This window comes from Haliotis cracherodii, unplaced genomic scaffold, assembly GCF_022045235.1.
Source record: "Haliotis cracherodii isolate W230 unplaced genomic scaffold, xgHalCrac1.p SCAF_8, whole genome shotgun sequence".
In the NCBI taxonomy this organism is placed as follows: Eukaryota; Metazoa; Mollusca; class Gastropoda; order Lepetellida; family Haliotidae; genus Haliotis; species Haliotis cracherodii.
The window spans coordinates 31,223,226-31,333,731 of record NW_027266341.1 but is presented as its reverse complement, the minus strand read 5'-3'; the positions used below and the strand labels follow the sequence as shown (position 1 = coordinate 31,333,731).

General features: G+C 41.4%; 6 protein-coding genes and 2 long non-coding RNA genes across 8 annotated transcripts; 4 read left to right on the top strand and 4 right to left on the bottom strand.

Moving 5' to 3' along the window:
* Nucleotides 1-12,031: 12,031 nt before the first annotated feature.
* Nucleotides 12,032-49,784, bottom strand: LOC139449800 (NXPE family member 3-like). The gene is made up of 4 exons (XM_071231335.1): nucleotides 49,424-49,784; nucleotides 19,918-20,640; nucleotides 18,807-18,859; nucleotides 12,032-13,872 (listed from the first exon to the last, which is right to left on the bottom strand). Exons 1-4 carry the CDS (start codon nucleotides 49,504-49,506, stop codon nucleotides 13,079-13,081), a joined length of 1,653 nt encoding a protein of 550 aa, XP_071087436.1. The 5' UTR covers nucleotides 49,507-49,784; the 3' UTR covers nucleotides 12,032-13,078.
* A 5,084-nt stretch (nucleotides 49,785-54,868) lies between these two features.
* Nucleotides 54,869-59,976, top strand: LOC139450943 (NXPE family member 2-like). The gene is made up of 3 exons (XM_071232768.1): nucleotides 54,869-54,903; nucleotides 55,302-55,354; nucleotides 59,183-59,976. Exons 1-3 carry the CDS (start codon nucleotides 54,869-54,871, stop codon nucleotides 59,974-59,976), a joined length of 882 nt encoding a protein of 293 aa, XP_071088869.1.
* A 73-nt stretch (nucleotides 59,977-60,049) lies between these two features.
* On the bottom strand, nucleotides 60,050-64,927 carry LOC139450942 (ice nucleation protein InaA-like). The gene is made up of 3 exons (XM_071232766.1): nucleotides 64,865-64,927; nucleotides 62,757-63,080; nucleotides 60,050-60,082 (listed from the first exon to the last, which is right to left on the bottom strand). The coding sequence occupies exons 1-3, from the start codon at nucleotides 64,925-64,927 to the stop codon at nucleotides 60,050-60,052; spliced, it is 420 nt and encodes a 139-aa protein (XP_071088867.1).
* An 11,530-nt stretch (nucleotides 64,928-76,457) lies between these two features.
* Nucleotides 76,458-81,186, bottom strand: LOC139450323 (uncharacterized). The gene is made up of 3 exons (XR_011652221.1): nucleotides 81,096-81,186; nucleotides 80,715-80,798; nucleotides 76,458-76,493 (listed from the first exon to the last, which is right to left on the bottom strand). It is a non-coding gene; the product is annotated as an uncharacterized lncRNA (long non-coding RNA).
* Nucleotides 81,187-87,443: 6,257 nt separating this feature from the next.
* LOC139450527 (uncharacterized) lies at nucleotides 87,444-89,054 on the top strand. The gene is made up of 3 exons (XR_011652233.1): nucleotides 87,444-87,496; nucleotides 88,166-88,256; nucleotides 88,941-89,054. It is a non-coding gene; the product is annotated as an uncharacterized lncRNA (long non-coding RNA).
* A 3,532-nt stretch (nucleotides 89,055-92,586) lies between these two features.
* LOC139450941 (NXPE family member 3-like) lies at nucleotides 92,587-97,907 on the top strand. The gene is made up of 2 exons (XM_071232765.1): nucleotides 92,587-93,164; nucleotides 97,622-97,907. The coding sequence occupies exons 1-2, from the start codon at nucleotides 92,587-92,589 to the stop codon at nucleotides 97,905-97,907; spliced, it is 864 nt and encodes a 287-aa protein (XP_071088866.1).
* A 119-nt stretch (nucleotides 97,908-98,026) lies between these two features.
* On the top strand, nucleotides 98,027-99,537 carry LOC139450940 (NXPE family member 2-like). The gene is made up of 2 exons (XM_071232764.1): nucleotides 98,027-98,138; nucleotides 98,744-99,537. Exons 1-2 carry the CDS (start codon nucleotides 98,027-98,029, stop codon nucleotides 99,535-99,537), a joined length of 906 nt encoding a protein of 301 aa, XP_071088865.1.
* Nucleotides 99,538-106,204: 6,667 nt separating this feature from the next.
* Nucleotides 106,205-106,621, bottom strand: LOC139449440 (uncharacterized). Its single transcript, XM_071230836.1, has one exon. The coding sequence runs from the start codon at nucleotides 106,619-106,621 to the stop codon at nucleotides 106,205-106,207; it is 417 nt and encodes a 138-aa protein (XP_071086937.1).
* Nucleotides 106,622-110,506: the final 3,885 nt, after the last annotated feature.

Below are 110,506 nucleotides of genomic sequence, written 5' to 3'. Positions count from 1 at the left end.
GGGTGTATTCATTCATTTTACCGGCAGTTTAGTTTGATAATTTAATGCAGCAGGTTTGGTGAACGGTATATTTGTATTAGTCTTTAATTGTCCCTTAGCATACATTATGAATTCACTGAATAGTACGCTATACATAGGCCATAGCAGGCACTAGTATAGTCAAATTATGTCAGTTTAGATTCGCTTCTGGTACATTTGAACATCGAAACTTCGATTCAACCATCAGATCAATCAGCAAATCACCGTTTTCCACAAAGCCGTTAACGTTCCTTGAATACATTACATCAGTTTTGCATACCCAATGAGTTTCATGACCCCATCCACACGGCTTGATAGACTTTAGCATGTCGGAAAACTGGTTGTCTAGATCCAGTACTTTGTGTACCCCTCTGATATTCATGAGGCCTGAAATGAGGTCTATTTCATGAGTACAATGTGGGCCTATTTTATGAGTACAATGTGGACCTATTTCACAGGTACAATGTGGGCCTATTTCACGGGTACAATGTGGACCTATTTCATGAGTACAATGTGGGCTTTTTTCATGAGTACAATGTGGACCTATTTCATGAGTACAATGTGGGCCTTTTTCATGAGTACAATGTGGGCCTTTTTCATGGGTACAATATGGGCCTATTTCATTAGTACAGTATGGACCTATTTCATGAGTACAATGTGGCCCTATTTCATGAGTACAATGTGGGCCTAATTCATGAGTACAATGTGGGCCTATTTCATGAGTACAGTATGAGCCTATTTCATGAGTACAATGTGGCCCTATTTCATGGGTACAATGTGGGCCTATTTCATGGGTACAATGTGGGCCTTTTTCATAAGTACAATGTGGGCCTTTTTCATGAGTACAGTGTGGGCCTATTTCATGCGTAGAGTGTGGGCCTATTTCCTGAGTACGATGTGGGCCTTTTTCATGGGTAAAGTATGGGCCTATTTCATGAGTACAATGTGGGCTTTTACATGGGTACAATGTGGGCTTATTTCATTTGTACAATGTGGGCCTATTTCATGAATACAGTGTGGGCCTATTTCACAGGTACAATGTGGGCCTATTTCATGAGTACAATGTGGGCCTTTTGTATGAGTTCAATGTGGGCCTATTTTATGAGTACAATGTGGACCTATTTCACAGGTACAATGTGGGCCTATTTCACGGGTACAATGTGGACCTATTTCATGAGTACAATGTGGGCTTTTTTCATGAGTACAATGTGGACCTATTTCATGAGTACAATGTGGACCTATTTCATGAGTACAATGTGGGCCTTTTTCATGAGTACAATGTGGGCCTAATTCATGAGTACAATGTGGGCCTATTTCCTGAGTACAGTATGAGCCTATTTCATGAGTACAATGTGGCCCTATTTCATGGGTACAATGTGGGCCTATTTCATGGGTACAATGTGGGCCTTTTTCATAAATACAATGTGGGCCTTTTTCATGAGTACAGTGTGGGCCTATTTCATGCGTAGAGTGTGGGCCTATTTCCTGAGTACGATATGGGCCTTTTTCATGAGTAAAGTATGGGCCTATTTCATGAGTACATTGTGGGCTTTTACATGGGTACAATGTGGGCTTATTTCATTTGTACAATGTGGGCCTATTTCATGAATACAGTGTGGGCCTATTTCACGGGTACAATGTGGGCCTATTTCATGAGTACAATGTGGGCCTTTTGTATGAGTTCAATGTGGGCCTATTTTATGAGTACAATGTGGACCTATTTCACAGGTACAATGTGGGCCTATTTCACGGGTACAATGTGGACCTATTTCATGAGTACAATGTGGGCTTTTTTCATGAGTACAATTTGGACCTATTTCATGAGTACAATGTGGACCTAATTCATGAGTACAATGTGGGCCTATTTTATTAGTACAATGTGGACCTATTTTATGAGTACAATGTGGTACCTATTTCATGGGTACAATGTGTGAGTCTATTTCTGGGCTAAATCACTCACCTTGTCAGACTGCGGGAACATGTTACATCGACCAATGACAGAGGAGAAGGATGTGCCCAGATCGTATCTGTCAATTTCGTTTGGATTTCTCGAGCTGAACAGGTGCTCCAATTCCTATGCCTAACGTAAGACCAGATTGATGATTGGATGGTCACCAAGTGAGAGGGCGTGGACCCACGTAAATGGTTGTTCAGGCCGTCAGCCTCTGGTCTGTATGACCAAGACTATATACATACGGGCAATCGGGATGTAGCTGCAATATTGGTGATTGTCAGGTACATCAACATCTTGAAACTTGATCCTGTTCAAATATATTTGATTTCTATTTGGGATGCAGTTGTAGGTTCCGAATCATTAATGCATGACTTGTGGAATATGTAAGTGACATCGATAGTTAACTCATATCGATGACTGATATAAACAAACTGCAATCCCCATTTACGTTCAACATGTGATACCATAATCACTTTGTGCTTTGCAAATTTGTGTCATTAAATGAATGTCATTGTGTCATTAATCGCCGCGAATAGCTGCAAAATTGCTGATGCGGCGTTAAGCAATAGTCACTCACTCACTCATTGTGTCATTAAATGAATGTCATTAGGTGTCTTAAGTGTCGCAAAGCCTGGACATATTATCCAATTTATTTAACAGCCTTTTACACAGTGGTTCTGTGGAACGTGAGAATTTGAGTATTATTGTATAAGTGATATGTGATATGTGATATGTGATATGTGCAATGTGGAGAGACAATGTCCCCAAGTTCCAAGGTGTTTTGTTTTAATTTGAACAACAAAACTGATAAAAGTGTTAGCATGTTTTCTTATGTGATAGATTTGATAAATTATGGATGTGACACCCAAACCTTGAAACAAAGTGAATAACAAGGTTGACTCTGTATAAATTAATATTCATGTACCTTCGACAAAAAGAGAGGGTGTTATACTTGTGTTTTAAATGGAAATCCATGGACGTGAATCGCGTAAAATCTAGACCGGATGGTTTTTACATTTATATCTTCACATTATCTTCATTGTCATCATTTTGCAATAACCCATTGATAACTAAGTAATGCCTTCTATGATAACTCGATTGAATTATTTCTATTTTTAATTAAATTCTAAATCTATTCGATCATTATTCAATCTACGTTAATAGAATTACTAGATCAATTTGTAATATAACTTAATAGCTATTAAAATACACCTTCGCTTTCCAATTTTCTCGTCGTTTGGTTTATAGGAGTAACATGATAGAAAGGTGGGTAGGACAAGCATTGTCGCCTCTTATGACAAGCATGGGATGATGAAAACCAATTCTAACCCGGATATTCACGGGTGGGTACATGGGTAGATGTGCAGGTAGGTATGCAGGTATGCAGTTAGGCGGGTTCGTAGGTATGTACACACAAAGAAAAAGGTGAAGCACCCTTGGAAATAACTAATACTGATATATCCCCATTCGCAACAACTGCAAATTTCGTGATGACTATGTCACGAATGGTGTTCCGTCGAAATGATAGGACAGTACAATGGCAAATGTGCCGTCACTTCGCATTCGCCAGGCATGACCTACAAAAGCATAGGACGTCAACTAGGGTGTCATAATACCGTGATAAGCACGAAAACACAGGCAATCCAGTGCTGTACAGGTCAGGTCAGGTCAGGTCAGGTCAGGTCAGGTCAGGTCAGGAAGACCTCGCATGACGTCAAGGCGTGAGGACATAGCCCTGCTTCGGCTTGTACCAACCATTCGCAACATCTCCTGTTCTGGGGCGCCAGAGAAGCGGTGGGAATGAAGTCAAGAAGGGTAACCATCCCTTTCTTGACGATCATCATCGGAGAATTCGTTTACACATGGTGTTTGGCCTGGCGAGCTTGGAATCAAAGGACTTGGAGAAGAGTCCATTGGTCCGATGAGAGCAGGTTCCTGGTCCATGTCACAGATTGACGGTTTGGAGGCATTAAAATATGGCCTGTACACCCAAGGACATTAGACCTACTACGTCGTATGGCTGAGGTTCGGTAATGGTTTCGGGTTGGTTACCTGTCACACGATTGTAAGCTGGCTCTGGACCTCGTCCAAGGAAACCTCAATGGTGATCGGTACATCAATAACGTCCTGCAAACAGTTGTACCGCATTTCGACAACCACCCACTCAACCACCCGAACTGTGTACATAGATCAGGGTTTCTATGCCAACGCTCTTACGTCCAGTTATTGTAAAATATACAGGGTATGCTTAACTCATTTCTTCGTGTAAACTTATCCATACGTGAAACGTTATACGAGCTGTAAGTTACTGGTTTGCCAGGTACTGCCTGGAGTAATTACGGGTCCATTTGGTAACTACTGCAATCTGTTGTGTACAGGCAGCCGTTATTGGCATGTTGTATTACATTACATGACAATATTGATATACATTTCGGAATCAATTTTACCACAAAGATAGTTTGTCTGCTCTTGAATTCGAAATTTACATATTGTATCTGGGAAAATACCTTTGTCTTGCCTTTGATGTTCATTGCATGGAGGGGGCACAGGTGGCCCAGTCGTCTAAGGCGCCGCAATTCGCTTTTCGAGTTGCGTCCCTTGGTAACGCCAGAAACCTATGATTGTGGGTTCGAATCCCGGTTCGCCACGATTATGTTTCTAGGTTTGTCAGCACCATACCCGTGCTCATGGGTTTCACCGAAGAGGTAAACGTCTGAGACCTGCATCAATTCGGGCTTTCCTCCCACATTAAGCTGACTCGCCGTGATATAACTGGAATACTGTTAAAAGTGGCGTTAAACCCTACTCACTCACTCATTGCATGGACGTTTAAAGCTTCACAAATGATGACGCGGGACACTGATGCGGGCTGGTGGAGATGAGAACTGATCATGACTTAAGATCCGGGGTAGAATAGGTCTTCAGCAAAGACTGTCAAAGGCGACTATGCTTGTGGTAAGAGGCGACTAACGGGATCGGGTGGACAGGCTCGCTGACTTGGTTGATACATGTCATCGGTATCCCAATTGCGTGGATTGATACTCATGATGTCAATCACTGGATTGCCTGGTCCAGACTCGATTATTTACAGACCACCGTCTTAAAGCTGGCATATTGCTAAGTGCGGCGTTAAAGAACAAACAAACAAACATCTTCACAGTGGTGTCACTTCACCCGCTAAGAGGACGTATATTATGCTTTTCTATCATTAGACACATACTCTGGTGCATTTAGGGTATAAATATTTGGATAGAGGCGATGACGTTAGAAATAGTATGTGGAAAAAATTCGTATGATTTATTGCACACCTCTATGTCAAAGGTTGCCCATAGCACCCGAAAGTGATATAGAGAACGGCTGATTATCTAGTCAGGAACGAATGATGGGATTTAAGAACCTCAGTTCAGTAGATAGAGAACGCCAACGCCAGAGAACAACCAACCGCGACCATCTCACGAAACAGGCTCCATTGCGCGAAAAGGGCAAAATAGAACTGAAAACTATGAATGGATCACTGATAATCAGTGATGACACTGCGTGTTCCCGAAAAGGGTACACATGTCCCGCCCTGTCGATAGCACCCGCCACTCCCACGGTTTGCATAAAAAGGTATGTGTCTGCTGCCCGACACCGTACAATTAAAAGTCTTACAATCACTATTGGGTGGTGATGACGCTGTTCAGAGAGGAATCCGGGCGAGACTATAGCCAGGTCCCTAATGTTCCATGCCTGTCGTGTGACGAGCACCTTGTTGTTACGGTGTTACGGTGTTACAGTGTTATGGTGTTACGGTGTTACGGTGTTACAGTGTTATGGTGTTATGGTGTTATGGTGTTACAGTGTTGTGGTGTTACAGTGTTGTGGTGTTATGGTGTTACGGTGTGGACCTGGCTGACTGTGTGTGTATGTACCAGATAGCACGGATCGTGTCAGGAGCTGGTAAGTCACTGGTGTTCCTATACCTGACTCTATTGTTTATCCTGTGATATAGCTGGAATATTAGTGACTGCAGCGTTAAAACATAGTCACTCATGAACCCCGTGAAGATCAGGGGTAGAATAGGTCTTCAGTAGCCCATGCTTGCCGTAAAAGGCGACTATGCTTGTCGTAAGAGAAGACTTACGGAATCGAGTGTCAGGCACGCTGACTTGGTTGATGCATCTCATCGTATCCCAATTGCGTTCATCGATGCTCATGAAATCAGTCACTGGATTGTCTGGTCCAGACTCGATTATTTACAGACCTGAGTCATATAGCTTGAATATTGCTGAGTACGGCGTTAAACAACAAACACAAACCTGCAATACGCCTTGTTGGTTGTAATACGTCAGCTGCGCTAGCTTCCTAGATATGATGGGGCGGTCGGGTAGCCTAGTGGTTAAAGCGTTCGCTCGTCATGCCGAAGACCCGGGTTCGATTCCCGGCATGGGTACAATGTGTGAAGCCCATTTCTGGTGTCCCCCGCCGTGATATTGCTGGAATATTGCTAAAAGCGGCGTAAAACCATACTCACTCACGCACTCACTCACTCACTCACTCACTCACTCACTCCTAGATATGACATGTGTCCTTTTATTCCTGAATTGAAAATCGGAATATAGCAGGTACAATGTCTATCACATCAAATTTACAAATCTCCTAAGGTTAATGTCTGAAACACATAAAATATCATGACACCACAATCAATACGCAAGAAAACTTGAGTCGTTTATTATGCACGTACATGTGAAGTGTTCTTCTTTCTAATCGACTGAAATATATGGATTGACAGAAACATCTTACTATACTTGCAAATTGGACATCCAACCGACAACTGTTAGTACTGTTATGTACCTGATGACCTACACTAAACTATATCTACCTATCCTACTGTTACATACCTGATGGAATGTTCCTTAATTCCATATCACAAACATTTAAATAATCTGCAACTCTTCAGTCAATTTAATCCATCGGTTGTCTACAGGGCAATTACAACTTCTAGTTTGGATCCGGACAAAAACAGCTTTGACCCTTCACAGACATATTCCAAATTATCTGTTAGCTGAAACAAAACTTTTCATATTTTGGATGAAGTGAAGGCTATTGTAAAGTTATATTTTCGTCCATACTTTCTTGTGGTCTACAACGGTTAAACGATGGCGGACTTATCTCCCTTTAATTTCGCACACTATTACTTCCGATTTTATTCGACTCTCTGGGTTCGTAGGTATCCTTTTATTCCTTACATTCTGTGTTGTGTTTTTATATAGATTCTACGAGATTATAGTTCCAGGTTGTTAGATTTTGAATAACGGGTACGAGATAGATGATGTGTTCTCCGAGCTTATCGTGAGCTGGGCACAGTGTGTCTGTATCTTACTGTCAGTTGATATGTATATTGTAAAAAGAAGAGGATTAAATGTACGGACTATTGTGTCCTGTGTTTCCGGAATAATTCTTCAATAAAAGAACCTCCTTATATATCCTTTAACCCCTGTCTATCATTGCACTAAACCATAATAAGGTATCTTTTTACTAGGTTTGACCGCCTCCGGGGTCTCGTGGCAGGGCGTCCGCCCGGCCGCGTCATACCAAAAGACGTTAAAAGAAGGTACTTGTTGTTACCCTGTATGACACTCGGCATTAAGGGGCTAAAACAAGGACTGGTCGGCTCGGAGTCAGTATACTGTGTTTGAGTGGGGTATTCATGTTAAACTGCGGCATGGTATCTCAGTGAGCTAGCACTATAAATCGGCATCAGTCCGGACTAGTGCAAGCAGCCACACACACACACACACACACACACACACACACACACACACACACACACTTACGTGCGCGCGCGTCGCTATATAAGTGCAATAATCTTGGACGCGACGTTGAACCCGATTTCACCTCACCTCACCTCACCTCACCTCACCTCACCTATTACTAGGTTTAGGGACCCGTTCACCCTAAGTCTCACAAAAGTGAAATCAAATTAAAATTATTATAACATTCCTTGATTATTCTCGCCAAGTCCGTCAATACATTTCACTGATAAAAAAACATCTAAGGAAGATCGATCGGTAACGGAAAGGAGAAAACTTAACAGTGAACTTTTATATAATTGCAAAGAACCTTATTGCCCTATGCCGACTACCCCTGGCGCGAATTTCCCAATCCGAGTACAGAATGATGAACGCGACGTTCAAAGCCCGAACTACCAACCAGCATCATCGGACCACATGCGTAGTACATATTTTGCATATGGGTTTTTGTTTTGTTTGTTTGTTTGTTTGTTTAACGCCGCTCTCAGCAATATTCGAGCTATATTACGGCTATCTGTAAATAATCGAGTTTGGACCAGACAATCCAGTGACTAATATCATGAGCATCAACATGCATCAACCAAATCAGCGAGCCTGACCACCCGATCCTGTTAATCGCCTCTTACGACAAGCATCGTCGCCTTTTACGGCACGCATGGGTTGCTGAAGACCTATTCTACCCCGGATCTTCACCGGTCGTGCGTATTCTGAGAGATTCTGACAGTAATATAGTACTCATCATTTTATAGGGATGATCAGATTTGTGATTCTATTTAAATATACACTGACATATTACGAGGATACATTTAACCTATCATGGAAAGATATAAAGAAATATCCCAACCCAAAGAAGGACAGTCGTACATCCTGGCAGTTGATCTTTCTTGAAACCCGCAAAGTGTTTCACTACTGACACTTCGGTGAAACCCACGTGCACGGGTATGGTACTGACAAACCTAGAAACATAATCGGGGCGAACCGAGATTCGAACCCACAATCATCGGTTTCTGGCGTACCCAAGGGACGCAACTCTGCACAGCGAATCGCGGCGCCTTAGACGACTGGGCCACCTGTGCCCCCTACTGACAATAAAGAACAATAGCTTTCGTTTCATCTCGTGGTAAACGTCTGAGACCTGCATCACTTCGGGCTTTCCTCCAACATTAAGCTGACACGCTGTGATATGACTGGAATACTGTTAAAAGCCGCGTTAAACCCAACTCACTCACTCTCTCACTCTTTCCACAAAACTTAAAATGCATGAACGCTAGATGTTCCATGCGTGAGGAGACTAATACATCCGAGGTCATTGTGACGTACTTCACATGAGCTATGTGACGTCATCTGGATGACAGTGTTACTCTTAAGTAGCAGGATCCTCAGCCCTTTAAATAGTTCATTAAGAATTGACCTTCACTTTGTGTGAGTTCATTGGAGTGTGAACCTTCACAGAGTGAGGGCCAAACTGTATGAACGTCGTCACTATTTTTTACCGGGGCTGACATCTTTACATAGTTTTATTTAGTACGTGTGACTTCATGTTTACACTGATAGCCATACAACAACCAGCTGTATCGCGGAATAAAATAGTTCCTCAAACAGAGGTGATGTGAGAGATTGTATGCTTAACTTGCTGTACAGGGACATCTTTTGAAGGTGACAGTGGATGAGGTCACATGACCAGAAACTAATCCCATGATGCAACACAACTGATTATAAGTCACAAAAACTTTTGCCTGAACCTGGAGCTTTATGCTGCTAGTCCAGTGACATAACCACCAGACCATTGTTAAGGCTGATATACGTACATGAAATTCATAACATTTTTGCAAAACAGATTTACAACATAAATTATACATTCTGCACTAACAATAGGTCTTTAGCAACCCATGCTTGCCGTGAAAGGCGACTATGCTTGTCGTAAGAGGCGACTAACAGGATCGGGTGGTCAGACTCGCTGACTTGCTTGATGCATGCCATCGTATCTCAGTTGCATGGATCGATGCTCATGATATCAATCACCGGATTATCTTGTCCAGACTCGATTATTTACAGACCGCCGATAGCTTGAATATTGCTGACTGCGGCGTTAAACAAGAAACAAACAAACAAACATCAACATGTATGTATGTTACAGTTGAAACGTATCAATTATTATCATAATGTATAATGATAAAATACAACAATGCTTTCTTCTCGCGCTTTTCCCCATCCCTCGTGCAAGATTGTCAGTGGTTCTACTGAAACGTAAAACTGGCATACATTAACATAGAACATAAATGCCCAATCAAATTGTTATTCCTTCAGTTTTATTTAAAACCAATCTGAACTGGTGCTATGTCTTGCTAAATGTGAGTTTCAGATAGGGCCCTGATGTGCCGTGCTAGTTCAGTGTGTGACGGTCGGAAGCCACCCACACCACTCACAGTTGTGCACCACACCGAAAGAATTACTGGGTGTTGAGGATGATCTACTCCAGACTCCCTGCCGAAGAAAACATGTAAATCCTCTATTTATTCCTCCGTATATGAATAATGAGTAAGTACAAATTCAATTCAATTCAATTCGCATCGGCAAAGCGCTGGTGATATATTTTATTAGCAATTCACATAAACTGATATTTCATGCCAAAACTAATTTCTGTCCAATCCCTTGTCTTTCGGTCTACGTCATAAGTGCAGAATACCATTACACGATACAAGAAATTGTGTGAATTGATTGCCGTTCCTTGAACTCGATAGCTCGTGTCTTCATTTAATAAACTATGAAATGTCTTCGGATTTTCCAATGCACTTGAAACAAAAACTGTCTGGCTTAATACTGTTTTATCGTATGACATTATTCACTGTTAAGACAGTAGTACTGCAATCCTGACTGTCATGGGCATTGTGATCATATTATCATATTAACTGTGGGATTTATAGTGCAAATACACCAGCTTCATGTAAATGGACGCGGCAACGACAGACGTCGCTGTTAAGACAGTAGTACTAACATCCTGAGTGCCATCAATCTCATTAAAATCAAATCTTAGTTCTCGCTATCGCTAAACAAAGATCTGAGGACATCCCATTACGGGTCACGTCAGAACGACCTTTCGCGAGTTTATAGGAGCTGGTAGATCCGGAGTTTATAGGATCTGGTAGATCAGGAGTTTATAGGAGCTGGTAGATCAGGAGTTTATAGGAGCTGGTAGTTCAGGAGTTTATAGGAGCTGGTAGATCCGGAATTTATAGGGACTGGTAGATCAGGAGTTTATAGGGGCTGGTAGATCAGGAGTTTATAGGATCTGGTAGATCAGGAGTTTATAGGGGCTGGTAGATCAGGAGTTTATAGGAGCTGGTAGATCAGGAGTTTATAGGGGCTGGTAGATCAGGAGTTTATAGGGGCTGGTAGATTAGGAGTGTATAGGAGATGGTAGATTAGGAGTTTATAGGAGCTGGTAGATCAAGAGTTTATTGGAGCTGGTAGATCAGGAGTTTATAGGAGCTGGTAGATCAGGAATTTATAGGACCTGGTTGTTCAGGAGTTTATAGGGGCTGGCAGATCAGGAGTTTATAGGGGCTGCTAGATCAGGAGTTTATAGGAGCTGATAGATCAGGAGTTTATAGGGGCTGGCAGATCAGGAGTTTATAGGGGCAGGTAGATCAGGGGTCACCGGAGCTGGAAGATCAGTTGTTTATAGGAGCTCGTAGATCAGGGGTCACGGGAGCTGGAAGATCAGGAATTTATAGGAGCTCGTAGATCAGGGGTCACGGGAGCTGGTAGATCAAGAGTCACGGGAGCTCGAAGATCAGGATTTTACGGGAGCTCGTACATCAGGAGTTTATAGGATCTCGTAGATAAAGGGTCACTGGAGCAGGAAGATCAGGGGTCACGGGAGCTGGAAGGTCAGGGGTCACGGGAGCTGGTAGATCAGGAGTTTATAGGAGCTTGTAGATCAGGAGTTAATAGGGGCTGGTAGATCAGGATTTTACGAGAGCTCGTAGATCAGGGGTTTATAGGATCTCGTAGATCAGGGGTCACTGGAGCTGGAAGATCAGGGGTCACGGGAGCTGGAAGGTCAGGGGTCACGGGAGCTGGCAGATCAGGGGTCACGGGAGCTAATAAATCAGGAGTAGCGGGAGATAGTAGACCAAATGCTAAAACTGAACATTTATGGATTGCGATTTATTATAATTGGTAACGTCGTTTGAGGGATGCTTCTTGCGAAAACAGCTGAATGCAGAGTCTGTATATCAGCAATACTAACACAACACATTTTAGAGGCATACCATATTTAATTCGAAAAACAACCTCAATCAGTTCCCGTATACACGAGGGCAAATATTTTAGCAAACACGGCCTTCCAAAGAAAACCAGCAGAGTTGTGGTATATGCAGACACTTTAAATAGAAATAGCCAAGGAAATTACAATCAAGGCAAATTATAACCTCTTTGGTGAAACCTGAGGGCACGGATATGGTGCTGACAATCCTAGAAACATAATCGTTAATGTGGAAAAAAGATCGGTCATTACATGTGGATTTGATAGACTCGTTATATCCAGAGTTCGTTATGTACGGAGTTCATTATATACGGGTTCGTTTTATCCCGAGTTTCTTTTATCCAGTATTGGTATATCCGTCATTCCTCGTATCAAGAGTTCGATATATCCAGTGTTCGTTATGTACGGAGTTCATTATATGCGTGCGCGTTCGTTGTTTCCCGAATTCGTTACATCTAGTGTTCGATATATCAGGAGTTGACTTATGAAGGGAGTTGTTAGTAGATACCACGATCACAAAAGTGGCCAACGTAGATATTGCACAATTATTTGCTCTAAATATATTCAATCTGTGGTAATGTTGATAAGTATATATTATGATGAAATACTCAAACACCTGCTAAGGAATGTGAACGTTTAGTGAGTTCCAGTTATATTACGGCGTGTCATCGTATTGTGGGAGGAAAGCCAGAAGTGATGCAGGTCTCAGACGTTTACCACTACGGTGAAACCCACAAGCACGGGTATGGTGCTGACAAACCTAGAAACATAATCGGGGCGAACCGAGATTCGAACCTACAATCATTGGTTTCAGGCGTGCCTAAGGAACGCAACTCCGCACAGCGAATCGCGGCGCCTCAGACGACTGGGCCACCCGTGTCCCCAAGTGAACGTTTAAATCTCTTACCGATAAATCTTGGTTCAGGAACAGATGCACACCAAAACATACAACCATAGAGACACACACTTGTACACTAAACGCATATATACATATATCACTCTCCGCAAAACGCACAGACGCCACTCCACACCCATCTTTCTCATCCCTCATCCTTCACACACGGATCCCAGGAAATGACTGATGAGGGAATCCACTGCTAACGAGTTAGGATGCTGGTCGTCGTTTTCTGTGGCCACTGTCAAATCTATATTATTTAAGAAAAGCACATTGTTCTCCAGACCTTTAAATGCTTCCCGCTGGATCGTATCGTATACAAACATCCAACAGTCGTCCAAAAACCCTATCTTGCCCCTACCCTTGAAAGCATGAGTTCCTCGAATAGCCACTTTAACCCCTGGGGCACGAGCAACTAACGATTTGACAGATCGTGCAATTCTTTTCATATGAGTTCTAAAAACCTCTGGAGGGAAGGGGTTAAAATGAAGGTATATATGAATGAGAAATATATCCCGAGAATTATTTGGAAGATCATCCAGATAGGCATGCGTTGCTCTGTTATAAGCCAGTTTGTTGAACGTATACCCATGATAAAATGGGTACTCATGTGGCACCAACAACAGCGTGATGTTCCGCAGCGTGTCCATTGTTACTGCCGGTTTATGCCATTTAGAATGGTGCCATGCCTCTGTAACCAGTGTCAATCCTAAACGTTCAGTTAAAGTATTGAACCAACTTCTTGAAGAGGAATCTCCATGGATCCAAATTCTCCGGTTTTTCAGACATTCCTTGTATATGTTCGAATCAGCTGGAATCGTGTTTTTACAAGTTAGAGACTTCCAGGAATTCTTGTAGAAGAAGCCAATAGGTGTTGATGCCTCCCAGCTTTTCCTCAAGGGTGTTTTGTTACAGGGGACACTTGGCAAAGGAACTGTGTCCTGCTCTGCAAACAGATAACATTGGCGTATGAACTACATAGTTTTCACTTTCAAGATACGCGAGTTAATAAAAACACATGCAAACTTTACTGACATAATGAATACACCATTCTTGGCGTGATAAAGTCCTCATGCGTAGCGTACATTTTCCTGGCGACACAATACCGATGACGTCACAATGTAGCTTCTTCACACTGTTGGCAATCACTATGACATTTTTTAGCAGAGTGTGTTTCCATACCGTAAGTATCATATATTAGGAATATAAATTGTATAATGCAAGCCATTGACGAGCATCATATATATACTGAACCGCAAAAGAACCGTCACCATGGATAGATATATGAGAAACCGTATTTGTCCAAACACTGTAAACATTCTTTGATACATATTTAAAAGATGACACTTGGGACAAAACTGATCCTCAAGGTTGAAATTAAAGTGTCAAATGTTCTTAAAGTGAAACACAACACTAGTCTCTGAGAAAATGGCATCACAAGTCAGTATCTCGTGTGTCCGCCATGTGCCGTGCAACGTCGATATGGATGAGGCCGTTGATGAAGGCCATAGGCACTTGAGCCCACACTCTGATGAACGCCTGACGCAGTTCAGCTGCAGTTGTCGGCCTTGGTCGGACGTCACTCAGCCGTCTTTGAATCTTGTCCCACAGGTGCTCAATGGGATTTAAATCGGGACTGAGGGCAGGCCACTGCATGGTTCTGATGTCATTCTGCTGGAGGCAGTCACTTATTGCTCTCGCAGTCTGGTCACGGGTGTTATCATGCAGAAACTCGTTGTTGCGGCGACACGCCAAATGAGATATGGCGTGCGGTCTCAAGACTTGTACCGAGCTGCTGGACCGATGTTCTGGAAGACCGCAGGGCCGACCCTCTGTGCAAGATTAATTCCACCCCACACCATGATGCTTGGAACACCCAACGAGTCTCTCTCAACAACACAAGCATCCGAATAACGTTCCCCACGGCGTCGCCAGACTCTATCTTTGCCAACTGCTGTTGAGATACAGTAACGGCTCTCGTCTGAGAAGAGGACTATTCTCCACTGCTGGTGGCGCCAATGCTGGTGCTGTGTTGCCCACTGGAGACGGTACCGGCGATGACGTGGTGTCAGAATGGGTCCTCGGTGAGGCCTGTGATAGTGGCGGTGTCTGCTCGTCAATCGTCAACGCACGGTTTCCGCATTAATTTGTCGCAGGTGTGTCACCATGGTCTGTAGAGCAGTTTCCGCAGCAGTGACAAAGCGATATTGAAGATGCTGTCGCACAATCTGACGATCGGGTGGTGACTCTTGGTCTTCCACTACGTGGTCGGTCATCATGTTGGTGGTCTGGTATCGTTGCTGGAGCCTCTATGTGGTCCTTACGTGGACTTGAAATGCATTGGCTACTTTCCGGGCGGTTTGCATAGCTTGCAATCGTCCAAGGGCTGGGCGTCGCTGATTTCTTGTCAATCTTGGCATGTGGTAGCAATTCATTAACGAATGAATGTTATCAGATCTGGGTGGATTTTTATAAGGCACGAAATGTGGGAGCGCATGGGCACGGGTTACAATGGCTGTTGCCATGATGCGTTTGGGCGATCGGTTTTGTTGCCATCTGCTTTGTTTTTTTATCATCAAATTTCATTTTTTTTCCGGACAAGTTAATGTTACATTTTAGAAACTTTGACAAAAATTACCCAGATATTTAGGTGACAACTTTTCATGCAATTTTACTTGGGGTGACGTTTCTTTTGCGGTCCAGTATATTTCCTATTCCAAATATATGAGATTTACTGTAGGGCAACAGGAGGGTAATAATCTCCATCATAATGGCATTCTTAAAATAGATAATGTTTACGATGTATTTTCACCCAAGGGAAGCAGCCTTAGAAAGATGGTATGAGTACAATGCCCAGTTTATCATATAGTGCCAAATGAATTTATTTATTTATGAAACACGACGACCCTAAGTCAGCATATTGGGAATGGAAAACGTTTCTAAAAATCCTGATGCCAGATGATGATTGATGATTGATGATTGATGATGATGATGATGATGATTATGATTATTATTATTTACAGATTAAATAATAAATGCAGCAAAGAGAGTTTGGATGTTCCTGGCACAGTCAGGCTGGTTAGGCTCATCATCAGCTCAGGGCCCTTGCCCCCTCTACACGCAGCCGAGACAGCGAATGGGACTTCTCCCAGGAATCGCTGCCAAGTCAAACCCACTCAGATCTTTTCGGAGAATGTGAAGACTCCCCAACACTGCTGCCTTCTGCATTACCCAGATTGTCAGAAGGGCTGTATTCCTGGTAGCAAACCCAGGTACTCTCCCAATGTCAGTCAACAGATTGGGATGTACCAAACCTAAGGCACCGAGAACAATGGGGAGTCGGACAACTTGGTACTTGGGAAGCATGGGTGACATTTCGAAAGCGAGGTCCGCATATTTGCCATGTTTTCCCTCAAGCTTGTCAATCACATTAGTGTCAATGGGGACAGAAAATTCAATGATATAAATGATTGCATTGGATTTATCAATACGGACGAGATCAGGTTTGATGGCCTGGATACATCTGAGGCAGTAAATGGGCCTTTTCCAAAGAATTTTGTATTGATCATTTCCATGACGCCCTTACATCTTAACGTCGTACCATGGGTGGACCTCTGTGTCAAAATCACAAGCATGGCGGAGACGGTAATAAAATGATCGAGCTACACCATCATGTCGTTTAAGATACTGTGTTTGTGCCAAAGCTGGGCATCCACTGACAATGTCTCATTAAATTCATTACATAATCTACATTTCATATTCGCATTTTGATGCAAAATCACACATTGACGGTTTCGAGTTGAAAGTGACTGGTCCTGAGCAGCAAACAGAGAGCCTTCAGTTTCACTTTTCACGCCAGACGACTTCATCCAAGCGAAGGACTCTGCAGGATTGCTGATCGTCTCAACACACTGCACATAAACTCGATGCAGTGGTCGTTCACAAAGCCTCTCCTTGAAAAACTGAGTCTGGGCCGACTTGATATGCACTTCGCTTGGTTGACACTCATTTCTGTACCGTCCAGCAGTACAGAACCATCAACAAAATCAACACCGACATTGAGATTATGTCCCACATCCTTGGCTCGTTTTAGAAAACTGTGGAATGCCTTGTTTTCATCATGAGTCTTGACATGCTTCATAAGAGGATCATCAGACAAATAAATGTGTGCAAAAGTGGACAAAACAATTCTATCATGAAGAGCCTAAACGTTAATCAAACCACGTCCTCCCATAATGATTGGTAAATATAAGCGTTCGAGGGAAGAGCGAGGGTGGTGGGATCTATTGTCTGACATTATTCTTCGTGTGAGGGTGTCAATACCCTGAATTTCCACCAAAAGAATACGAAAGGACGGGCACAGCATAATTATTTGTGGTTACGACTTTATTGCGAGCGTTCAGCTCTGAACTCCAGATTTTCTTTAGTCTACATTGGTACTCTGCCCGAAAATTGCCCTTGATATGGGCATTCTGGAGTTTGTCCCTTATCTGCATCCATAAGTACGTATAGGTCTGACCTATGGTCAAAAACTCCTCCTCCTAGTAAACTCCATCATCTACCTTGCCACGTTTCAAATGAAGAATGTTGCATTTGTCGAGTCCAAAGGACGTGCTTTTTGAATGTAGATCCTCCATTGGCAATAAGTTCAAGGCCATCCATGTAAAGAAGGTGAGTAAGGGGTGTTGGGGATCTGTGCTTAGGAGGTCTCGGGTGATAACCTTCCTCTTTGCTGAGCAAAGGGCTTAAAGGATTTAGTGACAAACAAAAAAGCAAAGGGCTAGAAGAATCGCCCTGAAATATTCCTCTTCTGATAGAAATGGGTTCCGAAGTCACCACCTGCCCCTGCGAATACATATCAAGTTGAGTTGACCAGCAATTCATTAAAGACGTGATTAAAACACGTAGTCGCTCGGGGAAGTCAATACACTCCAGTGACCTCAAAATCCATTCGTGAGGTACAGAATCAGAAGCTTTTCTGTAGTCTGTCCAAGACATTGAGAGGTTACGGTAGTAAGTTTTAGCCTCTTCAAGGATCATTTTCTGAACTAGTAGTTGATCCTTACAACCCCAACATCCCTTTCTGGCTCCTTTCTGCTCCATGTAAATAATGTCATTGGATGCGCAGTATGATGACACAATATCTGTAAGTATTATTATTATTATTATTATTATTATTATTATTATTATTTACAGATGAAAATTTAAAAAATGCAGCAAAGAGGGTTTGGGTGATCCTGGCACAGGCTGGTTAGCCCAGGGCCCTAACGGGACTTCAGTGAAAAAGCCTTTGGTTCAGATGACGATGTAATCAATGCAATCAGTTAGTGTCGTCATGAACAAGGGATGACGGCATCTCGTATTTTGCTCAACAATAAAGCATTGCGAGGCTATGGCTTATATTGACCACTCAGAACGGAGTATAACTAAAATATGCAAATGTCGGGTAAAACTATTAACTTTTCACTTGATCGACGCTTTTAGTCAATTGCAACCATGGCATTTTTCTGTTTGAATTGAATATAAAACAGATACCTAATTGTGAACTATATGAACCTCTTCTACAACAGTGAGTAAGTTGAGTTTAACGCTGCTTTGAACAGTATTCCAGTTATATTACGGCGCTTGATGTTGGAGGAAAGCCCGAAGTGATGCAGGTCTCAGACGTTCACCAAAATATAACATAAATATGGCGAATCTACAGACGACTGTGTCTCTCATGTCCCTATAGGGGAAAGAAATAACGTATGACTTATTCAGTGCTTGATCGTGTCCCACTGGTTTGACTTGCCCAGTCTTCATTATTACTAGACACATTTCACATGACACAGCTGTAATATTGTGTGATAATTTGTCCATCTTTCATAACTTGAGACATACCTGACGTCACTTTAATCGCAACAGATGTGGGGAGCTTTTGATGTAGCAGGTGTCTGAAAAATAATATGCGTGGGTTATATTTGTATTACAAACATTTAATGTAAATAATATATATTGATGTTGATTACGAGGTAGATCTGAAGATAATGAAGAAAAACCATACGTATATTTGTGGGATATAAAAGTATATACATTATTTGTACAGATTGATTGAATTGATAGGATAATTAGAGATATGAACGTTGGCATTTGAACGCTTCCGGGATAACCATCATCTCGAAACAAACATGTCGAGGTAACCAGTATGTTAGAAAAAATATAATATCGAGATAACCAGTATGTTGACGTAAACATCATATCGAGATAACCACATGTCAAGTAAACATCATATAGAGATAACCAGTATGTTGAAATAAATATATCAAGATAGCCATTATGTTGACGTACACATCATATCGAGATAACCAGTATGTTGAAATATATATAATATCGAGATAACCATTAACAAAACATCATATCGAGATTTAGTGTTTCGAAATAAAAATAATATCGAGATAACCATTATGTTGACATAAACATCATATCGAGATAACCAGTACGTTGAATTGTATATAATAACGATAAAAACCATTATGTTGACATATACATCATATCGAGATAAACAGTATGTTGAAATAATCAGCTTATATCAGAATAATACTTATTATGTGGAAAATAATCACCATGACGAGATACTCAGGGGTTTTACATATAACCAGTATTACGCAATAATCATGATAACAAGACAATCAGAGGGCGAGTAAGGTGGGTTTAACACCGCTTTAAACAGTTTTATGTGGGAGGAAAGCCCGAAGTGGTGCAGGTCTCAGACATTTACCAAAATATAACATAGGTTTCTGGCGTGCCCAAGGGGCGAAACTCTGCACAGTGAATCGCGGCGCCTTAGACGACTGGGCCACCCGTGCCCCCAGACAATCAGTATGTTGAACTTATCACAATAGAGAACATTTACAGATAACTAGCATGTCGACATTGCTGTTTGAGAAATGGACCGTTAATAATAATATCTGAATTAAACAATATGAATAAGGAAATTGATAAATAGTTGTACCCTTCGAAGAATTTTGCCTCGTGTGGAGTAAATGGGGATGGCTGTTTATCTGGCTCACGTAACCCCGTGAAGTCGTGACACAACAGCTTCCGGTGTGATGGTTTCCCACAATACCACGGGAGTCCGTAATTCTCGGCTGTCAAGTTACAGACGTTCTCAAAGCCCCGGATGTTTGGTATAGGTAGGCACAACGTTTCCTCCTGGACGCCATCGCTCTCGAACATCGCTGATAAGTTTCTGAGTGTGTAGTAATCGTGATATACCCGATAGAAGATATCCACGTTTTCTTTCCGACTAGCTATGGCGGCTTCGATTTTTGGACTTCCGGTCCAGAGAGCCTTGAGAGTTCCTGTATAGGTACCGTCCTTGTTGTCAGTGACAACGCCTGCTGCGCGCGCATCTTTTGACGCTTCACTCATCCATACTCTCACGTTATCACCTCCCTTGTTTTTCCTCCGCTTGTACGCGTCGAAAAGTTGGATTTCAACAGAAATTGTGTCCCCGAGTCTGAAGTCCGTTTTAGATGAAGCGAGTTGAATGTTTGAATTAGGAGCATATGAACAGGTCTTTGGGTCCATCTGTGCTATGGCACTCGCAAAGGGGTTGTTCTTCACTGACTTCAACCCATGTGCTGTTTTCCTATCCAGAGACATTGGACCCAGCCAATCCGCTGAACGACGAACCCCGTTCTTGAAATCAGATCTTGGAAGAATGGTACTCGGTCTGCGAACAAAGCAGAGTGAATTGTATAGAAGAATGGTGCATTTGAAAAGAACTTCAATTCTCTGTAAAAACATATGCCTACAGCAATATGCATAAAACTCCAAACAAGGTAAAGGACACCCACAATTGGACGGCTGTGTGTTGCAACACCCATCAACCATGACATATCAACTTCAGTCATATGAAAAAAACGGATGTTCTTTAACTTGTGACTGATTGACAACTATCATTCAAAAGGACTCACAAAAAACATGCTCTTCGATATATATATATATGTGATTTTAAAAAAACCCAAAATATTCTTTTTCTGAAACGGTATTCTGAGAACCGATGACTGGCGAACATACACTGAAAGAGAAACCTAAAGTACTCACGGAAATGAAAAAAAAATGTTTTTCTCAATTTAAAAATCGACACAAAGTGTTACATAGCTGTAAATACGAAATACCAAAACAACTCGAAAAGTACTAGTCTGGATTTGCTAGTTTGATCTCAGTGAACAATACAAAATGTATCTTACAGGAGGGAATTTGTGGGCACTTTCAACATTCAAAAATAAAAAAATAAAGTCCAAATTGACATAGCAGAAACAGACTATAGGCATTATGCACCTGTTCTCACCTGTCGTCAAGGTGTCATAGGTCACCTTGATCTACTTACACCTGGTTATGCCCTGTTTGACAATAGTCTGTTTTATTCACATTTATACACACTTTTACGTGTAAAAAGGCATAAAAACATTTGATACGCTGTATTTGTGCCACGGCCCAATTAGTACTAATTTAGTTGTTTGAATATTTACATATTTTGTATATTAATTGCATTTATTTAAGATCTGAATTCGAATAAACAGTTTTTTTTTCATTTCCGTGAGTACTTTAATAAAGCATCGCGGCCCAGTCAACTAATTATTGACTATCCATTGACTAGAAACGGTCGTAAAATCTGGAAACCAGATAGTGAAATCCACAATGACAGGAGGAGTACTTCTGAATACTTCTGAATACTTGAGATGACGTTGGTATGTAATACTTCTGTATAATACATGAAAATATCTTGAACAGTAATGCGGTGAAATTGGGTTTACCGTCGCGAACAAGATTATTGCATTGCATTTATATAGCGACGTTTCCTTCTTGTTGTGGCAACGTTAGAAAATAATATCAATCAGGATAATATTCATGATTTACATGCCCGTCAGATACCCCCCTCAAGTCGTGACAGGTCTGATAATTATAGTTATAAGTTTGTGCTAATTTATTTTCATTTCGATTCTTTGGATTTAGTGATGAGGTTCCTTTTAAAGGGTTTCTGAAAATGGCGTCAATGAGACAGAGCTGTTGCTGCCATCAGTTTCGAATTTCTGAATTGTTTCTTTTCCCATGAATAGATATGTTTGGAAAAGTATAATTTCATACCCAGGACTGGATTTCAAATATAAATAATGACCTTACAACAGTTTCGTTTACGCAAATAAATATACCAAACAAAGCAAACTTTCAAAACGTCAATATTAGAACGTGTTTCGAGGTCCAAATTTTCTCATACAACTGTGCATTCGTTAGCGTCCATAAACTCAAGAATATCAGGGAGCTCAATTATAGCAAGCTATATTTGAGGTTGGCATGATTTGCTCGTATTTAGTTCCGTGAAGCACTTCGCGCTCCAGCAATGTCTTCATGTTTGCTGGAAGAAGAGACCATAAATCTACTTTATGGTCTCTGCTGGAAGTAGGAAACTAGATTACAAGTTTTATCTATAAATCTATATATACGTGATAATGTTGTCGCGAGAGAGTGTTCCTTATGACTACATATCGATTATATATAAGATTATGTTATGCCCGAAATAAGGACAGTGGTCCTTTCAAACGTGTTGTAACGGTCGAGTGTACAAAATTCAAAGGCACAAGGTGGCGTTGTAATCCAACATGGCGGCGCCAATGAAACTGGCCTGATTCAGTGATTGTGGATAACTTCATGTTTTTCTCGAAGTGTTATATTTAAGAAATATAAATACTTGTACACAGTTCGTAACTATACAGTTCAATGTCCATGGTGGAGTGATGGTGTTTACTTCAACGGAATGAATATTCTTCAACATTTTCCAGGAAATTATTATGATTTTCTTTTCATTGTTATACAGAGAGACGAATGACTCCAGAATACGGTGTTCCTCTAGGTATATAACCGAATAAAAAAAAGAAGCATTAACAGAAGTATTGTGCCTTGATTTGATCCGTGACACTTTTGAGAATTGACAGAGTGTAAACGATCATCAGTTGCAGCACTTTCACAATCATTGATTGACATTAAGATTCTTCATTGAGGATCATTGAGTATATAATTGTATACTGTTTGATTGGCATTCTTGAAGTGGGTGGGCAAATAAGAGGTGAGGTAAAGGTGTGTGTGTGTGTGTGTGTGTGTGTGTGTGTGTGTGTGTGTGTGTGTGTGTGTGTGTGTGCTATTCTGGACTAATACCGTTTTATAGCGCTGGCTCACTGAGATACCATGCCGCAGTTTAACATGAATACCCCACTCAGACACAGTATATTGACTTCGACCCGACCAGTCCTTGTTTTAGCCCCTAATGCCGAGCGCCAGACAGGGTAACAACAAGTACCATCTTTTAGCGTCTTTTGGTATGACGCTCTAACACAAGACCACGGAGGCGGTCAAATACGGATAGATATAACTACTAAGGAATTACATTTGAAACAAATGGTAAACTTGAAAATAGTGCTACACCTCTCAGGAGTGCGTACAAACGCACGCAAACGTATTCAGCCATATTCAAATCCTCAAATGGTTTGCTATTACCAACGCCGTCAATAGTAAGGCACTGCTTGCAGTATATCACTCCTATGAAATTCGCGTATGCCGGAGTGTTCCAGGGTGTTCTATATCAATTTTCGACCTCTTCTCCAATCGAATTCTGAAATGGTTTGCTTGTACTGACGCCGTCAAACGCTTACATCGCCGTTACGAAATTGGCGTGTGCCAAAGCATCCTTGGGTTGTTCTTAACCCATTTCAGACCTCGACCTCGCACCGCGATTCGCCTTCATAATACAATACACCACGCGGCTGTAAAGGCCATGGATGACGTTAGCGCTTAAGGCACAAGATGGCGCCCTGTACAAAATTATTACAATTTGCTGCAAGTATTACAATTTACCTTTTTATTACAATTTACGTCGTAACACGCCCTATTGGTTAAATGGCTCCCGGTCGGATCTATGTATTATCGATCTGATCGTCTTGACATGGCGCCGCCATTTTGTTTGAAACAATTGCAAGTGATATGAGAGGTGGAATCTGATTGGTCAATAGGAGGCACAAAGAAGGGACATAACTCGTAAAAGCCATTGTTGGCGCTGCCATCGATTCTGGAAATACCAGCATAGTTTTGCAAGGGTGGAAACTGGACTTTTTTTTATAAATTCGGAGTATCTATGAGTGTATATGTGTTATTAAGTTTGCGCAGAACACATATATACTGATTTATTAACGTTGTAATACAGCATATGTACATAAATGTATACATCTGTTTAATCTTGTGATCTTTATTCGTTAAATTTGGCTCTTTTTCTACAGGGGATTATGGGGTATAGACAAGTGGTTACATAACACCAGAAAGCCAGGTCTAAATTCAAGTCATGATTTCATGTTTCATGTGGGAAACCAATATCGCAATATGGCTGAATATGGCGACACGTGGTATTAACCAGATTACTCACACATTTATTCAATTTTCTTTATGCACTTTCTACAATCATCTGTGATCACTAATCATAAGAAGGTATATCTATATACACATAAGAAGGTATATCTCTATTCATCCAAATTGTCCATACATATTTGTCCACATATATATGTATTAAGCAAATCCGGCATTTCATCTGTATATATTGATATATGTAAATATATTTGTAATGTCAACACTGTTGCAGTGAACGTACCACAGACCTGATTCTGACCTAAACTGACATCTAATCTCTAAAATGAACATATTTTACTGAAACAAAAGTTGTTAAAAAATACTTATAAAATATAATAAAGAGGAGCCAAGAGACTTTCTTCATTTTGCCAAATATTGAGCTATATTGGATATATTTGTTTCAGTGTCTGTATGACAGATTTACCTGATGCCTTATGACTGAAACAGAGCTAGTTGAAAAAAAATTATTTATAACGTTTTCTATGATTGTCAACTTTATACAATGTTCTGAGCGAAATTATGAATCATTGTACACTGTTCAAAAAAAGAAACGCATAGGTGTTTTGAGAATACCAATTTGATTTTTTTCCCCAGCAATCGTCATAAAGACAATTCTTTTGTTTGATTCCCGTTAATCATGTTTGTTGTGCATTGCGCGCAAACACATCTCAAAATGTGTTTTTTTGTAAACGTTTATCAGCAAAAATGCAAAGGATGCACGGAAATTGCTCTCAGAAAAAGTTTTCAGCACAATGCATGTGCACAATGTTGGAAACAAGAGTAGAGACACTGACTATAAAAGACCGTACAAAATTCATCAGTTCATTACAAATTTTCTGACGTGAATGGATATCGAAAAATGCCAAGATTAACGACAGCTGACCGAAATATCGCCATTGGACATTTGGAAGCAGGGGAGTCCCAGTCTGCCGTTGCAACACACTTCAACGTTCACAAAAGCACCATATCTCGACATATACACGCACTAATTTGACTCAAGATCATCCCAGAAGTGGAAGACCAAGAGTGACCACCCCTGCTCAGGATCGGTACATCCGGTTGCATCACCTTCGGAATCGATTTGCTACAGCAACGGACACTGCAGGACAAGTGCCTGGTCTGCGAAGAATTTCCGACCAAACCATCTGAAATCGTCTGAGGGAAGTGGGAATTCGAGCGAGACGACCAAAAGTTGGACCTGTCTTTCGACGTCTACACTGTCAACGACGTGTCCGGTGGTGCAACAGAGTACAGGCATGGGATCACAGGAACTGGCGACGCCTTTGGTTCAGCGATGAGTCACGTTTTCTTCTTCAACAACGGGATGGAAGACAACGTGTATACCGACGTCGACATGAACGTTTTGCGCCGAACTGCGTTCGACAGGTGGACCGAATTGGTGGAGGGAGTGTCATTGTGTGGGGAGCCATATCCTATACGGGTATCACAGTGAGTGGTTGTACAGGGCAATCTTACAGCAAACCGATAACAGACCAAATTCTGCATCCTCACCTCCTCCCAACTTTGGACCGCCAGAGGGAGCTGTTCCAAAATGACAACGCTCGGCCCCACACAGCACGTGCAACAGTTAATTTCCTTGTTAATGAGAACATCAATGTCCTTCCATGGCCGTCCAAATTGCCTAATCTCAACCCGATTGAACATTGCTGGGACGAACTTGATCGACGCGTCCGTCAACGTCATCAGCGTCCTCACACAATGGCACAACTCGCCAACGCCTTACAGGAGGAATGGCGAAGAATTCCCCACAAAAGAATCCGAAGACTTGTGGGATCTGTGCCAAGGAGGTGTCGAGCAGTGACGACTGCAAGAGGTGGTGTAACCAGATACTGACCATGACGCCCCCTTGTGGCTACACATGTGCAATGACTGAACTGAGTTAATGCTGACAATGACGACAATGCTCTTGTCGATCACTGTGTCTAATTTCATTTGATTGTGTTCAAGCATATTCTGTGTAGATATTTTTACATCCGCTTATTAAATATCCTTATTTTTTAACTATGCGTTTCTTTTTTTGAAGAGTGTACATCAAAATGTGCTGAAATATATAAATGTCCTTTCATATATGCATATGGGATGAGTCAGCTCTGTTAATAGTACCATGAAATTAGCAGGGCCTTTTACTTAGAAATGATCAAATCATTAAATTAAAGATATTAGGTAAGTATAACTGTTGTATTCATTCAAATATATTTGTGATTAACCCAACCTTGTTTATATATATATATATATTGAAAGATGAGTGGTACCAATGTTTTGTAATTATTTTAAATTGGAATGATAGCACAGCAGGAAAGCATGGCACTTTAATACACGTATCTTGTTAAACCAATAGTTCTTAATTAAGAACAACATGTACATAAAGAGTATAGGTTTGGTGCGTGTCTTATCACACATTACTTTCAGAATATGTACATATTCTGTTTATCGGGACTCCTGTAACTGGCAATAAATGTCATAAGACGATTCACAAGGGTACATACGATTTATCATCCAAAACTGGCTCTCACAGGAGATATTGCTTTGGAGATATCGGATCTTCACGGGTCAATATAATATTTGTATATCGGATTTATCTATTGCAATGGACATCTATATACATTAGATTTGCGAAATGGAAGCCACACGCTGCCACCGGTAACCATGGAAACCATTGTCTGCTTCAGCATGGTATTGATTTAACGTGTCAAAGAAACCAAAATATGAATTACAGCTTCTGTATGCTCACACACAACGGTTCGAAGCTACTTTGTATCCTGTCGTATTCAAAATGATAGAAATCGAACAATATTCGCTGTTACGCATATTCCACTCAACAAAACATCTATTCAATTCAATTCTATAAGTAGTTGACCGAAAATTAAATATCGTAATTGAATATGTCGTAAATAAAATTAATTATTAATTCAACAACCCTGTAGTTCATCTCTAAGTAGGTGACAGGAAATTAAATATCGTAATTATGTGAGAATTTAACATCGTAATTAAGAGCAAATTTCACGACATCTATTGAAATGAGCGAATGTTGTTTAATGCCGCAGTAGGGGCGGGTTAATATGTCCCTAGTGTAAGATCGGTTATCAATGGGGGACGACCACTTGATATTCTAGCCGCGAGTTGGGTTGGGGAACTTGAAGAAAACATGTAAAAACGTTCCATAAAAATCTGGAAATTGCCGCGTTTAACCGAAAACATGTTTCTTTACTTTCCTATCAAAACAGATTAAACAACACAATAGCTAACCTCTCTATAGTGGTCGTCAGTTGATATTATTAAGAAGCCAACTTTCATATTTATCACTCAACAATACTTTACACAAAGAGAATGACAACTGGAATGCAAAGGGCTCCACTGGTCTGGGAACAAGCATTTGAGCAGATACTCAAACAATCAGTTTATTCATATATAACTGTAAGGCCACAGGCCCATAGTACAGAATACATGACAATGTGGAAGCGGTTAGAAATGTTACGTTTTCGTTGAATATACCTATCTATAAGAGCCTGGAGAATAAACATATTATCAGTGGTTGAGTAATCTTGTCGAAAACCTGCTTGCTCTTCCTCAGTCTTATCAAGTGCTTCCGCCCACAATACCAAGCGTTTATTATTAATGCTAAGAAATATCTTACTGAATATACTGGTAAGTGTAATCCCCCTATAATTTTCAACATCTGTCACTGAGCCTCTTTTGTGAATTGGAACGACAGTTCCAAGTGTCCAACCTTTTGGAAAGTAAGGGGTATCCATTATTGTATTGAATAATATTACCAAATACGACAGGGTATTATCAAGAGAGTATTTAAAGAATCCTGTTATAAGTTTATCAAATCCCGGGCTTTTCAAATTTTTCAGATTTTGAATGGCAGATTTCATTTCTTCTTTTGAGATTGGGGAATCTAATATTTCCGTTGCAAAATTGGTTTCATCATTATCAAAAGAGTTCTACTGGAAGTTATTTGTGGAATCATCACCACTGAAAAGATTTTTGAAGTAATTAAACCACTCATGCATTTCTATGTTACTTTTAGTTTCCTTCTTTTTGCTGATGCTTTTCAAGGAAGTCCAAAACTGTTTTGATGAGCTGATACTTTCTTCAACTTTTTTCTGCTTCTATCCATGTAATTTTTTTTCTTTTTTCTGCAAGTAGCTTTACACTTAATTTTCGAATCAGTGTACTTAGCAAGTGAGTCTTTATCCTTTAATTTCTTGAAATGGTTTAAAAGAGTGCATCTTTCCTTCTTTAACAACTCACATTCCCAGTCAAACCACTGTTTACTTTCTCTGTTAGGGGTTACTTCCCTTTTCATTACATTCCCAGTCAAACCACGGTTTACTTTCTCTGTTAGGGGTTACTTCCCTTTTCATTACATTCCCAGCATATGCAATAGCTTCTGTAAATAACGATACACTTTCATCAATGTTTGTGAAAACAGAATCAATAGCTTTTCTTAAGAGGCATGCAAAAGTGTCAAGATTAAAAGTTTGGCACAAGTCAAATATATCTATGGTGCTAATAATGTAATCGATAACACTTGCTCCAGCATTGCCAACAAATGTAAAATCACCTTTCTCCGAATCACTTCCACAGCGGCCATTCATAATGTGTACATTTAAAACAGCACATAAATTGATAAAACATTTTCTAAAGTTATCAAGAACAGTATCGTTTGAATATCTACAGAGATTAAACCTGTCTAAGAGAAAGTCCCAGTATGAAGTATCCTGGCCATGGAGATATTGAAGTATATCATCCTCTACATAATCTGGCTCTTTGCCAGTTCTTGCATTAAAGTCACCCCCTAAAATGCACGAAAAGTCACCAACATCACCTAGGATGTCAAGCAGTTCATACTGAAATAGCAATATACCGTTTTTAGATCCAACATTACTGCCGTACCATGTAGATCCTTCTGGGTGGATATACACACAGCAGTATAACACGTGTTTTTCAAGTCCAAACAGTGACAGATACTCGTACCTAATACCAGCAGTATATAATCTAATTTGTGTAAGCCTGTCTGCAACAAATTTGTTTAAGTGAGAGGTTAAGCGCTCTACCACCAAAAAATCATGAGTTACTTCCCTTTGACTGTAAACCCAGTGAATCTGGGTGCATAACCGAGCGTATTAAATAACCCCCCTTTTTTATTAAAAAAAACCCTATTTCTGTATAAATCACCACCAAAGACAATAAAAAGATCTTAATTGTGCACCACCCCCCCCCCACACACACACCCCCCCCCCCCCCCCCCCCACAACACCCCTTTTCAAACACGTTGTGTGTAACCACGGATGGTAAAGTATTTACCAAAAAGTTTGTAGCTAACCTGACCCTCATGTTGTGTGTATCCACAGAGGGTACACAGGATGTGTAATTGTTCACCGCAGGACTAACTGAACCTCACGTTGTGTGTAGCCACGGAGGGTATTCAGTGTGTGTGTGTTTGTGCTTGTATTATATTTAGGCCCATTTGGTCAGGATGTTTACTGTTGCTGCCGCATCACGATGTGCATATCAACCTCGGATGCAATAGCAAGTTAACCTTGTGTATCTGATAAGTGTACAACCTGTACCCTTGTATAGTACCCTGTATTTTTCTGAATTGCCCATCCTTGAAAGGTCGGTGTTCAGTATCAAAACCTGTTGTGACTTCCGCCATGTAATAGTGAGTGAGTGAGTGAGTTGGGTTTTAACGCAGCTTTTAACAGTATTCCAGTTATATCGCGGCGTGTCAGCTTGATGTGGGAGGAAAGCCCGAAGTGATGCAGGTCTCAGACGTTTACCACTTCGGTGAAACCCACAAGCACGGGTATGGTGCTGACAAACCTAGAAACATAATCGGGGTGAACAGGGATTCGAACCAACAATCATAGGTTTCTGGCGTGTCCAAGGGACGCAACTCTGCAGAGCGAATCGCGGCGTCTTAGGCGACTGGGCCACCCGTGCCCTCTCCGCCATGTAATAAAGCTGCGCCCATATTTACCCATTCAATTGTCGTTATGTTATCCTTGGCATTCACACTTAAATGTATACTATATAGAGGATTCATCACGAGTGTTTTTTTAATATGGGAACGATTAACTGGACAAGGTTGATATTTCCAATATTAAAAAAACACGAGTGATGAATTCTATTTATCATTTTAACATTTTTGCTTTCCTTTTAAGAAATAATTACATTAACATTAACATCAGCAACTTGTCGAAATCTTACGTATAGATACTTGCGTAGTGATACATGTTTTCAATAGCCGTGTGAAGTTACTGTAAACCACAATAAACAACATCTTAACTCCTTTATGGCATATCCCTTCCCTGAGAAAAAAGTTCCTCGGATTATTTTAAACAAAATACTTGAACAGACTTTTGCAGAATAATTGAAACTTTAATAACGATAACAATAACTTGTCTGTGTAATCTGGTGATATCGCTGGTGTAACTTCACTTATATATATAGACTGAAGTTTCTCGCGGAGGTGAGGTCAGAGTAGATGCATTAGTCGGTGTCACTATCACTTTCGATGGCAATCCGGCGTCTTTTGACTGGGACCGGGCTTAGAGGTTTAACGAGATTAATCGTTATGTTTCCACCAGTAATGTTGCCAGCAAACATAGTGTTGACACCACCAGAAACATTTATCATTTGAAACCGCTGACTGTGTTGTCTGCTGTCGATAACGGTAGTTATCATTAACACCTCTTATTCCAAAATGGATTGTGTTGTAGAGCCAGAGACAGTTTATTATGCTCATTGGATGAGTGATTCCAATGGATCCGGACTGCCACAGGGGCTCGATCTCTTCATCACCAATCGGGTCGGCCCTCCTTGGTAAGTTGCCACGCCCTTCTTTCTTAAGTTCATTTTTTCTCCCCTTTAATACTGCCCGTGATCGTGAAAATTCTAAAGATGACATGAGTGAATAGCCATACCCCCTTCGTTTTAGTGATCTCTCGATCCTGCTCTGAAAATCCTTGAGACTGTTTGGTTCATAATTTTCCCCATTTGTTTCTCGAACACAAATGAAAAACTTGCAGAGAAGTGTGCCAAGTTTCTGAAAAAGCGCGTTTGTTTACAAAAAAGAGAAAAGTCCGGTCACGTGATATGCGAATCAGCCTGTGGCAGTGGTGTTATGCTGAGTCACCACTGCGCCGGAGTGTGACTCACGTGCACCGGCGAAAATAGTCCCACTTCCGGTTATCTAATTTGCATACTTATGTCATTGAGGTATGATATACATGTTTTTATGTCATAAGCTTATGTCATGGATAAATGCTTTAGTTAAATGATAAAATATAATAATAAAAATATGTTTCTAAGAAAGTGAACTATCCTATCAAAACAAATGAAACAGCACAAAAGTTAATTACTATACATTAATATTGCGCTTTCAATTCAGATATTATATATAATAAATGCAAATTTTAGTTATTTTGTATTATACCTGAATCAGGTATTACAAATAATACCTGAAAATTGGGATATTATACATAATTATTGATTAAAAGTTATAACTGTAGGTGGTGAGGTGAATTTGGGTTTAACGTCGCGTCCAAGATTATTGCACTTATCGCAGTTTAACATGAATACCCCACTCAGAAACAGTATACTGACTCCGAGCCGACCCGTCCTTGTTTTAGCCCCTTAATGCCGAGCGCCAGACAGGGTAACAACAAGTACCATCTTTTAACGTCTTTTGGTATGACGCGGCTGGGGATCGAACCCCGGACCTTCCGCTCTCCGCCGGGCGGACGTTATACCAATAGACCACGGAGGCGGTCCGTTATAACTGTAACATGTATGAGGATAACTAGACGTCCAACAACAGTGGTCTAGTGGTCGTAATACTTACCTGGCGTGTAAGACAAGCATGAAGAAAGAAACACTGAATATTCCTAGTATGGCAACAACGCGAAATGCAACTTCCGTTTTCATTGTCCGTGGGGTCCACAATGGACGGGGATTGGTATCAAATGTGCCCCGAATCACCTACGAAAAATATCAATCTCATTTATCCGCATAGTCGGAGAGAGTCATTTAACGATAAACTGGTTCCTCTGTCACTTGGCGCAGCAAGTTTTGCGTGTATATTTGTTATGTTGACAGGAGCATGGTGACAATATGATGAAACGTATCTCCCATTTTGATTGGCCTAGACGGTGTCACGTGATAAGGACTTTGCAACATTTTGACTCCCGGATGTCTGACTACATGATAATCTTAAGCCGCTTATGGTATTATTCGAGTTCATTTGGCGCATTCCACGTGCAGCAAACCCGATCACATCTGAATGTGACATTCTTTCAATGGCATGCCATGCTAAAGGTAGGGAGGACATGTTTACCCATTTCGTGTCATCATTGATTTTCAGTGATCCATTCATATAATTTTCACCGCTATTTTGCCATTAACGCCCAAAGGAATGTGCCCATAAAATTGATTTTAGAGTTATCATTTTTCTATCTGCCAAAGACCTTTTCATGAATCCTGTTTCACATTAACGCTTTATTGCAGCTGATAGACATTATATTTAACACACGATGTGAAATATTAACCCTATCCAATCATATACAGTTCACTGCCAACGCGAGAGATTAGTCAAATCGCTGAAGCCTCGAGCTCGAGGAACATGTAACAGAGTGAGCACAAACACGGCCAAGCCCCATTGTTAAGTAGGCTTGTGTTAGGCAGACGGGAATGAACTTCTTATCGACAGACATGCAGTTTATCAAAAGTGTCTCCTGAAGATTTATTATATTAATACATAACATGCCTATATCAGAGACCGCCTCCGTGGTCAAGTGGACAGAGCGTCTGCCCGGAGAGCAGAAGGTCGTAGGTTCGCGTCATACCAAAAGACGTTAAATTAGTGAGTGAGTATGGTTTTACGCCGCTTTTAGCAATATTCCAGCAATATCACGAGGGGGGACACCAGAAATGGGCTTCACACATTGTACCCATGTCGGGAATCGAACCCGGGTCTTCGGCGTGACGAGCGAACGCTTTAACCACTAGGCTACCCGACCGCTAGTACCGATAGTACCGGTTGTTTCGCGGGCCAAAGGGTCTTAAACATAGACTGGTCGGCTCGGAGTCAGTAAACTATGTCTTTAGGTGGGGTATTTATGTTAAACTGCGGCATGATATCTCTGTGTGCTATCACTTTAAAATCGGCATTAGTCCGGACTAGCACAAGCAGCCATACACACACGTGCATGCACGTCATTATGTAAGTGAAATAATATTGTACGCGACGTTAAACGTCATTTCACCTCACCCCACAAGCCTTATGGATCACCGTGGGACATTATTATTCATATATCATCACAACTAAAATTATAATTAAAAAACATAACAAAAAGTATATCATAAACATCGTAGCGGCCCTTGTAAATGTGGTTAACAGTAGGCGATCAAAATATACGCGTCATTAAAACGTTGAACAATTTCACATAATCATTGAACGGGGTAAATTCTATCAGCTTCAGAAATTACAGTGGGTTGTGCTGCTCTACAAACACGCCATAGAATTCTACTGTTACCAGATAGGTTGGTTTAATTGGGGTGTTCCCACTTTGCTTTTGTTAAGATATAGAAATCACTCAGCCGTGATTATCCCCTTGACAATAAACAAATGTTCTATTTGGGATAACACTTTCTTAGTAAAGTACAGTTTCTAATACTCTTTGGGGTAGAGTCCCATCCGGGATTCGAACCCACACTTTCAGAGTGAGGCACCTAATCGCCAGTGAACACAGTCAGCGATCTAAACCACTCAGCCACCGAGGCTTCCACAAGGAAATGGTAGTCTAGATCACGTGCTTTGTGTACCCCTCTGGCAAGTGTAAATTGTCACGGCTAAGAAAGTGTTATCCCAAATGTAACATTTGTTACATTTGACCACTTTTTAAATAGCATTGTGTATTCAAACAAGGGATTAGGCTATAGACTGTTTCACCCTATAGTCTATAGTCTATAGTCAGCTAAAAAATAAAAAGTAATGATAACTATCATAGTGATTTTTTTATTCACATCGCATAATTCTGGTGATGTTTTTATATTTCATTATAAATTCGTGCAATTATTTTATATTGTATTATAAACTGGCATTCATATAATTCAGTATTCATATTTTATTCACAAATACTGGATCCGGCTCATCAATGTGTACATAACACATTTCATTTATTATTCATATCAGCATAGCATATACAGCCATATTTTACACCGGTAGACTAACACGATAGGAAACGCACCCTCACTTTATAAAATCAAATTGATTTAACACAGTGAAGTCATTTTCATAGTAGTGAGTGAGTGAGTATGGTTTTACGCCGCTTTTAGCAATATTCCAGCAATATCACGGCGGGGGACACCAGAAATGGGCCTCACACATTGTACCCATGTCGGGAATCGAACCCGGGTCTTTGGCGTGACGAGCGAACGCTTTAACCACTAGGCTACCCGACCGCCCCTATTTTCATAGTAAAATCCATTGGCGGAGTGATTAGAATTCGCCAGTTTGTAGTGTTCACTTGAAACAGACTTTAGTCTGCTCACCACTAATCCGTTACTAAAACAACATTCAGCCGACTGACAAAGTGGGGGCAAAGTGGGTACAAACCGTTTGAAGCCTTTTTGAACAGTTTTTCAGCAATGTCACGTCGTGTAGGGTTTAAGAGTGAGTGGGTATGATTTTATGCCGTTTTTAGCAATATCCCAGCATTGTCAAGGCGGGAGACACCAGAAATTGGCTTCACACATTGTACCAATATGGGGAATCGAACCCGGCTGTTCGGCGTGACGAGCGAACGCTTTAACCACTAGGCTACCAGAGAAAGAAAAAACTTTTAACTTTGATTTTAGCGAACTTATAGTCGCCACAACAGAATCCTGAAATATCGCGATGTGTGCTTATTCTTATAAAGTGAAAACAAGACATTCCGGCGATAAGGAATATTACTTACAGAAGTGACACGATCATGTGTTTAGGAATCACAGGCAAATAGCTGACACAATTAAAACAATGTTTTATGGTCTCTGCAAACTACTGATGATATAAAGGTGAGCGTATCTAGGCCGATCAGTGACACTCGTTATAACGCTTATGGTACCCGATCAGATCAGCGCACAGGACCATGTAACTAATGATAATAACAAACAAACGAGTGTTTGGCTAATTTGTATATTATTATTATCATTAGTTACCTGGTCCTGTGATCAGAGCGTATGAAAGTGATCATGTAAGTTTTTTGTTTGGTGTCTTTTGCAAGCACATACTGTGCATGGGCGGATACAGCTTTTTTGAAAAGGGGGGAGCACAATTATAATCTATTTATTGTCTTTGGTGGTAATTTATACAGAAATAAAGATTTTTTTCGAAATAAAAAAAAGGGGGGGTGAGCCCCCCCACCCCCACCCTCTCTGTATCCGCCCATGCTGTGTGGTTCTAAACAAATACCCGACACAGGCCTCTCTCCCGTACTGCGGGTGCGAGACATTGTAAGGTCAAGGACAGTGTGACCTGATTACAGTCTCACCCAGCCAACATGCTGAATAGGGCCCGTGAAGCGTCGTCACCTCCGAGGCTTTGTGGAAGAGGGACCCGCGTCAATGACGCTGAAGTGTATGAAAAACGTATGAACGTCAAATTGTGTCGTTCATACACTTATGAACGTCAATTTCACGTTCATGTGACCGACCTCTCGTCCAATGGAAAGATGAGAAAGGTCTATAAAGAACTACCTCAGTAAGTCAGCTACACAATGTCATTTACATACGTGTGACGTGTTTACACGGACAGCCATACAACAACCAGCTATATCGCGGAGTAAAATAGTTCCTCAAAAAGATAGGTGGCATGGGCGTATGGATGCACAACTTGCTCTTCAGAAACACCTTAAGCAGCACGTGTGTTCAAATCATATCCTCATTAGATGAGAAAGGTCTGTAAAGAACCACCTCAGTAAGTCAGTCACAATGACAGCGCGTCGTAATACATTTACATCAAGTACAAGACGTCAAAATGGCAGACACGATAAACGTGACGGGAGAGATTTCAGAAGTTGTTAATGAACGTGTGGCGGTTACATGTGTACGTCATCATTGATCAACTAGCCGATCATTGAAAGGTGAATAAAGATGCGTCAAACAGACACTAAGGTAAATTCATAGATTGCTGGAGACGGTCAATGTCAGCCTAGGCACGGATCGAGTCAACACTACGATAGTTTAGATGTGCATTTCATCGTTTGTTCATTAGGATAGGCCGCAGCGAGGATATTCGTGAACAATCATGCAGTCACGCTCTATGACATTTCTCAATGTATACTGAAACGCTGAGACCAAGAATAAAGGTTCTAAATGATCAGAAAGAACGTTTATGTGTGTTTTCGTACTAGGGAATTCCCAGGGGTTTCCCCAGGAATGTGGAAGTAGTCCGTCAGTGTTTACGTCATTTAAAGATCATGGTCTCGTGAAAAACGTATGAACGTCAAATTGTGTCGTTCATACACTTGTGAACGTCAATTTCGCGGTCATGTGACCGCTCTCTCGTCCAATGGAAAAGACGTATATCGTGTAAACTTCAAATTAAAAAATTATTATGTGTTGAATGTAAACACTCCAGTGTCGTGGGGTGTGTTATATATAACTGACGCAATACCAAGCATTCAATCGGTCATCAGTCATATTTACATGACAGTCAGTACCAAAGTCATTTCCAAAGTCAGTCAGTTAATACAACTTGTTTCATTTTTTCTGCTGTTTGATGCCAGTCGGCAAATTCCAGCTTATCACGCTGACATGGAAATAATTAAGTCTGGATAAACCCAGTGGTTGATATTATGAGCAAAGTCACATAACCGTCTGACAAGTGATCAGATTTGATCGTCTCACACAAATAACAAAACTCTTGGGAACCATTAAATTCTGGGTCACAAGACGTATATAAAGCATGCACGAATAAAGAGAATGGTTATTAAAATAATTAACAATAAAGTATTCCAACTCGTAACACCCCCCCCCCCCCCCCCCGAATAAAATAAAATAAAATAAATAAATAAATAAAAAAAATAGAAAAATAAAATAAAAAAAATAATAAATAAATAAATAAATAAAAATACAAATAAAAAAATAAAAAAGATTATTGCTGAAGCCTCGAGAACGTGTAACAGAATGAGCACAAACACGGCCAAGCCCCGTTGTTAAATAGGCTTGTGTTAGGTAGACGGGAATATACCTATATTAGAGACCGCCTCCGTGGTCAAGTGGACAGAGCGTCTGCACGGAGAGCAGAAGGTCGTAGGTTCGAGTGAGTGTGAGTGAGTGAGTATGGTTTTACGCCGCTTTTAGCAATATCCCAGCAATATCACGGCGGGGAACACCAGAAATGGGCTTCACACATTGTACCCATGTCGGGAATCGAACCCGGGTCTTCGGCGTGACGCGCGAACGCTTTAACCACTAGGCTACCCGACCGCCCTCGTAGGTTCGAGACCCGTCATATTTACATGAAAGTCAGTACCAAAGTCAGTCAATAAAATATAAAAATTTAAAAGGTAACGAGAAGAAAGAAACATTGATATGGCGTTTTGCGGAAGATATCGTGTCACAGCGAAACGTAGAAAGCTCCACATCAACGCTGCTGCGAAGGATATATAAATCTCACCTGTTGAGTAATGTTAAGGCCACTGAACACAAACAAAACACTCCTAAGGCGATAGCAAGGCAGAACATCAATTTCGTCTTCATCGTTAGTCGCTTCACTCAGCCTCCATGCTAATGGCTGTAAATACTTATATCCGGACATTCCTCTCAACCTCAGCGTGTATTGAATGCAGGGTAGCTGCATTGGAAGGACAAATCTGATTGGTTAAGGTTTGTGAACGTGACAGCTCGTGATTGCTGTGCTTTTATCAGTAGCTCATCTGTGTAGGATCAAAACAGCGCCCGAGGCTTTGTTTGGGAAGTATGCCCGCGGAGGAGGGAAAGGGGGGAGGGCCTTGCTATCACCTTAGGAGTGTTTTGTTTGTGTCCAGTGGCCTTAACATTACTCAACAGGTGAGATTTATATATCCTTCGCAGCAGCGTTGATGTGGAGCTTTCTACGTTTCGCTGTGACACGATACCTATCGGCCCTCCCCCCTTTCCCTCCTCCGCGGGCATACTTCCCAAACAAAACCGAGGGCAAGTTTTTGATCTCACTTATGAACTGATCAAATGATATGAATTAGAAATAATTTTACTAACTGGTGTTAACATGACTTCATTGATATTTACTGTTGAGAGTTTAAATGCAATACGCGGGGAGTACATCCGCGCGCTGCACGTGACGCACGTGATTCAGGCCCGTTGTAACAATGAGCGCACGTGGTTCAAGCCAGTCGAATGAATTCCACTGAAGAGGATGGACGCAGACAACAACGATATATTTCTGACGCAGTCAGTTTTTAAAGAATCGGCATCCTGTGCTGAAGAAGACAAGGAACGTGATGACTTTAAATTCCGTTTAGGAGATCCACTCTCCGAGCGTGAAATAACCTTACAAGTTACCGTCAAAAGACTGTGCAAGACGTCTGGTATTGAGGGCATGAAGATAAACCATTCCTTGAGAGCCACGGCAGCCACTCGATTGTATCAAGGTGACGTTGATGAACAAATGATTTGCGAAATTACCGGTAGGTTGATAAACATTTTAGTCCTGCAGTAATAAGAAATTGTTATTCAGCAAAAGTCATAACATATCAAAGAAATATTTTTTTCCAAACCAGTACGATGCTCCTTTTTATTTATGATATATATGGTAATATTGGTGTTTTTGGAATCTGTAATAGTTTTTAAGTGTATTTGTATGCTGTATGTGTAATACTTTCAGTATTCTGAACAATTTGTTTCAGTACATCGGAGCGACGCCGTTCGATATTACAAAGAGAACTTCTGACAACCAAAAGGCAACGGTCTCTGACATACTAAGTATGTTGAAAAAAATGAACTCGCCATCACGTGAAGAAGCTGATCCGAAAAGAGCAGATGACCAATGACCTGAAGACAAACTAAATCGAACTGTGACGCTCAATTTCAATTTCATCTAATATCAATAAATAGTTGAGCCATGTTCTGTTGTGGTTTTTTTCATGCAGAAAGGTAATTCAATACAGAGGGTATTTTTCGGGACAAAAACCAGGCTTTCAGTAGAAAATCTCACGGGATTTCTTGCAGAAAGCCCGGGGCTTACCCTGGGAATGCCCGGTAAACTACCAGTAGAGGTTTAGTCGGTAAAAGAAGACCCTGGCGAGACAATAGAGTGACGTCACTAGAGGTATATAACAACGTGGAAAATATCGGTCACTTTCCTTTTTGAATCGCGTCGACTGCATACACCTGAAATCGGCGATACGTTAATATTTGTAAATTACGTTTCACTCTTTCTTTAGCCTAGGGCAGATAACAAAGACCGAAATTACAACTTCAAAGTAATTGTTAATGACATAAGAGTGGAACTGTGGGGGTACCGTATTTCCTCTATTAGATGCCCGGGCTTCTATTTATTTCGGACAAGCCTTTGACCCGGCGTCTATGTGAGGCCCGGCTTCTATTGATACCCCCATTTCACTATGACCACGAATGTCCCGAATCGTAAATTGACCGACCCGGCGTCTAATAGAGGCCCGACTTCTATTTTTTTGCACTGAACAATTGACCCGGCTTCTATTAGTCTCGGCGTCTAATAGATGAAATACGGTATATAACTTCTTGGATGTTGGTCCCCAGCACACTTGCTTGAATAAACCCTAAGGACCTCGCAGCTCTCTTCTCTCTTGTTTCAAGGTAAGAAACATTTAAATATTCCTATTTTATGACTGAACTTCTTATTTCATTGTTATTTTCTGTCTAGAAAATGTTATAGTTGAGTTGAATCAGTACTGCCATATTGTAACGCTCAATCTACTGTGTACAAGTTCTAAATGACTGCTCATTATATATTATTTACCGTTTAATACTCAGGCACTTTCCAGTGTTGTTTGAAGTGTAATACGTCGTGGGCTCCTCCAGTTTATGTGTCATTAATATGCGGCACCAATAGTTCTCTCCTATATTTCGACATCCATGATTATATTCCCCTTCTATGTCTAACATCATCTGTTCCAAATGCCAGATGCATATACAGTTTATATTTCCTTGCAGTAGCGTAGCATACATGTAGCTTAGTCACAAAACGGTTCCTAGAGTTAACACAACTGTTTCAAGCAAGATTTATTTCATACGTAGGTCGGATATTCCATATTTTCCGACAGTCCACCGATCTTTGATCCTCATTACGTAAGTATTTGAATATATTGTAAAGAGTCCCGTCCCTCATATAGTTGCATACGCTACAGCACAGCCTTTACCACAATTTCATTACCGTAGTCATTTAAATACCGTACATACTCTATTAAAATGTTACGACTACTCAATTAAGCTGTTAAGAAATGTTATTTGGCATTACCGTTATTATTCTAGTAAATACTGCATCTGTTGTATAATGTTACCGTACATACTCCAATATTAAATACATTGCCTTTATTAGATGGACATATTATTAGCATATTATTATCATTATTATCATTGTACGTCACTATTATATATCAATTGATGTAACTTGAATGATATGAGACACTTGCTTGAATAAACCCTAAGGACCTCACAGCTCTTCTCTCGTTTCAAGGCTAGCTCCCAATAGCTTACTCCCCAAATCGAGGCCTGACAGTTATTTGAATCACCCCCTTAAAGCTGTCTTAAATGGTTAGTTGTGTGAAAAGAAGTTCACGTCGTGTGCGTGCATGTGCAAGTCGCTGTTTGTAAGTTCAATAATCTTAAAGCCCATTTCACCTCGCCCTCATGTTTTGTGATGTTATATTATATCATACATTTACATACCGCAGGTATTCAGGTGTTGGTATCTGCTCAAATGCGGTTTTATTTGTTCCCCGACCGGTTGATCCGTTTGCATTCCAGTTATCATTCTCAACTCCCTGGGGAGTATACAACCCAAGTTGCCTAGGGGCGCTAGGTTTTTACACCCACCTCACATATCAGGTACCCATTCCCTGCTGGGTGAACAGAGGCACATTTGAACTAAGTCACTTGCCCAGGGCGACACCTCAAGTTTTGTGTTTTGGGTGTCTGTAGGTATTCGTGTTTCCACCATCTGGCCATCTACCATCGGACGAGTGGGTTCTTTAGAGTGCACAGGGTGTATGTACTGTACACTAGGGGTAGTGACAACACTGTAAAGACCTGTAAACAGCGTTGGTCCCAAGGCTGAATAACAACCTGGTCACTAGCGGGATACGATCTCACCATCACCGCGACTAATACGACGACAGCCTGATTGTGGCAGACACTTCAATTCAGGAGCATTTATTCGATGACGTATTCAGCCATGACTAAATGAGTGAATAATGTGAAGTTTACACGATATACGGCTTTTCCATTGGACGAGAGATCGGTCACATGACCGGGAAACTGACGTTCATGGGTGGATGAACGACACAAGTTGACGTTCACTACAACAATTTTTTGCCATTAAAAGGTATCTTTCAAATTTTGGCTTTTCTGTCAGATATTGACAAATGTAGCCTTTACTACTCAGTGCCATGTTGCATCTCCATTGTTGTACAAATTGATCCTGTAGAACCTTGCCTACCTTAGCAACCATCCCTGTGGTATTACAGCTAATAGGGTTGTAGAATATATATGTTATTCCACAGTTATTTAGTATAGTTTTAATCCATACGAGCCAGGTTTTACTAACATCATGATTCTGTTTAACAACGTGTGATAAATCGTTTGTGCAAGCTTCTTATACACGTAGGTGTTGCGATGCTATGCAAGCATTTAATTACACGTTTTGAGAAAGATGTGTGTAGAGGTTCCCTGCCTAATTCCACATAAACCACAACATTTGGAGTTGATGCTCTTAATCTAGTAAAATCGTTTGGAAATGTTAAATGCACACGCTCTCTAATTTGTAAATTTTCGTATCCCCATATTTCTGAAGCATCTAAGAAGATAGGATATACCATAGATACAAAAGCCGAGAAAAGGCAATCGAGAGGTAAACTAATATTGCTTGCTCTCTTCAGGAGACAGAACATAGCTTTCTTAACATGAGAGGCAATGGATTTAATTGCGCTTATCATCCTTCGATTTCTATGGAATACGTGTAGTTTGCCCAGAGCCTATTCGACAAAGCGATCGCAGCGATACGACTGTCGTAGGTCTATGTTACATCATGGGAGTTACGATCGTTCTAGCGCTACTATCGCTGCGCTGAAAGGGCTCCGGGCCAGCTAAACCTAGCTATCTACTATCTCGAGATGTTTTCAACCAAATACGAACTGGAGTTTACTTCGTTTAATTATCAGGGCCACTGCCAAATACTCTAGTATGATAAGTTTTGATTTTGAAATGTTAACATCTAATTTCCATTTAGTGCAGTATATTCTAAACGTGTCACTGTTTTAGAGTATGTTGGTTTAGGGACCTTGAAGAAATGTATTGTGGTGGAAATAAATGATGTTGCAATTTGTTCCAAGTTGAGTGAAAACATGACCTGAATTGCCTGGACTAATGGTACAATAGTCATACAGGGTTACTCGTCTAAGCGTTGACATACACATTTTTGGCAACAAAACCTGTTTACCGGGACGCTACCAGCAGCTCAATTAGCGCGATAGCGCGATAGCGCGATAGCGCTACCGCTGTCTCGCTATACCGTTACCGTGACTCATCGCGTCAATGTACCCATCCCACCCAGAGGGTCAGGATCCTGACTGTCTTTTCGGTCCAACTCCTAGTTTCTCAGGGAAACTGGGATTTTGTATCGAGACTAGATATTTTTTCAGCTACAGCTACAAACCCAGAAACATTTTTGAAAGAAAAACACATTGCAACAATGTAATTTTTGTGGCAGGTAATTCGTATTTTTTTTTAACTGTCTGAAGCATAATTATTTTTTTCAACAGGTTTTCGGGTGCAATTGTTTTTTTCCGATAAAATCTATTGCTGGTGTAGACGCAGGGGTGTGTGTGTGTGTGTGTGTGTCGGTGTGTGTGTGTCGGTGTGTGTGGTTGCAGGGGTATATGCAGGTGTTTGTGTGTGTGTGTCGGTGTGTGTGGTTGCAGGGGTATATGCAGGTGTGTGTTGCATGTTTACTTGCAGGTGTAAACGCAGGTATATGTGTGTGTTTTATGTATGCTTGCAGATGTACACGGAGGCCTGTGTTGTATGTATGCTTGCAGATGAATTCGCAGGAGTGCGTGTTGAATGTATGTTTGCAGGTGTGCGTGTGTTGCATGCATGCTTGCAGGCGTATACGCAGGTGTGCTGCATGTATACTTGCAGGTGTAAATGAAGGCGTGTGTTGTATATATGCTTGCAGGTGTATATGCAGGTATGTGCGTTGTATATATGTTTGCAGGTGTAAACGAAGGTAAGTGTGTTGTATACATGCTTGCAGGTGTATATGCAGGTATGTGTGTAGTATTTATGCTTGTAGGTGTAATCGAAGGCTGGTTGGTTTGTTGTTTAACGCCGACAATCCAGTGATTGATATCACGAGCATCGATCCACGCAATTGGACTCGATGACAGTAATCGAAGGTAAGTGTGTTGTATGTATGCGTGCAGGTAAATATGCAGGTACGTTTGTTGTATATATGCTTGCAGGTGAATATGCAGGTATGTTTGTTGTATATATGCTTGTAGGTGAATATGCAGGTATGTTTGTTGTATATATGCTTGCAGGTGAATATGCAGGTATGTTTGTTGTATATATGCTTGTAGGTGTATATGTATGTGTGAGTTGTATATATGCTTGCAGGTGAATATGCAGGTATGTTTGTTGTATATATGCTTGCAGGTGTATATGTATGTGTGAGTTGTATATATGCTTGCAGGTGAATATGCAGGTACGTTTGTTGTATATATGCTTGCAGGTGAATATGCAGGTATGTTTGTTGTATATATGCTTGTAGGTGAATATGCAGGTATGTTTGTTGTATATATGCTTGCGGGTGAATATGCAGGTATGTTTGTTGTATATATGCTTGTAGGTGAATATGCAGGTATGTTTGTTGTATATATGCTTGCAGGTGAATATGAAGGTATGTTTGTTGTATATATGCTTGTAGGTGAATATGCAGGTATGTTTGTTGTATATATGCTTGCAGGTGAATATGCAGGTATGTTTGTTGTATATATGCTTGTAGGTGAATATGCAGGTACGTTTGTTGTATATATGCTTGCAGGTGAATATGCAGGTATGTTTGTTGTATATATGCTTGTAGGTGAATATGCAGGTATGTTTGTTGTATATATGCTTGCAGGTGAATATGCAGGTATGTTTGTTGTATATATGCTTGCAGGTGAATATGCAGGTATGTTTGTTGTATATATGCTTGTAGGTGTATATGTATGTGTGAGTTGTATATATGCTTGCAGGTGAATATGCAGGTATGTTTGTTGTATATATGCTTGCAGGTGAATATGCAGGTATGTTTGTTGTATATATGCTTGTAGGTGTATATGTATGTGTGAGTTGTATATATGCTTGCAGGTGAATATGCAGGTATGTTTGTTGTATATATGCTTGCAGGTGAATATGCAGGTATGTTTGTTGTATATATGCTTGCAGGTGAATATGCAGGTATGTTGTATATATGCTTGCAGGTGTATATGCAGGTATGTGCGTTGTATATATGCTTGCAGATGTAATCGAGGGTAAGTGTGTTGCATGTATGCTTGCAGGTTTATGTGAATGTGTGTTGTATATATGCTTGTAGGTGTAAACGTGTTTCTTTTTGTAGCAGTTGTTTACTTAAATGTGTGTGTTGGAACCTGGGAACTCACAAACACAGCAACAACAAAATAGGTTTCGTAATAAATCAATCCGGGTCATACTGGAGTACGTCAGGGAGATAACGTGACCCGCTACCTGTTTCCTTGTTCCTAGAGGACCTCGCATCATCTGTGATGAGTTGTGTGTGAAATGTTACGAAAATGGCCATCTACCATTGATTACTACCGCTGATGACATTGTCTTGTTTGATGGGATCCAAGCTCTTGGCAAAATTATCTAAACGCTTCACAGTCGAACCTCGATTCTCCGGACACGTGCGTTTTCTCAAATAGTGTCCGGATAAACGTGTTTCTGGTTATCTACATTCCCTTGTTGACTTTCCAGAATTACATGTCCTACCCAAATTCTACCGAGGCAAATGTGAAATAAATAACTGAAGTATGATTTATAAAAGATCGACCGATTAATAATGAAAATACATGTCATACGGACCTACACTTCATGCAGTGACAACGCCATTTATTATTGAAACAAATGATGGTAGAAATGTATGTTTAGTCTACTGTATATAATACACTTGTATGTATAAAATAATACACTTGTTTGCATACAGTTGCGAAGGAGGGGTTGAACAACCTGCCACACATAGACATGGATTATGGCCATGTTTAGTCCTAAGGTATAAAGCTAATAAGGTTGATTATTACACTAAGTTGAATTCTTTCATGCGTGAAAAATGTAGCCTTGATTAATGTGTCAACTGTTGGTAAAAATATGTGCGTTCCGATATGTGGGACCAGTTATTTGCAGTTCAGTATGGTGTAGAGTGAGAGGTGAGTGAGTGAGTGAGTTTGGTTTAACGCCGCTTTTAGCAATATTCCAGCAATATCACGGCGGGGGACACCAGAAATGGGCTTCACATATTGTACCCATGTCGGGAATCGAACCCGGGTCTTCGGTGTGACGAGCGAACGCTTTAACCACTAAGCCACCCGACCGCCCCAGAGTGAGAGGTACCCAGGGGTCTTGCACTGTTGTCATACCAGACACGAGGAACCGACGTGACATGAAATAAAAACATGACACATAATGAAAGTCACGGATGCTGTTCCTCACGCTGTTGAACAATATAACTTTGCCAAAGTTGGAGTTGAGCTTTTCCCCTTTTCTGGACAACCTTTGAAAGACTTTGAAACCTCAGACAATCCAGACAAGACTTTGAAACCTCAGACAATCCAGACAGACTTTGAAACCTCGGACAATCCAGACAGACTTTGAAACCTCAGACAATCCAGACAGACTTTGAAACCTCAGACAATCCAGACAGACTTTGAAACCTCGGACAATCCAGAGACACTACAGATAACCCAGACAGACTTTGACACTTCAGACAACCCAGACAGACTTTGACACTTCAGACAACCCAGACAGACTTTGACACTTCAGACTATCCAGAAACATTGGACTCCGTACCAACAGCCACCTCGTGGGGGTGGCATCATCAGCCGAAGAACGGAATCCCATCCCGACTGTTCTAGACTCACCTAGGTGGGGTGAGGTGAGGTGAGGTGAGGTGAGGTGAGGTGAAATGGGGTTTAACGTCGCGTTCAAGATTATTGCACTTATATAGCGACGTGCATGCACGTGTGTGTGTGTGTGTGTGTGTGTGTGGCTGCTTGTACTCGTCCGAACTAATGCCGACTTTATAGTGCTAACCCACTGAGATACCATGCCGCAGATTAACATGAATACCTCACTCAAACACAGTATACTGACTCCGAGGCGATTAGTCCTTGTTTTATCCCCTTAATGCCGAGCGCCAAGCAGGGTAACAACAAGTGCCATTTTTAACGTCTTCTGGTATGATGTAGTCGGGGATCGAACCCCGGACCTTCCGCTCTCCGGGTGGACGTTCTACCACTTGACCACTGGTGACTCCCCTAATGAACATGGAACAACACACAGAGCAAGGCGAGTCTCAATGGATCTCGAAGCCCATCCCCAATTCCGAACACGTGTCTACTGAGAACTGGACAACAGGTTGATGAGACTGAAGGACCATCTCGATTCCGGAAGTAAGACATCTCCGAGATGCGGCTGGTCACTTAATCAACTTTCTATGGTGAATAAGGGAAGACTGTCTTGACAATTCCAACTGGATTGAATGTAAACATATTGCCATCATGAAAATTATTGCTATGTTTTCTGTGTTATATTATAAATATAATACATCCGTGACTGTCATTATGGGTCATGTTTTTATTTCATGTCACGTGTTTGCCATTGCGCCTACATTACTTCTTTCAATGTGAAGTTTATCTCATATCACAGGTGAAACAGGTCATGTTCACTTGTTCATCACATTCTGAGCATCAGACAGTATCATTTAACCATTTCGCTGCATTCACAAGCCTGGATATGATTGACTCATCTGTCGGTCCCATCTGTCAGCTGAATATATTTATTTCTAATTATTGAAATCTATGTCGTGTGACTTCGTAAGCTAATAGACTATTGAGGTGATATTTTGTTCACATTTATTAATGTATCACATCTATTCACATGTGACACATCCATAAACTATTTATTCTTCTCTTTCGCAATGATGGACATTCACAACGAATTACGGCGACTAACTTCTTGCTCGTACATTCATGAACAAATTAAAATTTCGTGAAGAAAATAAACAAAACTATAAAAAAAATAGACTCTCACAGACTCTTGATGAGCATATTTCGACATTTCCTGGTTGCAATAAGGCACATGGTTGAATTGGACATTGTACAACTTACCGGTTAGAATATTGGAATAATTTAACATTTAATGACAATTATTTTTATATAAACTGTTACTTATTTCATACATAAAAGGACAGTGTATTAAAACATTGCATTGGTGTAACAATAGTCACTCACGTTTTTTTCATTATTTGTTTGTTATTTAACGCCGTACTCAGGACTATTCCAGCTGTATGATTTCGGTCTGTAAAGAATCAATTTTGGGTCAGACAACCCATCGTGATCTACACAATTGGGATACGATAACATGCATCAACCAAGGCAGTGAGCCTGACCATCCGATCCCGTTAATCACGACAAGCATTGGTTACTGAAGATCAATTCTACCCCGGATCTTAAACAACAAACAAACAAAAACACAAAAAAAACAGCCTTGTGTAGTCCGATTCTGTATGACCTGTAACACTGATTGGTCATTTGGTCACAAATGAGCAGTCATGATGAGTGAGCAACATGTTCGTTTTCAGCTATTCGCTTTTTGAACCACTTAAATTAGCCCAAACAATCGTGAAATCTGCTGATGGTTGGGTTTTGGTTATTAAAAACTACTGAAGACCTGAACATATGTTACACAATCTGATCTCATATACATGTACATGGATACATTTGAATGATGTGTCAGACTATTTATGGTGGTTCGGTCTATGAATAACGAATCCGCAGCTGTTGCATGTGAAAGTACAGTTTGCTCCGCCAAATATGGTGTTCTGTATAATAGGGGACGTTATAACTGACGTCATGTTCTTGTATATACGTTCCGTATAACACTCAATTACACTTTCAAACAAAATATATGATTTAACAATTTAACAAATATTTGAACACATATCACCACTTCGTTGTCTTTTTTTTCAATTGAAAATAAAGCAATACCCCCCCCCACCCCCCACCCAATTAAACGACCAGTCCTTAGATAATGTTCATATCCACCCCACCCCCTCCCCCCACCACCATATCTCTGCTAAGTCCATTGTACAATTCCGATGATATCCCTGTTTATAATATCCCCGAGAAGTGCGCGTACCGCTCCTCGCAACAGCCACAAACACACGCTCGACCATTTTGTCTGTTGACTGAACATTTATGCTGTATATCATCCATGCATGAATACCCTATCTGCATTATCACAATGTCCTGCTTTAAGTGACATTATCGAGCGTACCAACCCTTTAAAGCCCAAGGGACGTGATGTTAATCTCCCGGTTGTATTACCGCACATGCCTAGAGGTCAAACGAATTATATTAAATCTGTCAGTGACTAAACTGACAGTGTCAAACAATAGGTGAATCAAATGTGATATTTAAATACAGAACCGACCTAGACACAGTGGAATATTGCTCCATCCGTGACTATACCACAATACATGTACGAATAATTAACTGTACAAATCTTACCTGTTGATAAACGATAAGAAAAGCAGACAGGAACATAGCACTCCGAATATCGTAACAAATATGAAGATAAGTTTCGTCTTCATTGTTGTGATTGACTTGGTGAGTCTGTGTCCAAGGTAAAGGTTGGGGTCCTATCAGACCGTCATCTGCCGCCACGGAAGTCGAAATCGTGAACGCCTGCTTCCCGACTGCTGTCTACGCGATGAATACAACCATTCAAATAGTGTAATGTTATGAGGAGGGACATCCAGACAATATGAACATCTGCGTTCACAAATGTGAATGTGCCCTCTCTTGCATATGAATTATACAATCCGTTATCGACGTCAACATGGGAACATCTGGTTTGTTCCCAGTTCAACATGGGAAACATGGGCACCTCGTCGATCGATAACGCGGATGTAGGACAAGAGGAGGCTTGGTATCGATTGAGGGCATTGCTGCGTCGTCTATTAGACATGTAGCGAGACTGTTGTGATTCGAATACTCACTTCTCAAGGATGTGTTAGCAAAGATGTTCGTATATGTTATGAAGGACTAAAAGCTCGTAAATGTAGGACCCGAGAAGATCCGGGGAAAATAGGTCTTCAGCAACCCATGCTTGCCGTAAAAGGCGACTATGCTTGTCGTAAAAGGCGACTAACGGGACCGGGTCGTCAGTCTCGCTGACTTGGTTGATGCATGTCATCGATCCCAATTGCGTGGATCGATGCTTATGATATCAATCACTGCATTGTCTGGTCCAGACTCGATTATTTACAGACCGCTGGAATATTTTTGAGGACGTAAAACAACAAACCAACCAACCAAATCGTAAATGTAGCTTTCTCCCTATACACACAAACAAAAGAGGTGTTCCAGATTATCGACTGAAACCACACCCCGCCTCTTTGACGGATCAATTTGACGATCATAATGATTAAACACTCCACTTGATGATTCATATTTTCAGTTCCTGAGACTTTACATTTTGTTTTGTTTCCTAACCAGCACTGAAAGACAATTCCGATAATCACCGTAATTTATTTCATAAACAGGGCTAGGTTCGTGTTCAAAAGAGGACATTACTGTGATAAGACAATAGCATTTTTATTAATGTTGCTGGCGTCTGTATTGTGACAATGTGTGCTACCGGGAGTGGTTGATCGGTGACGACGATCATTGCGTTACAGTTAGAGTGAGTGAGTACGGTTTTTAGCAACATTCCTACAATATAACACATATATATGTGTGTGTGTGTGTGTGTGTGTGTGTGTGTGTGTGTGTGTGTGTTGTATGGGCAACTTGTGAGGCAACCCGTCTGCAGCCCGTGCGTCACGCGTGTGACACAAGTGTGCAACGCGTTCAACCCGGGTGTGCACCTCATTCGCCGCTCGTGTGCAACGCGTGACACACTCATTACAGGGGAACAAACCTTTGACCAAAGGAGGACCCATGTTAAGCTCATTTTCAGATGCGATTTTGCTAGAAACTACCGTTGTGATCAATCTGTTCCACCTTATTTATACGACCATTGACTTCTACGGGATATTTTGCGATGGCGTTGAGAGAACACATGATCCTGGAAAACGTTATTGTCATTGAAAATTTGTGTGAATTGACATTAAACGTCTGTAGTAGGACTTCCAGTGAGGTTTGGTGGAGCATTACTTTACTGGAACCTTATTACTTTATGATGGTTGGGTCTCTTTGTCTCAGCTCGGTAGCCGTGACGCCGAGAAAGAGCAGCATTTACTGGTTCCCTCCAATAACGTAGACCTCCTAAATGCAGACCTCCCAAAAAGCAGTTAAAATTAGCTCACTAATAATTGGGCCATGCTCCAGAATCGGCAAGTCCCTCCAGCACAAGCATCCAAACATCTTCAGATTTATCGAACTGATCCAGAAGGTTGAAATTTCGGAGAGAGCTAAACTAGCGCAGATTCAATTTGGAGCAGCACCGCCACCCAGGAAGGTTGTCTACAGAGAGAAGGAACAGCTTCATCGCCGTGAAAAGACACCCCTTCAGGCTTCAGTACCTGGATGCAGTTGGTCCACTGATGATAAACAAGTGAAAATGACTGATAATCATAAATGACAATGAAATAACATTTGAATAAAAAATTGTCAACTCTACCCAGCTTTCTTTCTTGTTACATGGGTGATACCATTTTACTTAAGGGTACAGGGTACTAAAGACTGATGCAACCAGCCATAACGAGTAGGGTTTTAACGGGTCTGCGTTTTGGCAGGTCTACGTTTTGGGAGGTCTACGTTTTGGCAGGTCTACGTTTTGGGAGGTCTACGTTTTGGCAGGTCTACGTTTTGGCAGGTCTACGTTTTGGGAGGTCTACGTTTTGGGAGGTGTACGTTTTGGCAGGTGTACGTTTTGGCAGGTCTACGTTTGGGAAGTCTACGTTTTGGGAGGTCTACGTTTTGGCAGGTCTACGTTTTGGGAGGTCTACGTTTTGGCAGGTCTACGCTTTGGGAGGTCTACGTTTTGGGAGGTCTACGTTTTGGCAGGTCTACGTTTTGGGAGGTCTACGTTTTGGGAGGTCTACGTTTTGGGAGGTCTACGTTTTGGCAGGTCTACGTTTTGGCAGGTCTACGTTTTGGGAGGTGTACGTTTTGGCAGGTCTACGTTTTGGGAGGTCTACGTTTTGGCAGGTCTACGTTTTGGCAGGTCTATGCTTTGGGAGGTCTACGTTTTGGCAGGTATACGTTTTGGCAGGTCTACGTTTTGGGAGGTCTACGTTTTGGGAGGTCTACGTTTTGGGAGGTCTACGTTTTGGCAGGTCTACGTTTTGGCAGGTCTACGTTTTGGGAGGTCTACGTTTTGGGAGGTCTACGTTTTGGCAGGTCTACGTTTTGGCAGGTCTACGTTTTGGGAGGTCTACGTTTTGGGAGGTCTACGTTTTGGCAGGTCTACGTTTGGGGAGGTCTACGTTTGGGGAGGTCTACGTTTTGGCAGGTCTACGTTTTGGCAGGTCTACGTTTTGGGAGGTCTCCGTTTTGGGAGGTGTACGTTTTGGCAGGTCTACGTTTTGGCAGGTCTACGTTTTGGGAGGTCTACGTTTTGGCAGGTCTACGTTTTGGGAGGTGTACGTTTTGGCAGGTCTACGTTTTGGCAGGTCTACGTTTTGGCAGGTCTACGTTTTGGGCAGGTCTACGTTTTGGGAGGTCTACGTTTTGGCAGGTCTACGTTTTGGGAGGTCTACGTTTTGGCAGGTCTACGTTTTGGCAGGTCTACGTTTTGGCAGGTCTACGTTTTGGCAGGTCTACGTTTTGGGAGGTCTACGTTTTGGCAGGTCTACGTTTTGGCAGGTCTACGTTTTGGGAGGTCTACGTTTTGGCAGGTCTACTTTTTGGCAGGTCTACGTTTTGGCAGGTCTACGTTTTGGGAGGTCTACGTTTTGGCAGGTCTACGTTTTGGCAGGTCTACGTTTTGGCAGGTCTACGTTTTGGGAGGTCTACGTTTTGGCAGGTCTACATTTTGGCAGGTCTACGTTTTGGCAGGTCTACGTTTTGGGAGGTCTACGTTTTGGGAGGTCTACGTTTTGGCAGGTCTACGTTTTGGGAGGTCTACGTTTTGGCAGGTCTACGTTTTGGGAGGATACCCATTTACTTAATGAGAGTAGGTTGTGTCAGGAGGATAAAGAAGAATAAGAAGAAGAAGAAGAAGTAAAATGATTTATTTAAGTGCCCAGCGGTGTATGCATAAAATTACATCAATTTATACAGGAAATAAAATATATTAAAAGATATACATCGCCCGGCCAACGTGGGCCTATTAGACACTTATGTTCTTAAAAGCACTGCAAGTGCTAAAATAGTTATAGTGGACAGTGATGAATTTATTAATGGTGCACAAAATAAGTGATAAAAGTATAATACTCGTACATTTATAACAAGCATTGCTATACAATGACATGTTTTATAAAATATACAGGGGCATACAATACTAGAATGGGTTTATGACACGTTTTTATATAACCTACGTTTGTACATTGATTAAATTAGTGCAGCCACAGAATAGGATAAATTATCGCACTTCATAAGGAATGGGGTTTGATCTATAGGGGTCATGAGACAAAAATTTGGGCAAAGAGACGAGGCGTAACCCCAAACATATTCTCGTTGATCTGCATAAAGATTACACGTTGTTAAGAAATGAACCTCGTCTTCGATACTGTTTGTATTACAGCGTTTACAAATACGATTATGTAAGGGAATTTTTGGTTTCAGGAAACGACCGAGTTCAATTTCCAGAGGGAGGGTGCCACATCTAAATTTAGCAAATATACTACGATGGTCTCTGTTGGCTAAATTAATGACATATTTGGAGGTACTTAAAGACGTTTTAAACAGTCGATATGTTCTTGACTTAATACCATTTGTTAATCCTCTGTCATCCCAGAGCTGTTCCAACCATAATTCCTTATCCTTATTGATGAGTATATTTCTAGCATGGTCGAAGTCACAAGATAATAGATTAGTTATAACAGAAGTAATTGATTTCACGTCGAATAATTTCTTAACTGAATTATCCCATGACTTACGAAATTTAGATGACCATCTTTGCACTATATGCATTAGCCTGTTTTCATCTGCCAAACTCAGTCTTTTCCAGAAACGTATTATCTCAATTTTTTGCTTTGTATAGTTAGATGACCAGCCCATTTCCCCTCTTACTGCCAAATTAGGTGTTTTGTTGCCTACTCCCAAGAAAAAGCGGCAAGCTCTATTTTGTTAATACAACTAAATTCTTTGGTGCCCCAAATAGCTGAACCATATGATAAAATTGGTTGAACTAGGTTATTGTATAAAGTAGTGAATACATCATAATCCATGCCGCCCACCGCTTTAAACTTACTGATAATTACCCCAAGTGCCCTACTGGCTGATTTAGATATTTCTTTTGCTGTATAATTCATATCTAAGTTTTCATGTTACCAAAGCCCAAGATACTTATATGAATAAACAATTTCTATATTTTCCGCACCACAAGTAAAGTGATAGGATGACTTAACACAGGATATGTTACGATAATGAACAATTTTTGTTTTTTTGCTATTTATTTGAAGGCGCCATTTCTTGCACCAATTGCCGACACAGGTTAACGTTGATTGTAATGACTTTTCATCGGGTGCTAAAAGAACGATATCGTCAGCATACAATAAAATACTGATTATAGAATTATCAACCTTTATTCCGCATTTAAGATCATTAATTTCTTTAACTAAATCATTAATAAAAACAGAAAACTCCATTCAGTCACTGAGGTGAGGTTCGTTCCACGCCATGTGTGACGACTCGGCGTAATACTTGCGGGTTGGGCATAGTAATTTCCGGAGGCCTTCGATGAGCGCTACCCGCGTGGGCCTAGCTTGCTTAATGACACGCTGGTTGACCTCCTTTGGTGTACCCTGGGGGGGTCAAAGTCATTTCGCCTTTTGATGACTCGTTATGTGTTTATCATACTGGTTATCTCGATATGATGTGTACGTCAACATAATGGTTATCTTGATATATTTATTTCAACATACTGGTTATCTCGATATGATGTTTACTTGACATGTGGTTATCTCGATATGATGTTTACGTCAACATTATATTTATATATAATATTTTTTATAACATACTGGTTATCTCGACATGTTTGTTTCGAGATGATGGGTATTTCGGAAGCGTTCAAATGGCAACGTTCATATCTCTAATTATCCTATCAATTCAATCAATCTGTACAAAAAATATATACTTTTATATCCCACAAATATACGTATGTTTTTTCTTCATTACCTTCAAATACTGTCAGATCTACCTCGTAATCAACATCAATATATATTATTTACATTAAATGTTTTTGATACAAATATAACCCACACATATTATTTTTCAGACACCTGCTACATCAAAAGCTCCCCACATCTGTTGCGATTAAAGTGACGTCAGGTATGTCTCAAGTTATGAAAGATTGACAAATTATCACACAATATTACAGCTGTGTCATGTGAAATGTGTCTAGTAATAATGAAGACTGGGCAAGTCAAACCAGTGGGACACGATCAAGCACTGAATAAGTCATACGTTATTTCTTTCCCCTATAGGGACATGAGAGATACAGTCGTCTGTAGATTCGTCATAATTATGTTATATTTTGGTGAACGTCTGAGACCTGCATCACTTCGGGCTTTCTTCCAACATCAAGCTGACACGCCGTGATATAACTGGAATACTGTTCAAAGCAGCGTTAAACTCTACTCACTCACTGTTGTAGGAGAGGTTCATATACTTCACAATTAAGTATCTGTTTTATATTCAATTCAAACAGAAAAAAGCCATGGTTGCAGTTGACTAAAAGAGTCGATCTAGTGAAAAGCCAATAATTTTACCCGACATTTGCATATTTTAGTTATACTCCGTTCTGAGTTGTCAATATAAGCCATAACCTCGCATTGCTTTATTGCTGTTATAATAATAATGATAATAATAATAATACTTACAGATATTATGTCACCATACTGCGCATTCAATGACATGGAGCAAAAAGGAGCCAGAAAGGGATGTTGGGGTTGTAAGGATCAACTACTAGTTCAGAAAATGATCCTTGAAGAGGCTAAAACTTACCACCGTAACCTCTCAATGTCTAGATAGACTACAGAAAAGTTTCTGATTCTGTACCTCACGAATGGATTTTGAGGTCACTGGAGTGTATTGACTTCCCCGAGCGACTACGTGTTTTACTCACGTCTTTAATGAACTGCTGGTCAACTCAACTTGAGATGTATTCGCGGGGCCAGGTGGTGACTTCGGAACCCATTTCTATCAGAAGAAGAATATTTCAGAGCGATTCTTTTAGCCCTTTGCTTTTCTGTATGTCACCAAATCCTTTACGCTTTTTGCTCAGCAAAGAGGAAGGTTATCACCCGGGACCTCCTCAGCACAGATCCCCAACACCCCTTACCTCCTTTACATGGATGACCTTGAACTTATTGCCATTGGAGGATCTACACTCAAAAAGCAGATTCTGCTTGTTGAGTCCTTTTCTAATGATATCGGCACGTCCTTTGGACTCGACAAATGCAACATTCTTCATTTGAAACGTGGCAAGGTAGAAGAGGTATTTTACTAGGAGGAGGAGTTATTGACCATCTTGTGGAAGGTCAGACCTATACGTACTTAGGGATGCAGATTAGTGACAAACTCCTTAATGCCCATATCAAGGGCAAATTTCGGGCAGAGTAAAAATGTAGACTAAAGAAAATCTGGAGTTCAGAGCTGAACGCTCGCAATAAAGTCATAGCCACAAATACTTATGCTGTGCCCGTCCTTTCGTATTCTTTTGGTGTTGTTGATTAGACAAGAATCATGTCAGACAATAGATCCCACCACCCTCACTCTTCCCTCAATCGCTTATATTTACCAATCATTATGGGAGGACGTGGTTTGATTAACGTTGAGGCTCTTCATGATAGAAGTATTTTGTGCACTTTTACACACATTTTTGTCTGATGATCCTCTTGTGAAGCATGTCAAGACTCATGATGAAAACAAGGCATTCCACAGTTTTCTAAAACGAGCCAAGGATGTGGGACATAATCTCAGTGTCGCTGTTGATTTTGTTGATGGTTCTGTACTGCAGGACGGTACAGAAATGAGTGTCAACCAAGCGAAGTGCTATATCAAGTCGGCCCAGACTCAGTTTTTCAAGGAGAGACTTTCTGAACGACCACTGCATCGAGTTTATGTGCAGTGTGTTGAGACGATCAGCAATCCTGCAGAGTCCTTCGCTTGGATGAAGTCGTCTGGCCTGAAAAGTGAAACTGAAAGCTTTCTGTTTGCTATTCGGGACCAGTCACTTTCCACTCGAAACCGTCAATGTGTGATTTTGCATCCAAATGCGAATGTGAAATGTAGATTATGTAATGAATTAAATGAGACTGTCCAGCACATTGTCAGTGGATGCCCAGCTTTGGCACAAACACATTTTCTTAAACGACATGATGGTGTAGCTCGATCATTTTATTACCGTCTCCGCCATGCTTGTGATTTTGACACAGCGGTCCACCCATGGTACGACGTTAAGATGTAAGGGCGTCATGGAAATGATCAATACAAAATTCTTTGGAATAGGCCCATTTACAGCCTCAGATGTATCCAGGCCAACAAACCTAATCTTGTCCGTTTTGATACATCCAATGAAATCATTTATATCATTGAATTTTCTGTCCCCATTGACACTAATGTGATTGACAAGATTGAGGAAAAACATGACAAATATGCAAAAAAAACAAAGCAGATGGCATTAAAACCGATCGCCCAAACGCATCACGGCAATGGCCATGGTAACCCGTGCCCATGTGCTCCCCCATTTCTTGCCCTATAAAAATCCACCCAGGTCTAATAACATTCATTCGTTAATGAATTGCTACCACATGCTAAGATTGACAAGAAACGGTACCAGACAACCAACACGACAGATGACCGACCACGTAATGGAAGACCAAGAGTCACCACCCCATCGTCAGATTGTGCGACAGCATCTTCAATATCGCTTTGTTACTGCTGCGGAAACTGCTCTACAAACCATGGGGACACACCTGCGACACATTAATGCGGACACCGTGCGTTGACGATTGACGAGCAGACACCGCCACTATCATAGGCCTCACCGAGGACCCATTCTGACACCACGTCATCGCCGGTACCGTCTCCAGTGGGCAACACAGCACCAGCATTGGCGCCACCAGCAGTGGAGAATAGTCCTCTTCTCAGACGAGAGCCGTTACTGTATCTCAACAGCAGATGGCAAAGATAGAGTCTGGCAACGCCGTGGGAAACATTATTTAGATGCTTGTGTTGTTGAGAGAGACTCGTTGGGTGGTCCAAGCATCAAGGTGTGGGGTGGAATTGGTCTTGCACAGAGGGTCGGCCCTGCTGTCTTCAAGAACATCGGTCCAGCAGCTCGGCACAAGTCTTGAGACCACACGCCATATCTCATTTGGCACGTCGCCGCAACAACGAGTTTCAGCATCATAACGCCCGTGACCAAACTGCGAGAGCAATAAGTGACTGCCTCCAGCAGAATGACATCAGAACCATGCAGTGGCCTGCCCTCAGTCCCGATATAAATCCCATTGAGCACCCGTGGGACAAGATTCAAAGACGGCTGAGTGACGTCCGACCAAGGCCGACAACTGCAGCTGAACTGCGTCAGGCGTTCCTCAGAGTGTGGGCTCAAGTGCCAATGGCCTTCATCAACCGCCTCATCCATATCGACGTTGCACGGCACATGGCGGACACACGAGATACTGACTTGTGATGCCATTTTCTCAGAGACTAGTGTTGTGGTTCACTTTAAGAACATTTGACACTTTAATTTCAACCTTGAGGATCAGTTTTGCCAAATGTCATCTTTTTAATATGTCTCAAAGAATGTTTACAGTGTTTGGACAAATAAGGTTTCTCATATATCTATCCATGGTGACGGTTCTTTTGCGTTCAGTATATATGCATTATACAATTTATATTCCTAATATATGATACTTACGGTATGGAAACGCACTCTGCTAATAAATGTTATATTTATTGCCAACAGTGTGAAGAAGCTACATTGTGACGTCATCGGTATTGTGTCGCCAATAAAATGTTCGCTACGCATGAGGACTTTATCACGCCAAGAATGGTGTATTCATTATGTCAGTAAAGTTTGCATGTATTTTTCGCGTATCTTGAAAGTGAAAACTATGTAGTTCATACGCCAATGTTCTCTGTTTGCAGAGCAAGACACAGTTCCTTTGCCAAGTGTCCCCTGTAACAAAACACCCTTGAGGAAAAGCTGGGAGGCATCAACACCTGTTGGCTTCTTCTACAAGAATTCCTGGAAGTCTCTAACTTGTAAAAACACGATTCCAGCTGATTCGAACATATACAAGGAATGTCTGAAAAACCGGAGAATTTGGATCCATGGAGATTCCTCTTCAAGAAGTTGGTTCCATACTTTAACTAAACGTTTAGGATTGACACTGGTTACAGAGGCATGGCACCATTCTAAATGGCACAAACCGGCAGTAGCAATGGACACGCTGCGGAACATCACACTATTGTTGGTGCCACATGAGTACCCATTTTATCATGGGCAAACGTTCAGCAAATTGGCTTATAACAGAGCAACGCATGCTTATCTGGATGAACTTCCAAATAATTCTCGGGATATATTTCTCATTCATATATACCTTCATTTTAACCCCTTCCCTCCAGAGGTTTTTAGAACTCATATGAAAAGAATTGCACGATCTGTCAAATCGTTAGTTGCTCGTGCCCCAGGGGTTAAAGTGGCTATTCGAGGAACTCATGCTTTCAAGGGTAGGGGCAAGATAGGGTTTTTAGACGACTGTTGGATGTTTGTATACGATACGATCCAGCGGGAAGCATTTAAAGGTCTGGAGAACAATGTGCTTTTCTTAAATAATATAGATTTGACAGTGGCCACAGAAAATGACGACCAGCATCCTAACTCGTTAGCAGTGGATTCCCTCATCAATCATTTCCTGGGATCCGTGTGTGAAGGATGAGGGATGAGAAAGATGGGTGTGGAGTGACGTCTGTGCGTTTTGCGGAGAGTGATATATGTACGAGGGGTGTTCATTAAAGACTTCCCCTGACCCACTTCCGATGGACCTAGTGAAATGAAACTTGGCATAGGTATTAGTCTTTCTCCACATAGGAACCAACAAGAGTTACACACTTCTCCCATCGTTTTATGCAACTATGGAGACCTCGGTTGTAAAAGCCCTCATTTTGCGTCTCAAACCAGGACTTGACTTCAGAAATCAGTGTTTCATCATCTGTGAAACGTTTTCCCTTAAAAAATGACTTCACGGTTGGAAAGAGGTGGAAGTCAGATGGTGCAAGGTCGAGAGTAAGGAGGATGTGGAAGGATTTCATAGCCACAGGACCACCTTCTGTCTGGGCAACATGAGAGTTGTGTAATGGAGCATTGGAGGCGCAAGAGATGGACACCCTTGGTCAGCATGCCACGCCTCTTAAGCTTGATAGCGTCCCGCAATTTCCGCAGCAGTGAAGCATAATAAGCTCCTGTAATTGTGGTACCCTTTGCCAAGAAATCCATCACCACTACTTCGTGCTGGTCTCAAAACACCGTGAGCATGACCTTGCCTGCAGAGGGTTGGACACGTGCCTTCTTTGGGGGTGGTGACTCCACATGCTTCCATTGCATCGACTGAACTTTAGTCTCAGGATCATAGTGATGGACCCATGTTTCATCCTGTGTGATAAGTCTGTCAAAAAAGTTTGCCTGTTTTTTTTGGCACATGTCCAAAAGATCCTTTGAGCAATTGACTCGTTCCTGCTTTTGGAAAGGAGTGAGCAACCTGGGAATCCATCGTGCAGACACCTTATGCACGTTCAAATTGTCATGGATTTTTTCCACAGACCCTACACTGATCTTGACATATTTCGCTAACTGGCGAACAGTCATACGTCGGACTGCCAAAATGGCGGTCTCCACTTGATGGATAGTGTCCTCATCAATGGCTGAATGGGGGCGACCAGGAATGGCAGATGTCCGACCACACTTTAACTGGCGATGCCAGTGTTTCACAACGTCATATGATGGGGCATCTTCCCCATAAGTTGCTTTCATTTCATCGAAAGTTTCCTCTGGTGTGCGACCTTTCAAATATAGAAACCTAATCACTTCTCGGTATTCTACTGGATCGAATGTCACACCCGACTCGATCATAACACCTGTAAAAGTGGTAAGATCAATAGTTCGGTGCTGCAAATTCAGACATAACCCATAGATACATGTATCATTACACATGTGAAATTTCAAACAAATATTATAACCCTAAGTGGTTTAGGGGAAATCTTTATTGAACACCCCTCGTATATATGCGTTTAGTGTGCAAGTGTGTGTCTTTATGGTTGTATGTTTTGGTGACTGTGCATCGGTCCCTGAACCAACATTTATCGGCAAGAGATTTAAACGTTCACATGGGGACACGGGTGGCCCAGTCGTCTAAGGCGCCGCGATTCGCTGTGCAGAGCTGCGTTCCTTAGGCACGCCAGAAACCAATGATTGTAGGTTCGAATCCCGGTTCGCCCCGATTATGTTTCTAGGTTTGTCAGGAGCATACCCGTGCTCGTGGGTTTCACCGAAGTGGTAAACGTCAGAGACCTGCATCACTTCGGGCTTTCCTCCCACAATACGCTGACACGCCGTGATATAACTGTAATACTGTTAAAAGCGGCGTTGAACCCAACTCACTAAACATTCACATTCCTTAGCAGGTGTTTGAGTATTTCATCATAATATAAACTTATCAACATTACCAAAGATTGAATATATTTAGAGCAAATAATTGTGCGATATCTACGTTGGCCACTTTTGTGATCGCGGTATCTACTAACAACTCCTTTCATAAGTCAACTCCTGATATATCGAACACTGGATGTAACGAACTCGGGCAACAAAGAACGCGCACGCATATAATGAACTCCGTACATAACGAACACTGGATATATCGAACTCTTGATATGAGGAATGACGGATATACCAACACTGGATAAAAGAAACTCGGGATAAAACAAACCCGTATATACTGAACTCTGTACATAACGAACTCTGGATATAACGAGTCTTCCAAATCCACATGTAATAACCGATCTTTGGTTTTTTTCACATTAACGCTAATCTTAATTGCCATTCCCAGTTTATGATTTACTTTCCACAATACAAGGTACCGCTGTGTGGTGTGGAAACCAATGGTCGAATTAACCAAAAGTAGGTATCCATAGTTGCGTCCCACAGCTTCACCAGGATCATGTGATGGTCCTTGATTTGTAGGAATCTAAAAGGGGGCACGGATGGCCTAAGGCGCCGTGATTCGCTGTGCAGAGTTGCGTCTCTTGGGCACGCCAGAAACCTATTATTGTGAATTCGAATCACGGTTCGCCGCGATTATGTTTCTAGGTTTGTCAGCACCATACCCGTCCCCTTAGGTTTCACTGAAGAGGTTATAATTTGGCTTGATTGTAATTTGCTAGGCTATTTCTATATAAAGTGTGTGCATATACCACAGCTCTGCTGGTTTCCTTTGGAAGGCCGTGTTTGCTAAAACATTTTCGGGAACTGATCGGGGTTGTTTTTCGAATTAAATATTGTATGCCTCTAAAATGTGTTTGTTAGTATTGCTGACATACAGACTCTGCATTCAGCTGTTTGGGCAAGAAGCATCCCCCAAACGTCGTTACCAATAATAAGTCGCAATCCATAAATGTTCAGTTTTAGCCTTTGGTCTACTATCTCCCGCGACTCCTGATTTATTACCTCCTGTGACCCCTGATCTACTAGTTCCTGTGACCCCTGATCTGCCAGCTCCCGTGACCCCTGATCTACAAGTTCCTGTGACCCCTGATCTGCCAGCCCCCGTGACCCCTGATCTACTAGTTCCTGTGACCCCTGATCTGCCAGCTCCCGTGAACCCTGATCTAAAAGTTCCTGTGACCCCTGATCTGCCAGCCCCCGTGACCCCTGATCTACTAGTTCCTGTGACCCCTGATCTGCCAGCTCCCGTGACCCCTGATCTGCCAGCTCCCGTGACCCCTGATCTACTAGTTCCCGTGACCCCTGATCTTCAAGTTCCCGTGACCCCTGTCATGGCTGATCACGTGTTTTATCATCATAAATTGAAGATGATAAGAAGATGTCTACACATCGTTAACATGTTGTCATGTATATCTTACATAACACTCTTCTGCACTGCCAACACTACCAGACTGTGTTTGGAGATATTTTTATGTATTTATTTCAGGTTAAATCTTGTAAACTTCCACTATAAAAAAAGTACTTGAATCTGTACTTTATTGACAAAAGGTTTCCCAAATATAACGTGTTTCATTTAACCACTTTCTTAAATGTCATTGTGCGTTCATAGCTTTGGGCCATGGGAGCCGTGCTGATTTACACTTGTCAGAGGGTACACAGAGTACGTGGCTGAGTGGGTTAGATCACTGATTTTGTGTGCTGGTGATTAGGTGCCACGCCCTGGGTTCGAATCCCGGAAGAGACTCAACCCAATAAAGAACTAGAATCTGTACTTTACTACCAAAGTGTTATCCTCAATACAACATTTGTTACATAAGAAGACGCCGTTGACAACATGTCACTGCAAGGCATTATGTGGTCAGAGGGTCAACATTAACTCATTCAACCTAGGGTGAGTGAGTGAGTATGGTTTTAAGGCGCTTTTAGTAATATTCCAGCAATATCACGGCGGGGGACACCAGAAATGGGCTTCACACATTGTACCCATGTCGGGAATCGAACCCGGGTCTTCGGCGTGACGAGCGAACGCTTTAACCACTAGGCTACCCGACCGCCCCTCAACCAAGGGTGACATCAGGCAACCACTCTATTCCTGGAGGTTACATCTTGGTCAGTGGTTCTGAAAATAATATCCTGGTCAAAACACCTGGATATCATGGTCAATAGTTTCAAATACAGGTTGTTGTGAACAATCGACCGTGACCAGAGTGAGGGAGTGAGTTGGGTTTAACGCCGCTTTTAACAGTATTCCAGTTTTATCACGGCGTATCACCTTAATGTGGGAGGTTAGTCCGAGGTGATGCAGGTCTCAGACGTTTACCTCTTCGGTGAAACCCACAAGAACGGGTATGGTGCTGACAAACGTAGAAACATAACCGGGGCGAACCGGGATTCGACCCACAATCATAGGTTTCTGGCGTGCCCAAGGGACGCAACTCTACACAACGAATCGCGACGACTGGGCCACCCGTGCCCCCTCCGTGACCAGAAGAGGCAGGGTATAAATGTGACATTATAAACCAGGAATAGAATAAAACACGAAAGACCAAAGGTCTACCTAAACAGTTGTTCACCCGAAGATGGGTTGTTTCTTGGGCAAACTAAAACGTACCAAAAAACGCTTTTATTTCGAATGTCGATCATTATAAGACAGTGCGAACGTGGTGCCTTCCAAAATACTGTTGTGGTAAAGAACTAGGAACTAAGAACTAAACGGTGTCAATCGTCACACTTGTTTAGATTTCTCTCAAGTAATTTACCACCTGTGTTTTGCCGTTACTGTATAGTGATTGAGTGAGTGAGTATGGTTTTAAGCCGATGTTGACAATATTCCAGAAATATCACAGCAGGGGACACCAGAAATGGGCTTCATACATTGTACCCATGTCGGGAATCGAACTCAGGTCTTCGGCGTGACAAGCTAACGCTTTAACCACTAAGCTACCCTGAATAGAGATGACTGCAGGTGGGCCCACATCTTTAAAAAGTCGATAGCTGTCATATAATGAGTGTAATATTTACATCTTCTTTGGGTGGTTTTGTGATGATTACCATTTTCTGACATGTTGCCCGGGATCCTCCCATTTGTCAGACACCCTGTTGTAGGATACCCTGTTGTAGGACACCCAGTTGTAGGACACCAAGTTGCGGGACACCCAGTTGTAGGACACCATGTTGAAGGACACCCATTTGTAGGACACCCAGTTGTAGGACACCCTGTTGAAGGACAGCCAGTTTTAGGACACCCTGTTGTCAGACACCCAGTTGTAGGACACCCAGTTCTCAGACACCCTGTTGAAGGATACCCAGTTGTAGGACACCCTGTTGTCAGACGCCCAGTTGTAGGACACCCAGTTGTCAGACACCCAGTTGTCAGAAACCCAGTTGTAGGACACCCAGTTGTCAGACACCCAGATTTCAGGCACCCAGTTGTCAGACACCCAGTTGTAGGACACCCAGTTGTAGGACACCCAGTTGTAGGACACCTTGTTGTAGGACACCCTGTTGTAGGACACCCATTGGTAGGACACCCAGTTGTAGGACACCCTATCAGTGTAATATGTTTTAACTGTTGGTCCACGTTCCCCCGTCATATATGGTGATCAAAACAAGTGGGCCCACATTTGTATAGGACTACAGGAAAACTCCATTAGGTTGACATAGTACTGATAATCAATTTCTAAATGTGGGCAAACGTTTTGCCGTTATACTGATTGCAACGGGAGGGACCACATTTATTGATCGCGAAGCTCCATTCACTGATAACCATTTTCTAAAATGTGGGCCCACATTTTTCCCGTCATATGTGTTGATCGAAACAAGTGATGCATGTCAGCGTATCCCAATTACGTTGATCGATGCACATGGTATTAATCAGCGGATTGTCAGGTCCAGACTCGATTATTTACAGACGTTATATAGCTGTAATATTGCCAAGTGCGGAGCTAACCAACAAATATACAAACAACCTAACCTGTAGTTTACAAAGCATATATGTTAATTCAACAGTAATCGATCCAAAACTTCTTCTGTTATCAATAGAGAATTCAGTAAAATAATGGTAATGCGAATTTCAACGTCTGTCGCTAAAAACCGGCTCTATGCATCAATAAAGCAAGGCGGCCTGTGAAGGGCGTGGCCCTAACAGCTTACCATAGGCGGTAAAGATTGAGGTGGGCTAGGCAACCCCAGGGACGGGGTGTGCGTCATTGGGGCCAGCATCATGTTTACAACCATTGGCATCATTGCTATTTTTGTCAGTATTTGTCAGTATAACCTTGTACGCGATTTGAAGGGCAGTGAAATCTATGAACAGCACTAATGATTATTTCACACTTGATATTACTTGAAAACGATGACCATATTTACACCTGTCATATATGTTCATAGTCACTTGAATGCTCTATTATTTCATGACCTCCGTAATGAATGAACATTTGGCGGCCAAATGATGCGAACATTTCAAACGTTGGACCTCGGATTTCACGTTCATTTTCGAGAGTGCATAAAATTGTGAAATACTGTCCCTTCATGTCGTGCATCATATTCTCATTTAAAAAAAACAACAGCTGGATTCATTGGACCGAGGTGATCGACTAGGGTTGATTGGCAGTATAAATTATGTCACCCTTGATGAGATTCATGTTTGTGGATTATCCCGGGAGATTACCTTAATTACCCTAGACAATACCTGCCGGCAAAGTGGGAACACCCCGTTTCAATATCGATTTTGACGTAAGTTTTGCCCATGCACACGCGTGGGTGCTGTCCTCGATGAGACGTAGGTTATGCCTAGTTTTTTCCTGTACATATGTGGGTGCTGTCCTCGGTGAGACAACCTTGCTTTGTTTACGCTTCGTATGCTTGGTAAAGCAGCAGTCTCTCCATCAACAATCGATTCCCACTCTGCAGCTATTGTTACGAGTCGATTCCCAATTGCAACAATATGATAACCCAGAAATATACGTGAAAGAATTTACTGTTAAACCAACAAATAGCATGCCATGTACAATTTTATTACACAATTAACTAGGTGTACAAATCAATTCAACTTACCGCACAGCAATTAAATAGCAGTACATAACAGAGTGGTTGTACAATATTCAATGGCAGTTTTAAATGTGAGAGCAGTGGATATGACCATGACAAGAATAATAATAATCACCTCGCCGCAACAGTGGCCATTCTTCCGCGATAAGCCTAGGCTGAACACCAGAGTGGAAAGTGATCTTCGCACGAAAGCTGGTCTTGATGTAATTTCAGATGAATGTGAGATGAGACAGGGACGCGCCCGCTCAACAGTACAACTAGCTTCCAGCAATTTCTACACAGTGCAAGACAAGACGTGTCACTTGAACATCACAGAATATTCCACATGTTTCAACACAGTGCTAGACCAGACGTGTCACTTGAACATCACAGAATATTCCACATGTTTCAACACAGTGCTAGACCAGATGTGTCACTTGAACATCACAGAATATTCCACGTTTCTAGACAGTGCTAGATCAGACTTGTCACTTGAACATCACAGAATATTCCACGTTTCTAGACAGTGCTAGATCAGACTTGTCACTTGAACATCACAGAATATTCCACGTTTCTAGACAGTGCTAGATCAGACTTGTCACTTGAACATCACAGAATATTCCACGTTTCTAGACAGTGCTAGATCAGACTTGTCACTTGAACATCACAGAATATTCCACGTTTCTAGACAGTGCTAGATCAGACTTGTCACTTGAACATCACAGAATATTCCACGTTTCTAGACAGTGCTAGATCAGACTTGTCACTTGAACATCACAGAATATTCCACATGTTTTTATAACGCTTGACATCTGTCCAAGCTATTCCGGAAGTTAACAGATAATTCGAGCATCAAAATATTATAACTTTCTCACCACTGCTTACAAAAGCTAGGCCGTGGGATCATTAATATTCATGAGTTATTCCTTTTAAGGACCAAGTTCCAGGAAAAGTATGAGGTCGCAGGCTTGTATCATGTCCGAGTTCGATTCAAGTATTGACATAATTTTCAGCTTTGTATCGCCACCGACATTTATGATTAGATTGGTGTGTTATACTAGAAACCGTGGATTGAGTGGTATTGCCTCTCACATATGCTTTGGAGTAAGTTTCTTGAGTCTATTTATGCAAAACTCTGTTTTGGAACGAGAGTGATAAGCTCTAATGGCGTTATTCAAACTTCATAGACTTTGTATACCTATCGCGGAGGTAACTGTTCACTAATTAATTTATAAAGACATTTCCCATCAATATAACAAAATGAAAATAATATTTATTGCTACACATCCATACAGAATAATTACAAATGTTCGCCAACTAAATGACTTAGTCAATCCAATGATTTGTGTTGGTTTGTTGTTTAACGCCGCACTCCATAAAATACACTAGCAGCAGATGGCAATCTAACAGCTTGTCATTTGATAGTAGGCTGTTGAATTAACATATATGCTTTGCAAACTACAGGTTAGGTTGTTTATATATTTGTTGGTTAGCTCCGCACTCAGCAATATTCCAGCTATATAACGTCTGTAAATAATCGAGTCTGGACGTGACAATCCACTGATTAATACAATGTGCACCGATCAACGCAATTGGGATACGCTGACATGCATCACTTGATTCGATCAACACATATGACGGGAACAATGTGGGCCCACATTTTAGAAAATGGTTATCAGTAAATGGAGCTTCGCGATCAATAAATGTGGTCCCTCCCGTTGCAATTAGTATGACGGCAAAACGTCTGCCCACATTTAGAAATTGATTATCAGTACTATGTCAACCTATTGAAGTTTTCCTGTAGTCCTATACACATGTGGGCCCACTTGTTTTGATCACCATATATGACGGGGGAACGTGGGCCAACAGTTAAAACATATTACACTGTCTGACCACAGGGTGTCCTACAACTGGGTGTCTGACAACATGGTGTCCTACAACTGGGTGTCTGACAACAGGGTGTCCTACAACTGGGTGTCCTACAACTGGGTGTCTGACAACAGGGTGTCCTACTGGGTGCAAAACACCTTCACTGGAACACACACACCACCTTCACTGAAACACACACAACACCTTCACTGAAACACACACAACATCTTCACTGGACCACACACAACACCTTCACTGGAACACACACAACACCTTCACTGAAACACACACAACACCTTCACTGGAACACACACAACACCTTCACTGGAACACACACACAACACCTTCACTAGAACACACACAACACGTTCACTGGAACACACACAACACACACACAAAAAAAACACCTTCACTGAAACACACACAACACCTTCACCCGTAATCCCCTGGGGCAACAAGCAACAGAGTGCTCGGGACCTTCAAATCAGCATCTAGATAAGAACAACACTAAGCCAAGGTACAGCTGATGCCCATTTTAGTTGGTGCTGATGACAAGCATGAGGCACTGGGGACCTATTCTGTCCTCATCCCTACAGGGAGACAAGCATGAGATACTGGGGACCTATTCTGTCCTCTACCCCACATGGAGACAAGCATGAGATACTGGGGACCTATTCTGTCCTCATCCCCACATGGAGACAAGCATGAGGTACTGGGGACCTATTCTGTCCTCATCCCCACATGGAGACAAGCATGAGGTACTGGGGACCTATTCTGTCCTCATCCCCACAGGGAGACAAGCATGAGATACTGGGGACCTATTCTGTCCTCTACCCCATAGGGAGACAAGCATGAGATACTGGGGACCTATTCTGTCCTCATCCCCACAGGGAGACAAGCATGAGGTACTGGGGACCTATTCTGTCCTCATCCCCACATGGAGACAAGCATGAGATACTGGGGACCTATTCTGTCCTCTACCCTACAGGGAGACAAGCATGAGATACTGGGGACCTATTCTGTCCTCATCCCCACAGGGAGACAAGCATGAGATACTGGGGACCTATTCTGTCCTCTACCCTACAGGGAGACAAGCATGAGATACTGGGGACCTATTCTGTCCTCATCCCCACATGGAGACAAGCATGAGATACTGGGGACCTATTCTGTCCTCTACCCTACAGGGAGACAAGCATGAGGTACTGGGGACCTATTCTGTCCTCATCCCCACAGGGAGACAAGCATGAGATACTGGGGACCTATTCTGTCCTCTACCCCACATGGAGACAAGCATGAGATACTGGGGACCTATTCTGCCCTCTACCCTACAGGGAGACAAGCATGGGGTACTGGGGACCTATTCTGTCCTCATCCCCACATGGAGACAAGCATGAGATACTGGGGACCTATTCTGTCCTCTACCCTACATGGAGACAAGCATAAGGCACTGGGGACCTATTCTGTCCTCATCCCCACAGGGAGACAAGCATGAGGCACTGGGGACCTATTCTGTCCTCTACCCTACAGGGAGACAAGCATGAGATACTGGGGACCTATTCTGTCCTCTACCCTACCGGACCGCCCTCCGTGGTGTTGTGGTAGAGCGTCCGCCCGGAGAGCAGAAGGTCCGGGGTTCGATCCCCGGCCGCGTCATACCAAAAGACGTTAAAAGTTGGTACTTGTTGTTACCCTGTTTTGGCGATCGACATTAAGGGGCTAAAACAAGGACTTGTCGGCTCGGAGTCAGTATACTGTGTCTGAGTGGCGTATTCATGTTAAACTGTGGCATGGTATCTCAGTGAGCTAGCACTATAAATCGGCATCAGTCCGGACTAGTACAAGCAGCCACACAAACACACACGTGCATGCATGTCGCTATATAAGTGCAATAATCTTGGACGCGACGTTAAACACAATTTCACATCACCTCTACCCTACAGGGAGACAAGCATGAGGTATCATCATCAAATGTGTTTACATCTATAGATTATTATTATATCTACTTGTAAACTAGGTAGGTAGGTAGGTAGGTAGGTAGGTAGGTAGGTACGTAGGTAGGTAGGTAGGTAGGTAGGTAGGTAGGTAGGTAGGTAGGTAGGTAGGTAGGTAGGTAGGTAGGTAGGTAGGTAGGTAGGTAGGTAGGTAGGTAGGTAGGTAGGTAGGTAGGTAGGTTGGTTTTGCCCGGGCTGTCAAAACCAATTTTAAAGACACAAGTGTTTCATCAAATGTGTTTACATCTATGGACTAGCATTATACGTACCTATAAACCACTTTATAGTGTCTCAGTTCGCTGTATTTTCTTAAGAAAATCTCTTTTAGAAGTGTTGGGTCCGACTTGGCCCGGACTGTCAAAATCAACTTTAAACACACAGATGTATCATCAAATGTGTTTATATCTATACCTTGTTTTCTTTAAATACGATGTACTGTGACGGGAACATAAACATTATAATGATAATGATGATGATAGTTGTTTATGATGAGGATGATCACCATATCTTAATATCTATGGTCCGATTAACAAGGAGGTCTTTCATGATTGAATTTAATCGTGCACAATGGCCCATATTTATTTATCTGAAGATCCTCTTGTGAAGAATGTCAAGACTGAAAACAAGTCATTCAATGGATTTCCCTAAACGACCTATTGATGCAGTACTGAATATCAATGTTAATGTTTATTTTGTTGATGGTGCTGGACGGTACAGAAATGAGTGTCAATCAAGCGAAGTGCCATCTCAAATCGACCCACAACCGGTCACTTGCCACTCGAAAACGTCAAGGTGTGATTTTGTGTCAAAGTGGATGTCCAGCTTGACACAAACACAGTATCTATGGCATGGTTCGATCCTCTTGTTACCGTGATGTGTGGTTTTGACTCCGAGACCATCAATGGTACGACCCAGAATATGCAGAGGGCGTCGTGGGAAATGATAATTACATGTAAAATTCTTTGGAATACGCCCACATACAGAGTCAGACGAATCCAAGCGAACAAACCTGATATGGTCCTTTTTGATAAATCCAATGAAACCATTGTATGACCGATTTATCTGTTTCTTTTGAAATTAATGAGTTATAGGAGAAACAAGGCAAAGACAGTATGAGGTCAGTACTAACGAAATGTCAAGCTAGCTTCCCAAGTTGTTAAACTCGCATTAATGACAAGAAACATCCCGTCTCCTGACGCTTAAAATAGTGTTTATATTAATTAAGATACACACATTTCCAATTATTCGAAATATTCCAGTTTCCATACCGTCCACTATCCTTGAAGGATAATGATGACGTAGACAACAAAAACGACAACGACAACAACGATGTGCTGGATTGACTTTCAGAAAGCATTTGATTCTGTCTGTTTGGGAATGTTTGGACATGTTGTAGGAATTTACGTCAGTGTCCACATCGTCCACTATCATGGAAGGTGTATCTTGCCACATATGTTAGCGGGTAGAGACACAAAACTAAATAAAGACATGACACATGTGTATGCATACAATTTGGAATAATATGGACAATTTACAATCCTAGACACATTCCACATTAAGCAATGTTAGATCATGTTTTCACTGCTGTTTCATGTATGAGAAAACAAGAAAGTACGTATTTATCAGTCATTCAAATCTCGGGTTCAGCAAAAGTTTTCGTATCTATTTTTATTAAAAATCTTTAGGAGTTTTGCGATCAGGGTGTTAGTTGTCAATTGTAGGTGGTTAAAATGCACTTTAATGAATCCTTGGAGTCTGTAACCTTGAGAAACGTTGTAATGTTATTAATACAAAAATCAGTTAAAGGTAAAGCATATATTTTGTGACTGGAACTAGCATGTTCGAGGTAAAGCTTACGCTTTGTGTACCATCAAAAGCATGACAGTGATGACATTTCTTCAAAACATGACACAATCCCTATCAACCACAACATGAGAGATATTGACCACGAATGTGTGTACCGAACTCTCGAACCTATTCTCCGATCACGACCGCCTCACCATAAAAATACAATAGAATTGGACCTGTGAAGATCATGGTTAGAACAGATCTTCAGCAACCAATGCTTGTATTAAAAGGTGACTATGGTTGCCGTTAGAGGCGACTAACGGGTTCGGGTTGGTTGTCAGGCTCGCTGACTTGGATGATTGGATGCATGTAATCTTATTCCAAATGTGTGGATTGATGCTCGCGATGTCAATCACTGGTTTGTCAGGTCCAGACTTGATTATTTGTATGACCTCCGTCATATAGCTGGCATATTGCTGAGTGTGGTGTTAAACAAAAAAACAAAAACAAACAAAACATATTAATTTAACCGCTTATTTCAAATTCGAGATAAAAATACATAGCGACATCTCGAACTCCCAATCTGACTTTAAAATAGAACTGTGTACCATGATATCGAAGTTTGAATTTGCCACCGTGACAGCTTTAAGAAATCTTAATTAGAATTTTACTTAACTGTAAACAATTCTCCTCGATACAGGTTGAGGAATCCGTAATGAAGTCAAAGAAAGTGATCATTTGCAACATTGTCAAACTTAGTTTCATCCTCAGAAACCACGGACCTTTTTCGCAAAACTAAAATTCAACTTGATCCTTTATTGGCTTTTCTGTCACAATGTTTATTAATTATTACCGAATATACATTTCAGTTAGTCATCGAGATACATTTCAATTAGCCACACCTTACACCTGTTGTATTCTGAATTGATCGTCTATGCAATCGTATTTCTATTGATCTATAATACACAGTCTGTAACTCAGTTTTATCTCGCTTATTGACTTTCTACATAGGTGAACAGGGACATTTATTTTACATGCAAACAACATGTTATTCAGGAAAATATAATTACCTGATAGGGGTTTGTGAACACACAAATAATTACTTATTCAAACACCTCTTCCTTTAAAAAAACAAATATATTAACACACACAAATGGTGTTTACAAACAATAGTTGATTTTATGCTTCCAAACAAAGCACACGCAAGCTATTGTTGAAGTTTAAAATATAGCCAAGGTAAATGTATCCTCAATCATATTTAATCACAAATATCGTTCTGTTCTATATAAAAGTAACAAGCGAACCAACCATTTCAGTGGATCTCAACATGGACAAAACTGTTGGAGATGTTCAATGAGTGAATGTTTATTTAATGAAGTAAAAACGTAGATTCTTTCTTTTGGTAAATACATGTAGCTGTACATCTTATAGATGTTCCAAGAGAAAATAATATAATATCTACCTATATACCACTTGATAGTGTCTCAGATCGCGATATGTAAAGAAAACTTGGTGCTCAAAGTGAAGTGAGGATCTTCAGATAAATAAATATGTGCAATTGTGCACGATTGAATTCAATCATGAAAGACCTCCTTGTTAATCACACCAGAGACGTTAAGATATGGTGATCATCCTCATCATAAACAACTATCATCATCATTATCATTATAATGTTTATGTTCCCGTCACAGTACATCGTATTTAAAGAAAACAAGGTATAGATATAAGCACATTTGATGATACATTTGTGAGTTTAAAGTTGATTTTGACAGCCCGGGCCAAGTCGGACCCAACACCAGACAAACACTTTTGATAGAGACTATGTTGAGAATGTAGAGGGGGAAGGGCTTCACTTTGAGCACCTTGTTTTCTTTAAATACGATGTGCTGTGACATTATAAAGTGGTTTATAGGTAGATAAAATACTAAGCTACAGATGTAAACACATTTGATGATACATCTGTGTGTTTAAAGTTGATTTTGACAGCCCGGGCCAGCCAACACAAGCCAAACACTTCTGATAAGAGACTATGTTGAGAATGTAGAGGGAAAATGGCTTCACTTTGAGCACCTTGTTTTCTTTAAATACCGCGATCTGAGACACTATAAAGTTGTATATAGGTAGATAAAATACCCGTGTGCGAAATACGCATCAGTCGGAAAGCGCACGTTAAATCTCCAAAGTAAGTAAGTAAGTAAGATAAAATACTAATCGATAGATGTGAACGCATTTCATGTTACATCTGTGAGGTTTAAGTTGATTTTGATAGCTCGGGCCAACACTTCTGACAGAGATTTTCTTAAGAAAACACAGTAAAAGTGTTTGACTTTAACGGTTCAGTTTTCTTTAAATGTGGTACACTATGGTATTATAAAGTGGTATATAGGTAGATATAACACTGATCTATAGATGTAAATACATTTGATGATACCTCTGTGAGGTTAAAGTTCGTTTTGACAGCCCGGGCCGAGTCGGACCGAGCACAAGCGAAACACTTCTGATAGAGACTATGTTGAGAATGTAGAGGCACAGCAAAAAAAATGCAGTTTCCGGTATCCGGATACCTGCCGGATACCACCGGACACTTACCCAAAACGCGTCCGGGTATCCGGTGGCAGAAACCTTGCCGGATACCAGATCCGTGGTATCCGGCATGGACACCTCACCTGAAAGTATGTCACCTGGAATCCGGGTATCCGGCACCGGATACCTCACCGGATACCTCAATCTGGGTGTCCAGGGATCCGGCACCGGATACCTCATTCTGAGTTTCCCAAAACATGTCACAATTTGGGGGGTGCATTTTGTTCAATTTAGTGTGAAACACCTAAAAATCAATTGGAAACTAACCATGAAAATTGAACATTGCTGAAGGTATCCGGATGCAATTTTTCGAGATGTCTTTCTCCTAGTAAATAATGTTAGCCTGGGCATAGCAGATAGCTGTAGTAATATTCTGTGTTATTTTGGTTGTAAATATCCCCTTAAAGTTGAGATCTATGGGCAGGTACTTTTGGTGAAAACATTTTTCAAATTCATATATATTTCATTTTAGATGTTCAGCGTATTAAATGAAAAGCATTCAGTCCTGGTATGATGGCATCCTTACATTTCATCTTCATATTCCCAGTTTGTTCTAGCTTCTCGTGGTTGAAGCGCTCGATTCACCACATCGGTACATTGCTTGGTGTCACCCATCATTATATTGTTGGAATTTTGCTCATAAAGTGACATAACACCATATTCACTCTGACAAAACAAATGAAAGTCATTGGCTATGTGCTCACTTGGGCCTTTGTTCCTGGTGAGATTAAAAGATTATTTTGGAACTGTATCAGTACTTGTTACATCTTGACAGACGAGTTTCATTGAAGTTTGAAACAGAATATCATTAACCCAAATGGGTGCATCCACAGAAAACACCTAATAAAGTACCGGTACATAAAAATATCAATGTAATTTTTCTACTGACATGGAACTAAAAACTTCATTCAGTGAGCTGTATTAATTGTAGGAAAACATTCAGGGCATTAGTATATTTGATATATGTTAGCACCTATGTTATGAATGATCAATATCATATTTCTTTAAAGAAGCAAAACAAAAAAAGTTGTTAAGATAACAAATCATATTTATTGATTTTATGACATTTCATTGGTTCAGTAACCAAAGGTGTTTGCAAGAACATTCAAAAACAGAAACAGATGCTTCAATGCCATTTTCTAAATAAACAAATCGGTCAAATCTCAGAAGAATTTCAAGGGAGAAGAATATCTAAAGTCAATTATGTTTGTGCAGTAAACCACAAAAGTCATTCAGATTTGTATAGTCAGCGTCAGTGTACACCACATAAACATAGTCTCACTGCTGTGGTATTAATTCCTTTAGACTTGATTAATGTCGTAATAAAACAACCTACAGAATCACACTGATGTGGCATTATTCATTCAGAATCATCACTTTCTGAGGTGAACCTGCTAGTTGTTCTGGGGAGGATTATTCATCACCCTGAGAGTCCTTTGTATGGCTTGTCTGATCTGGTGTCATTGTGAAATCCAGGTGCCTGAAACAATTTATAACATCTTTAAAATCTTGTTATTAAAAATATAAGAAACACACATATATTGACAAAGGGTAAAAAGTTGGTTTCTCAATGAGTAAGGTAATGACAGTTTATCAAGCAACTGTTAACCAAACCATGTTAACCAATGTAAAAAAGCCATAGCAAACAGTAAATTTTACAGAAAATACAAAATTGTAATTGATCTTCTGAAAACAATTCCTGTAGTGCCATAAGGCAGGCTCACCTGAATTTTTCTCAAATGTTTGCATTACATCAAAACATAAGGAAGGGTAAACAAGGCAATGCAAATTGCATAAAATAGGTTCTTATACATAAAAACAGAACTACCGTATTTGATATAATAAGTGCCTCGCTCTAATAAGCGCCCACGGGAATATTTGCTAATATATTGGCTAGTTAACAATCCCAATTAGCACCCTTTCCAATTGATCAATGTATACAACGCTTATTTATTTGCATATAATACACATTCGTGTGTGATATGCACCCTTAATTATGGGGAATTTCATTCTGGAAAAATATATTTGTCGTACATTAACATTTCAGGCTGCCAGCATAAAGCACAAAATTTTGAGAGCGCCCTGGGCGCTTATTCTGTCGAATACGGTATTCATAATTATCAAAACTTTCAATCACACAAGTCATGTAAGTGATCTCAAAATATTATATAATGAGTGTGCAAGTTAGTATAGTTCCACACAGCTTTTATCAATATTCCAGCAATATATCTGCGGGGACACCAGAAATGGGCTTTTCACACAGTACCCATGTGGGGAACAGAACCCAGTGCTTCGGAGAACGCATTACCCACTAGGCTACCAAATACAAATATCATCTCAAATACAAAAGTAAGTAACATTAGGATTTCATACAACAGATATTTTCACCAAATATCAAGTCACTATACAACTGATTGAATTACTGATTAGAGAAGCAAGAACATATAAATGTAGCAGCTGAATCAGGCTTAATTTGAATCGTTCCTTGCTTCAGTTGCAATGGGAGCCACATTGAAAATAATTATCTCACTTATTATTGATAATTAATATCTACCATTAATTGGTAGGCCAAAATAGACACTGATACAAAAAAATCAACTGAAAAGAACCACCTGAACAATCGACTAAAAACTATGTATATTACATTTTGGGGACCTTGCTGGCAATAGCATGGGCGGATACAGAGGGGGGGTGCTGTGGTGCGCACCCCCCTTTTTATTTCGAAAATAAATCTTTATTTCTGTATAAATTACCACCAAAGACAATAAATACTGTAGCTGTTAAAAAAGCTGTATCCGCCCATGATTAGTCATGAGTAAAATCATTATCATATTTTTATCATTTATCCTATCTTTAATTAAGATTAACAATAACGTGAAAAACTGCCAAATATATTGGTCAAGTGTAATCATTATTTAAGTAGTTCTATTTGGTTTTGGAACTTTTCAAGGGTCATTGTAAAAATATGTGTATTCCTATTTGAATACTCGTTTGATTGTTATAAAGTTACACAGTATTGCATCTATCGTCTGTTTCTAAAGACAGTGGAACCCATCTTTGACTTGTGTGACATAATTGAATCATACCCCAATTGAATCACACCCCAAGTGCATTGTTATGCATCTGCACAGAGTGGTCAAAGTCCTTGTCACACACATAGTTTGCTACAAGGCAGAATCCAATACAGTTGAGACATCAGGTTGTATCCAGACAAACTGTCTGATAATCTCAAGTATGGTCTTGGTAGGATCAAGGGATGTAGCTAATCCTAAATAAACATTAAACAAATGACATAATCTCTTCTACAGAACACTTGATCAAAGCCTGCCCCACCTTTGATGTTTATCATCTTGTTACGCTCACAACAGCTCATTAGCAAGATGAACTCAATGTCAACTCATGGTGGATTAGGGATTAACAGGGCAATTAGTGTCAGGTGGGTATTATCACTTGCAATTATCTGTTAATTACTTAATTGAGTAGTGACAGCTTAGTTAGTTTCCAACCACACTGACAAGTCAGTTTACAGTTTACTAGTAACATGTTTCTGTGGACCAAGGAAATGTATCTTGCCAGATACTTAAAAAGTTCTACTCATAAGTAATAAAATAATGTCAGTTTTGATATGCAATTCTCCCTTCAAAGACATTTAACATTTGATATACATAAACTGTCTGTTGAAACTATGATGATGCTAATATACAAGTCGCACAAAACAACTAATTCATATACTGGTACCTAGCCAAACATACATATTTTTTATATGCACATGCTTGTACATATATACCTCTACTGGCACATCACACATACAAACAATCATTAGATGGATGTAATGGTTCAAAAATATTTTACATACACAAACAAGTGAACAGATTCTGTAATAGCATGGTTAATACTGGGAGATGTTTAAGCATTTCCATTTTCACAGAATCGAAGGCATATCCTTTCAGGACTCAGATCAGCGTGTAGTGATTTAAATTCACATAAAAATGATTCATGTGAAATGACCTATCCCGCATGTGCGGCACCTGTTATAAAAATACCATTCATTACTTATATGTGTGTGACAAATTATGCTATTATTAGAAATAATAGGTATTATTATTATACAGCATGGATATTAGTGATTTAAATTCACATAAAAATGATTCATGTGAAATGACCTATCCCGCATGTGTGGCACCTGTTATAAAAATACCATTCATTACTTATTTGTGTGTCCAAATTATGCTATTATTAGAAATAATAGGTATTATTATTATACAGCATGGATATTAGTGATTTAAATTCACATAAAAATGATTCATGTGAAATGACCTATCCCGCATGTGTGGCACCTGTTATAAAAATACCATTCATTACTTATTTGTGACTCCAAATTATGCTATTATTAGAAATAATAGGTATTATTATTATACAGCATGGATATTAGTGATTTAAATTCACATAAAAATGATTCATGTGAAATGACCTATCCCGCATGTGTGGCACCTGTTATAAAAATACCATTCATTACTTATTTGTGTGTCCAAATTATGCTATTATTAGAAATAATAGGTATTATTATTATACAGCATGGATATTAGTGATTTAAATTCACATAAAAATGATTCATGTGAAATGACCTATCCCGCATGTGTGGCACCTGTTATAAGAATACCATTCATTACTTATTTGTGTGTCCAAATTATGCTATTATTAGAAATAATAGGTATTATTATTATACAGCATGGATATTAGTGATTTAAATTCACATAAAAATGATTCATGTGAAATGACCTATCCCGCATGTGTGGCACCTGTTATAAAAATACCATTCATTACTTATTTGTGACTCCAAATTATGCTATTATTAGAAATAATAGGTATTATTATTATACAGCATGGATATAAGAAAGCTTTATATGGAATTGTTGAAAATTATGTACAGGAAAACATTGAAATAAATCAATCAATACGTGCATTTATCTCAGAATCTGGTAGATTTAATCAATATGGACTTCTCCTTCATTATCTAATTATAATCAGATGATTACATTATTGCTCAACTGATAGTTTGCAATAGTATAGAATTAGTATTATATTATTAATTATTTTGTATTTGAGCATCATTTAGATAAGCCAATGAAAAAAATATATGTTTAAAACACATGTAGTAGAACATATTGCAATAGTTAAGACCCGAAAAGAAGTTATGTGTAGGATCCTCAAAATGGTATCCACAAGAGCAGGTTGTAGAATCATGTTGGTGTTTGTTGTTTAACTCTGCACTCAGCCATATTCCATCTAAATGACGGCGGTCTGTAAATAATCAAGTCTGGACCAGACTATCCAGTGATTGACATCATGAGCATCCATCCACACAATTGGGATACAATGACATGGATCAACCAAGTCAGCGAGCCTGATCAGCTGATCCATTAAGTTATCTCTTACAACTAGCATAGGTTGATCATGTTGATGGGGACTAACTTCAACCTGGAATCCCCATGTGAGTATGTATGCGGCTGTTAGCTTTGTTTGATGTTTAACGCCACACTCAGCAATATCGCAGCTATGTGGCAGGAATCAAACCTGCATGGGTCTTCAGCACGAAGAGTGAACGCTTCAACCACTAGGCTACCCCACCACCCAAAATTCCCCCATGATAAAGTTGTCATCATGGTTATTGTTCAGCTAGTTCAAGTGAAAATGTTCATACCCTTAAAATGTCTTATCTTCCACTTCACGATGATCTCTGATGCAAAACTTCCCTGTCATTAAAGCTGTTCTTGATTCTTCACATCTGGAAAAATATGTTGAGGCTATTAATCATCTCACAGAGTAAAGGGAGTATATGAAATAAGACAGTGAGTCACATTAGCATACAAATTATCCAGTTAAAGTAAACATATTTCTTCATTATATACATAAACAAATACTAACATATGATAGACAGGCTACTTGTTATATAAAAATATAATTATATCCTGATACATTTACTTACATATTGGCTATGAAAGTTAATGTGTCACATGTGACAGGCTTACATGTGGTAAATTACTTTAATACGTGATCATTGTAATATTCACATATTCCTTACCTTAATGTGTCACTTCAGCTGCCAGCATTACCTCAGCTGCAATCTCAATATTTGGCCAATTTTGACGAAATGACCGATCGTGTTCAGTGTATAAGCTTACTTACTTACTTACTTACGTTTGGAGATTTAACGTGCGCTTTCCGACTGGAGCGTATTTCGCACACGGGCCCGGTCGGGCCATTTAGCGTGGTTTTGAAGGGAAAATAAAGGTGTTGCAACCAGAGAGGGGTTTTAGTGGTTGCTTATATAAGTTTTGGAGATTTTGAAATTTGGAATGCATGCCTAGGGGTGTGGTAGTGTACTAAGGGAGTGTGTTGGTGTGTGTTTGTTTGTTTATGTGGTGTGGTTGAGTGTTTTTAGATGCGGATCATTAGATTGGTTTTAGTTAAGTATACGCCTAGTGCTTTAAATTTTTCTATATTGTTATGTGGATTTAGGATTGATTCTAGGGTTATGGCTTTATCTAGTTTTAGATTTGTTTGGAGTGTTGCTCGGTGGGTTTGGTAGTGCGTGCAGTGTAAGAGTGCATGTTCTATTGTTTCCAGGTGTGGGCAGTGTGGGCATTTTCCGGTTGCGTGTTTTTTTATTTTTAGGAGTTGACTGTTTAGTCTAGTGTGACCTGTTTGGAGTTTGGTGATTATTCTATCAATTTTCTTGGATGGATGGAGGATTTTAGGTTTGGTTAGAGGTTTTTTGAGGATTTTGATTATCTGTGTGTTTGTTTTTAGGTATGCCATTTTTGGGTGATTTTACGTTTGTTAATGCTTTTGATCTCTGCTTTAGATATTGGTAGATTAAGGCTTATTTCAGGAATTTTGAGGGATTTTTTGGCGGCTTGATCGGCGTTTTCGTTTCCATATATTCCTACGTGGGCTGGGATCCAGATAAATGCTATTTGTTTGCCTGCCTCTGTTAAGTTATTTGCGCTTTTGAGTATTTGGTTAATGAGTTTAGGGCGGTTTTTGGTGTTTTTAGTTTGGAGGGCCTGTAGTCCACTTAGTGAGTCTGTGAGTATTAGGATTTTTTTATGTTTTTTAGCATGTTGGTTATGGAGGGCTGATGCTATGCCCATTAACTCTGCAGTGAAGATGGATTGGTTGTTTGGGAGTCGATAAGATTGAGTGTTCCTATTTGGTTGTGCTATGTGGACTCCGAAACCAGTGCGATTTGTGATCGGATCGGAAGATCCGTCTGTGTAGATGTGGCACCAATTTGGCCAGTTTTCGTGTATGTAAGCTAGTGTGGTGGATTTAGCTATGTTTGGATCGGTTTGTTTGTTTATTGAGTTTGCCAGAGATGTGTCTATTTTGGGGATTTTTAGTTTTGGGGTAAATATATTTGATGGTTTGCAGTTTTGTTGGAGGTTATCTATTTGGTTTTCGTTTAGGTAGTTGAAAATTCGTTGAGATACTGGAGTAAGTAAAGGGTGCTTCCTAGTTAGAGCCTGGTTACGAGGGCGGATATTTTCGTTTATGAGGTTTTGGATGAGAGGGTTTGATTGGGACGAGGCCCAGAAATTAAGGGTTAAGTGTTGCCCACGTAGGTTTAGTGGCATTTCTCCTGTTAAGGCCTGAAGTGAAGTGAGAGAGGTGCCATGTTGGGAACGTGTGACTATTTTAAGAGCTTGGTATTGGATTGAGTCTAGTTTTTTGGTTAGGTTATTGCTAAGCGTATCATAGATCGCACGTCCGTAATCTAATTTTGACCTAATTAGTGATGTGTAGAGAGAGAGTAGAGTATCTTTGGAGGCCCCCCAGTTGGAGCCGGTGAGGCATCTTAGTGCGTTTAGATCTTTGCTGCATTTAGTTGTTAAGTTTTTAACGTGGGCCTCCCATGTTAGGTGTTGATCGAAGATTAGCCCTAGGAATTTGGTTTGTTTTTGGAACTTAATTGGTTTATTGTTTAATTTAAGATTTGGGGTGGTGTGTTTCATTTTTCGGTGTTTGAAGACTATTCCTGTAGTTTTTTCGGAGTTAAGGGAGAAGCCCCACTTGTCTGCCCATTGCTGTATTTTATTTAGGGATTTTTGGAGTAGATTTTGGGAAGTTGACATACTTTTTGTGCGGATCCAGAGGGCTCCGTCATCTGCGAATTTGGATGTTTTAATTTTAGGGGATAGGCCCTCGAAGAGGTCATTGATCATTATGTTAAAGAGTGTTGGGCTAAGAATGCTGCCCTGGGGAGTGCCGTTTTCTAGGGGACACTGGTCCGATAGAACCTGGTCTATACCCACTGTGATTTTTCGGTTATTTAGGAAGTCCTGGATGTAGTTAACGATTTGTCCTTTTAGTCCTATTTTTTTAAGTTTTTGAATTAGCCCGTTGTGCCAAACCATGTCGAATGCTTTTGAGAAGTCCAAGAAGATGCCTGTAGTATATTGTTTGTTGAGTTGTCCTGTTTTGATCTCCTGTTCTAACCGGGCGAGATTGTCTAGAGTTGAGCGGCCAGGAGTGAACCCGCTTTGGTCTGTATTTATGGTGTTGTTTAGAGTTAGGTAGTGTTGTCATCTATTTTTGGTCATAGATTCCATTACTTTACATAAGTTTGAGGTCAGAGATATTGGCCTGTAAGAGTTAGCTTGGTTTGTAGGTTTGTCGGGTTTAGGGATAGGGATAACTAGAGCCTGTTTCCAAGAGGTTGGTACCTGGCCGTTTAGGTAGATTAGATTATAGAGTTTGAGTAGTGACTGGAGTAGCTTGGGAGGGAGTTTTTTGATTATTTGGTAGGATGTTAGGTCTAGTCCTGGGGCTGTTCCCTTTTTCCTGTTTTGGAGTACATAGTTTAGTTCTTCTATTGTGAAGGGTTGGTTTATTTCTAGGTTATCGTTTAATTCTTTGGTAGGTTTGGATTCTGTTTTGAGTTTTGTTTGGAATTTATCACTGAAGTTTTTGTTACTGCTGATGGTCGAAAAGTGTTTAGCTAGGTTATTTGCTTTTTCGCTGGGGTTGGTTGAGTTATTTATATTAGGAGTTTTTTTTGTGTCTTTTTAGGCCTCTAATGGCATGAATTTTGCGCCAGACCATCCTGGCATCTGTGCGGTTATTTAATCCCTCGCAAAAATTTTTCCAGTCCCTGGTTTTGGCTATTTTGACTAGGTTTTGGACCTCATGGTTTAGTTTGTGGGCTATAGGTATGTAGTTATGGTCGCGTTTGGCTTTATTGAAGGCTTTTTTACGTTTTTGTCTGGTTTGTTCTATTTCCTCGTTCCACCAGGGTACTGAGGGTTTGCCTGATTTGTTTGCTTTTCTAAAGGGTATTGAATTTTTAGCTGAGGTGATTATGTATTCTGTTAGGTTTTTGCAGAAGGTTTCTGGGTCATTATGTTCTATCTCGTTTAGATTGGCTTGTTTGCAGATATTTTGGAATTTATCCCAGTTAGCCTGGTTATAGTTAAATTTGGGTTCTGAGTTTTCGGGTTTGTCGGGGACGTTGGTATTTCCTATGGTTATGTTTATTGGGAAGTGGTCACTTCCTAGTGGGGCGTCGTGAACTTCCCATTGAGTGCTTTGGGCTAAGTCTGAGGTGCATATACTTAGGTCGATAGCCGACATGTCTCTATTGCTTTTATCATATCTGGTTGGTTGGTTATTGTTAAGTAATACGAAATCGTTGGCCTCTATCCATTCAGAGATTATTTTACCGTGATTATCTATTTTTTCCCCCGTGCCCCAGGAGGGGTGGTGGGCATTAAAGTCTCCTAGGAAAATTGTTGACTTTTTGCCTATTTGTTGAAGTATGTTTAGATCCTCTGCTTGGATTTTTTGTTGATGCCAGTGGTAGATATTTATGATGTTTATTTTGTTGTTGTTTAGGGTGATTTGAATACCGTTGGTTTCTAAGTTTGGGGTGTTTATTTTGATCTCTTCATAGTTTAAGTCTTCTCTAATTAGTATGACTAAGCCTCCTGATGCTTTAGTTGTTTTGGTTTTAGGACGATCTGTTCTGACTATGTTATAGTTGGCTAAGTTAAATTTTGATTTATTTGAGAATTTAGTTTCTTGGATGCATGCTACATGCGGTCCTTTGTTTAGTTTAAATTTTGCTTTTAGTTCGTGGCTGTGCGAGTTAAGCCCGCCAGCATTCCACTGAAAAATATTTAGTCCTGCCATTATTTGGGTTTTTAGTGTTTGGAGATTGGTTGTTTTATGGGATTATTTTATATATCTGAGATAATTAGTTGGTAACCTGTATTGAAGTCTTTATAGTTTTGGGTGGTGAGTTTGAGTTTGAATGCTACTTTATGCAGGGCTTTAGTGCTAGCATCTGGATTTATTTGTTTTAGCATGTAAGCTAGAAGGAGAGTAACACTATTTAGCGTGTTTTTGGGGAGAGTTTGGGGTTTACGTTGTAGTTTTTTGGTTCTTTTAGGTGCTGAGCGTGTTATTTCGTTTACGTCATCATCGGTTTCTACTTCGTAATGGTCTGAGTTATCGTTGTTTAGTTCCTCACTCTCCATGGGGGTTGGTAGCGTCTCTGGTTGTGTTTGCGTGTGCGTGCTGGGCGTGTCTGTGTCTTGCCTGCTGATTGGATTTTCGGGTTTTGCCAGCTCGGGTGTGGTTGTTGTTGCCTTGGTGGCTGTAGGCTGAGTGGTGGAAGGTTGGGTGATGGCAGGTATAATGCGGTTTGTTTTGCGTGCAGGTGTGGATGTTGTGAGAGGGTTGGGGGTGGTGAAGGTTTGGGGGTGGTGTGGGTAGTGGGTGTGGGTGGTGATTGCTGGGTGTACTTCCTGGAGGATACCATCCCATGCGGAGTTTAGATGTCGGGGGATGTTTGGTTGCGGTGTGGGTATGAGTGGTTGTTTCGTGTGCTGTGTTAGTTTTCTTGTTTGGTGTTTGGCCGTATCTATATTAATGTGTCTGTTGGCCTGTTGTGTGAGAGTGTGCCTGTGTGGGCATTTGTTAGAGAGTGAGGAGTGGTTTGTTGTTTTACAGTGTATGCACCATGGTGCGCAAATCCCTGGGCATTCTGTTTGGGCGCATTTCCTGCATTTGGTTTTTTTAAAATTACATCCGTTTGCTGTATGGTTGTATTGAAGGCAGTTAGAGCATTGTTTTACCTGTTTAATATAAGGTTTTACTTCTAGTTTTGTTGATGCGCCGAAAGAGATGAATTTTGGGGCTTCAGGATATTTAGCAGTTTTTTGAAAGTTGACGATAACGATAGGGGTGTTTGAGGTCTTTCCATTCCTATTTGAAGTTATCCTCCTAGTGCTAGTGATTTTGGGTTGAGGGGAGGTGTCTGTGTTATCGTTTGCTTCGTTAGCGTACATTATTAAGTCACCTTCTGTTTCTCTAGGGTTAACCCTAATTACACCTCTGGTGTAGAGCTGCCAGTTTGGAGTTTGATGTGTGACTGTAAATTGGAAGATTTGCGTTATCTTTTTGGCTGCGTTTAGGGATTGTAGGTCAGGGAAGATTATCTGGAATCCTTTATTTACTTCTTTGATTTTATCGAAATTGATTTTTTGTTTTTTGGACCAAATGCCTACTTTATTAGCTGTGAGAACTTTATTTAGGGTGTTTATGGGGCCGGCGGCGCAAAAGTATAGAGCGAAGGTGACTATGGATGCTGGGAAGGTGGGTGATGCGGGTGTAGTGTTGGAAGTGTCCAGCTTCCGTTTCTTAGGGTTCGTAATGGGTGCAGGCGATTCGGCAGGTTTGGGAGGTGAAGCTGCTGGAGTTTCTGTGCCGTAATCGTGAGGTATGAGGGTGTTGGGTGTCCGGTTGGAAGTGTTGTGTGCTTCGGCCGGTGTAGGGGTGTCGGGTTGGTGGATGTCTGCCTGGATGATAACACGTGCGTCGGACATGTTGTTGTAGATGAGGTTGGGTGGAAGTGAGTGAGATTTGGTGAGTTTAGAAGTGTTGAGTGTGGGTGTTTGGAGGAGGGTGCTTTGGCAGGTGAGAGGAGGTTTGGTGAGCTGTGTTTAGATGTATTAACGGATGGGTTTAGGAGTGTTTTTTTTTTTATTAGGTTTTTGTTTGTGTATAAGCTGGGCCTCGTCTCTAATATAACTTGGCGCAAGTTGACGACGCGCATAGAGAGCCGGGAACCAGCTTATGTCGTGTTAAACTGGTTCCGGGCTCCCTATGCGCATCGCCAACTTGCGCCAAACAATATTGTGATATTAGAGACGGGGGCCCAGCTTTGTGTTAACCCGGAACAAGCCAATTTACCCATATTCCCCTGCGGTCCAGGGCGCCATTTTAGAACATGGACGTAAACAAACCTCGTGTATCGATATACACTGTCATGCTTGATTACGATAAGCTTACCTCGTGTATCGATACATTGTTCTCATTCACCTCCACCACGGAAATGCCGGCCGAAGTTCCTCTGAGCCATCCACAACGCGGAAGTCTACAGTATTTGGAAAGGCGATTGGCAGCAAATGCGGATGCCAGGTACGTAGCAGGGCTTCGTGACCTTATGATTTCCGTGCAGAGATCTTATGGAACGGATTGATTTTGATATTTTCCTGCTCTACATACTTTACCGTAAACGCCAAGGGTCCTTTTTTTAGTATTATGGTCAACTGTTTGTTAAGACGACAAGGATTTGCATAAGGGGCGTAATGGATTTGTGGTCAAAACAAGATGATCCAAATTAGATCCGCTTTTTATAGATAATGAAGAAATGTACAAAGATCTAGGAACGATTATTAACTCTAAACTTTTGTGGGATACTAATACAGACTATAATTTACAATAATGGCCACCAAAGACTTTACTTTTTTGACGCTTAACATATTTTTATAATTACACTGTTATGTCCTTGTTTTGTATAAGCTTCATAACTATATAATTCAATATTTCATGGAATGACTCTGACCTTGGCGAGGATCTTTTTTGCAACAAGTGATTCCCTATGTAAAGTGTATGTTGAATGACCCAATAATTGTTTGACAGTTGTTAAATATGGGATTATGTTTTATCTCTGAATGTTTGGGATGAAATATTTTAATAAGGACAGTTCTAAGTTGGAAACTCAACTGGGGCCTTTTCAATTGAATTCAATGTACATCATGTACAGTTTGGATATTTCTGTAATGTGAATGCTACTTATTTTTGCAGAATGTCTGGATGAATGAATGAGTCAGTCATCTGCACAGCATCAATGGAAAAAGGGAAGCAATGAGGAACAAGAGAAGAGTAGCAGTGAGTGGTAAATATTTGAAATTATTCTGTTTGGTTCATCATGTTCATGTAGCTATTCTGCAAATATTTTTTCAGTTTGCTTGTTCTTTATCACCTGTTGGCATGGATGGCCTAATTATCAAAGGCACCACAACTTGCTGTGCATAGTTGCATCTCTTGGGCTTGACAGAAACCAATGGTCGTGGGTTTGAATCGAGGGTAGCATCATACACTTGCTTGTGGGTTTCATCAAAGTGGTAAACATGTAAGACCTGCATCACTTCGGGCTCTCTTCCCATTTCACTCATTTAACACCACATCTAACAATAGTTCAGCTAAATGACAAGGATTATAAATAATCAAATCTCAGATCCCAACTAGGCAAACCAGTGAGTAATGTTATGAGCTCGATCCAGACGCACCGATGATGACTGTTATGGACAACATCCCACGTTATTGGGTACGATTACGAGCGATCAATGAGCCCACTTGCTACCTCATCTATTACTTTGGCTTGTATGGGAAGCATTTTTAAGAGATGTCAGTTAATGATTGTTTCAACTCATCAGCATGGAACAATATATATCTCAAATGTTTGGTATATAACAAAACTCAAAGATGATAAATTAAGTGAATTTGCTGCCTTTTATCTGTAAGTACATGTTGCAACAATTCTTTTCTATTGCTACAATCTTTATACATAATTTTGCAGAAACTGAAGTCCAGCTTGAGATACCCGGATGACTGGTTGACAGTCTGGAAGGACCCTTCCAGATATCAGAAGTGATAGGCAGACAGTGATGAGGAGAATGGTGTTATTTCAATGGGGGCCTACCAAGAAGTTATATCCCAATTGACACTGGGACACACTCACAAAGGCTGGTCTGGCTAATGTGAGAAGACCAACCAATGCCAAGTCAGAGTGGGACCCTTCAAGGACGTTGAAGAAATTATTGTCTTTGGCCATGTGGTAATCACTTGAAAGGAATGATGTTTGCGACTACTTGTCTATAAATGTGGACCCAAACACCAAATAGAATGTTCACAATTCTACTAACACAATGCAACAGGGATAGAGCCGATCTGGCCTCCCCTCATCCTGGTTCCTGTTTTTCCATGGCAATATAGAAGGGAAAGGATATTTGAGGGCAAGTAACTCTGAACTGGTGAGCATGGTCTGCTTATGCTTTCAAGCGAACAGTTATCCCACTCTGTTATGAGTATTGAAGAATAGGAGGAAATTGCATACTGCATCAGGAACCATCATGTGAACAATGTTCAGTGTGTGATATAGGCATATAAATAAAAGAAATTGATAATTTGTTTGTTGTTTATGTTTCTTTAGCCAGGTGTGTAAATGGGGATTTTCCAATATTTTGCCTCAGTTTGATAGCCACAGTTATCGGATGAAACCATGCATTGCTTGGACATCTTTGGAATAACACATTGATCTGCTATGTCAAAGGTCAATGTCATAGCCAGACAAAAAAATTGTTAATGGCCAAACTCTTCCTTAGGGCAGGGATAGAAGTTGGCAACAGGTCAAACACTTACTTTTTACCCCCCCCCGGCATATAATACGGGGTGATATGGCGATCAGCCAGTCTGTCTGTCCGTCCGTCCATCCGTAATCATTTCTTTTTCCAGGGGAAGGATTCCCAAACCATTCAGTGTATTTGATCGAAACTTGGCAAATCTATCAGGCACATACTGAAGTGGTGCCTTTTGGTATTTTGGGATTTTTCTAATTTTTATTTTTTTAAATTTTTATGGAATGAAGTTGGACATAGACTCAATTGGGGATGAGGTTCGTTTCTGGGGCAGAATTCGAAAACCATTCAATGTATTTGATCAAAACTTGGCATTCATATGGATGCGACCATGGTGGATCTTTTGTGGATAAACAATGTATGCTTCTTAAAGAACTTTAAACTGTTGACTCATTACATACAGAAATGCACATTTACTAGTGGTTACTTTACAGACATCTGCCGGGGGGTTATGTCATCTTTCTGATGACTCTTGTTCTCTAATGTGCCTTTTCCTGCAGAAGTCTAAATAACTCTTACTCATATAGTTGTATATCATTGTCATATGTTTGTCAATGTTATACTGAATGAAGCAATTTACAATTGTTTTTGAAATAGTCGCAACTGATATTGAAGGTCAGATTAGCTTTCAATGTCTTTCAGTAAAAATGTTAACAGTAACTGAGGAACAGCTCTCTGTAGTGTGATGAAATCTGGTACATGTCACCCTCAGAGTGAGGCATATTGTGTTTCAAACTTAAATGAAGCTGGTATGCTCGTAACAAGTACTTGTACCTTTACAAATAATCATATTATCATCTCACTAGGACCAAAGGCCCAAGTGAGCACACAGTCTATGAGTTTATACTTTCACTCAGAACAATCTGGAAGTCTGAACATGAAATTTAAGGATATCATCATACACGTATTAGAACTGATGTTTGTTCATTAAACAGCTTAACATCTAAAAAGATTGAAAAAATTGTCATCTCCAAAAGTACATGCCCATAGATCTCAACTTTAAGGGGATATTTACAACTAAAATGACACAGAATGTTACTACAGCTATCTGATATGCCCAGGCTAACATCATTTACCAGGATTGCATCCGGATACCTGCCGGATACCTGCCGGATACCTGCCGGATTCCTTCAGCAATGTTCAATTTTCATGGCTAGTTTCCAATATATATTTAGGTGTTTCACACTTAATTGAACAAAATGCACCTCCAAATTGTGACATGTTTTTGGAAACTCAGTATGAGGTATCCGGTGCCGGATCCTTGGTATCCGGTGCCGGATCCTTGGACACCCAGATTGAGGTATCCGGTGAGGTATCCGCTGCCGGATACCCGGATTCCAGGTGGCATACTTTCAGGTGAGGTGTCCATGCCGGATACCACGGATCTGGTATCCGGCTTGGTATCTGCCACCGGATACCCGGACGCGTTTTGGGTAAGCGTCCGGTGGTATCCGGCAGGTATCCGGATACCGCAAACTGCATTTTTTTTGCTGTGAGGGAAAAGGGCTTCACGTTGAGCGCCTTGTTTTCTTTAAAAACCGCGATTTGAGACACTATAAAGAGATATTTAGGTAGATATAATACTAATCTATAGGTGTGAATCCATTTCATGTTACATCTGTGAGGTTTATGTTGATTTTGACATCCCGGGCCAAGTCGGACCGAACACTTGTGAGACTGTTGATAATATGGGGAGAAGAGGTCTATTTTAGCCAACTTGTCTGCTTTATACACGATGAACAGTGACATTATTAAGTGGTATTTACATAGATATAGTACTATCCTATAAATATAAACGCTATGCCGACAGATGGAAATTTGTATCTCGATAGCTAGAAGTATTTGATACGTTTCAAATCTTATTTCGTTTAACGATTGCTCTTTTACATGTTACCCAGATCAGCGACGCTTACACACAGCTCCACTTTCTGGTTTTCAAGCGATTTACTCCGAAATACCTAATTATGTTGGTGCTTGTTCAGTAATATCATGTGTGTATGTTGCATCAATAATATGTAGGTATGATCGCCGATAATGAAGTAATTAGCCAATAACACTTTGGCCCGTCTTGGCCCGGCCCGGCCCGACTTTTAGGCAATACCTTCTTTACAGACCGAAATCATATAGCTGGAATAGTCCTGAGTACGGCGTTAAATAACAAACAAATAATGAAAAAAATGTGACTATTGTTACACCAGTGCAATACTTTAATACACTGTCCTTTTAAGTATGAAATCAGTAAAAGTTTATATAAAAATAATTGTCATTAAATGTAAAATTATTCCAGTATTCTAACCGGTAAGTTGTACAATGTCCAATGCAACCTTGTGCCCCATTGCAACCAGGAAATGTCGAAATATGCTCATCAAGAGTCAGTGAGAGTCTATTTTTTATAGTTTTGTTTATTTTCCTGACGAAATTTAATTTGTTCATGAATGCACGCGCACGAAGTTAGTCGCCGTAATTCGTTGTAAATGTACATCATTGCGAAAGAGAAGAATATATAGTTTATGGATGTGTCACATGTGAATAGATGTGATACATAAATAAATGCGAACAAAATATCATCTCAATAGTCTATTGGCTCACGCAGTCACACGACATACATTCTAATAATTAGAAATAAATAATAAGTATACAATTCACTCTGCTTTGTTCGCAGACCGAGTACCTTTCTTCCAAGATCTGATTTCAAGAACAGAGTTCGGCGTTCAGCAGATTGGCTAGGTCCAACGTCTCTGGATAGGAAAACAGCACGTGGGTTGAAGTCAGTGAAGAACAACCAATTGCTAATGTGCCATAGCACAGATGGACCCAAAAACCTGTTCATATGCTCCTCATTCAAACATTCAACTCGCTTCATCTAAAACGGACTTCAGACTCGGGGACACAATTTCTGTTGAAATCCAACTTTTCGACGCGCACAAGCGGAGGAAAAACAAGGGAGGGGATAACGTGAGAGTATGGATGAGTGAAACGTCAAAAGATGCGCGCGCAGCAGGCGTTGTCACTGACAATAAGGACGGTACCTATACAGGAACTCTCAAGGCTCTCTGGACCGGAAGTCCAAAAGTCGAAGCCGCCATAGCTAGTCGGAAAGAAAACGTGGATATCTTCTATCGGGTATATCACGATTACTACACACTCAGAAACTTATCAGCGATGTTCGAGAGCGATGGCGTCCAGGAGGAAACGTTGTGCCTACCTATACCAAACATCCGGGGCTTTGAGAACGTCTGTAACTTGACAGCCGAGAATTACGGACTCCCGTGGTATTGTGGGAAACCATCACACCGGAAGCTGTTGTGTCACGACTTCACGGGGTTACGTGAGCCGGATAAACAGCCATCTCTATTTACTCCACACGAGGCAAAATTCTTCGAAAGGTACAACTATTTATCAATTTCCTTATTCATATTGTTTAATTCAGATATTATTATTAACGGTCCATTTCTCAAACAGCAATGTCGACATGCTAGTTATCTGTAAATGTTCTCTATTATGATAAGTTCAACATACTGATTGTCTGGGGGCACGGGTGGCCCAGTCGTCTAAGAAGCCGCGATTCGCTGTGCAGAGTTGCGTCCCTTAGGCACGCCAGAAGCCTATATTTTGGTAAATGTCTGAGACCTGCACCACTTCGGGCTTTCCTCCCACATTAAAACTGTTTAAAGCGGCGTTAAACCCAACTCACTCACCCACTGATTGTCTTGTTATCATGATTATTGCGTAATACTGGTTATATGTAAAACCCCTGAGTATCTCGTCATGGTGATTATTTTCCACATAATAATTATTTCCTAATGCTGATTATTTCAACATACTGTTTATCTCGATATGATGTTTATGTCAACATAATGATTTTCTCGATATTACTTTTATTTCGAAACCCTAATTTAAAACTCGATATGATGTTTTGATAATGGTTACCTCGATATTATATATATTTCAACATACTGGTTATTTCGATATGATGTTTACGTCAACATACTTAAAATTTGTTGTTATAGATGAATTCTGTTCACATTTTTCTCTTCTTCTCTTCCTATCCTTCAATGCGACGTGGCTACAATTAGGCATGACAATGAACAGGCCCAGTTTACATACACACGAAATTTGGGCGAAATCGGCCCAGTATTAGTCGAAATATTAGGGTTTAGAGTTGTGCTATATGGCAAGTTTATGGACGGGTGCCAAGAGTACCATCTTTAAAACGATGTAGTTTCATTGTCCGTCTAGCGGCAGGCAAACGGTTTGGTGTTCTGGAATCGCCAGGACATGAGGTACCAGGAAAACGCTTTTAAGCTGGTAGTTTGAGCTGAGCAGATTTTGAGAGACAATTACTGAGAAAAATGGTGAAAGAAAGTGCCAAAACCGTTAAATCCAATATTGCTGCCAAACGGTGCGTTGTAGCTACCATGGTCCTGCAGTACAAAATGATGGGCATCTGATTGCACTGCCGCATGGCAAATCTGGAAGTCATTGGACAATTAGTTTCGAAGATTATTGCTGCTGAAGTTGAAACTCTGATGAGTTATCTGCCCTTAGCCATTGGGCCTATGGCCTTGAATTTTAGCTGGTTTCTGCGTCACGTTGGTGCCGATGTTGCTGTCGATTTTGAAGCCACTGGCCACTGGTTGTTTTTGTAGGTCTCGTGCAAAAAACGGCGGAATAATAATAATAATAATAATAATAATAATCATCATCATCATCATCATCATCATCATCATCATCATCACAACAATTACAATAGGGCCCTTAGCCTTTCAGGCTTGGAGCCCTAATAATAATACTTACAGATATTGTGTCACCATACTGCGCATCCAATGACATTCTTTACATGGAGAAGAAAGAAGCCAGAAAGGGATGTTGGGGTTGTAAGGATCAACTACTAGTTCAGAAAATGATCCATGAAGAGGCTAAAACTTACCACCGTAACCTCTCAATGTCTTGGATAGATTACAGATAAGCTTCTGCTTCTGTACCTCACCATTTGATTTTGAGGTCACTGGAATGTATTGACTTCCCCGAGCGACTACTTGTTTTACACAGGTCTTTAATGAATTGCTGGTCAACTCAACTTTAGATGTATTTGCAGGGGCAGGTGGTGACTTCGATACCCATTTCTATCAGAAGAGGAATATTTCAGGTCGATTCTTTTAGCCCTTTGCCTTTCTGTTTGCCACTAAATCCTTTAAGCCCTTTGCTCAACAAAGAGGAAGGTTATCACCCGGGACCTCCTCAGCACAGATCCCCAACACCCCTTACTCACCTCCTTTATATGGATGACCTTGAACTTTTTGCCAATGGAGGATCTACATTCAAAAAGCAAGTCCTTTGGACTCGACAAATGCAACATTCTTCATTTGAAACGTGGCAAGGTAGATGATGGAGTTTACTAGGAGGAGGAGTTATTGACCATAGGTCAGACCTATACGTACTTAGGGATGCAGATTAGGGACAAACTCCAGAATGCCCATATCAAGGGCAATTTTCGGGCAGAGTACCGATGTAGACTAAAGAAAATCTGGAGTTCAGAGCTGAACGCTCGCAATAAAGTCGTAACCACAAATAATTATGCTGTGACCGTCCTTTCGTATTCTTTTGGTGGAAATTCAGGGTATTGACACCCTCACACGAAGAATAATGTCAGACAATAGATCCCATCCCACTCTTCCCTCGAACGCTTATATTTACCAATCATTATGGGAGGACGTGGTTTGATTAACGTTTAGGCTCTTCATGATAGAATTGTTTTGTCCACTTTTGCAAACATTTATTTGTCTGATGATCCTCTTATGAAGCATGTCAAGACTCATGATGAAAACAAGGCATTCCACAGTTTTCTAAAACGAGCCAAGGATATGGGACATAATCTCAATGTCGGTGTTGATTTTGTTGATGGTTCTGTACTGCAGGACGGTACAGAAATGAGTGTCATCCAAGCGAAGTGCATATCAAGTCGGCCCAGATTCAGATTGAGAGGCTTTCTGAACGACCCTGCATCGAGTTTATGTGCAGTGTGTTGAGACGATCAGCAATCCCGCACAGTCCTTCGTTTGGATGAAGTCATCTGGCCTGAAAAGTGAAACTGAAAGCTTTCTGTTTGCTGCTCAGGACCAGTCACTTTCCACTCGAAACCGTCAATGTGTGATTTTGTATCAGAATGCGAATATGAAATGTAGATTATGTAATGAATTTAATGAGACTGTCCAACACATTGTCAGTGGGTGCAAAGCTTTGGCACAAACACAGTATCTCAAACGATATGATGATGTAGCTCGATCATTTTTTTACCATCTCCGCCATGGTACGACGTTAATATGTAAGGGCGTCATGGAAATGATAAATACAAAATTCTTTGGAATAGGCCCATTTACAGCCTCAGATGTATCCAGGCCAACAAACCTGATCTTGTCCGTTTTGATAAATCATTTATATCATTGAATTTTCTGTCCCCATTGACACTAATGTGATTGACAAGATTGAGGAAAAACATGGCAAATATGCGGACCTCGCTTTCGAAATGTCACGCATACTTCCCAAGTACCAAGTTGTCCGACTCTCCATTGTTCTCGGTGCCTTAGGTTTGGTACCTCCCAATCTGTTGACTGACATTGGGAGAGTACCCGGGTTTGCTACCAGGAATACAGCCCTTCTGACAATCTGGGTAATGCAGAAGGCAGCAGTCTTGGGGAGTCTTCACATTGTCCGAAAAAAGATCTGGGTGGGGTTGACTTGGCAGCGCTTCCTGGGAGAAGTCCCATTCGCTGTCTGGGCTGCGTGTAGAGGGGGCAAGGGCTCTGAGCTGATGATGAGCCTAACCAGCCTGACTGTGCCAGGGTCACCCTAACCCTCTTTGCTGCATTTATCATTTAATCTGTAAATAATAACCATCATCATAATCATCATCATCATCCTCTGGCATCAGGATTTGAGAAACGTTCTCCGTTCCCAATATGCTGAATTAGGGTCGTCGTGTTTCTGCAGACAAATAAATTCATTTGGCATTATATGATAAACTGGGCATTGTACTCATACCTACTTTCTAAAGCTGCTTCCCTTGGGTGAAAAAAACATCGTAAACATCTTCTATTTTAAGAATGCCATTATGATGGAGATTATTACCCTCCTGTTGCCGTACAGTAAATCTTATATATTTGGAATAGGAAATATACTGGACCGCAAAAGAAACGTCACCCCAAGTAACATTGCATGAAAAGTTGTCATTTAAATATCTGGGTAATTTTTGTCAAAGTTTCTAAAATTTAACATTAACTTGTCCGGAAAAAATGAAATTTGATGATAAAAAAACAAAGCAGATGACAATAAAACTGATCGCCCAAACGCATCACGGCAACGGCCATGGTAACCCATGCCCATGCGCTCCCCCATTTCTTGCCCTATAAAAATCCACCCAGATCTGATAACATTCATTGGTTAATGAAATGCTACCACATGCCAAGATTGACAAGAAATCAGCGACTCCCAGCCCTCGGACGATTGCAAGCTGGGCAAACCGCCCGGAAAGTAGCCAATGCATTTCAAGTCCACGTAAGGACCACATAGAGGCTCCAGCAACGGTACCAGACAACCAACACTACAGATGACCAACCACGTAGTGGAAGACCAAGAGTCACCACCCGATCGTCAGATTGTGCGACAGCATCTTCAACATCGCTTTGTTACTGCTGCGGAAACTGCTCGACAGCCCATGGGGACAAACCAGCGACACATTAATGCGGACACCGTGCGTTGACGACTGACGAGCAGACACCGCCACTGTCACAGGCCTTACCGAGGACCCATTCTGACACCACGTTATCGCCGGGACCGCCTTCAGTGGGCAACACAGCACCAGCATTGGCGCCACCAGAAGTGGAGAAGAATCCTCTTCTCAGACGAGAGCCGTTACTGTATCTCAACAGCAGATGGCAAAGATAGAGTCTGGCGACGCCGTGGGAAACGTTATTCGGATGCTTGTGTTATTGAGAGAGACTCGTTGGGGTGGTCCGATCATCATGGTGTGGGGTGGAATTGGTCTTGCACAGTGGGTTGGCCCTGTGGTCTTCCAGAACACTGGTCAAAGGAGAAGCAATGGTGTCACAGCAGCTCGGTACAAGTCTTGAGACCACACGCCATATCTCATTTGGCACGTCGCCGCAACCACGAGTTTCAGCATCATAACGCCCGTGCCCAGACTGCGAGAGCCATAAGTGACTTCCTCCAGCAGAATGACATCAGAACCATGCCATTGCCTGCTCTCAGTCCCGATTTAAATCCCATTGAGCACCAGTGGGACAAAATTCAAAGACAGCTGAGTGACGTCCGACCAAGGCCGACAACTGCTGCTGAACTGCGTCAGGCGTTCCTTAGAGTGTGGGCTCAAGTGCCTATGGCCTTCATCAACCGCCTCATCCATTCCATGTATCGACGTTGCACGACACATGGCGGACACACGAGATACTGACTTGTGATGCCATTTTCTCAGAGACTAGTGTTGTGTTTCACTTTAAGAACATTTGACACTTTAATTTCAACCTTGAGGATCAGTTTTGTCCCAAGTGTCATCTTTTTAATATGTATCAAAGAATGTTTACAGTGTTTGGACAAATAAGGTTCCTCATATATCTATCCATGGTGACGGTTCTTTTGCGGTTCAGTATGTATATGATGCTCGTCAATGGCTTGCATTATACAATTTATATTCCTAATATATGATACTTACGGTATGGAAACGCACTCTGCTAATAAATGTCATAGTGATTGCCAACAGTGTGAAGAAGCTACATTGTGACGTCATCGGCATTGTGTCGCCAGTAAAATGTACGCTTCGCATGAGGACTTTATCACGCCAAGAATGGTGTATTCATTATGTCAGTAAAGTTTGCATGTATTTTTATTAACTCGCGTATCTTGAAAGTGAAAACTATGTAGTTCATACGCCAATGTTCTCTGTTTGCAGAGCAAGACACAGTTCCTTTGCCAAGTGTCCCCTGTAACAAAACACCCTTGAGGAAAAGCTGGGAGGCATCAACACCTGTTGGCTTCTTCTACAAGAATTCCTGGAAGTCTCTAACTTGTAAAAACACGATTCCAGCTGATTCGAACATATACAAGGAATGTCTGAAAAACCGGAGAATTTGGATCCATGGAGATTCCTCTTCAAGAAGTTGGTTCAATACTTTAACTAAACGTTTAGGATTGACACTGGTTACAGAGGCATGGCACCATTCTAAATGGCACAAACCGGCAGTAACAATGGACACGCTGCGGAACATCACGCTGTTGTTGGTGCCACATGAGTACCCATTTTATCATGGGCAAACGTTCAGCAAATTGGCTTATAACAGAGCAATGCATGCTTATCTGGATGAACTTCCAAATAATTCTCGGGATATATTTCTCATTCATATATACCTTCATTTTAACCCCTTCCCTCCAGAGGTTTTTAGAACTCATATGAAAAGAATTGCACGATCTGTCAAATCGTTAGTTGCTCGTGCCCCAGGGGTTAAAGTGGCTATTCGAGGAACTCATGCTTTCAAGGGTAGGGGCAAGATAGGGTTTTTAGACGACTGTTGGATGTTTGTATACGATACGATCCAGCGGGAAGCATTTAAAGGTCTGGAGAACAATGTGCTTTTCTTAAATAATATAGATTTGACAGTGGCCACAGAAAATGACGACCAGCATCCTAACTCGTTAGCAGTGGATTCCCTCATCAATCATTTCCTGGGATCCGTGTGTGAAGGATGAGGGATGAGAAAGATGGGTGTGGAGTGGCGTCTGTGCGTTTTGCGGAGAGTGATATATGTACGAGGGGTGTTCATTAAAGATTTCCCTTGACCCACTTCCGATGGACCTAGTGGTTTAGGGGAAAATCTTTATTGAACACCCCTCGTATATATGCGTTTAGTGTGCAAATGTGTGTCTCTGTGGTTGTGTTTTGGTGTGCATCTGTTCCTGAACCAACATTTATCGGTAAGAGATTTAAACGTTTACATGGGGACACGGGTGGCCCAGTCGTCTAAGGCGCCGCGATTCGCTGTGCAGAGTTGCGTCCCTTAGGCACGCCAGAAACCCATGATCGTAGGTTCGAGTCCCGGTTTGCCCCAATTATGTTTCTAGGTTTGTCTGCACCATACCCGTGCTTGTGGTAAACGTCTGAGACCTGCATCACTTCGGACTTTCCTCCCACATTAAGCTGACACGCCGTGATATAACTGGAATGCTGTTAAAAGCGGCGTTGAACCCAACTCACTCACTAAACGTTCACATTCCTTAGCAGGTGTTTGAGTATTTCATCATAATACTTATCAACATTACCAATGCTTGAATATATTTAGAGCAAATAATTGTGCAATATCTACGTCGGTCACTATTGAGTGTGTTCGATCATTGTTCTACTAACAACTCCTTTCATAATTCAACTCCTGATATAACGAACGCTGGATATAAGGAACTCGGGCAACAACGAACGCGCATATAATAACGTACATAACGAACACTGGATACATCGAAATCTTGATACGAGGAATGACGGATATACCAACACTGGATAAAAGAAACTCGGGATAAAACGAACCCGTATATAATGAACTCCGTACATAACGAACTCTCGATATAACGAGTCTTCCAAATCCACATGTAATGACCGAATTTTGTTTTTTTCACATTAACGCTAATCGTAATTGCCATTCCCAGTTTATGATTTACTTTCCACAATACAAGGTACCGATGTGTGGTGTGGTAACCAATGGTCGAATTAACCGAAAGTAGGTATCAATAGTTGCGTCCCTCAGCTTCACCAGGATCATGTGATGGTCCTTGATTTGTAAGAATCTAAAAGGTGGGCACGGGTGGCCCAGTCGTCTAAGGCGCCGCTATTCGCTGTGCAGAGTTGCGTCCCTTGGCACACCAGAAACCTATGATTGTGAGTTCGAATCACGGTTCGCCCTGATTATGTTTCTAGGTTTGTCAGCACCATACCCGTGCCCTTAGGTTTCACCAAAGAGGTTATAATTTCTTTTGATTGTAATTTACTTGGCTATTTATATTTAAAGTGTATGCATATACCACAGCTCTGCTGGTTTTCTTTGGAAGGCCGTGTTTGCTAAAACATTTTCCCCCGTATATACGGGAACTGATCGGGGTTGTTTTTCGAATTAAATATTGTATGCCTCTAAAATGTGTTTGTTAGTATTGCTGACATACAGACTCTGCATTCAGCTGTTTGGGCAAGAAGCATCCCTCAAACGTCGTTACCAATAATAAGTCGCAAATCCATAAATGTTCAGTTTTAGCCTTTGGTCTACTATCTCCCGCGACTCCTGATTTATTAGCTCCTGTGACTCCTGATCTACTACTTCCTGTGACCCCTGATCTTCCAGCTCCCGTGACCCCTGATCTTCCAGCTCCCGTGACCCCTGATCTACGAGCTCCTATAAACTCCTGATCTACGAGCTCCTATAAACTCCTGATCTTCCAGCTCCCGTGACCCTTGATCTACTGATTCCTTTGACCCCTAATTTACTAATTCCTGTGACCCCCTATAAACTCCTGATCTACCAGCTCCCGCCCGTGACTCCTGATCTACGAGCTCCTATAAACTCCTGATCTTCCAGCTCCCGTGACCTCTGATCTACGAGCTCCCGTGACCCCTGATCTACGAGCTCCTATAAACTCCTGATCTACCAGCTCCCGTGACCCCTGATCTACCAGCTCCTATAAACTCCTTATCTTCCAGCTCCCGTGACCCCTGATCCACTGATTCCTTTAACACCTGATCTACTCATTCCCGTGACCCCTGATCTACCAGCTCCTATTAACTCCTGAACTACCAGCTCCTATAAACTCCTGATCTACCTGCTCCTATAAACTCCTGATCTACTAGCTCCCGTGACCCCCTACTACCAGCTCCTATGAACTCCTGATCTTCCAGCTCCCGTGACTCCTGATCTTCCAGCTCCCGCCCGTGACCCCTGATCTACAACAATCTTAGCTACTTAAGATTGGTCCGGACCAATTGTAAGTTTCGATTGTAGCTTACAATGATCTTAGCCTACAAATCGCTTTGTGCAAATGGATGGCGATTGTAGCCGAAGCTTAAAGATCGCGATCTTAAGGATTTACAATAATTGTAGCGCTAAGATCGCTTTGTGCAAGTGGACCCTGATCCACCAGCTCCCGCCCGTGACCCCTGATCTACGAGCTCCTATAAACTCCTGATCTACCAGCTCCCGCCCGTGACTCCTGATCTACTAGCTTCTATAAACTCCTGATCTTCCAGCTCCCGTGACCCCTGATCTACCAGCTCCCGTGACCCCTGATCTACAAGCTCCTATAAACTCCTTATCTTCCAGCTCCCGTGACCCCTGATCCACTGATTCCTAAAACCCCTTATCTACTCATTCCTGTGACCCCTGATCTACCAGCTCCTATTAACTCCTGAACTACCAGCTCCTATTAACTCCTGAACTACCAGCTCCTATAAACTCCTGAACTACTAGCTCCTATAAACTCCTGATCTACCAGCTCCTATAAACTCCTGATCTGCCAGCTCCTATAAACTCCTGAACTACCAGCTCCTATAAACTCCTGAACTACCAGCTCCTATAAACTCCTGATCTACCAGCTCCTATAAACTCCTGATCTACCAGCTCCTATAAACGCCTGATCTACCAGATCCTATAAACTCCTGAACTACCAGCTCCTATAAACTCCTGAACTACCAGCTCCTATAAACTCCTGATCTACCAGCTCCTATAAACTCCTGATCTACCAGCTCCTATAAACTCCTGATCTACCAGCTCCTATAAATGCCTGATCTACCAGCTCCTATAAACTCCTGAACTACCAGCTCCTATAAACTCCTGATCTACCAGCTCCAACAAACTCCTAATCTACCAGCTCCTATAAACTCCTGAACTACCAGCTCATATAAACTCCTGATCTGCCAGCTGCTATAAACTCCTGAACTACCAGCTCCTATAAACTCCTGATCTACCAGCTCCTATAAACTCCTAATCTTCCACCTCCCGCGACTCCTGAACTACCAGCTCCTTTAAACTCCTGAACTACCAGCTCCTATAAACTCTTGATCAACCAGCTCCTATAAACTCCTGATCTACCAGCTCCTATTAACTCCTGATCTCATAGATCATATAAACTCCTGAACTACCAGCTCCTATAAACTCCTGATCTACCAGCTCCTATAAACTCCTAATCTTCCACCTCCCGCGACTCCTGAACTACCAGCTCCTATAAACTCCTGAACTACCAGCTCCTATAAACTCTTGATCAACCAGCTCCTATAAACTCCTGATCTACCAGCTCCTATTAACTCCTGATCTCATAGATCATATAAACTCCTGAACTACCAGCTCCTATAAACTCCTGATCTACTAGCTCCTATAAACTCCTGAACTACCAGCTCCTATAAACTCCTGATCTACCAGCTCCAACAAACTCCTGATCTACCAGCTCCTATAAACTCCTGATCTACCAGCTCCTATAAATGCCTGATCTACCAGCTCCTATAAACTCCTGAACTACCAGCTCCTATAAACTCCTGATCTACCAGCTCCAACAAACTCCTAATCTACCAGCTCCTATAAACTCCTGAACTACCAGCTCCTATAAACTCCTGATCTGCCAGCTGCTATAAACTCCTGATCTACCAGCTCCTATAAACCCCTGATCTACGAGCTCCTATAAACTCCTGAACTACCAGCTCCTATTAACTCCTGATCTACCAGCTCCTATAAACTCCTAATCTACCAGATCCTATAAACTCCTGATCTACCAGCTCCTATAAATGCCTGATCTACCAGCTCCTATAAACTCCTGAACTACCAGCTCCTATAAACTCCTGATCTACTAGCTCCAACAAACTCCTAATCTACCAGCTTCTATAAACTCCTGATCTACGAGCTCCTATAAACTCCTGATCTGCCAGCTCCTATAAACTCCTGATCTACCAGCTCCTATAAACTCTTGAACTACCAGCTCCTATAAACTCCTGATCCACCAGCTCCTATAAACTCCTGATCTACCAGATCCTATAAACTCCTGAACTACTAGCTCCTATAAACTACTTATCTACCAGCTCCTATAAACTCCTGATCTACCAGCTCCTATAAACTCCTGAACTACCAGCTCCAATAAACTACTATGTCCTAACTCCCGTGACCCCTGTCATGGCTGATCACGTGTTTTATCATCATAAATTGAAGATGATAAGAAGAGGTCTACACATCGTTAACATGTTGTCATGTATATCTTACATAACACTCTTCTGCACTGCCAACACTACCAGACTGTGTTTGGAGATATTTTTATGTATTTATTACTGGTTAAATCTTGTAAACTTCCACTATAAAAAAAGTACTTAAATCTGTACTTTAATGACAAAGGGTTACCTAAATATAACGTAATACATTTAACCACTTTCTTAAATGTCATTGTGCGTTCATAGCTTTGGGCCATGGGAGCCGTGCTGATTTACACTTGTCAGAGGGTACACAAAGTACGTGGCTGAGTGGGTTAGATCACTGACATTGTGTGCTGGCGATTAGGTGCCACACCCTGGGTTCGAATCCCAGAAGAGACTCAACCCAATAAAGAACTAGAATCTGTACTTTGCGTAGAGGGGAATGTCCGAGTAACTCTCTGCTCCATTATTTTTAAGGAATGGAGAGTTACGAGGATATTCCCCTACTTAAAACTCATCTCTACTTTTACACTTTGACAAAATATTCTGTAGTTGAAAATATTGGAAAAATAAAGCAGAGCTCTTTGTTGTCTGATTTATACTGCGTGAGTCGACCTTGCGTGATGCACGAGGAATGCGTTCTTTGCTGCTGTTGCATGTGCGCCAAGCTCCGTCGCGAGCTGACATTTACAATGCATGGAACACGGCTCTTTATAATTTCGTTGGGTCCTAAACTAGTATTTATCAATCGCTTGCACATTGTTAATACATGCTGATTGGTCTTATAGGAAATATAGAGCCCCGAACAAGCGATATTTATATTACCTTATTTGTTGTTTTTTCTCGTCAAAGGTTTATCTAACTGCTATAAATATTAACATCGTTGTGGGTAACCTGCTCTAACACAAAATATATACATATTATTTTTAGCTTTCAAGCATGTGCAAAATTATACAAATATTTAGTAAATTTCACACCATTCCTTCATGCGCTGCAGTAGCTGAGATTGACGATTACACGTTATCAAATCTAACGATGCGGGTTCGAACCCCGCTGACAACACGTTTTCGGAAAAAAATGAAAATATTCACTTGTAAATAAATGTATAAAATAGTTCCGTCTGTTCCAAGTGGAAATTAAGTTGCTTCAAGATAATGTACAGTTGACAAGCAACTCTCCATTCCTGAAAAATAATGGAGCGTTCAAACAATGGAATGACGTCACAGATGTGTTTTAACGCGGAAGAATGACCACTGTTGCGGCGAGGTGATTATTATTATTCTTGTCATGGTCATGTCCATTATTCACACATTTAAAACTGCCATTGAATATTGTACTACCACTCTGTTATGTACTGCTATTGTAATTGCTGAGCGGTAAGTTGAATTGATTTGTACACCTAGTTAATTGTGTAATAAAATTGTACATGGCATGCCATTTGTTGGTTTAACAGTAAATTCTTTCACGTATATTTCTGGGTTATCATATTGTTGCAATTGGGAATCGACTCGTAACAAAAGCTGCAGAGGGGGAATCGATTGTTGATGGAGAGACTGCTGCTTTACCAAGCATACGAAGCGTAAACAAAGCAAGGTTGTCTCACCGAGGACAGCACCCACATATGTACAGGAAAAAAACTAGGCATAACCTACGTCTCATCGAGGGTGACACAATTTATACTGCCAATCGACCTCAGTCGATCACCTCGATCTCATGAATCCAGCTGTTGTTTTTTTTAAATGAGAATATGATGCACGACATGAAGGGACAGTATTTCACAAATTTATGCACTCTCGAAAATGAACGTGAAATCCGAGGTCCAACGTTTGAAATGTTCGCATCATTTGGCCGCCAAATGTTCATTCATTATATAATTACGGAGGTCATGAAATAATAGAGCATTCAAGTGACTATGAACATATATGACTGGTGTAAATATGGTTTTCAAGTAATATCTAAAGTGTGCAATAATCATTAGTGCTGTTCATAGATTTCACTGCCCTTGAAATCGTGTACGACAAGGTTAATGTTTATCCTATGCTTCATAAGTAGTTGATGCCAGCGGCCTGGAACCGCTCCTGGCTTCTGATTGGTCGAGAGGGTCACGTCACCTCTGATGATGTCACTTCCGATGCGCATGCGCGCAGGGCATGGTGGGTCCGGCGTGCGACAAAGGGTGTCTTTTTGCAGGTGTTGCATGTGTTGCAGGTTTCAAAAAGGATGTCCCCTTCGTTTCGGAGTCTGCTGCTGCTGCTGTTGCTGTGGTGTTGTGAGGGTGGTGGTGGTGATTGGCGCTGTTGTGAGGGTGGTGGTGGTGGTGGCAGCTGCTGCTGCTGTGGTGGCAACAGCTGCTGTGGTTGTTGTTGATGCTGCTGCTGCTGCTGCTGGTTTGCTTGTTTTTTTCTTCTGGGTCTTCTTTATCGTCTTCTTCGGTGCTACTTTCTTGGGTTCAGTCAGTTTCCTCATCTTTGAACGTATCTTGGCGTACGCGTCGTCGGCCTTTATCTTTGCACACAACATGTCGTACACTTCACCCCACAGTTCAGCAGTCATGTCACCGTTCTCATCTCCACTGCTTCCTTTACCACTCATGTCGCTCCGTGTCTTGGCATTCAACCGTTTCGACATGAAGTCTTCACGGATGTGTGTCAACACTTGATGGTACTCTCTCCAAACACGTGTTTCTTCCAGATAAAACGGCAACAGCCAACACAACGTGAGGAATCAGAGGGACGATGTTGTTGCTTGGTCCGTTCAGTGAAAAGTGATGACTGGAGAGCGTTGGTCATATTAAAAGGCACTGATGCCCTGCTTTCTGATTGGTCCGTTCCGGTGTCTGGTCTGAGTCTCAATTTTTCCAAACTGGACCAACCCTTGTGTTTCTTTTCCATAGGGTTAGGCTTGTAGCGTGAGAGAGAAAGCACAACCTCGTTTCGACCAATCAGAGCCCACCATGGTTCGAGCGTGGCCTCTGATTGGTCGACAACCCAGGCTTCTGATTGGTCAGATTTCGATCCGGTTTTTCTGTAGGTGTCCATGTCGATTCAGTTTCGATCCGTTGTGATGAAATAAAAAAAAAAAAAAAAGGATCTAGTCATCTCTGTGCCCAAAGGGGATCGTGTCTACAGGCAGCACTGTAGTTTCATCGTAGACGAGACCTCGCTTGTCGTACACGGTACGATAGTCTTTTCGGGTGGGTCTGGTGACAAGAGCGTTTTCATACCGAGGTCCTTTACGAATGATTTGATGAGGATAATCCAAACTGATTTTCTCCCCTCCTTCCTCCCAGGCCGTTGTCCCAGTATCAGTCCTTTCATGGTGTCAAAGTTGAGATGTTGTTGGTTTCTGTAATTCAAAGTGAACTTTGCAGGTCGTCCACCATGTGTTCGTTGACAACGGAAACATCCTCGTTGGTGTTGCGTTCATCCCTCCACAAAGTACTGTACAGGATCGTTCATATAGATGTTCTGACTGTAGTCTAACCGTTGTCCAAACTTGCCCCAGAGCGAATTCAGTTGCATCTTGGCAATCGTGCGACGTCCTGGTTCTTTTTTTGATGCGGTCCTTGTTGGATATCCTCCTGTTGCATTTTTGTAAACGCGTGCTCCTACAGGGGGACGACCCGTTTCACCTCAGGGTGTTGATTCAATAAACTCATGCGGTAACGGTTGTCGGTATAACGTGCTCCCAACGACGTGCCCAGGACGGGATGAGGTTCTCCACGTTGGGTCTTGTGACATGTCTGGCACCCATGCCAGAAACAGCCCAGGAATTCGTAGATGTTGCCTGTCGCTGGATTGTAGCCATCCACACTGTACCGATGTTGACCCTCTCCACACGTGAACTCTTTTTCACCTCCATTCCTGGCGTGCTGGAGGTGCAGATTGGGGTCCGTTTCCATCAGATAATTGAACGATTGCCTGGGAATAATTTCTCATGGGTTGGTAACCTTGAGGTGGAAGAATGGCGATGGTATTGGGTTTTAGGTAGTGTTTTTGGAATGATTTCATGGTGAACGCAGCAGCTGTCATCACTTCTACAAAGGGATCCATGCGAACTGAGTTGATGGCGCTCTGTCGGAAAGTCAGCGCATCCTCGTCTCAAAATGTCCACATCGCTCTGGCAGTAGGCTAACAGTTCTCCTTGCAAGTCAAACAAGGCTCCTTCTTGCACTTTTTGGGTATGCCACTGGAGGAAGACTGTGCGTTCCGTGGGAGACATGCCATCGGGATCGTACATGACGGCTGGTGGATAAGAACCTCTGTAGGTCTGGTTGGCTTCGGTATTGAAAAAGTGCGGAAAATACCCTTTCTTCAGTTCTTTCAGTCCAAAGCTATTTGGAAATGCTTTCTGTGGGTAGGGTATGAAATTTAAACTGTCTTCGAAACACAGGCGTCCCAGGGTCACCTGCAAAATTTGTTGTCCATTTCGAATCTTGGTGGGGGGTTTCACCAGAAGGGGGTACAGACCCTTCAGGATCAAGTGTAAATCATAGGATTGTGCATTATGTGCCATCACATAAATGCGCTCCTCCTTCTGGACTGTTGTGGTGGTGGTGGTGTTCTTGTTCTTTGTCTTCTTTGTCTTCTTCTCCAACGGGGTGGGCGCGTCCACTTCCATGTTTTGAAGAGTGGTTTCTTGAGGGGGTTCCATTCCGTTTTATTTTCCCCAGGTGTGCTGTTGTCCCCTTGCATGTGCTGCCCTCCCCTTCCTCTTGGTTCTTTTTCTTGGGTTTTTCAGCTAGCGTGGTCAACCACACACACACATCATGTCGCGTGGTGGGGCCTCGAAACACGATCTCACGGCTAGGACCATACCCTTCTTCTCTCCATGGACAGTGTTCACCCTGCTCACTTCACTGATGCACCGTCCACATCCTAACTGCACCACGCACAAATTTGGAATGTGCTCTCCCGTGTCTTGCATGCATTCAAAATCATAGAAGACGTATTTGATGTTGTCTCCATGTGATGTTGTTCCTCTTCCTCCCCCTCCTCATCTTCGTTTTCTTCACGGAGAGGCGTCATGTAACAGCGATGGTCTGGGGTCATGGGTTCTTGACACACTAAGCAGGGATGTTCTTCATCTGGGCACTCGTGGTGAACCATTGGGGTCTCCAAGACGCGGACCAGCTGAAAACAGGCCGGGCACCTGTGAATCGATTGACAGGCGCTGGTTTTCCCTCTGACGGTGACTGGAGATGTTGGGTGTAACACTGTTGATTTGGGAACCAGCGTTGACATGTCAAGCAAGGGATCCCGTCCTCTTCCTTGGGTCCGCAATAGCTAGAGTGGAGGCAGCGGTGGCAGCGGTATTGCTTGGTGAAGGGGTGCTTTTCGGGATGATCGTAACGGTGGTCGCAGCGTTCACAGTAATGGTTAGACGCATAAAAAGCTGGCATGGAAGTGATGACATCGTAGTACTGATCATGATGGTATAAATGCAACACGGTGGCGTTGGGTGGAGCCTCATCACACTTGTACAACAGTCTCTGGTCCACCTTTTGACTTTGGACTTTCAGTTGATAATTCAGGTGGGGCAAGGCGCGTCCCACGCGTGCTAGGTCGTCCAGGCCCTGACAGGGACCTTCAGGCAGGCCAAGGCGCCGAAACAAGTCCCGTGCCCGTATGCCTTGAACGTTGACTCGATCCGATCTCGTGAGTCTCATTTGCTGATTGGTCCATTCTGGGGTCAGAGGGTGGGGATTCTGGGCATAATGCTGTGCCACCACCAGGGCCCGTGCCAAACAGGATTGATCTCCTTCTTGATCCGTACAATGGCCTTTTTGCGTGTTAAAAAGGCTTCAAGTCCAATCACGTTTTTCAGTCGGAGACGGCCACTGCCCGATCCTAGCCTGTCGGGATCTGCTACGTGTACTAAAGTCACAACCATGGTGGCATCGATGTTCAGGTCTTTGTTGGACTGTTGGACTTTTTCCACAGCATGTAAAATATCTAGTCCATGGAGATCTTCAAAGCGACGAAAGGGAATCCGTATGGGGGTGTTCAAAGCGGGATGATCGATACCTAGACCAATACGATCTCCCTTCTGGCCTGACATCTGTTGATAAAAGTCATCGATCACTCTGTCAAATAAAGCCGGCAGTTCCATGGGAACGCAGTAGTCTGTAGTCTGGGTTGAAAGTCAAACGATACGTATGATTAGCAGTTCTTAACCGTCTGGAGCGTGTGGTGTCTTTCCTCTCCAAACGATAGGGCTCACTTTGGTTGCTCGTCATGATAGCGATGCGTGTCTGATGAACGTCTGTACTATAAGATGGACTGAACGTCTGATTTATCAGAAGCCTGGGTTGTCGGCCAATCAGAAGACAGCACCGACCAATCAGACAGCACCCGAGCCGAGTTGTGCTTTCTCTCCCATGGAAAAAAACATTTCCTATGGAAAAGAAACACAAGGGTCGGGTCGTTTTAGAAAACCGAGGTGCAGGGCAGGCACCGGAATGGACCAATCAGCGCGTTGCGTTTTGGACCAACCAGGAAGCAGCAATTTTCC

Bases quoted from the DNA above. Each gene is read 5' to 3' on its own strand.
- LOC139449440 (XM_071230836.1), bottom strand. From the start codon at position 106,621: ATGTCGAAACGGTTGAATGCCAAGACACGGAGCGACATGAGTGGTAAA.
- LOC139449800 (XM_071231335.1), bottom strand. From the start codon at position 49,506: ATGAAGACGAAACTTATCTTCATATTTGTTACGATATTCGGAGTGCTA. The intron at 18,860-19,917 runs GTACAACTATTT...ATTATTTTTCAG, and splicing joins GAGGCAAAATTCTTCGAAGG to ACACCTGCTACATCAAAAGC. The intron at 13,873-18,806 runs GTATGTCTCAAG...ATCTGTTTGCAG, and splicing joins TGCGATTAAAGTGACGTCAG to AGCAGGACACAGTTCCTTTG.
- LOC139450940 (XM_071232764.1), top strand. From the start codon at position 98,027: ATGCCATTGCCTGCTCTCAGTCCCGATTTAAATCCCATTGAGCACCAG. The intron at 98,139-98,743 runs GTCAGGCGTTCC...CTCTGTTTGCAG, and splicing joins GACAACTGCTGCTGAACTGC to AGCAAGACACAGTTCCTTTG.
- LOC139450941 (XM_071232765.1), top strand. From the start codon at position 92,587: ATGGACCCAAAAACCTGTTCATATGCTCCTCATTCAAACATTCAACTC. The intron at 93,165-97,621 runs GTACAACTATTT...GACCGCCTTCAG, and splicing joins GAGGCAAAATTCTTCGAAAG to TGGGCAACACAGCACCAGCA.
- LOC139450943 (XM_071232768.1), top strand. From the start codon at position 54,869: ATGTGTTTATCATACTGGTTATCTCGATATGATGT. The intron at 54,904-55,301 runs GTACGTCAACAT...ATTATTTTTCAG, and splicing joins TGGTTATCTCGATATGATGT to ACACCTGCTACATCAAAAGC. The intron at 55,355-59,182 runs GTATGTCTCAAG...CTCTGTTTGCAG, and splicing joins TGCGATTAAAGTGACGTCAG to AGCAAGACACAGTTCCTTTG.
- LOC139450942 (XM_071232766.1), bottom strand. From the start codon at position 64,927: ATGGTGTCCTACAACTGGGTGTCCCGCAACTTGGTGTCCTACAACTGG. The intron at 63,081-64,864 runs GTATCCTACAAC...CAGCCATGACAG, and splicing joins ACTGGGTGTCCTACAACAGG to GGGTCACGGGAACTTGAAGA. The intron at 60,083-62,756 runs GTAATAAATCAG...TCATTTCACTAG, and splicing joins TAGATCAGGGGTCACAGGAG to GTCCATCGGAAGTGGGTCAG.